This window comes from Siphateles boraxobius, unplaced genomic scaffold (genome assembly GCF_051911475.1).
Source record: "Siphateles boraxobius isolate OS27281-9 unplaced genomic scaffold, OSU_SipBor_1 78, whole genome shotgun sequence".
NCBI classification, from domain to species: domain Eukaryota; kingdom Metazoa; phylum Chordata; class Actinopteri; order Cypriniformes; family Leuciscidae; genus Siphateles; species Siphateles boraxobius.
In genome coordinates this window covers 44,321-169,775 of record NW_027509206.1, presented here as the reverse complement: position 1 = coordinate 169,775, position 125,455 = coordinate 44,321, and the positions used below count along the sequence as shown (strand labels likewise).

The 125,455-nt window shown below is 41.5% G+C and overlaps 3 protein-coding genes across 3 annotated transcripts; all 3 read left to right on the top strand.

The window, feature by feature from the left end:
- The first annotated feature begins 23,805 nt into the window (after positions 1-23,805).
- LOC143728574 (glutamate--cysteine ligase catalytic subunit-like) lies at positions 23,806-76,821 on the top strand. The gene is made up of 16 exons (XM_077219362.1): positions 23,806-24,356; positions 30,738-30,850; positions 43,318-43,500; positions 48,721-48,834; positions 50,891-50,949; positions 52,579-52,715; positions 52,793-52,867; positions 55,241-55,357; positions 61,428-61,566; positions 62,518-62,630; positions 63,230-63,322; positions 65,101-65,205; positions 65,576-65,657; positions 67,986-68,098; positions 68,282-68,402; positions 75,527-76,821. The coding sequence occupies exons 1-16, from the start codon at positions 24,207-24,209 to the stop codon at positions 75,706-75,708; spliced, it is 1,896 nt and encodes a 631-aa protein (XP_077075477.1). The 5' UTR covers positions 23,806-24,206; the 3' UTR covers positions 75,709-76,821.
- Positions 76,822-77,635: 814 nt separating this feature from the next.
- On the top strand, positions 77,636-98,062 carry LOC143728575 (very long chain fatty acid elongase 5-like). Its single transcript, XM_077219363.1, has 8 exons — positions 77,636-78,181; positions 79,294-79,358; positions 80,672-80,859; positions 86,233-86,310; positions 89,730-89,901; positions 94,619-94,743; positions 95,828-95,962; positions 96,051-98,062. The coding sequence occupies exons 2-8, from the start codon at positions 79,301-79,303 to the stop codon at positions 96,168-96,170; spliced, it is 876 nt and encodes a 291-aa protein (XP_077075478.1). The 5' UTR covers positions 77,636-78,181; positions 79,294-79,300; the 3' UTR covers positions 96,171-98,062.
- A 19,139-nt stretch (positions 98,063-117,201) lies between these two features.
- Positions 117,202-119,594, top strand: LOC143728577 (zona pellucida sperm-binding protein 3-like). The gene is made up of 8 exons (XM_077219366.1): positions 117,202-117,758; positions 118,269-118,387; positions 118,462-118,565; positions 118,650-118,827; positions 118,960-119,077; positions 119,161-119,243; positions 119,352-119,443; positions 119,510-119,594. The coding sequence occupies exons 1-8, from the start codon at positions 117,213-117,215 to the stop codon at positions 119,578-119,580; spliced, it is 1,311 nt and encodes a 436-aa protein (XP_077075481.1). The 5' UTR covers positions 117,202-117,212; the 3' UTR covers positions 119,581-119,594.
- Positions 119,595-125,455: the final 5,861 nt, after the last annotated feature.

Below are 125,455 nucleotides of genomic sequence, written 5' to 3'. Positions count from 1 at the left end.
TTTCCCAATACATTCAAAAAGGAACCCAAAATAAACATTTAGCATTTTATAAGTTGATTATATAATTATATCTTCCCTCTTCCCTCTTCCCTCTTGGCTCTCAACGAAGGCGGTCGCATTTTCTCACCCTCTCCCTCCCCTTACCTATCCTGCTTTGCTTCTCTCGTCACGTCTACTGTCTTGTACTTTGAGAGACTCTCGCTACACTGCTCTCCAAAACCAAGAAATTATGGATTTGATCAACTGGTCTCTCAAATCAATTGATACCATCTTCTCGACGAGAAGCTTGGGTTCGGGGGAACCTGACTGCCCTGCCGGGACGTTCGCAGCTGGCTACACGATGGACGCGTGGGAGAGGTGGCGGGTTGTGTGTCTGGTGGCTCTTTCCGTGGAGGACATTGAAGATATCTACCTATTCGGCACCATGATAACAGGTCTTCTGCTGATTGGATTAGGCATTGCCCTGGTTTATCGAGGAACTAAACAGACGGTGACATCTGTCAAAAGCCCCGCAAGGCTGCCCGTCATGATTGAAGCGGTAGGCAGAGCTGTCAGCACTCAGACTGGGTCTATGAACCACAATATGGATAACATCATGGAGAAGCTCACAGCTTTGCAAAGGCAAATGGATTTCAGAGACCAAAATGGACCAGGAGAATAGCCTGTATAAATTGAATGCGGCTACTCGCCCGAAGACCAAACAATTCCAATCTTATCTGTTTCTGCACCCCCCTACCAGCACTGGCCTTGGCCAAGGCCGCTGCTGGAACAACAACTCTCCCGGAAGAGCACTGCAGTGAGCCGCTCTTGCGTTCCTTCCCCGACTCCTCAGACATCTGGTGATTGTTGACTCTGCCTGGGACATGATCAAGGTTGTCTCCATGGCAACTTGCTGTGTATCGCTACGACAATCCTGCGGACTGAGGCTCCTAGATTATGGTGCCGGCTTAGCGACTCTCTCCAGGCCTACACACACATGAACTTACACATACACAGATATGCACCTGCCCCACACCCCATCCCATGCCTTCGCCGCTTCATACCCCCAGTCTGACAGGCGGGTCTGTGACCAGCGCCATAATCGCTGCAGGACCGGATGCTGCTTGCCTGGGCTGGACTAACTCCATCCCCCACTCCCAACCGTGTTGCAATGTCTTGTTTGTAGAGTGTACTGTTTATGTGCTAATGTTGCTGAGGTGTTTTTTCCTGTTCCCAGACTGTACTCCTTACAGGAGCATAGTCTGGGGGTTGCCTTTTTTTTCTCCTCACCTCTCCTCATGTCATGCTGTATTTTTTCTCAAGTTGGAGCTGAATATAGCAGCCTCGGTAACACCTTATTACCAAAGCAAATTCCTTGTATGTGCACAACACTACTTGGCAATAAAATTGATTCTGATTCTGATTCTGATAAATATTGTACTTACCCATTGTAAGGAACTCAGCTTTTTGGAAATATTAATAATCAATAATATCTTGTTATTATTAATTATAAATATTTGGTTCAGTTAATTGGATTAACTTGATGTGGCTGAATTAATATTACAATCAATTAATCAGTTCTTCCAACGAACTCTTTTGATTATTAATTTATTCTAAGAAAAGGGTATCTTCCATGGCCACAGAAGAATAATTATTTCTTCGCCTGTACAGTACTTTGAGCCAGTAGCAAAAACTGTGATCGTAAAGTGACTTGTATTGCAAACAAAACAGAACCAAATACATATTATGTACAAGTTTTATTAACTAAATATATATATTTATATGAATATAAATAAACTAAACAACATACACACATGAATACATAAATAGGTTAGTGATAGGATGAAATTAGAAACCGGAAGAGGGTCTATGAGAAGAACCATCAGAATTTCATTTTCACATTTCATTGAATTGAATACTTGCATTTGTAATGGGAACAATTCTTGAAGTTGTTGAAAATTGAAGTCATTGATGGTTCCGGCAGTGTCAAGTGGAAGTTGGTTGAGCGTTCTCTTTCTCCAGGAACGCATGATTGGTTTGGTCAAGGCCTGGGACTCTGTTGAGGCCACGCCGAGCACCCAGGAGAAGTGAGGAAGTCGGAAGGATGGGTGATTGGAGTCGTTGTTGGTTGGAGTCTTTGTTCCAAAACTCTTGAGATTGTCCTTGGTTCTTTGTGAGAGAGTCATCTCTCTCCTGCCTGAGCCCATATCTGGTTGGAATCGAGGCCTGCTGGGCCCTGGGGCCCCCGTGGAGGGGGAGGGGGTTAACCCCAGAATCACCAGAACAGTGTTGCGGCTGGATGAAAGAACTAAGAGAGGGAGGTCACATGTGGACTGTCTCCAATAAGGCCTGGGAAAGATCCTCCCCTAAGGGTTGAACTCGAACAATCAGAAAGGTGACATGTCTGAGAGGGAAAGTGGCTCTTAGTTGATTTACGGATCTTTGTCCCTAGCATGATTATACCTTCATTAATGTTCAGATAGCTATAACACATCCACACTGCATTCTAGAAGAAGGTGATGTACATCAAAGTGTGAGTCATTAAATGAGGATTAATTAGGTAGGAGGCATGATACAGGTGAGGTTACATTGATCGTTAGTTGGTTGTATACCAGGATACATACCATAATATATACCTAATAGTACACGAGACAGTAAACCATTTACACTGTTTCTTTCACAGTTTTATGCATGTTCATTTATAGATCAGTTAGTCTATGATTAATGCAGCAAAGTCTGTTTTAAAGAGGGTTTCTGTTCATTGTCTCTCTCTTGAGTATGTGGCCACATTCCTCGGAGGTCGTAAAATCTCCTTATCATGCCCTGTAACATGACACTGTTTCTGCCCTTGTGTTTGTTCATTTGGGCTGTGTGAGGAGTTTCATAAACCTTTGTATATAATGAATAATTAGTATGTGTCTGATTGGTCCATACCCTACACCATGGTAGAATCACAATAATCTACACAAAAAAGGGAGATCAGCAGGTCAGCACAGAGTTGTTTCCCCTCTACTCCTCTGGATGGAAACAAACTGTTGCTGGTTCCCTATCAAGGCTACGGAACTTCGACATTACAGATGTCATATATGGGAACTCCTCCCCTTCTTCACTTCTGCTGAAATCTTATAAGCTAACGCCAGCGGATCTGGCGAATTGACGCAAATATGCAAATACTGAAACACCGTTGCAGTATAATTGCAGATGCAACGTCAATTTCCTCGGAATCTCTCTCTTCACGCTCAAATTGTGTGCTAGAAAGCTGATACTAATATCTACTCAAGGATCTTTTCTCGCCGTCATCGAAGGTGCGCCGAAGATACGCTGAACTGTGTTCTGCATCCGATGGCGACTATCTGTAACTTGTGTTCGGGCCCCATCGTGCCCCCGGACACGCACCTGTTTTGTATCGCGTGCATGGGGGTGGCCCATGCCGAATCGGCCCTCAAGGATGCCGGGTCTTGCGAGCACTGCGCGGACATGTCTCTATGAGCTCTCAAGGCCAGGCGGGATGAAGCTCGTGCAGCAGCGGGGATCGGGCCCACTGCCGCCACCGAGCCGCTGGTGGGGCCCCCCAACCGCGGAGTCGAGATACGGCCTCCGGTGAGCTTTCCCGACGCCTCCTTTCACCCCCCTCGTGAGGTCGCAGACTTCGTGTCTTTCGGGGTGAGTGAGGAAGAGGAAACCATGTCTCTGTCTGTCTCCGAGACCGACTGGGGCGCGGAACAGACCACCCCGGACCTGGCAACTTCGGAGCAAGACACCCCGGCGGACCTGCAGGACGAGCTCTTTCGCATCCTCTCCAAGGCCGTCGAGGAGCTGGACCTCTCTTGGAAGGCCCCGGAGCAAGCTAGACACGCGGTTCCTTCAGTCAAGCCGCCGCCAGGCCGCTTCGAAGAGAGGAACCCCCTTCTTTCCTGATGTGCACGAACACATCGTGAAGTCGTGGGCAGCCCCGCAATCGGCGCGCACCCTCACTTCCACCCAGGCCATGTTTGCCCCTGTGGACTAGGCGGGGGACCACGGCTACCTCCGAATCCCCCCCGTCGAGGAGACTGTAGCCGCGCACCTCTGCCCATCGGCTCCTGCTCTGGGCTCGGACCGCAGCCTGCCATCCAGAGCCTGCAGATTCATGGCCCACCAGGCGAACAAGGCCAATGGAGCGGCAGGGGAGGCGGTGTCTGCGCTGCACGCCATGGTCGTGCTTCGGGTGATGCAGGCGAAACTGTTGAAGTCTTTGGATGGCGCCGCCTCTGTCGACGCTGACGCCATCCGGGACCTTCATTCTGCCACGGACCTCGCGCTCTTGGCCACAAAGCGCTCAGCCCAGGCGGCAGGTCGTTCGATGGGGTTCATGGTGGTCCTCCACAGACACCTGTGGCTCACCCTTTCCGACGTGCAGGAGGCTGACAGGAAGACGCCCCATACTTGATCTGAGACCCGTCAACAGAGCGCTCCACAAGCGGGCCTTCAGGATGACTACTTTAAAGCAAATCCAGGTGCAAATTCGCCCCGGGGATTCGCTTCAGTGGATTTAAAGGACGCGTACTTTCATATCCAGATAGAAAAGTGTCACGGGCGATTCCTGAGGTTCGGATTCGAATATTCGGTGTACCAATACACAGTGCTTCCATTTGGACTAGCCCTCGTGCCCCGAACTTTTTCGAAATGTGTGGACGCGGTGCTTTCACCCCTCAGGTCGAGCTGGATGCCCGTCTTGAACTACCTGGACGGCTGGCTGATTCTCGCCCAATCGAAAGAGACCCTGATCGGCCATGTGGAAGCCCTCCTTCGTCACTTGGAGACACTTGGTTTGAGGGTGAACGTTCAGAAAAGTGCGCTCTCACCGAGCCAGACCACCACATTCTTGGGAGTGCACTTGGATTTGGTGAGAATGAGAGCGCGTCTCTCGCCCGAGCGAGTGGAGGCTCTGAGCTCTTCTCTCGGTCTCTTCAGACCGGGCAAGCTCGTCCCACTGAAGGATTTTCAGACCGACCCGAAGCGATTACGGGCGATTCCTGAGGTTCGGATACGAATATTCGGTGTACCAATACACAGTGCTTCCATTTGGACTAGCCCTCGCGCCCCGAACTTTTTCGAAATGTGTGGACGCGGTGCTTTCACCCCTCAGGTCGAGCTGGATGCCCGTCTTGAACTACCTGGACGGCTGGCTGATTCTCGCCCAATCGAAAGAGACCCTGATCGGCCATATGGAAGCCCTCCTTCGTCACTTGGAGACACTTGGTTTGAGGGTGAACGTTCAGAAAAGTGCGCTCTCACCGAGCCAGACCACCACATTCTTGGGAGTGCACTTGGATTTGGTGAGAATGAGAGCGCGTCTCTCGCCCGAGCGAGTGGAGGCTCTGAGCTCTTCTCTCGGTCTCTTCAGACCGGGCAAGCTCGTCCCACTGAAGGATTTTCAGAGGCTATTGGGACGGATGGCAGCGGCCTCGTCGGTATGTCACCTAGGGCTGCTGCATATGAGACCGCTTCAACACTGGCTGAAAGTGCGCGTCCCTGCAAGTGCGTGGTATTCTGGTCAAAAGCGCATTATGGTCACTCGCGGCTGCGTGCACACTCTGGCTCTGTGGAAGAACCCGCAGCTTTTCAGGTCAGGTGTTCAACTGGGCATCGTGACACGACGCATGGAGGTCCTGACGGACACATCGACCAACGGATGGGGAGCGGTCTGCTTGGGCAAGCCCGCTTCGGGTCGGTGGTCAGAGAAGCAGGCAGAGTGGCAAATAAATCGTTTGGAACTGAAGGTGGTCTCTCTAGCTCTCGAAGTCTTCCGGTCTCAGCTGGAACAGCGGCATGTGTTGATTCGGACCGACAACACATCCGTGGTCTGGTACATAAATTGCCAGGGTGGCGTACATTCCAGAGCCCTATTCAAGCAGGCAGAATCTCTTCTGCTGTGGCCGGACCGGTTTTTCCTCTCGGTGAGAGCGGCTCACATCCCCGGCGTTCTGAAGCGCGGGGCGGACGTGCTCTCGAGGAGCGGGATCCCTCAAGGGGAATGGAGGCTTCACCCAGGAACGGTTCAGCTCATATGGAAGCGTTTCGGCAGAGGGGAGGTCGACCTCTTCGCAACGAGCGAGAACACGCATTGTCAAACGTTCTTCTCGATGTCTCGTTCCTCCCGGCAGGAGGATGCGTTGAATGCGCCATAGCCCAAAGTTCGCCTCTATGATTTTCGTCTGGTGAAAATTCTGCCCATGGTGTTGTGCAAAATCAGGAGGGAGAGGGCGGCGGTGACACTGGTAGCCCCAAACTGGCCCAACCAGCCATGGTTTGCGGACTTGGTGGAGTTACTGGCAGGGCGGCCATGGGAGATTCCGCTCAGGAAGGACCTGCTGTCTCAGGCGAGCGGATCAATCTGGCATCCCAGCCCCGGGCTGTGGAGCCTCCATGTGTGGCCGTTGCAGGGTCGCTGAGCGGGCTTTGATCTTGGAGGCTTTGTCACGTCCGCCTTTCGAGCCCCTGGCTTCGATTGCCATTAAGAAGCTTTCCGTTAAAACGGCTCTGCTTCTCGTGCTGGCGTCGGCGAAGCACGTTGGGGATTTACAGGCTTTCTCTGTAAGTAAAGATTGTATTCGCTTTGGACCGGGAAACTGTAATGAGACTCTCAGGCCAAGAACGGGTTATACCCCTAAGTCGCTCAATACCCTGTTTAAAGCACAGATTTTTTCTCTGCCTGCCCTGTCCACCGAGCCATCATCCTCTCAGGTTTCGGATGCTTAGAGTGCTGTTTGCCCGGTCAGAGCGCTCCAGGAATATATTTCTCGCTCGGCCGCTTTTCGTCAATCGGACCAGCTGTTTGTGTGCTTTGGTGGATGCAACAGTGGATGGGGGGTCTCTAAGCAGAGGCTTGCTCACTGGATTGTGGACGCTATTGTTTTGGCTTATGATTGCCTTGGGCGGTAATGCCCCCTTAACATCAAGGCCCAATTAACGAGGGCGATCGCCTCTTCGTGAGCCTGGACTAAGGATATGTCTATTCAGGATTTATGTTTTGCGGCTGGTTGGTTTTCTCAGAACACATTTGCCAGATTTTATAAGTTGGATATACCCTCGGTGGCGTATCGAGTGCTTTCAGTGAGCTAATTTGTGTCATTGCATGGCATTTAGTGGGCTACTCTGCGCTTGGCTCATGAGTTGTTCTATATGCTATTGTGTGTGTTTTACTGTTGTCACCGCTATGCGTTGGCCTTTCTCTTACTGTTGTGTCCCTGTATGCTCGACACTGCAAACTGCAAACCCCCGGTTTTACTGCTCGGGATATGCAAATTGCGGCAGTGTTCTGCGAGCATATGATTGGTCTCTTTTGACCTATCAGAGATAAGTGGTTCGCTATTGGCCAACCTCAGCCAATCAGATGCTTGCTCGCTGGGAGGGCGGTCTTGGTATTGGGTTCTGTCATCAGTGGTGTGTTATGCTGCCACGGCGGGATTTTATACAGTTCCCAAATACGACATCCATACGACATAATGGCGAAGTTCCGTAGCCTTGACAGGGAACGTCTCCGGTTACTTTCGTAACCTCGGTTCCCTGAAAGGCAAGGAACGAGACATTACGCTTGCCGCTGTGTTCGCTATTGTTTTAGCGTGTGTTCGATTCTGAGGAAATTGACGTTGCATCTGCAATTATACTGCAACGGTGTTTCAGTATTTGCATATTTGCGTCAATTGGCCAGCTCCGCTTATAAGATTTCAGCAGAAGTGAAGAAGGGGAGGAGTTCCCATATACTACATCCGTAATGTCTCGTTCCTTGCCTTTCAGGGAACCGAGGTTACGAAAGTAACCGGAGACGTTTTGTGGTTCTGTTTATAGAAACTACATCCTGTTATATCGCGCGATCATACGTAAATTCAGGAGATATCGTGTGTCCTCGTGACTTCAGCTGTCAGTCATGGCCGCAGCCGTTCCGCAACAAATCCGGAACTGGTAGGAATTGAAGGACGGCGGAGCACGGAGCCGACACGCAGCGGAGCCGTACTGCAGCCGTCCCGCATTTGGTGGAAATCCGGGGTAAGAGCGCATTCCGTTACACGCATCAGTTTAAAGGCGGACTACTATGAGAAAACTGCAGCTGCTCACCAAGAGCATCGTTTCCACTCACTCCGGGAAGCCCAAAGGTAGTGGCCTTCGCATTGTGCTCAATCTGTATCGACCAATCTGGAGTCGACGTCACCGTTACGTCACTTGCTGAAGCTTGCGCATCATCTGGTCACACCACAAGGTGTCACTGTGGCCTCGAAGCTTCAGCTCTGCCGCTCTGAGCTTGATTGCTTATGACGAGTGTATAATGCCGTTTCTAAGACTACCCTGAAGAAGGAGAAGGAGCAGTCTACCCTTCCGTTGCCGTCAGTCCATGTCTATTTTTGAATGGGATTGATAGAGACGGCAGACGACAGACCGGCGGCGACGTCACAGTAGGAACGTATACCTGATGGCGACGTGGCTACGGCGTATGTGAGAAATGCATAATAAAATCATACGTCTGAACTAGGCACGTCGCATAATAAGACGCCTGATACACACGTCATCCCTCTGTACGTCGGATTATAAAACGCCTGATACACACGTCGTCCCTCTGTACGCCGGATTATAAAACGCCTGATACTCACGTCGTCCCTCTGTACACCGGATTATAAAACGCCTGATACACACGTCGTCCCTCTATACGTCGGATCATAAAACGCCATATACACACGTCGTCCCTCTGTATGTCGGATCATAAAACGCCTGATAAACACGTCGTCCCCATTTTGTCGCCTTTAAAACATTTCAAAGTTTGCATTAGATGTAGGCTACTTGTTGTTATAGGCTATTGCTTTTACAGTAATTAGTTAACTTATTTACCAAAAAGGGCCACTGGTGCTAAGTGTATATTCAATGTTTGATATGGCCGGCGCAAGGGAGGGGCTCGCAGTGCTTCATCACCACCAAGAAAGACCAAAGCACCCCGATAGCACCCCCAAAAATAATTTCTGGAAGCAATCTGTGAAGAAAACAAGAAAAATTCAGAATTAAATGAATGTGCAGCAATTTGTACAAATAAAGAGTCTGCCCAGGCTATGTGTTGTAGCCATTAAATAACCGCATTTAGTTTCATATTTGTTAAAATATTATAATGTTATTTTTTCCCACCTTCTATGTTATTATGAAAAGTGAACAGCATGAGTAAATAGGATTCGAAATATATCGGGAGACCTGGAGTGGGTCAGACATTATTTTGACCACTTCATTAAGTTTTGTTTTGAAAGCCTTTCTTTAAAGTGAATTTCATTATGTATAAATTGTATCATTATTTTTATATTTTTTTCCATCAACCAATTGCCTGTATTTAATAAATAAGAAGCAAATATAGCAGACAATATAATCATGAAGGCGCGGGCGCGGTCACTTGCATTGCAGGTAAACTGGTGCGCAGCTCAATATAAATTAACAGAAACTCAGCGTATATGCCTCTCAGACATGAGAAATATATCTATAGAGTGCTTGAAATGTCTTTAAAGGAAACAATTCAAAACGAAAATAAATAGGCTGCTCTCTGATTATGAAATCCATTATGCGTGTTTCTCTCTATAGGCGCCTTCACTACGGAGATGGCGATCGTCAACTTCATCTTTGCAGCCGACACTGACTTATTAGCCTAATAGAAATTAATGCACACGCGTCACTGTACAAATGCACATCCTGTATAATACGCACACATCTTATGTCGAAATAATGAGATACTATGTTGAAATAACATTATTTATAAATTAAATATTTAAGAATATTTGATTGAATGCTGAATGTTGTGCTTGTTCAATTTAATACAATTAAAACTTTAATTGTGATAATTAAAATTATTGAATATTAAATATTGAATGGCCAAGTTTTGCTCATTTATTATTAGTATTGTATATATATATATATATATATATATATATATATATATATATATATATATATCAATGATATATATATATCATGATATATCAATCAGGGGGAGCTGATTGCTCAGCTCCCCCTGACCTCCCGAGCATCAGAAATCTATTATAATTAAATTTTTTGTATTATAACCCCTGCTCGAAACCATTGTGTACTGACAGTAAAGTTTTATATCATATAGCATTCATCTATATTTTTGTAATTTTTAAAGTTTATTTCTATTTATTTATTTAAAAATGTACATTCCTTGTATTATTTTATTATATGCTTCGGTACTTTTCCCACAACAATGTGCATTTGGGAATATGGACTAAACTTGTGCTGTTGAACTGATTTAGCAACTTAAAAACATACGCCAACAACACAAGAGAATGAACCAATATATTTCTAAACATGCAAATAGATGTTTGAGGTTTCAAAATGAAACTGTTAGCTATAGCAAAACATTACAGATTAAGTGCAATTAACCATTAGATAAACAATGGTTTGCTCTTGATGTAAAGTGTAACAACAATCGTCAGGCCTCTGGCGCCCTCTGCTGGCATTTGTTATAATACATAATATACATACGGTAAGTTCATTGTTTATACATTTCTTCATGGAGTTTAATAGTGTTGTTGAATAAAACAATATGATTAATCACTTTTGATACTTCATTTGAACCAATTATTTATGTCCCTTATTTTGTTGTATTTAAGTCATAAAGTCTATTGTTCACTTAGATCGATCTTAATTACCAAATATATATATATATATATATATATATATATATATATATATATAAAATAATCGTTACTGACAGCCCTAGTTAAAATATTTGAAAATGCACCTACATTGTTTTTCATTTTGTGATTAAAAGACTATTTTCCTGTCTTATATTTTTTCATTGTTGATTTCTTGAAAATAATAGGGTATTAAAATACTTTCTTGTCACCTTCTTTCTTGTTTCTTTCTTTCTTGTACTCCTGAAAACAATATCGTGAATAGTTACATGTTGAATCTGTCTGTTGTAAAAGCAATGTATGCCTAGAAAAAGAATGTATCATCATGGGTGATTTTAATACAAATTTATTATTGCCACAAAGTAGATTGAAAGAATCTCTCTCATGTCTTTGCAGGGTGTCTGGTTTACAGCAATTAATTACGGAGCCTACTAGGTTGTCTGTAAATAGCCAGTCCTTTCTTGACTTGATTTTGGTATCTGATTGTGGAATGATAAGTCAATCAGGTGTGCTGGATGTGGCTTTTAGTGACCATAATGCAGTTTTTTGCACACGCAAGAAAATGAAATCTCAGCCAATAAATGAGCACTGTTCTATCAAATACAGATGTACAAAACAGTACTCTGCTGAGGTGTTCAATCAAACACCTTGCTGGCCATTTTAACCATTACTTTACAACCGTTGCTGCTAGTTTGGTCAGTAAATTGCCTGGTGCTTCTGACAAATTTGGCATAAATTTTGTTAACTCCTTTTATAGAAGTAAAAATGTCTCTGCAGATGCATTTGCAATTAGTCCTGTCTCAGAGGATAAAGTAAGAGTGAGCCTCTCCACTCTGTCAGTGAATAAGGCCTCTGGCTTGGACCTTATTCCCTCAAGGTTTCTTAGGGATAGTGCTGGGGTTACATATAGTATTCTTACCCATATTATAAATTTGTCCATAAGTCAGGGTGTTTTTCCAAACGATATGAAGATTGCCAGGGTGGTTCCTCTTTTTAAGAAAAATAGCAGAGCTGATGTTGGAAATTATAGGCCAGTATCAATTCTGTCATCTATATCAAAGATTTTTGAGTGTCTTGTGTATGAACAGGTGGAGGAGTATCTCATCAGGCTTGATCTATTATATGAGCTCCAGTCTGGCTTTAGAGCTGCCTATTCTACCGACACCTGTCTCATTCACCTTTTCGACTATATGCGTCAGAACTTTGATCAAGGGAATTATGTTGGTATGCTACTACTTGACCTGGAAAAAGCATTCGATACTGTGAACCACAAGATTTTGATTTCTAAATTACAGTGCATGGGTTTTAGTAACTCAGCACTCATATGGTTCACTTGTTATCTAACAGATAGGACTCAAGTCTGTGATGTTGAGGGGACCCTCTCTGATCCACAGAGTATAACATGTGGGGTGCCCCAAGGTTCGATCCTGGGGCCCCTGTTATTTTTAGTATATATAAATGATATATCAGCTGCTGTACGGTGCAATGTGCTATTATATGCTGATGATTCTGCTTTACATGTCCCAGGGTGTAATGTAAAAGACATTGAACATACTCTTGGCATAGAGCTTGAGTCTGTCAACCAGTGGCTAGTAGACAATAAGCTCTCTATGCATCTGGGGATGACTGAATCAATCCTGTTTGGTACAAAAAGGAAGTTAACAAGATTAAACACCTTAAAGGTGATGTGTAATGGGTCTGAAATTGTATCCAAATCAAGTGTCACATATTTGGGTGTAACATTGGATCAATCACTTATAGGTGAATCCATTGCAGCAAAGGTTTTAGCTAAATGTGCCTGTAAGTTGAAGTTTTTATATCGCAAGACAAAGTTTTTTGATTTCTTTGTAAATAAATTATTGGTACTAACTTTAATTCAATGTCATGTAGATTTTGCTTGCTCTGCATGGTTTTCTGGGTTGTCTGTGAAACTTACAAACAAATTCCAAATGCTGCAAAACAATGTTATTCGGTACTTATTAAAAGCACCCCCCCGTACTCATATAGGTAGGGCGGAGTTTACAAGAGTTGGTCTACTACCTGTACATCTAAGAGTAGAACAACTTAAGCTGAACCATATGTTTAACATTGTTAATGGTCATGCCCCGAAATATTTATGCTCTAACTTAACCATGGTCCATACGCAGCATAGTCATAACACAAGGGCCAGCATCCGCTCTTGCATAGTTCCTAGAGCTACTAATGCTATAAAAAAAATCTTTCTTTTATACTGGTACCATAGCATGGAATAGTTTGCCTACTGCTATAAAACGTCTCGGTTACGTATGTAACCCTAGTTCCCTGATAGGGAACGAGACGCTGCGTCAAACGCTGCGGGAACGCCCCTGCGTTGTGCGTCATGAAGCACGTATGGAATCAACCCAATGGAGAGATGAAACGTCATAGGCGGGTGACGTCATCGACCAGGAAACTATAAAGCACCCCAAAAACACAAGCGCATTAGCTTCTGATAGGCTTGAAGGAAGCGCTAACGGGAGTGCCGGGAGTATGGCGGAGCGACGCAGCGTCTCGTTCCCTATCAGGGATTCCCTATACAGGATTCCCTATATCTGTTACATACGTAACCGAGACGTTCCCTTTCAAGGGAACTTCGAGCTGCGTCAAACGCTGCGGGAACGCGAATACCCACGTCGCCATAGGACCAAATGACCGTCATGTGAGACTAGCGCACAGAGGACGAGAGCACCTGTGCCCCAGGGGTAGAGCTTAAGTCTAGGTCATAGAACTTAATAAAAGTATGCGGTGAAGACCATCCAGCCGCATCACAAACATCACTCAGGGAAACCCCCGACAAAAGAGCTTTAGAAGCAGCCATACTCCTGGTAGAGTGAGCTCGGACAACCAAAGGTGAAGGCTGGCCAGCCGACTCATAAGCAAGTGAGATAGCCTCAACCACCCACTTGCTCATTCTCTGTTTAGACGCCGGACACCCTTTCCTGGGTGGCCCGAAACATACAAAAGGTTGTTCTGATTTCCTCCACAGGGCAGCTCTGTGGACATAAGCGTCTAATGCCCTAACAGGGCAGAGTGAATTAAGTTTCTCCTGGTCCGATGACATAAATGGAGGAGGACAGAAAGCCTGCAGAACTGTAGGTCTAACAATATTAGTAGGAACCTTAGGAACGTAACCTGGTCTAGGATGCAGAAAAGCTTTAACCATGCCAGGTGCAAATTCCAGGCACGAGGGTGAAACCGACAGAGCCTGCAAATCTCCGATTCTTTTTAGTGAAGAGATAGCAAGCAAAAAGATAGTCTTAAAAGTGAGAAACTTCTCGGGAACTTCTTCGATAGGTTCAAAAGGAGCTAGGGAAAGACCTTCTAATACAATGGCCAGATCCCAAGTCGGCACCCTCGTACGAACTGCTGGCCTCAGCCTCAAAGTGCCACGGAGGAAACGAGTTATAAGCGGGTGTCTCCCAAGAGAAACTCCACTGAAAGGGACGTGGTAAGCAGCCAGTGCCGCCACATACACCTTTAGTGTGGAGGGGGATAACCCTGTGGAGAAGCGCTCCTGCAGGAATTCCAGCACTGCACCCACTGGGCAGTTAACTGGGTCCTGCAGGTGTTCTCCACACCAAGAAGTGAAAAGTTTCCACTTCAAGGCATAAAGCTTCCTCGTGGATGGAGCTCTGGAGTTAAGAATGGTCTCAACAACCTCGGTTGAGAGACCGGAGTCTATGAGCTGGGCCCCCTCAGAGGCCAAGCCCACAGTTTCCACAATTCTGGGCGGGGGTGAAGTATCGTGCCCCCCGCCTGGGAGAGTAGATCCCTCCTGACCGGGAGCTCCAAAGGAGAACCGTCCAGGAGAGAAATCAGGTCCGCAAACCATACTCGGGCCGGCCAGAACGGGGCTACTAGTAGTAGACTGACCCCGTCCCGGCGGACCCTCTCCAGAACTCCTGGTAACAGAGCAATCGGGGGAAAGGCGTACAGACGTGACCTCGGCCACGGCTGCACCATAGCATCCAACCCCAGGGGGGCTGGAAGAGTGATGGAGAACCACCGATGACAATGAGTGGTCTCCTTGGAAGCGAATAGGTCCACCTCGGCGCGACCGAAACTCAACCAAAGGAGCTCCACCACCTCGGGGTGGAGTCTCCATTCCCCTGGCCTCGGCCCCTGCCTCGACAGGGAGTCTGCTACCACATTCAAATACCCAGGGAGATACATTGCTCTCAGAGATAGTAGCTTCCCTTGGGACCACAGGAGGATCTGACGGGCCAACTTGTAAAGCCGGCGAGACCGCAGGCCCCCCTGATGATTTATATAAGAGACCACCGACGTGTTGTCTGATTGAACTAACACATGATGGCCTCTCAGGTCTGTTAGGAAGTGTTTCAGAGCCTGAAACACAGCCAACATCTCTAGACAATTTATGTGCCACGAAAGATGATGATCCTGCCACAGACCTTGGGCTGGGCGACCACTCATGACCGCCCCCCACCCTGTGAGGGAAGCATCCGTCGTTAGCATTATGCGACGACAAAGAGCCCCCAGCACAGGACCTTTGGATAGGAACCAAGTTTCTCTCCACATGACCAGAGCACGAAGGCAGCGCCGCGTGACTTTGAACGTGCGGAGCGGATTTCCCCTCGGGGAGAATCCCTTGGTCCTGAGCCACCACTGTAGCGGTCTCATGTACAACAGGCCGCAAGGTATAACGTTGGACGCTGCTGCCATCAGACCCAACAGTCTCTGAAACTGCTTGACAGTGAGTAGCTGGCCTAGCTTCACTTGTTTCACAGCTGAGAGAATCGAAGCGATGCGGGTCGGAGAGAGTCGCGCCCGCATCGATACCGAATCCCAAACGACACCCAGAAAAGTGGTCTTCTGGGAAGGAGATAATACACTTTTCTTTGCGTTCAGCCTCAACCCCAACTTTCTGATATGAGCGAGGACGACATCTCGATGCCGAACCGCCATCTGCTCGGTCTGAGCTAAAATCAACCAATCGTCGATGTAATTGAGAATACGAATGCCCTGAAGCCTCAGAGGCACTAGTGCTGCATCCATGCATTTCGTGAAAGTGCGGGGAGATAAAGCTAGGCCAAACGGAAGAACCCTGTACTGGTACGCCTCGCCCCCGAAGGCGAACCTCAGGAACTTCCTGTGTTGTGGAAGGATGGACACATGGAAGTATGCGTCCTTCAGATCTATCGTGACAAACCAGTCCTCGGACCTGATTTGAGACACGATCTGCTTGATAGTGAGCATCTTGAATTTTAGCTTCCCTACCGAGCGATTCAATATGCGCAGGTCTAAAATTGGACGCAACCCCCCATCCTTCTTTGGAACGATGAAATATCGGCTGTAATAACCTGACTCCAAACTGGGAGGAGGAACCCGTTCTATAGCCTCTTTTTGAAGGAGCGTTTTCACCTCTTGTTCCAATACCAGAGCCTGCTCGGGGCCCACCACTGTGTGCAGAACCCCTCTGAATTTTGGTGGACGACACCTGAACTGGATAGCATAACCCTTTTCTACTGTCTGCAGGACCCACTAAGGGTACCAGCCTCTCGAGACTGGCCTCTGGTGTAACTTGAGCAGCAGACGCAGCGCCCTGTAACGGCGCACCGGCAGGGAACAACTGGTCTGACCGCTCTGAGACCCTCCTCAGAGGGAGCGAGCGTCCCTCGGGAAAGCGCTCGCTTGGATCGTCTGTGCCCCGGCATAAAGGCGGGGTTGGCAGAACGAGCCCCTGAGGGCACCGAGGAGGAATGGGCACCGTAAAAAGAGGTGAACACCTTTCCGCCTCGGTGGGGACCACCCTCAGCATCCTGAACGGCTTGGCGTCAGGACTTCTTCTTAGCCGAAGCCTTCTTAGCCAATATAACTGTCCTCAGATCAGTTCTACTGGGAGAAGGCTTCGGCTGAGAGTGTCGCGGCTGAGCCCACTGTCCAGCAGGGGGAGCACGAGACGCGACACTCTGCCTCTGCTGCGCTCTATGTGATGAGCTCGAAGACGGCCGGGGCTGCTCCCGCCCAGCAGCCCCAGGGACATGAACTTTAAGGGGAAGGAACTTTTTAAAAGCTGCAGTTTGTTTCTTTTCTTCTTGGAATTTATCGATAACTGAATTCACAGCATCACCAAACAACCCCATGGGAGAAAGAGGAGCATCTAAAAGAAAAGCTTTTTCTCTCTCTTTAATATTAGTCTGATTTAACCACAAATGTCTTTCTGCGGCCACCAGAGCTGCCATAGAACGACCCATTAATTTGGCCGATTCTCTGGTGGCACGCAGGGATAAATCAGCAGCCTGACGCAGTTCGCGAACTACGTCAGTACTGACCTCCTCACTCTCACTCATGTCCCTTAGCAGATCAGCCTGGTATGCCTGCAAGATTGACATAGTATGCAGACATGACGCAGCCTGACCTGCTGCCGAATATGCTTTACCCACCAAAGCCGAAGTGTTTCTTAAAGGCTTGGTGGGTAATGCCGGTGCCTTAAAAGATGATGCTGCTTCGGGGGAGAGATGGCTCGCAAGCGTCTCTTCCACACGAGGCAAAGCACCATAACCATGAGCCTTGGCTCCCATAATATTAGCGTATGTTGAAGTCTGGGGACTAAACACTCTATATGACACCGGTTTTCTCCATGATTTCGACACCTCGGTGTGGAGATCATGGAAAAACGGCAGGCACCGGCGTGGAGGCTGCACATGTGACGGCAAAAATCTCTCAGCCAACTTTGATTTAGAAACAGACTCCTGTCTAGTCACTGGCCATTCAATATTAAGTTTTTCAACAGCTCTTGTTAACACCTCCATAAGCTCATCACTCTCAGGAGTGTGGGGTGGCGAATCCTCCACATCTCCCTCAACACTAACAACATCAAGTTCCTCAGAACTGGATAGCTGCAGCACTGGTGCCTCAGCCCGAGCGGAAGAAACCGCAGCGCGTGCTTCCGAACCCGGGACTGAGGCACTGGATCTCACAGGTGAAGGGAGAGATAAGGCAGAGCCCGTCTCAAACCCCGCTGTGAGATCCATCTGCGATCCCCACGATAAGCGCCGCCGCTCTGCCTCGGCAGAAGCGGGACCCGAACCGCGGGGAGCGCGCACCGAACCGCTCTCCTCAAAGAGCGATCGGCGGGAGCGGAGCGTCCTTAACGGCAAACGCTCGCAATGCTCACAGTCTGCTCCCTCGAGAGCAAACTGGGCATGCTGAACTCCCAAACAAACAACACAAAGATCATGTGTATCCCCGCTCGTTAAATAACGCGAGCAGGGAGGAACACACTTTCTAAACTGCTGTTCGTCCGCCATAATCTCTCAATATATATATATATAGGGATAAATTGTTTGTGTGGTGCAGGGTATGTAAGACAGACAATATCACACAGGGACAGATTCACATGTAGCGCGACTGAAAGCACAGAAGCTAATGCGCTTGTGTTTTTGGGGTGCTTTATAGTTTCCTGGTCGATGACGTCACCCGCCTATGACGTTTCATCTCTCCATTGGGTTGATTCCATACGTGCTTCATGACGCACAACGCAGGGGCGTTCCCGCAGCGTTTGACGCAGCTCGAAGTTCCCTTGAAAGGGAACTCCTATCATCACGAGGGATTTTTAAAACACAGGTCAAGAAACTTTTATGGAACAAGGTGAATATTTATTGATAAATTGGAGAGTTTTTGCAGCGTTTTTATTTTGTTTTTATGTGATGTTTATTTTATTTTTTTACCCCTCTCCTCATACTGTATGTCTTTTTAGTCTGGTTTGTTTGCTTGTTTCTTGTCTATTGTTTCCTGTGTGTAACACCAAGGACCTTGCTGGAAATAAGTATTTTACTTTAGCATGTTATCCTTTGGATTACTGTCTTTTTATCGTCGTGATCCAGAAATAAATCAATCAATCATGTTGTGTATTCGCCCATATGGTCAACTGTGTTAATTAAAATTCTTACCACCATCAAAAGTAAAAACTCAGAATGACACATTCCAAAATAATATGTTTTTAGATTATAATTAATTAATTTATCTGTTCAACTTTCAAGTTGTTAATAATTGTGTAAATTACATAAAATTGTGACTTTGATTCTTTTAAAATATTTTTTATTATGTTTGTAAACAATTCAGAGATGACAGTAATGATATAGCCTACACAACTTTGTATACAATACACAATTTGTATCAATGATATATTCAATGTCATCAGAACACAATAAAACAAAACAAAAAAGTTAACAATGATTCATAAGAAAGATCACTTAGGAAAGCTAGGGAAAAAACACAAGGGTGAGAGATTAATTTATTGTGGTGGCAACATAGTTCAATGAAGTTGCATCTGTTGCACAGCGACGTTGGAGTCACACGTTAGTGTCTCGCGTCTGTGGTGCGACGACGTGGAGTCACACGTTAGTGTCGCGCGTCTGTGGTGCGACGACGTTGTAGTCACACGTTAGTGTCCGCGTTAGTGGTGCGACGACGTTGGAGTCACACGTTAGTGTCACGCGTCTGTGGTGCGACAACGTTTGAGTCACACGTTAGTGTCACGCGTCTGTGGTGTGACAACATTGGAGTCACACGTTAGTGTCACGCGTCTGTGGTGTGACGACGTTGGAGTCACACGTTAGTGTCACGCGTCTGTGGTGCGACAACGTTGGAGTCACACGTTAGTGTCACGCGTCTGTGGTGCGACGACGTTGGAGTCACACGTTAGTGTCACGCGTCTGTGGTGCGACAACGTTGGAGTCACACGTTAGTGTCACGCGTCTGTGGTGTGATGACGTTGGAGTCACACGTTAGTGTCACGCGTCTGTGGTGCGACAACGTTGGAGTCACACGTTAGTGTCACCAATCAGTGGTGCACCGATGTTGGAGTCACACGTTAGTGTCACGCGTCTGTGGTGCGACAACGTTGGAGTCACACGTTAGTGTCACGCATCAGTGGTGCAACGATGTTGGAGTCACGCGTTAGTGACACACGTCAGTGGTGCGACGACGTTGGAGTCACGCATTAGTGTCACGCGTCTGTGGTACGATGACGTTGGAGTCACACAATAGAGTGACGCATCTGTGGTGCGACGGCGTTGGAGTCACACGTTAGTGTTGCGCGTCTGTGGTGCGACGACGTTGGAGTCACACGTTAGTGTCACGTGTCTGTGGTGCGACGACGTTGGAGTCACACATTAGTGTCACGCGTCTGTGGTGCGACAACGTTGGAGTCACACTTTAGTGTCACGAATCAGTGGTGCACCGACGTTGGAGTCACACGTTAGTGTCACGCGTCTGTGGTGCGACAACGTTGGAGTCACACGTTAGTGTCACGCATCAGTGGTGCAACGATGTTGGAGTCACGCGTTACTGTCACACGTCTGTGGTACGATGACGTTGGAGTCACACAATAGAGTGACGCGTCTGTGGTGCGACGCCGTTGGAGTCACACGTTAGTGTCGCGCGTCTGTGGTGCGACGACGTTGGAGTCACACGTTAGTGTCACGTGTCTGTGGTGCGACGACGTTGGAGTCACACGTTAGTGTCACGCGTCTGTGGTGCGACGACGTTGGAGTCACACATTAGTGTCACGCATCAGTGGTGCAACGACGTTGGAGTCACACGTTAGTGTCACGCGTCTGTGGTGCGACGACGTTGGAGTCACACGTTAGTGTCACGCGCCAGTGGTGCAACGACATTGGAGTCACACGTTAGTGTCACGCATCTGTGGGGCGACGACGTTGGAGTCAGCGTCTGTGGTGCGACGACGTTGGAGTCACACGTTAGTGTCACGCGTCTGTGGTGTGACGATGTTGGAGTCACACGTTAGTGTCACGCGTCTGTGGTGTGACGATGTTGGAGTCACACGTTAGTGTCACGCGTCTGTGGTGCGACGACATTGGAGTCACACGTTAGTGTCACGCATCTGTGGGGCGACGACGTTGGAGTCACACGTTAGTGTCACGCGTCTGGGGTGTGACGACGTTGGAGTCACACGTTAGTGTCACGCGTCTGTGGTGTGACGATGTTGGAGTCACACGTTAGTGTCACGCGTCTGTGGTGCGACGACGTTGGAGTCACACGTTAGTGTCACGCGTCTGTGGTGTGACGATGTTGGAGTCGCACATTAGTGTCACGCATCTGTGGTGCGACGACGTTGGAGTCACACGTTAGTGTCACGCGCCTGTGGTGCGACGACGTTGGAGTCACACGTCAGTGTCACGCGTCTGTGGTGCGACGACATTGGAGTCACACGTTAGTGTCACGCGTCTGTGGTGTGACGACGTTGGAGTCATACGTTAGTGTCACGCGCCTGTGGTGTGACGACGTTGGAGTCACACGTTAGTGTCACGCGCCTGTGGTGCGACGACATTGGAGTCACACGTTAGTGTCACGCGCCTGTGGTGCGACGACGTTGGAGTCACACGTTAGTGTCACGCGCCTGTGGTGCGACGACGTTGGAGTCACACGTCAGTGTCACGCGCCTGTGGTGCGACGACATTGGAGTCACACGTCAGTGTCACGCGTCTGTGGTGCGACGACGTTGGAGTCACACGTTAGTGTCACGCGCCTGTGGTGCGACGACATTGGAGTCACACGTTAGTGTCACGCGTCTGTGGTGCGACGACATTGGAGTCACACGTCACCGTCCCACCGGTGTGGGGGCAGAAGTTGATTTACATGGTGGGACCATTTGCTAACAATGGGAATTTGATTGAGTTTACACTTCCTGAGAACATGAGGTAAAGGATGTTAGGATTGCTTAGGTAAGACTTGCGTCTCGAACGGTGCACAAGAGAGAAATTCAAAAGTTAATTTGCTTTGTTCTCTCAGAGAGTTGCGCTATCTTCTGTTCTTCCAGTTTTTCCCAGTCTTACAATGGTGGTTCATTGATTTTGAGATCGGACGATTTTTTTTTTTATGTTTTGACCAAGACAATTAAAATCTGCGCACCAAGATCAAAAATACAATTAAAACAGTGAAATATTATTACGGTTTAAAATAATTGTTTTCTATGTGAATATATAGTAAAGTGTAATTTATTCCTGTGATCAAAGCTGTATTTTCAGCATCATTACTCCAGTCTTCAGTGTCACATGATCCTTCAGAAATCAGTATAATATGATGATTTAATGATCAAGAAACAATTATGATTATTATCAACAGTTGTGTACAATTTTTTCAGGATTCTTTGATGAATATAAAGTTCAAAAGAACAGCATTTATCTGAAATACAATCTTTTGGAGAATTATAAATGTCTTTACTGTCACTTTAATGCATCATTGTTAAATAAATGTATTCATTTCTTTCAAATAAATAAACAAATCTTACAGAACCCAATTTTTGCAGAAATCCTGCTATGTGAATGTAATGCTCAACAAAATTATTATTATTATAATCAATGTTTTCAGGATTATTTGATGAATAGAAGGATCAAAAGAACATTTATTTGAAATATAATATTTTGTAACGTTATAACATTATATGTCTCTACTGTAACTTTTGATCAATTTAATTGATCATTGATGAATAAAAAATTCATATTGATATTGATTTATTTTATTTATTTCCCCCAAAAAATAAAATGAAGATTCTTACTGACCCCAAACTTTTGAACGGTAGTATTTAATGTTACAAAAGCTTTCTAGTTCAGATAAATACTGTTCTTTTGAACTTTCTCAAATTAAAAAGAGAGATTCCTGTCCTGTTTGTCTGATCAATGAAAGATAGTCATTGTTATTTGTGTGGTTCCTTTGGTGCACAGAAATGAGTAGACCTACCAAAGCTTTGACTTTACACTTTCAAGTTCACAAAGTAAACACACAGATGGGCGTTGGAGCTAGTGGCAGATAACAGACAGTATGACAATGCAAAATCATAATTATGATGATGACAAAAGTTAATCTGCTGGAAGTGACTCCTGACCTAATAATAAAGGCCTGACCCCATTCGCCCTTTCCTATTTACGTTACTGGATCATTCAATATAAACTGTGTACAGGTGTCACATAAAAGCAGTTTAAAGGGATAGTTCACCCAGAAAAGAAGATATTTTGATGATTATGGGTGACCAAACAGTTGATGCACACCATTGACTTCCATAGTATAAAAAAGAAAATACATGGGGTTTGATCAACTGTCTGGTTACACATATTCTTCAAAACATCTTATTTTGTGTTCAGGAGAAGAAATAAACTCATGCAGGTCTGGAACAACATGAGGGTGAGTAAATAATGACGGTGTAACCCAACCTGATCGGTGAAGGTCTCTGCGCGTTAACATCTTCACGCGTGGCATAGGAATTTGATTAAATGAAATACATTTTCTCATATGTATTAACTTGTTATTTCATGACTCCATAAATGAAAAAGGTTTTAATGATTTTTGTGCTATGATATGATATTTTAAGTGTGAGCGAGTTTTTGACTATTCTTTTTAACTCTTTACTGAAAATAATGTCAGAGTCGATTAGAATAAAATCAAATGTTTAAAATTTATTATGTCAGAAATGTATCACGCCATAATCAGTTCAAAGATAATAAATACAAACAGCAATTGCTCTGGAATAAAGAGAGAAGATGCAATACCTTGACATTATAAAATACATGGGGAAATACAGGGGAAAGAGATGTAGTTTAGGATTGCTTAGGTGAGGCTTGAGTCTCGAATGTTGCACAAGAGAGAAATTCAAACGTTAATTTGCCCTCTCTTCCAGTTCTTACAGTCTTACAACAGGATTTTTGTTTTAATAACCATTAGGGAATGTTCAGTGTAAAGAATTAACGGTTAAATAATCATTAGCGAACATTCTGTATAATGGTTATAAAAAAAAACATTGAGAACGTTTTGAGTATGTTATTCATGTTTATTAACACACACACACACACACACACACACACACACACACACACACACACACACACACACCTGTATAACTGTAAGTGACGGTATTTGTCTCAAAATCAAGCAGCGAATGTTCTGGGAACGTCATGGCTGTAAAAATAAAACCTAAAAACCCGTTCTATGTTTGCTGACCTTGGTGTTGCTCCAACCATAACCCAAATAATTCACAGACAACATATTCCAAAATATAAGCAATTAAACAATATTTTTTGCATTGTCATGATTACAAAAGCAGATTCAACCCCACAGATTAAACCCGATGCGCGTGTTGTTACCTTGACCACGCCATCATCATCCGCGCACAACAAAGAGGAAGAGGAATTGCTGAGTCATAATATGATGACGTGCCCGCAACGACACGGTCACGTGTTTTCAGTGCAAGCAAAGTGTGTGCGCGCGAGGACAGGACTGACATAACTCGCGCACTCCGATCAAATATCAACAGCTCGCAGCCTGAGGCCGCTTTATTCGCACATAACGTGAGTTTTAGTGAAACATTCCTCGCGCGCACACAAAGTGCTTGGAAACAAAAGCGAATCATCTCCTACTTAAAAACGAATCGTTGAAGGGCCTAGCGCGCGCGCTCGCTCGCTCGCATTATACATTATCGTTTATCAGTATCACGGAACGCGTGACGCGGCGGCGGAGAAGTTGCAGTTGAAGTCCGTAATAATCATAAGCCAGGGTTTTTAGGTTTGTGATATGGGCTTGCTGTCACAAGGCTCACCGCTCAACTGGGAAGAGACCAAGAAGCATGCTGACCACGTTAGAAAGCACGGCATCCTTCAGTTCCTCAACATCTACAATAAGGTGAAAGAGCGACAGAAGGATGTGCTGAAATGGGGAGATGAGGTGAGGATGCATGCTTTCCTTTACATCCTCAGAAATCATGTTATAACTGCATATTTATGGGAAACACGTGGTTGGGTTGCATTAAATGATGCAATGGAGATGCTGCTTGTGAGCAGGTGCACCTTCAGCTCACTTTGTGTTTGTTATTAATGCACTTTTTTTGGACACACTTGACTTGATCTTAAAAAAAAACATTGTAAAGGCTGATGCTTACAATCTTGCAATTGGTTTTGTAGATACATGCGAAGTAAGATGTTTATGTAAGATGTCTATTTTACAGCAATGCTAAGAAAAAAAAAGTCTGGTAGGAAATGAATGATTATTGTGTTGATGTTGTATTACAAAACATTTGCTGTTATTGAGTAGGATATGTTAAGGTTAGAGACAGGTGTGGTGGTATGGGTGAGTTAAGGGGTAAGCGAAGGTCAACAGTGTAATTACCCCAAACTGTCCGGTACAACAAATGTCCTGCTGACCTTTGACCTCCTGTGATGTTTAAAAGTAATTGGATAAAGTCCCCCTGTAGTCAATAATTGTATCCTTTAAAACTCATCTTTGATCACCAAAATGACATATTTAAACATTTTTAATGCTATAAAATATCTTGAATGTAACTCGACACCCTTTGCCTCATTTAGTATTCGCTGTTCTATGAATATGCAAATGAGCCCCGCCTCCACTCACTCACTCACTCACTCGCTCAGAGATCCACTCGTTGACGATCACAAGTTGATCTGATCGGTTACAAGGTCGTTTGTGACGTCAGAAACACCAGCGATTTCAAAGCGTGTTTTTGAGACTGTCTTTGGTTCACTGCAGTTTTAAGGAGAAAATACTCAGCAATGCTGTTGACTTATGAATTTACACATGGTTTGTCTTAAAGCATATTAAAAACACCACATAAACATATAAACAACATTAATAGCTGGATTTGCACCACAGGGCGACTTTAAAGTCCCTGTAAGGGCAATTTAAAAAAATATTCTAAACACATTATAAATTTTAGAAATGTATTGCTTAAACATATTACAAAGACTGTGAACTATGAAGTACTGAATTGTGGAGTTAGACCGTTAAACAGTTTTTCACCATTGCTATTTTCCGGATTTTTTGGGCGGGTCTAAAACTGGGCTCGATGACGCACTGGAGCCCCTGAGCTCCTGGACACGCCCCTACTTGATGGCGCACTAGAGCCACTGAGGCTGGCCGCTCCACTAACAATATAAATAGAGCACATTCGCATCAGTTTGCCGCTCAAGTTACTGTCAGTACTATTATTGGTTACTACAGCGTACAGTTCGCTAGTTAGCTATGTCTTCGTCACGGAAATGCGTACTACATTACATTTACATTTATTCATTTAGCTGACGCTTCTATCCAAAGCGACTTACAATTGCTGTATATGTCAGAGGTCGCACGCCTCTGGAGCAACTTGCTCAGGGACACATTGGTGTCTCACAGTGGATTCGAACCCGGGTCTCTCACACCAAAGGCATGTGTCTTATCCATTGCGCCACCACCACCACCTACTACCTGGATACGATCATGTGCAAAACAGATTGGTTGTCCTTATTTAAATTTCCTTAAAACGATCACATCAAGAAGAGGTGGATTAATTTTGTGAAGAGCCAGCTTGATGGAGAGCTGAGGATCACCGCAAACACTCGCCTCTGTAGTGATCATTTTACACGGGATAGTTTTATAAACTTTCGTCTGAGACAACTGGGATTCACTGATAATCCGCTGTTACTGGTGTATGGGGCCGAACCGACTCTCTCCCGCCTCGGCCTTCATCCTCCCATCGCGCCAAGAACTGGTGACATCATCGGCAGTGCCTGCCCACCAATGAGTGTAAGTTGCCTTGTCTGCTTATGTTATAATTAACCTAATAAGCTGCTAGGAGCATCCATTCCGGCTGTAGCGGGTGACAGTTGAGTGTGGCAACGGCAGCTGTACCGCGAGTGGGCGTGGTTAAAGCTATGCCAGCTGACACGCCCCCCGCGTTTGAGAGCAGAGACTACTGCTCATTTTTTCAAGATTTTGATAGCTTATTTTATGTACTTGCCAGATTTTTTTATCATTCAAATTTGGCTGGGTGGCTAATAACACATTTTTCTGTGATATGACAAACTCAGAACACATACTTCATTTTGACTTTACAGGGACTTTAAACCACTTTAAGAGATTGTGCTGAAGATCCAGGCAAAATTAAAGAAGCTCAAATACAATATCTTTTGGGTTTGACATCATATTCTCCCATTTCTGTTAGCCTGTTTCATAGTCTCAGTTATTATTCAAACTATGGGAAATGAGTGGGCATGTCCACATTTTCCACCGGTATATTGAGTAATGTATTACTTGTGTAAAGCACCCCAGGCATGTGAAGATCTGCACTCTTACGCAGTGATTTTAGCTTATAGATTTTTGCAAAATCCCATTTCTTTTGGTTGGATGGCTGTGCAGTTAGTCATCTTTCAGTGAGCTGTTCACTGTTATCCAAAGAGTACTAAACTAAACATGTGTTGCTTAAAAGTGTTTGCATGTGCAAACTCGCAGTTCATGTAGGATCAACAGGCTAATGTCGATTTCTGAACCTCCTATTGAAATGGATTTTCATCTCATTACCTTTGACCAGCCAGAAGACGTCAATGGATTTACGGTAAAACCTGCTGGAATGTTGTTGGTTTAGGTGAATCCTTTGTTCAGCATTAGTGGCTTAAAAAGGCAAAAAGAATGGAATGGGGGGGGGGGGGGGGTGAAAATGAAATGGGGGGGGAAAAGAATGGAATCGGGGGGAAAAAGGAGAATGGAATGGGGGGGGTGTGAAAATGAAATGGGGGGGAAAAGAATGGAATCGGGGGGAAAAAGGAGAATGGAATCGGGGGGAAAAAGAAGAATGGAATCGGGGGAAAAAGAAGGATGGAAACGGGGGAAAAAGAAGAATGGAATGGGGGAAAAAGAAGAATGGCATGGGGGAAAAGAAGAATGGCATGGGGGAAAAGAAGAATGGAATGGGGGGGTGAGAATGAAATGGGGGAAAAAGAATGGAATCGGGGGAAAAAGAAGGATGGAATCGGGGGAAAAAGAAGGGAATGAGGGTGGAAAAGAAGAATTGAATGGGGGAAAAAGAAGAATGGCATGGGGGAAAAGAAGAATGGCATGGGGGTGGGATGGAATGGGGGGAATGAAATGGGGGAAAAAGAAGAATGGAATCGGGGAAAATAGAAGAATGGAATCGGGGGAAAAAGAAGGATGGAATCGGGGGAAAAAGAAGGGAATGAGGGGGGAAAAGAAGAATGGAATGGGGGAAAAAGAAGAATGGCATGGGGGAAAAGAAGAATGGCATGGGGGAAGAAGAATGGCATGGCGGGAAAGAAGAATGGAATGGGGGGGGGGGAATGGAATGGGGAGAAAGAAGAATGGAATGGGGGAAAAGAAGAATGGAATGGGGGGAAAAGAAGAATGGAATGGGGGGAAAAGAAGAATGGAATGGGGAAAAGAAGAATGGAATGGGGGGGAAAAGAAGAATGGAATGGGGGAAAAGAAGAATGGAATGGGGGAAAAGAAGAATGGAATGGGGGAAAAGAAGAATGGAATGGGGGGAAAAGAAGAATGGAATGGGGGGAAAAGAAGAATGGAATGGGGGGAAAAGAAGAATGGAATGGGGGGAAAAGAAGAATGGAATGGGGGGAAAAGAAGAATGGAATGGGGGTAAGAAGAATGGAATGGGGAAAGGAATAATGGAATGGGGGAAATGGGGGGAAAAGAATAATGGAATGGGGGAAATGGGGGGGGAAAGAAGAATGGAATGGGGGGAAAATAAGAATGGAATACTGGGAAGAAGAATGGAATGGGGAAAAGAAGAATGGAATGGGGCGAAAGAAGAATGGAATGGGGGGAAAAGAAGAATGGAATGGGGGGAAAAGAAGAATGAAATGGGGGGGGGGATATGAATGGAATGGGGGAAAAGAAGAATGGAATGGGGGAAGAAGAATGGAAAAAAGATGGATGGAATGGGGGAAAAAGAAGAATGGAATGGGATAAAAAGAAGAATGGAATGGGGGGAAAAGAAGAATGGAATGGAGTGGAATGGGGGACAGAAGAATGGAATGGGGAAAAAGAAGAATGGAATGGGGGAAGAAGAATGGAATGGGGAAAAGAAGAATGGAATGGGGAAAAGAAGAATGGAATGGGAAAAAGAAGAATGGAATGGGGGAAAAGAAGAATGGCATGGGGGAAGAAGAATGGCATGGCGGGAAAGAAGAATGGAATGGGGGGGAGAATGGAATGGGGGAGAAAGAAGAATGGAATGGGGGGAAAAGAAGAATGGAATGGGGGGAAAAGAAGAATGGAATGGGGGGAAAAGAAGAATGGAATGGGGAAAAGAAGAATGGAATGGGGGGAAAAGAAGAATGGAATGGGGGAAAAGAAGAATGGAATGGGGAAAAGAAGAATGGAATGGGGGGAAAAGAAGAATGGAATGGGGAAAAGAAGAATGGAATGGGGGTAAGAAGAATGGAATGGGGAAAGGAATAATGGAATGGGGGAAATGGGGGGAAAAGAATGGAATGGGGAAATGGGGGGGAAAAGAAGAATGGAATGGGGGGAAAATAAGAATGGAATACTGGGAAGAAGAATGGAATGGGGAAAAGAAGAATGGAATGGGGGAAAGAAGAATGGAATGGGGGGAAAAGAAGAATGGATGGGGGGAAAAGAAGAATGAAATGGGGGGGGGGGATATGAATGGTGAAAGAATGGAATGGGGGAAGAAGAATGAAAAAAGATGGATGGAATGGGGATAAAGAAGGAATATGGTGGGGGAAAAGAAGAATGGATTGAGTGGAATGGGGAAGAAGAATGGAATGGGGAAAAAGAAGAATGGAATGGGGGAAAAGAAGAATGGAATGGGGAAAAAGAAGAATGGAATGGGGGAAAAAGAAGAATGGAATGGGGGTAAAAGAAGAATGGAATGGGGGAAAAGAAGAATGGAATGGGGGAAGAAGAATGGAATGGGGGAAAAGAAGAATGGAATGGGGGGGGAAGAAGAATGGAATGGGGGAAGAAGAATGGGATGGGGGGAAAAAGAAGAATGGAATGGGGGGGGGATGGAATGGAATGGGGGAAAAGAAGAATGGAATGGGGGAAGAAGAATGGAATGGGGGAAAAGAAGAATGGAATGGGGAAAAAGAAGAATGGAATGGGGGAAAAAGAAGAATGGAATGGGGGGGAAAGAAGAATGGAATGGGGGAAAAAGAAGAATGGAATGGGGGGGAAGAAGAATGGAATGGGGGGAAGAAGAATGGAATGGGGGAAGAAGAATGGAATGGGGGAAAAGAAGAATGGAATGGGGGGGGAAGAAGAATGGAATGGGGGGAAGAAGAATGGAATGGGGGGAAGAAGAATGGAATGGGGGAAAAGAAGAATGGAATGGGGAAAAGAAGAATGGAATGGGGGAAAAAGAAGAATGGAATGGGGGGAAAAGAAGAATGGAATGGGGGAAAAAGAAGAATGGAATGGGGGGGAAGAAGAATGGAATGGGGGGAAGAAGAATGGAATGGGGGAAAAGAAGAATGGAATGGGGGGGGAAGAAGAATGGAATGGGGGGAAGAAGAATGGAATGGGGGGGAAAAGAAGAATGGAATGGGGGGGATGGAATGGAATGGGGGAAAAGAAGAATGGAATGGGGGGAAAAGAAGAATGGAATGGGGGGGAGAAGAATGGAATGGGGGGGGGGATGGAATGGAATGGGGGAAAAAGAAGAATGGAATGGGGGGGAAGAAGAATGGAATGGGGGAAGAAGAATGGAATGGGGGAAAAGAAGAATGGAATGGGGGGGGAAGAAGAATGGAATGGGGGGAAGAAGAATGGAATGGGGGGAAAAAGAAGAACGGAATGGGGGGGGGGGGGTGGAATGGAATGGGGGAAAAGAAGAATGGAATGGGGGGAAAGAAGAATGGAATGTGGGGGAGAAGAATGGGGGGGGGGATGGAATGGAATGGGGGAAAAAGAAGAATGGAATGGGCGGGAGAAGAATGGAATGGGGGGGGGGGATGGAATGGAATGGGGGAAAAAGAAGAATGGAATGGGGGGGGAGAAGAATGGAATGGGGGGGGGGGGGGGGGAAAGAAGAATGGAATGGGGAAAAAGAATAATGGAATGGCATCCGACTAGGAATGTGTTTTTACTTTCATAATTCATGTAATAAGAGTATAAACACTGTGCTCTGTCATTGTTGGTTGGGTTTGCAAGGCAAATGCTCTCACTCATAATGTGCAGATAATACCTCAGCCAAAGCAGGAACTAGCTCTACTTGTGGGCAATATTTTTGCTACAGTAGTAATGTGATAAACCGTATGATAAGAGGTCTAACTCATCCCACAGGTGGAGTACATGTTGGTGGAAATGGATGACAAACATGAAAAAGCCCGTCTGGTTCTGAACGGGGAGGAGGTTCTGGAAATCCTTCAGGAAAAGGGGGAAAAGATTGACCCCAAGTGAGTAACTGATTGTGTTACAAAAATATTCTGAACATGTTGATGTGATGATGACCCAAAAAACACAAGGTCAAAGTTTTCCACTTAGAATATAATTTTTAGGGATGCACCGATATTGCATTTTTGGTCGATACTGATAATTCTTTATATTTGAAAGCCGATAACTGATATATTGGCCGATAAATCTAAATCCAAAATTGTATCATTTTTTGAGAGCCTGATTACAAAAACAAAAGTCTCACCATTAAAAGCCATGTCCCAAACACACAATTATAATGTTCTTATGATAATTTTATGTGGCCGATATGACAGACTTGCGCTGCACATGTTTCTCTGAACTATATTTTCCATTTTGAAGTGATTACAATCATATTTCAAGCAATTCGAAACATCATCATGGTGACCAGTGTGCATCTGAAGTGTCTCAGCTGATGGAAATAATACATTATTTATCGGCCAAATTTTCTTTTCGGGGTGATAACAATAACATTAAAAATGATGATATAGCTATAGCTAAAGTGGCCGATATATCGTGCATCCCTAATTATTTAGTTTACATACTCAGAGGTTTGTTACAATCATGACTTCAAAAATAGCAGGTTTAGCTGCAACTGTGTAACGCCGGGATAAAAAGTGTTTGTCCCCATTCATTTATTTTATTTATTAGCTGGTTTGTTCTTTTGTACACATTAACTGTAAAGTCTTGCAGCCAATCCCTCCTTTATGCATCTGTTTAACAAGTCAACACGATCGATAGTATCTTTTGTGTTTCTTGTTCCTCTCCCTTCGATTAGACTTGCCCCAATTATGCTATTTTAAAGGCCCCTAATGTATGGAGTTAGTTTAGTTTCTTTATTATTCAATAAAAAAATATATTTTCAGTTAAAAAAACCTTCACTTCAATAAAAGAAAAACTTTTCAATCAAAGAAAAAAAGTATTTGAATCCAAAAATATATTTGAGACTCAAAAAAATACATTTGAACACTGCTTTTCTTTGATTGAAAATGTTTTCTTTGATAGAAGTCCGTTTTGTTTTGTTTAAAGCAACCTTTTTAATTGAAGTAACATTGTTTTTTGATTGGACCATATAATAGGTAGGACATTTGTGTCTTTATCATTCAATCAAAAAAGAAGTTGCTTCAAACAAACAAACAACAGAATCAATAAAAAAGTCACTTCAATGAAAAGATAAACATTTTCAAATATAGAAAATCGTTTTTGAATGCAAACAAAATATTTGAGACTCCAAAAATTGCATTTGAACACTTTTTTTTATTGAAAATGTTCTCTTTGATTGAAGTAATCTTTTTGTGTTTGGGCCATACATGGGTAGGACATTTGTGTCTTAATCATTCAATTCCAAAAAAGTTGTTTTCAATCAAAAAAAATATTTTCAATCAAAGAAAAAACTGTTCAAATGCAAAAAAAATTACCCCGTGAATAAAACAAGTATTGAAGAGGATGTTTTTTCGTTGTTTTAGTTTTTTTTTATTTGAAGTGAAAAAAATTTAGAAGTTCAAATTGTTTTAATTGAATCATTTTTTTAAGTGAAAAAAGTTTTGAAGTTCAGATTCTTTCGTTTGAATCATTTTGACACAAACGTTCCGCAGTGGGCGGGTGCTTCTCTATTGGTCAGACATGTTTGATTGACAAGTGTCTACACCAACGACATCTTTCTGACAAAGTAGTCATGTTCTTTAATTTTCTCATAATATGCACTCACACATCAGCTCTTTACTCTCAGTGTCTGAAACGCTTCAATCACAGATTTAGTCTCTCTAAGCCCCGCCTCTCTGAGAGCTCCTCTGCTGTGATTTGTCAGAAAGCAAACGCTCATTATCATATCTGAATCTCACAGTGATATGAACAGTAACGATGGTGTGGGTTTTACCGTATCAATCTCAGAAAACAGCTTCTTCTCGACAAGAACAACACAAACCAAACTCTTCCAGTCTCAGATAAACTGCAGTGTTTGAGGGCGGAGCTAAGAGACGCTGTTCAGCCAATCAACACCATGGGCTGGCATTATGCAAATTCATTAAAAACATATGCAGGTTCATCAGGAAGTGAGACTGAATTACTGACGACTCGTTTCAGTTCAGAATTGATTCATTCTTTAGGAGACAAAAACTCAGTTTATCTGAACTTTGATCTTTGAAACTTTACAGATCTTTTACATTCACAAACAGCTCTATTATTACACACTACATGAAAGAAAATATATACACTTAAATATTTTTTTTTTTAAATGACAGGCTCATCAGAAGTTAGTTTGGCCAGGATAAGCATTATTTGAAGTTTGATTATTGTGGAATGTGGATTTGTTGATGTTGTGTATCTGTAGCTCAGGGGAAGATCAGCACACACTGCATTCCTCATTAGTGCCTCTCTACTGCACACACTGAAGAGTGTGTGTCACAGCACTTTACACTTTACACATCGATGATCCCGTTCAAAACGTTTGCATTAGCCATAGACGGATATATTCCACCATGTGGAAAAACACTGATGCAATCGTGGAATCCCGTCATAAAAATGATATTTAATGTGGAATATTGTGGAATTCTGCAAATTCTGGATGAATAAATCAAACTTAGGGTTTGTATAATCATATGTTCATGATATGGACTAGTGTGCGAGTATTAAAGCTTAAAAAGACTATATAACACACATATTTACACACAGAAACTCAAAGGTTTTCACGGCAACCCATCATCATAAAAGTTTGGTTTAACTTGACATGTTGTCTGCCAAAAAATAAAAGGATTTTTTCAATTTCTTTAATTGCTTATGTTTTATTCCATTGTTTACCACCGTTTTTGATAATGAATTTGCATTAGGCTTAATTATAAATGCAGAAAAAAACAGAATTTCTGACAAAAAGAAAATTTCTTTAAGTTGAAGTTTAATAAATTCAATTGATTCTTGATTATTAAAATTTAATCAAACCATTAAAATGGATTCTATAAAATTTAAAATGGAAAACATTTTAACACTTCTAAAACGAAACTAATAGATTGTTGTTAAATTGTATGAGTTTCATGAATTGTTTAGACTTGCTTTTTGATTACTAACATTTTAATTTAACCATTAAAATGTAAAAAATAAATTGTGTGTGGAAATTTTGTCTGTATTTTGACTACTTTATTGTAATTTTATCGTCCTCAATGCCCACAGCACTCTCTTGACATCATTATTGGCCATTGTCTGTTGTGTTGTCCATTACTTTACATTACTAGAGCAAGAATATGATGGTAGTCACTAATACACGAGTGCTCATTTATCTACCAGTGCATAATGGATTAAATGAAGTGCTTCTGCTAGTAATTCACATTTATAAGTTACTTTTCATAAAGAGAGAGAATATTGATCTCTTGAAATGCAGGCCGGAGTACGGCAGCTACATGATCGAAGGAAAGTTTTATAAATTCAGTTGATTAGTCATGCATTTTGATTATTAAAACGTAATCAAACCATTAAAATGAAATCCATAAATTTTAAAGTGGAAAACACAGAATTTATGGGATTCTTGAGAAAAAAACGTCACATTTCATAGGGCCTTAATTTTTGTTTTTAACTTTTTAGAACTAATAGATTGCTGATAAATTGTGTAAGTTTCATGAATTGTTTAGACATGCTTTTTAATTATTAACATTTAATTTACTGTATTTTCCGGACTATAAGTCGCTCCGGAGTATAAGTCGCATCAGCCCAAAAATGCGTCATGACGAGGAAAAAAACATATATAAGTGGCACTGGACTATAAGTCTCATTTATTTAGAAATTTATTTAACAAAATCCAAGACCAAGAAAAGGTTATTTAAACAGACTTTAATTCATTAAAACAGAAGGCATTTAAGTTATTCAGCTACACACAATAGCACAAAGAACAACAGGCTGAATATGTGTCCGGTATGTTGTTAACGTAACACATCAAAAGTTAGCTACACAATAGCATAAAGAACATACCTGAATAGGCTGAATAGGATAAAATAAAATAAAATAACATAACAAGACAGCGAGTCCAACAGTTATCGGTAAAGCAATTTCACCAAGCTCCCGCGATCTTATTCCACATCACTGAAGTGTAGTGTGGAGCTGTAGTCTAGAGCACATAGAGCGCTCTCTCGTGGCTGTAGACGGTAATGTCACCCCCAATTTCGCCCAAATGATGCATTCACGTCATACCACAAATACATCAAAAACTCGCAAATAATAATCTGGGGCCGTCAGCGATCCTGTGACGAGTAAATCTTGGTAATTTTGATATATAAGTCGCACCTGACTATAAGTCGCAGGACCAGCCAAGGTATGAAAAAAAGTGAGACTTATAGTCCGGAAAATACGGTAACCACTAAAATGAAATTCAGATTTTTCCAAAATCCAAAATTTGTAACCGATTAATACTACAATTTAAACGGTTTAAAAGTTAAAAAATTTTTTTAGTTTGCTGCATGGTTAAATAAATACTATATAGGCTATATTTGTTAACTCACGGGGCGCGTCGACACGCGCAGCCACACGTGCCTACAGACATATATCGCTGAGCAAGCACAATGAAGCGAGTGAAAAGAAGTAGGGGAGAGCTGGGACGATTGAAACGCGGGACGGATGAAACATTGAGATTTCCTTGAAAACCACTCACGTTATGTACGTCAAATTTTCGTCAGCACGTACAGCACCCGTACCAGCACACGTATCAGACCCGCGAAAACGTACTCGGTTACTAACGTAACCTCGGTTCTCTCTAGAGAGGGAACGAGTACTGCGTAATATCTTACGCTATGGGGAAAACTCTTTTCCACGAGATATTGAAGCCAAAAATTATCCTTTAATTTTGATTAATGTAAAACGCTGTGCGGCAGCGTGCAGACATAGGCAAGACGGCTCGCACGCCTATTGGCTGCCCTGCGGCAACAGCAGCAAGCCTATCGAGAGAGGCCCTGCGTGACGTGACATCCAATGGGGGCGCTTCGCGCCCATTTCGTCACATCCCGCGAGAATAGGCGTGGCCTTGGCCTGTAAATACACTCGACAGGCTGATACAAACTGGTTTTCATCACTGAAGCGAACCAGCGCTGTTGTATGCATGGCAAGATATGCAGTACTCGTTCCCTCTCTAGAGAGAACCGAGGTTACGTTAGTAACCGAGTACGTTCTCTTACGAGAGTATCTCTCGTACTGCGTAATATCTTACGTTATGGGGAACACAATGTAAGACGCCGTGCGTACTGGGATCCCACACTAAAGTCCCAAGGGCAGTAGCCTGGGGCTCATATAGTGCATAATCACCGTAGACTCACAGAGAGTCGGAGAAGAGAGGCTACAAGCATCATTCCCCATGAAATAGCATCCCACAGGAGCTAGTTATGTTAACAGTATTTCCCGCAGACAGGGTGAACGCGTTCAGCCTGAACTGGGCAAAAGTACGGGTTATTCAACACCCATGGAGCTGTTCTATCGATCAGTGAGCGATACTCAAGCAAAACTCAGCATTCTGCGCCGGCGCAGCGGGACAGATAGTACTGAATTCTAGACCGACAGCAGCTTGGCCTGTAAGGCGGGAACCTCTAGGTTATAGAACCGTATAAATGTAGACGGGGAGGCCCAGCCCGCCGCCATACAGATATCATGCAAGGAAATCCCACTAGACCACGCCCACGAAGAGGCCACGCCTCTCGTGGAGTGCGCTCTGACACCCAAAGGACACTGCAGGCCCTTAGAAGTGTAAGCCAGCGCTATGGCATCGACTATCCATCTGGATAGGCTCTGTTTTGATACGGCCAGTCCCTTGGAGCGTCCGCCAAGAGCTGCTCAGTCTGCCTGAAGACAGACGAGCGGGACACATAAGCTCTCAGCGCCCTGACAGGGCAAAGGAGATTAGCATCCGCCTCCTCATTGTTCACCGGGAGGGCGCACAGGGAAATAACCTGGGCCCTGAACGGTGTGTTGAGGGATTTGGGCACGTACCCGTGCCTTGGTTTGAGTATGACTTTTGAGTCATTAGGCTCAAACTCCATCCCACATAGGGAGGTCTGGGAGGATTCAGCCTCCGAGCTCCCCTGAGGAATCGCACGACTAGGTCGTTTTTCCCCAGTGATTGGCCAGACGTCAGTTTTGCAAACGCCGTTATGGCCGCCACGTATACTTTGAGCGTGGATGGGGTTCTACCCTTATCCAGCAGCTCCTGAAGGAAGGAGAACACTTCCGTAACCCCGCAGTCTACGGGTGAAAAGCCCTGAGCTTGACACCAGGTAGAGAACACTGACCATTTCGAGGAGTAGAGCCGTCTAGTAGACGGGGCCCTAGCCTGCGTGATCGTGTTTAACACTCCCTCCGGGAGGTTAGCGGGTACCCGTTGATGGCCCACACATGTAGGGACCATAATTCCGGGCGAGGATGCCAAATCGAGCCCTTTGCCTGAGAGAGGAGGTCTCTCCTCACCGGTATCGGCCACGGGGCAGTGCTGGTCAGCTGTTAATAGGACTGGGAACCAAGTCTGGTTCGTCCATAGCGGAGCCACGAGCAGCACTGGGCATCCATTTTCCCTGATTCGTTCCAGCACTTGAGGCAGGAGCGAGATGGGGGGAAAAGCATAGAGGGGGCGTCGGGTCCATACGTGGGCCAGCGCATCCCTGCTCTTGGAGAAAAAGTTCGGACAGTGAGCGTTTTCCTGGGACGCGAACAGGTCCACCTGCGCTCTGCCGAATGTCTCCCACAGCAGTTGGATCGTCTGCGGGTGCAGCGACCATTCCCCTGCTGGGACATTGTTTCTGGACAGTCTGTCTGGTCCCAGATTCAGGTGACCAGGCACATGCGCTGCTTTCAGTGAAAGCAGGTTGTGCTGAGCCCAGTCCAGGAGGTGTTTCGTCAGCCTGTAAAGGCTTCGGGACCTGACGCCGCCCTGGTGATTTATGTACGCCACCACTGACATGTTGTCCGACCGGACTAAGATGTGGCGGCCTTTTATCTGGGGACAAAAGCGCCTTAGTTGTCTACTGCCAGCATTTCTAGACAGTTTATGTGTAGGAGCTTCTCCCGTTCTGACCACTGGCCAAAGAACGGTCTGCCCTCGAGCAGCGCTCCCCACCCCGAGGTGGAGGCGTCCGTGGACACCACCATCACACTCGAGGGAGTCCCCAGACTCACTCCTGACTGGTACCAGTCGGCTTTTTTCCAAGGTTTCAGAGCCGAGACGCATTTCCTGTCGACCCTGAGGCGAAACAGACCAGCGGCCCATGCCCCGGGTGGAACTCGCGCTTTCAGCCATAACTGCATTGGGCGCTTGCGAAGCGGGCCCAGCTGACCAGCTGAAGTACCGAAGATGCTGAGGCCATGAGACCCAGCATTTTCTGAAACCGCTTGAGCGGGACTATAGAGCCGCGGTGGAAGGATTTCACGGCGCGCTGAATGTCCAGTCCCCGCTCCGGCGACAGACTTGCTGTCATAGGCAGCGAGTCTATCACTGTTCCCAGAAAATAAATTTTCTGGCTGGGAGGCAGCGAACTCTTCGCCCAATTGACTGTGAGACCCAGATTCTCGAGATGCTCGAGTAATTTGGTCTTGTGTTCTATGAGCTCTGATCGTGATCGAGCTAGAATCAACCAATCGTCCAAGTAGTTCAAAATTCGCATGCCCTGAAGTCTCACGGGTGCGAGAGCCGCGTCCATGCACTTCGTGAATATGCGGGGTGCTGGGGAAAGGCCGAACGGTAGGACTGTGTATTGATATGCCTGGCCCTTGAAGGCGAATCTCAAAAATCGCCTGTGACGTGACGCAATCTGTATTTGGAAATAGGCGTCTTTCAGATCTATTGAAATGAACCAGTCTCCCTGGCGCACTTGCGCAAGGATTTTGCTGGTTGTCAGCATTTTGAACTTGCGTTTCAGAAGCGCTTTGTTCAATTGTCGCAGATCTAGAATGGGTCTGAGACCCCCGTCTTTTTTCGGTACCAGAAAATATCTGCTGTATACACCCCCTTCGCTCTGAGCCTGAGATAAAGGTTCTATGGCCCCTTTGCTCAGTAGTTTCGCTATTTCGGTTCGAAGTAGATGAGATACTTTGTTGTCTACCGTGGTTTCGACACGCGCCGTGTAACGAGCGAACTGTAGCGAATAGCCTCTTTTTATAGTGTTCAACACCCATTCTGATACCCCGGGAAGCTTTTCCCACGCTTTTGCGTGAATAGCTAGAGGCAGAATGAGATCCGGGCTCTGGCCGCGGCATAGCGGCGGCTGCAGAGCTTCGGTGTGCTGAGACATAAACACTGTGTTTAAAGTGTGCGAGGCGGGGGGCGCGCCGATCACGGCAGGCAGCCTGGTCGCGCTCGATTTCTCTATGACAGATTGTAGAGAGAGAGCGAGCGGGACAAACCCCGTAGGGTTCAGCGTGTCTGTGAGGGAATGTGGGCGCGGGACAGCGGGCACACTCACTGCACTGAGAACACCGTCGGCTTGCGCTGACTGAATATGTGTTGGTTTCGTTTTTACAGAAACCGTGGGACACGCATCGTGTAGTGTTTGTGGGCACTGTGTCGTGGGCACATTCACTACGTTTGCACAATCGGCATGAGTCGATTTTATTTGTGCTAGCCCTGAACTGTGGCGGGCTGTGTCTGTGTGTGGGAATGGGCACTGAGACGTGGGCATTCTTACAACTCTCATAACACCATCGGCCGTGGCCGGAATACCAGAAAATACCCTCTTTTTTGGGATTTATCTGGGTCGCCGTAAAAATGCCGTTAATGTGCAGGCAAGCGGGCTGTGGTACCGGCTTGTTTACTGCGAAATACACTCGAACAGTCACATTGTTTGGAACTGAACGAGCGAGAGGTTTCGGTGGAGTCTGGCCGTGGCGAGACTTAAACACCGTGGGTCTTAGCTGACTGTATGTGTGTTGGTTTCGTTTTACAGAAAACGTGGCACATGCAGTGTGTAGTGTTTGTGGGCACTGGGTTGTTGGCACATTCACTACATTTAATGCACAATTGACATGAGTCGATTTCATATGTGCGAGCCCTGCACTGTGGCGGGCTGTGTTTGTGTGTAGAAATGAACACTGGGCTGTGGGCATTTTTATTACACTCATAACACCATCGGCTGTGGCCGGAATACCAGAAAATACATTGCTTATATGATTTTTCTGGGTTGCCGTGGAAACGGCATTTGTGTGCAGGCAAGCGGGCCATGGTACCGGCTTGTTTACTGCAAAATACACTGGAACAGTCACATTTTCTTGGAACTGAACGAGCGAAAAGTTTCAGTGCAAGTCTGGCCGCGGCGAGACTAAATTTTATCTGATGCGAGCGCTGGGATCAAACACGGGTCTCCCGTGCGATGGCTTTAGGTTTCGCCACTGAGCCACAGGGGGAAACGACAAAAGCTTAAAATAGCTTGACGACATAATAGAGCGTCATCACAGTTTTGTGTGTGTTGGCGTTTGTTTGCAGGCGTGCGTGTTATACAACAGGCTCATTGCTGCGATATTGACATTTTCAGCCGCTCAAACTAAGAGGAGCTGAGAAATGTTTGAGAAATGGAGATTGGTCCGGCCTCGGCGGGACTAAAAATACACTCTTTCCTCATTTCGCCGGTGACGCATGCCCACGGGGGGCGGGGGCGGGGTAGCTTTCTTATAACGTAAAGAAAGCTAGCCGCGGTTTTGATGCTGGCCCGTTTCCCTGACGACTCGCGGGCAGAAGGGGGAGGTCCACAGAGCTCGCCCGATCCTCACTGTCCGACGCGGGGATAGAGCAGCTGGCCTCCTCTACCGATGCAGCTATCTCGTCGTCACTAATGGCGGAAGCGGCGGCACGCGGCGGCCGCTGTCCGTCAGTGAGCGACTCGATTGAAGCTGGTGAAGCTGGCGGGCGAACCGGCGAGCTTTCACGGGCTGGAGAAGGCTCGAGGACCCGCTGAGTACGGCGCTTTGCGGCGCGGCACTACAGCGGGCGGGAGTGCAGACTCGGAGAAAAAATGCCAGGCAAGTCCTCAGAGTCACCATGGCAATAGTTCCACAGGAACGAAGCGTCTTCAAAAAGACGCTGCTCTTTTAGATAAAGAGAGAGAGAGAGAGAGAGTCTGTGAGTCGCGACGGCGAACACACACTCTAGCAGTGAAAAAGGATATTAACGCCGGAAAGCGTAGCAGGTACGGCGGCTGAAGGCGGCGAGGTGAAGGCCAGCGGCTTCAGGCTCGAAGGCTCGTCCCGCAGAAGGCTTACTATCAGACGGCGCGGCTTCTCACTCCGGATCCAGCGATGCAGTAGTGCTTCGCTGAAGAGATTAAAATCAGTTTGTATCAGCCTGTCGAGCGTATTTACAGGCCAAGGCCACGCCTATTCTGGCGGGACGTGACGAAATGGGCGCGAAGCACCCCCATTGGATGTCACGTCGCGCAGGGCCTCCCTCGATAGGCTTGCTGCTGTTGCCGCAGGGCAGCCAATAGGCGCGCGAGCCGTCTTGCCTATGTCTGCACGCTGCCGCACAGCGTTTTACATTAATCAAAATTAAAGGATAATTTTTGGCTTCAATATCTCGTGGAAAAGAGTTTTCCCCATAGCGTAAGATATTACGCAGTACGAGAGATACTCTCGTAAGAGAAACATTTCTTCTTTAGGTCTTGTCGTTTTAAAGTTAGAGCCAGAAAGCTGTTTTTGAGTGTGGTAAGTGAAATCTTTTGTGCGGTACTTTTTTTTGACTGACAAGTTGTATTTATTGTTTCATCTGCCATTGTAATAATAATATGACAGGTGTATTACTACTGCATTACACCCTTAAGTGAATAATATCAGAGTTTTTTAGTTTACGGACAAAACAGGTTTAAATGGCTGGAGGCGCTGTCGGGACGGTTGAAACAACGACTCGTGCCAGTTAAACCTGCTCATAGGAAAACACTCAATATGACTAAATCACTCAATATGACTCAAGGAATAAATGTAAGAATTAATTGTAAACGGATTTGTCTGTCTTCTTCAAAATAGCCTATTAGAAAGATTACGCAAAATGCACAAAGGCTTATCGCCGATTGTTTATTGGGCGACAGAACAAAAATGTTAATATGAACTTTAAAATGAAAATAAATGACAAAATATGTTTGTAAAATATGTACATAAGTTACTTGTCAGGTATTGTTCATAAAAACAAGAATTAGATGAATAGTTACCGTTTAAACTGTTATGTTTCATCCGTCCCACCCCTGTGTTTAAATCGTCCCGCTGTGGAGGGACGATTGAAACAAAACCCAGATCCCGTACAAAGTAAAATTTTACTTAAATCATTCTATGTTTCTACCGAATAACACATGATACTAAGAGAACACATATGTGAGTTGTTGATCACAAAAAAAAAATCTATCTGTAACCTTATCTTAGAAAACGACGTTTATCTGAAAAGTGTTTCAACCGTCCCGGCTCTCCCCTACTGCGTGGGACCATTTCCACAGAAAGGGCGACGAAGTTACTTGCAAAATATGCTATGAGGTATTAAAATACAGCAGTAGTGCAAGTACACTGCAATATCACTGTCGAAGCAGACATGAAAGGTGCTTCCCGAAGCTGGCCACTCCAGCGAGACGTTATCTCTGTGTTCCCGGGATATCTGTGCCATCGGAGACCCAGACTAACCCCACGTCATGGAGACATGTTACTCTTTTAAAATTAACTAGACAAGCTGTGGATTGAGGTAGGCCTGCTGTTTTTATTTGACGAAAAAACTTAGTCTGACTGAAAACAAACTGCAGGTTTTTCAAAGCTTCAAACGGATTCAGTGTTTTTTTTTTTTAGTCATCTTAATTTGTGAATTAAGTTAAAAAATATATATTTAGTGTAGGCCTAATTTATGTTTTTCTCTGTTGTCACTGTCAGGAACGCTGCAGTGAGTGAACATGTGATGTGAATCAGGATCTGTTGTTGATCTGTTCTGTATGCTGCTGTTTGCACGTTAATATAAACCAATGACATTTTTTGGGGGTATTTTTAACGGGTCACAGACACTCGTCAATTTTATTGTTATTTAAAGCCAGTTCAATATTATAATCTTATCAGTTAACGGTTAATACTCGGATAACGAGCGGCGGTTGTCGGTCGGGAAAATTAACCGTAATGAGCATCCCTAATTTGAATCCAAACTCTAATCATTGCTTAATGTATGAACTCCGATATTTGAGTGACTTCAGATATTTTAGGTTTCTCTTCAGTCTGTATTTCGACTGCTGTATTGTAATTGTATTAGCCTCAATGCCCATTGGCCACAGCACTCTCTTGACATCATTATTGGCCATTGTCTGTTACGTTGTCCATTACTTTACATTACTAGAGCAAGAATATGATGGATGTCACTAATACACTCATTTATTTCTCAACGAGCTCTCATGAAATGAATTGCTTTGCTAGTAATTCACATTTATAAGTACCTTTTCATAAAGAGACAGAATATTGATCTCTTGAAATGCGATGCATGTGTGTTCAGCCACCCGACGCTGTGGAGGCCGGAGTACGGGAGTTACATGATCGAAGGCACGCCGGGACAGCCGTACGGGGGCTCGATGTCGGAGTTCAACACCGTCGAGGACAACATGGGGAAGCGGAGGAGAGAGGCTTCATCTGTGCTCGATCTCAACCAAACTCTCCTCACAGTCACCGCATTTCCCAGGTACCAAACATTCAAGACATTACTCCTCAGTGTCTATTATGGCTCGTTTCCACTGAGCAGAACGGTACGGTACAGTACGGTTCGGTTCGGGTCGGGTCAGTAAACTATGATCCGGCTAGCGTTTCCACCGCCAACAGTGCCCTACTTGATAGGCGTGGTGTTTGTAGGAAAGAAGCGATCAACGTCATTTTCGCGCGAAGAAGAAAGCGACAAAGTAAACACTAATGGATGGCATACAGCAGATCTTGTCCTTGCTTCTTGGCATGTTTGTCACAAGAAGACAAGCGCCGACATTAGGCATTTCTCAATACCAAGTATGTAAAGTTCTCAGCAGAATGACTCCCGAGGACGCGAGTCCGGTAATTCTCCAAATGGAACAGCGCGTTCTTGAAAGCGTCACTCAGCTCGCTCTGCATGTACATTTTAGGCAACAATAAAACGAAATATATTATAAAACACCACTCTGTCGCTTTTCGTTTTCATTTAAATACATTATAAACATTATAGGCACACAAATGTGGTTCAGGCAATGTATAGACCTGATTATATTATGTACTGTATGTTTAACGTTAGCCTATTTATAACAAAACGAAATATAAAACACAACCCTGCATCTTTTCGTTTAAATTTTAAAAATATTAAACATATTCCAGGCAATATTTGCATTTGTACAAATGTTGCAATAAACAACATTACAGTGATATTAATCTATTAATTAATCTTGTAATAAAATAAAAAATGACAAAACTCAACCCAGTTAAATTTCAGTTTTAGCAATAATAGCCATTATAAAAGTATAAGTAAAAGGTAACGTTACAATAAGCTATACAATAAGAGATCAAGCAAAAAATTCAGTCAAATATACAAATTCAGCGCTGGTCTAACATTAACGTTACAACGGAAAAGTTATATAGCCTAAATATATGAAACTTCACTTAGCCCTCAGCCAAAACGATTGGCCAGGGAACGAATTATCGATTCATGAGACCAAAGATCACCCGTTAGATTTACACAAGACGAATTACCACTACAGAGTCAGCGGCAAACGTCAGAACGACTAGCCGAGGAAAGGCTGTTCCAGGCGGGGAACATGAGCGCCGAGCGCCCGGTGATCGCCTGGAATGGATCAAATTATCATAAATCAAATCATTATAAATAAACCACAGATTTGAGCTTTAAACAACTACATTATCGTCTGAAAAACTCTTAAAACTACATTTCGTGAACGAATAACCGTAGTATTATATTCCAACTGTATATTAAAAAAATGGCGTTGCTTTTGTTGTCATTCCCCTTGTAGCACGCGCAAGTGACGATACTCTGTCAACCAATCAGCGTTCTGCAGTGAGTCTAGCTCCACCCTTTAGTACCGTTCCACTGTGCTAGGTATCCCAACGGAAGGGTACCCAAAAAGTGGTACGGTACGGTTCGGCTTTTTGGTACCATTCACAACTTTTGACAGTGGAAACGCAAATAATTGCGTACCGTACCGAACTGTACCGTACCGCTCAGTGGAAACGAGCCATTAGAGATGCACGATTCTGGATAAACTGATTTGTTTTTTAATCGAGATCATGATTCTTAATAGAGAGCGAAGCAAAATAACATGTCATTTATTAGAGGTTCATGTTTAGTGCTGTAGTCCATTTACAAATATATTTCATTCTTTTGAATCAATTTTTAAAAACAAGATTGGTTTGAGTGAATGATTCAATGACTCACTCAAAGATTCATGTCTCAATTCGCCTACTTATACTACGCCCTAAAAGTATGTACTCTTTGTGTGGAGAAAAACTAGATACTTTTGAGTGTGTATCAGAAGAGTAGACAAGCTTTGGGAGATACTATCACATCATACAATTGTGTCTTTTAACGGTTGCTCTCTGTCACAGTAAACTGACCTAGGGCTGGACGATTTTGGCTAAAATCATAATCGCGATTAATCGAACAGGTTACCTCGATTACGATTATTGAACGATTATTTAAAATAAATTATTTCTCATGTGTCACTGGCAAGGCTTATACTGTAAATATTCACGGTTATTTTTTTTAATGAAAGAATGCATAATGCATAATCCTATCTTTGTGATTCTAAAATAAGGAAACACACAGATAGATTTTAATGCTTACTTAATAAACATTTCAAACAATTGAATCAAACAAAGCATACAATGCTTGAAATAGAAACGTCTTATAAAAAAGTAATTAAGTTTTAATGTAAAAAGAAAGTTTCCTAAAAATGTAGAAAATAGTTCTTTTTGTAAACAAAATAAATTATTGTAAATATTGCCATCTTAAAAGTAAAATATAACTGAAATATAATTTTGGGTTTTCATGAGCTGTATGTCAAAATCATCAGTATTAAAACAATAAAAGACCTGAAATATTTCAGTTGGTGTGCAATGAATCTAAAATATATGAAAGTTTATTTTTTATCATTACATTATGGAAAATAATTAACTAATTAACTTAACTGCTAATTTTTTGAGAAGGACCTGTATGTATATATGTATACACTGCTTTTAAAAAAGTTTTGGGATTGATAAAACTACAAAACAAATGGCAATATTGTGAAATATTATTACAATTTAAAATAACTTTTTTTATTTCTTGTGTTATCAAAGCTGAATTTTCAGCATCGTTACTCCAGTCTTCAGAGAAATCAATCTAATATGCTGACTTGATGCTCAAGAAACATTTATGATTATCAATGTTGAAAACAGTTTTTTTGTCAGGATTCTATGATTAATAGAAAGTTCAATGAACATCATTTATTTGAAGTAGAATCTTTTGTAACATTATAAACGTCTTTACTGTCACTTTTGATCAATTTAATGCATTATTGCAGAATGAAAGTATTAATTTCTTTTAAAAAATTCTCACTGACCCCAATCTTTTGAATGGTAGTGTATAATGTTACAAAAGCTTTCTATTCCAGATGAATGCTGTTCGTATAAACTTTCTATTCATCAACATTGACAACATTCAACATGGTTTTTTTTTTATCATCACTGGCGTAATTATGCTGAAAATTCAGCTTTGATCACAGAAATAAATTACACTTCACTATATATATTCACATAGAAAACAGTTATTTTAAATCATAATAATATCTCACAATATTATTATTTTTTTTTTGTTGTTGCATTTTTAATTAAATAAATGCAGCCTTGGTGAGCTTATTTTAAAAATCTTACTGATCCCAAACTTTTGAGCTGTGTGTGTGTATCTTGTGAAAAAATAATAAAAATGATGAAGCATTTGCCTTAGAGCTAAAATCTGTTTGAATGAGTTGGGTGTGCCTCGTCTGTGTAGATAACACACGCCCTTTGACCTAGGGCTGGATGATTCATCGAAAAATAATCGAAACCGAAATTCAGAGCTTATAACCGACGTAATTTTACCATGTCGGTTATTTCGGTTTTTTAATCCTATTAATATTTCCTCCCACTGTGTGTTAATGTACTTTCCCTTTAAAACATATTACCGCGTGTGTATTCACGTAACTCCGCCCCGTCCAGTCTGCAACATTGAAGCAACATGAGCCCCTTTCACACAGCGCGTTGATCCCGGGAAATTGCCAGAACAAACACCTTCTGTGTCAACACAAACACGACCCGGGATTGATGCCAGGTTGGGGACATAGTAACATTGCCGTCTTCAGTCCCGGAACGCGCTGTGTGAACAAAAGCCGTAATTAATGCCGTGTCGTAATGATGGTGCTAAGCCGGGATCGTTCGCCAGCTTGAAACGGTTCGTAATGCGCTAGTTTATGATCAAATCAGAGAAAAAAAATGCACAAGCGTGGTTTCTCGAGAGAAATCGCAGCTCATAAGCAAACTATAGACGCTGCTGGGACATGTCAGGTGTCTTTGCGGGTTGTGTGTGTCTGTATGAACGCACTCTCTTGATTCCGGAAAACCACTGGCAGTGTGAATGAACCAAAGTCAAACGAACTCGGGTCAAATCCCGAGCCACTTTATCCGTGTATTTTCCGGAATCTCTGTGTGAAAGGGAACTCAAACACTGAGTCAACTCAGCAACAGGAGCCGCTTGTACCAAAGAAACACGCGAAAACAGAGAGAGACTAACAAACGCCCAGCAACACGTGCCTCCACTCCACAAAGCAGGTTTCGATAACACAAGCATTTACAAATGCTACACAATATGAAAAGGATTAGTTTTTTTAGTTTTATACAAGTTATATTTTACTTTTAAGATGGCAATATTTACAATAATTAATTTTGTTTACAAAAAGAACTACATTTTTAGGAAACTTTCTTTTTACATTAAAACTTAATTACTTTTTTATAAGACGTTTTTATTTCAAGCATTGTATGCTTTGTTTGATTCAATTGTTTGAAATGTTTAATAAGTAAGCATTAAAATCTATTTTAGAATCACAAAGATAGGATTATGCATTCTTTCATTAAAAAAAATAACCGTGAACATATTTACAGTATACGCCTTGCCAGTGACACATGAGAAAGATTTTTTTTTAAATAATCGTTCAATAATCGTAATCGAGGTAACCTGTTCGATTAATCGCGATTATGATTTTAGCCAAAATCGTCCAGCCCTACTTTGACCCCACATGAGCTGCTGCTCCCGGCGAGTGTGTGTGTGTGTGTATGTGTGTATGTGTGTGTGCGTGCGTGCGTGCGTGCGTGTGTGTGTGTGTGTGTGTGTGTGAACAGCTCCGATTTCCTCACACACACGCATTGAACATTTCAAAAACTTTTAGCCTTTTATTTTGAAACCGGAGTCTGACAAAGATGGAGAGACTCAAGAAGTGACAACGTGTAGAAGCAACAGACGTTTCTGAATGGTTAGTTGATGAATTTATGTATCTGATGTGGAGTTAACTATCTTCTAGTCATTGATTAGCTTATTCTGTCTTGATCATCTATAAATCCTGTTCCAGGGGCGGAGTTTATGTAAATTTTAGGGTTTGTGATGTCATTAACCCGTGAAGAAGCTCATTGTAGTTCCTACCAGCCATTTGTTGTAGTCCTTAAAAAGTGATTTCTGTAAAAGAAAATCTCCCTTTGCTCTGAACTTTGAGCATAAACAATATCTGCAAAGTTACGACACTCAAACAGCAACATTACACACTAACTAAAGTTAAATAACAATCAACCACCCCTTTAAATCAGGTGTAGAGCTGCAATGTACAATGCAAATGTGTTGGCTATATATGTTTTATGTGTGTGTTTGTAGGTTAGGCTGCCCAGGCTTCACACTGCCAGAACACAAACCCACGCCTGTTGAAAAAGGAGTGTCGAAATCTCTTTTCTTCCCCGACGAGGCCATCAACAGACACCCTAGATTCAGGTGAGAGATCATGTGACCCAGGCTATCGCTGTCGTGTCGAAATGAGACATTAGCTACGTTTACATGGGCACTTTTTGTGCTTCAATCTGAATGAATTCATTCCAACTTAAGAGTCTGAATGTTGTGTTTATATGAACCATAAACATGTGATGGGGTTGATGTGCGTGTTTATGTCAGCGAATTTAATCTTTAGACATGCGCACAAATATACAGAGTTTTGCATACAAACCATCCTCCTTTTCTTTGTTTTATAAAGAAGACATACGTCATTACGCTCTTTCTACGTCATCGCACGCGCAGTCCTTTCAGTTTCGGTTTTCAATCCGATCGAGTGTTTACATGTTTACAAAAGAAATAAAGCAGCCCTTCCAATCTGAATACAATTGTAATCAGATCTGGGCAATTCATTCCTAATGACGACGTTACATGTCACTTTTTTATTCTGATTGTGGAATAAACGTAAAATGTAAACGCAGCAGTGTGCGAGATCATGTGACCCAGACCACTAACAGTGGTTTCCTGTAGAAAAGAGACGGTGTGAGTTTATATTGCAGCTGAGTGTGTTTGAAGTGTCATCTGATGCAGAACAATGTGGAGTTGTTTGCGTAAGCTTGAGCTCTGAGGCATTTCAGGGGCATTATGGGAAATATCAGCTCAACAGACAATGATCTTCCACATACCAGTAGCCGAGAGCTTTAGGCTATGTTTACACGGAAACGATCTGAAGAGAAAACGCAAAAGAAAACGCAAAAGTGTACAACTGCTGAAAAGACTCTTGTACGTTTATCAGAGCTGCTACGGCAACTTGAAGGTCCGACGTATGGAAATAATCCGACATATTGGGGTTATTTTCCTGTAATGGCGCATGCCTGTGACGTAAACACGTACGCGACGAGAGCCACAGTGAGCAGATTTGCGTTTTTACTGTTTAGATGGGAACGCGACGGTGGAGAGTTTTTAAGATCTCCACTCTGGAGGGTGGTTTCACTTTTTTGCGTTTTTAAGCCTCCAAAACGCCGTCGCCGTGTAAACGAAAGGCACATCCGATAAAATATTTTTACGTTTTCACCCAGAATCGTTCTCGTGTAAACAGGGCCTTAGAAAAGCTGTTCAAGTTCTGGTGCTTGCTCATATTTACCCATCGTCCTTCTCTCACACTTTGTAACACATCTTTCCCTCGTGGCCCTAAAATTATAGCCCATTTAATTTTTTTATATTATTTTATTTCATTTTGATGATATTTTTTTATGTTTTTTAATGCAATTTTTTGGGAGATTTTATTTAATTTACCTTTAAATGACTAGATTTCATCAATAAATAATAAATTAATAGTAATTTAAGCACATTCCTCACTTTTTTCAACTTATAATCAAAATAACTCACAATTTCTTGCCTAACTCATAAAATTAAAATGCTTTTAATTCAGCTCAAAATATCTTACATCGTGTGTCTTTGCCGACCTCTTGTGAAAAAACAATAATAAAACATGATATTTCATGACTCTAGATGTCCTTATTACTCTATATGGAGCAAATGAGCTGTTCCGCTGGGTCCTAAAGTCCGTTCATTTCAGTATGCATTCAGATACACATGTAGACGTTATAAAATAATATTTTGGAAAAGTTTTAGAATTTTTGGTTTGAATTTTGAGCATTTTTAGGTTTTTCTGTGTGTCCTGAAGCATTCCTCGCATTCCATTCATTCCTAAGGGGGTCAAATTGACCCGCGAGAGAAGGATTTGTTACTTTTTTACATTTCAACCACAAAACTTGAAACTAATACATTTTTTTGTGTATTCGAGGTTCAAGTGTGACAGAAGTCCTAGGGTCTTGGACCTCTCTGATAAACACTCAATTACCATTTTTTATTTTTTTTATTTAATTAAATTAAAAACCCGAGGGAAGGATGAGGTTACAGTAAGTTAAAGATTTCAACCAGCCACTAACTCTAAGCACATAATTGATCCTGCTCTGTGTAACCATGTAATGTTTCTGAATATTGGATGCATCTGAATGAGGTATGGATGCTTTAACTAATGCATCAATGTGTGTTACAGCACTCTGACCAGAAACATACGCCACCGGAGGGGCGAGAAGGTGGCGATTAACGTACCAAGTAAGTCTTTTGATTTGTTTTTTTGTAAATTATAGAAATTACAGTTGTTTCTGTAAGTCAATCTTGCTCTGGAAATAAAATAAATAATATATGTCTGGTTTCATTTGATCTCCTCCTTATGCCGTGCAGACTGTATATTATGTATATGTAAGACAGGAAGGGCACAGAGAAATTTGACATTTATTATGGGTTTATGTAAAGATTGTTTGAAGTTCACTTAAATTTAAAGTTATATATTTTTTTAAGCCTAATAGATGTTAAAAAATGTATTGTTTTCAATCACACTGTAATGTTGAATGGCTATAATTCATGTTTAAAATTGGAGGGGAAATTTGAATTAAATTTTTCAAAAAATTTGAAATGTTTTCAACATTGATAATAATCATAAATGTTTCTTGAGCATCAAATCATCATATTATACTGATTTCTGAAGGATCATGTGACACTGAATACTGGAGTAATGATGCTGAAAATACAGCTTTAATCACAGGAATATCGATCGAAATTAATTCAAAATCTCGAACTTCAAATAAAAAAATGGAATCGTCGATGTTGCCACGCCCCCATGTCACGTCCGGTCGGCGTGCCAAGCGGATAAAACACGCGTGTTGAAGTACTGCGAGTCTATGGTCAACCTCCTCTAACTTACCTACAGCCACTCAAAAGATAGCATGGCAACTGCAGATGCAGGAGACCCATCGACAGAACTTGAACCCCCTCCTCTTTCATTGAAGTCGCAGGTGTGGACGTTTTTTGGATTTCCAGTGAGTTATGTTGACAACGTTCGCGCTTCAAAAAAGCCACAGTTTGCAGACATCCCAAGTCTCGTGGAAGTTCCGGAAGTCTCCCGGATATTGACACATCCGAGACAGAAAAAACTGTGCGAAAAAATCGAAAATTTAATCGAATTGAGGATTTGGAGAATCTTGACACGCCTACACAGGAATAAATTACTTTTTCATATATATTAACATTGAAAATAATATACTAATATTTCACAATAATACTGTTTCTTACTGTATTTTTATCAAATAAATGCAGCTTTGTTGAGCATAAGGGACGTCTTGCCAAATCGTAATGATTCAAAAGCGGGATCTTTGGACCAATGAGATTTCACAGTGGGCGGAGCTACCAGTGATGACATAATTACATACAGAAGGCCCCTATTCACATTGCAGCAATTTACTATAAAGATTTCTGTGAAAGTGGGCGCTTTTATCTAGGGATGCACCGATATGAAAATTTTGTCCGATAATTCTTTATATTTAAAAAAGCAGATAACCGATATATTGGCCGATAAATCCAAATCCATTTTTTTAAATAATTTTTGAAGGCCTAATTACAAAAAAAAAAGTCTCACGATTTAAAAGTTATGTCCCAAGCACACACAATTATAATCATGTTATCATGATAATTTTATGTTGTCTATATGCTGCAAAACTTATTCAGACTCCATATATGATTTTTTATATTTTTTTACTAGTGGGTATAGGACACTAGTTCACATAGTTAATTTATGTAAGTGAGGATAGCAAGGTGTCTGAATAAATGTGAGTTTTACTGTGTATTGCTGCATGGTTTCTGTCGCATTTCCAAGGGCTCATCTTTTGACCTGCGTTTCCTTCTCAGTTTTTAAAGATAAAAACACCCCATCTCCGTTTGTGGAGACATTTCCCGAAGACGATGGAGAAGCGGCCCGGGGAGCCCTGCCCGATCACATCTACATGGACGCCATGGGCTTTGGCATGGGGAATTGCTGCCTGCAGGTGACATCACCATTACTCTCATCTCCTTGCATTGAGAATACTCGGGTCATGTGATTGACATCGGATCAATGTTACAGGTGACCTTCCAGGCTTGCAGCATCAGAGAGGCGCGCTACCTTTATGACCAACTGGCCGTTTTCTGTCCAATAGTGGTAAGAGGATGACAGAGCGTCCATGTTATATTTCAACAGAGTGCCAAAGGCAAAAATAAAACTGTCTGAGTAGATAAAGCACAACAAGAACCCAAGTCAGGTTATACTTTATTTTAAAGTGATAGTTCACCCAAAAGTGATAATTCTGTCAGTAATTACTCTCCCTCATGTTGTTCAACCCCGTAAGACCTTCGTTCATCTTCGGGACACGAATTAAGATATTTGTGATTAAATCTGAGAGCTGGATCACTCCTCCATAGGCTTCTCTGGGATTGACACTTGTTCCCCGAAAAGTTATTAAAGACATCGTTAAAATAGTCCAAGTGACGACAGTGGCTCAATCTTAAGTTTATCAAGCGACGAGAATACTTTTTGTGCGCAAAAACAAACAAAAATAACGACTTTATTTCAACTATTCATTTCCTTCTCTGTGGGCCTCGAGTGAGTTCACTAGTGTAACAGCGCAGCTCTTCTGTGTTGTACATCACACACATCACACACATGACCGGCGCCGGCCAGTAGTGAGCCTACGTGTGACGTACAACACAGTAGCGCTGCGCGTTTATGAGTGAGTCACTGAATCATTCATTCACCCGACTCATTCAAACGGTTGATTCGTTCAGGAACGAAGCAGGTGACTCTTTATGACTGAGTAAAATATAAATATAAGACAAAACCCATACATGGGCATTTTTTTGCTCTCATAATTGACCCTTCGCTAAGCCCCGCCCTCCTTAGTCACTGTTGCTACGCCTGTCAAGCTTTCGCGCCTGGCACGTCTATTACAGTGTGTATGCACCGGTGTCAGACATTCCCAATGAGATAATTAGTAATTTTTGGCGAACATGTGAAATATCTGAGAGAGCAAGACAAAAGGGACTGCAGTGTGCATTCGAGGGATATATTCACGATATAATATGCAACCGATATTATAAGAGTTGCATATTACCAAAATCTAATTAACTGTAATAATTCTCTAATTAACCAAAATTAGAGAATCATTTCATAAAAATTGAAGCTAAAGCCTATAGTCCCAGCCATACGCTAACCATTCACATGGGAAACACACAAATCGTTAAAATATGTGCAATATGAACAAAGAACTGTAATTATTTCCAACTTCCAAGCAATAGTGTTTTTGTTAATCCTGTGGACATGTAGTTGTGAATGTGGTCTCCCACACTGCTGATCCACGCACATCATTTCTCCCCTCGGCTTTTAGATTTTCGGGAAGAAAAAAAATTACACTCCCCCGTCCAAACTTTTATGATACCGGGTATCAGATTTGCACAATCCATACGCTCAACGCTTCGGCATGTTTCCCTCGCTCGAAAGCTCGCCAGACCTCCCGCGCCTAGTTACGGTTGCTAAGACACGATTGGCCAGTGGCGGTTTTCGGGCGTGGCTTAGCGAAGGGTCAATTGTGAATTTCAGTGAATTTCAACTGCATTCTAATAGAATTCATCACTCTACATCATGATCATAAACTAAACTTTATGCAATGTAAGATGACGTATCTGGGATGGGGTGAGTGCGTTAACGTTATTTTATATATATATATATATATATATATATATATATATTATTATAATTTATTTATATTAGTACAGGTGAAATTCGAAAAATTTTAATATTATGCAAAACTTCATGTATTTCAGTAATTCAAATTAAAAGGTGAAACTAATATATTTAGTATATATAACTATATACATATGCATGATTATACTTTTCAGAGGCCCGACATTTCTGTATTTAAAATCCTTTTTTTGTATTGATTTCATGTAATATTCTAATTTTTTTGAGATTTTGAATTTGAGGTTTTCATAAGCTGTAAGCCATAATCATCAAAATTATAACTTTTGCACGATTTTTCGAGTTTCACCTGTAGTAGTTGAAGACACTTAATATAAAATGGGACAGCAGAGAAAGTAAAACTATGCATCACAGAAAAAAATATGATTCATGATTCTATATTAAAATTCCTGTTTATACTGTTGTTAAATAAAATGTATAAATATGGGGAGATGGACTTGCAAACTTTCATGCATGATGTTACTGCATGTAGGACTGCTTTTAAAAAATCAAAATAACATCCAAATATTAATGTATTGAATTGAATAGAATTTAATAGTAGTTTTAAAAAAGGATCTTCTAACTTTGACCCTAGTTGAAAATTTACATTATACATGAAGTAATATATAACCACCGTCATCATGTGTGTTGTGTGCTTAGCAGTTTTATAACCTTTTAAGAGTCTGTTGTTAATGTTTCCAGAAAGGTTCAGTGTTGAGCTCTTTGTGTGTGTGTGTGTGTGTGTGTGTCTGTGTCTGTGTCTGTGTGTGTGTGTGTGTGTGTGTGTGTGTGTGTGTGCAGATGGCGCTCAGTGCCGCCTCTCCGCTGTACCGCGGGCTGGTTTCAGACATCGACTGCCGCTGGGGTGTGATCTCTGCGTCTGTGGACGACCGGACCCCGGAGGAGAGGGGCCTGGAGGTGAGGACACCACACACACACACACGCAGCAGCTCTTATTCTCATTTGATATTCACATTTGTACTTACAAAGTTCTCACTTTGTAAATTCTCAAAAGGGACAATTTGGATAAGATTAGTTTTCTTTTTAAATTATTAACGGAGTCATTTTATGTATGATTCACACAGGTCTGGGATCTCTCTAATTATTACTGAAGTGCGATGGTCTATTGTTTGGACGAGGGCATTACGGATCTTTATGTTCTCTGTAATTATGTAATTTAGTGAAGGAATTAAGCCCAAAAAACTGAAAAGGATAGTTCACCCAAAAAGGGAAATTAGCACATGATTTACTCGCCCTGAAGCCATCCTAGGTGTATATGACATTTTTCTTTCAGAAGAATACAATCAGAGTTATATTACAAAATGTTCTGGCTCTTCCAAGCTTTATAATGTGCATCTATCCATCATAAAAGTGCATCTATCATCATAAAAGTGCATCTGTCCATGATAAAAGTGCATCTATCATCATAAAAGTGCATCTATCATCATAAAAGTGCATCTGTCCATGATAAAAGTGCATCTATCATCATAAAAGTGCATCTGTCCATAATAAAAGTGCATCTGTCCATGATAAAAGTGCATCTGTCCATGATAAAAGTGCATCTGTCCATGATAAAAGTGCATCTGTCCATGATAAAAGTGCATCTATCATCATAAAAGTGCATCTGTCCATAATAAAAGTGCATCTGTCCATCATAAAAGTGCATCTGTCCATCATAAAAGTGCATCTGTCCATGATAAAAGTGCATCTGTCCATAATAAAAGTGCATCTGTCCATCATAAAAGTGCATCTGTCCATCATAAAAGTGCATCTGTCCATGATTAAAGTGGATCTGTCCATGATAAAAGTGCATCTGTCCATGATAAAAGTGCATCTGTCCATGATAAAAGTGCATCTATCATCATAAAAGTGCATCTGTCCATAATAAAAGTGCATCTGTCCATGATAAAAGTGCATCTGTCCATGATAAAAGTGCATCTATCATCATAAAAGTGCATCTGTCCATAATAAAAGTGCATCTGTCCATCATAAAAGTGCATCTGTCCATGATAAAAGTGCATCTGTCCATCATAAAAGTGCATCTATCCATTATAAAAGTGCATCTATCCATGATAAAAGTGCATCTATCCATGATAAACGTGCATCTATCATAATAAAAGTGCATCTGTCCATCATAAAAGTGCATCTGTCCATGATAAAAGTGCATCTATCCATGATAAAAGTGCATCTATCCATCATAAAAGTGCATCTGTCCATGATAAAAGTGCATCTATCCATGATAAAAGTGCATCTATCCATTATAAAAGTGCATCTATCCATGATAAAAGTGCATCTATCCATGATAAACGTGCATCTATTCTAGAGGTCGACCGATAGTGGATTTTACCGATACCGATATTTAGGTTTGACCATTAATGCCGATAACCAATAATTCAATCGATATTTTTTAAAATGGATACTGGATTAAAAACAAACATAACACTCACAAGTAAAACAGTGCTGAACTGAAATGTGCTAAATTAAATAAATATATAAATATTAATATATTAAAATAAGAAGTTCTACAGAACGAACTCTATATAGAAAATAATTTAAACATTAAAATATTAAAAGTTTCGTTAGCTATAACCTAGAAACATACGTAAATTTCATAGTAACACTTTGCAAGTCGCATTTGTTAACAAGGATGTATTAGCCAGCTTTCATGAACTATATGCATTATGCAATATACGTTTTTACTGCATGTATTAATATGAGCAATGCAATTGAACCTTTATCATTCATGTTAGTTCATAGTACATTAACTAAGGTAATAACAGATAAAATAAGAATTAAAACTCTATTTCAAAAGCATTAGTAAATGTTGAAATTAACAAACTAACAATGAATAATACTTCTACAACTTTTATTAACCTTAGTTAATGCTAAAAATGTAATCTTATTGTAAAGTATTACCATTTCATATAATTCCAAAGAGTCATTCTTAAAGATGGCCATTAAAATTTAATAAAGACTAGAGCCCGACCGATATGGATTTTTGGGGGCCGATGCCGATACCGATAAAAAAGCCAGATACCGATTAGGGCTGCAACAACTAATCGATAAAATCGATTATAATCGATTATGAAAATCGTTGTCAACGAATGTCATTATCGATTAGTTGGTCTGCTTACGTCACGGGGAGCGTTTACTGGTACGCACACACACGCAAGGTCTCTCTCCCTCAGGCGCTCTGCCGAGCGCGCGCGCTACACGGTTTGGAGCAGTCTCTTCTGTCTCGCATGCGCGCTCTTGCTTGCGCGCTCTAGATTTCGGGAGTTTGAACTAATTCGCGGGCATCAGGGAGCCGCAATCAATATGCGGGAGACTCCCGGGACTTCCGGGATGTCTGTATTTTGTCTCGAGCATCAGGTTGTGCAATCAGTTCGCTCGCAACGTAAGTGATGGATTAAAATAGCGCTACCGCAGAAATAGGTTAAATTAAAACGGTGTTTACAAAGTGAAGCACTAAATATAAAGGCAGTTAATAACAGCAGCAGTAAAATATTGTTTTTTAGTCACTGTACTCAGTGGTTTTCAGCGAATGCTTGTGCACTAATGCATAATTTCTCCTGTCCTTTACTCAAGCCTGTTAGCTTGCTGGGTAACGTTACCTCCATTCCGTTCTCTTTTTATAGCATTTGTCTACTAAGTTTTAATTGTTTTTCAAACGCGATCTACTGCGGCTCTACATTCACACAATTGTTTTCAGTCTTTCTATATTTATTTAATCAATTTATCCTTATATTATATTCTTTTATATATTATATATATAATATATATTATATTATTTATCCTTATATTCCTTATATATAATTAATTTTAAATAAAAATTAAATGAATTATATATTTTAGATGTTTTTAGTTTGTTTTTAGTTCAGATATTCACATCTGAACAACATGTCTGTGTAAATTTGTTTTAACAAAAATTGTGTTAAAACATAATATGTTGGATATTATTTTTTTAACAATAATCATGTTTGTCAACTTGCCATCAGCAATTATCATTAAAAACAATGCAAATATTGATATTAGTAAAACTCAATGTGTGGCTTTTGCACTTTTTAAAGTATACTTTTACACATAAATACCCTGATTTACGGTTTTATTTAGTTATAATAAAAAAAATCGAATTTAATTTCTATCCGATTAATCGATTAATCGAAAAAATAATCGTCCGATTAATCGATTATCAAAATAATCGTTAGTTGCAGCCCTAATACCGATATATCGGCCGATATTATTTATGTGTATATCATAATACAGTAGCAATATTATGTGTATTATAGTACAGTACCAGTCAAAAGTTTGGACACTTTCCTATTGGTGTATAAAAAGTTTTGATGGGTACTGTGTATATAGAATACACAGTATAAACAGAATAAACATAAAAGTTCTGCAATGATCACTCAAATGTGGTGATCAAACACTTGTGTGACAAAGATATGTAATGGAGGCAGGGGGAATGATAGAATGAGAATGATACATTTGAGCTGTAACCAAACTAGTTTGCATTGCATGTTATATTATATTCTAAATACTGTTGCATAATCTTCACTAACGACTTTGTCTTTTAATTTAGTCACGTTATATAAAACATAACTTGTATCAATAAATATATCAAAAGTGTCACTGACAACCTTATTATCTTCTATTTTTAGTCTTAATTCCTCTAATCTCTACCAGTGGAGGAAGAACTCAGATCTTTTTACTAAAGTAAAATGAATAATATCAAAATGAAAACGTTTTTAATTACATATGTAGGCTACAGTACTTTTATACTATTTTAAATAAGTAGTAAGCTATAAAGTTTTATAATTATATAAATGATTGGAATATTGCTTGATGTTGTAACGTAGCGTTATAGGCAGAATGAGCTTTAACACTGTGTCTACACACCGGACGCAGCCGCTATCACTCGCGTCGCAACAGCTGTTTACCCGCGACCCGTTACAAAGCAGAATGGGGCATCAGTTTACTGTCGGAAATTTGTCGCTCGCGCAACGCATTTTAATCAATGTTTCATCAACCATTTGCCTGGATTTAATAAATAATAAGTAAATATAGCAGATAATAATCAGGACTTCTCAGCTGCGCGCTTGCAATAGTCACAAGCTCACACGATAGGTGACAGAGGCTGGCAGCAGAGAAATCAATTCTGTGAATTACACTGCGCAAATCAAAAGTAATAGTCTTTTCTAATCTACTACCCACCGGATGAAGAAGGGTTGGCTCTCAACAGAACATAAAAAATTCATTTTATTTTATTTTTCGTGTTCGCATTAATGAGTGAAAAACAATGTTAAGGACGTGACAAGCTCTGAAAGCGCCACTAAAGTGCTTTAAAAATTTCACAGAGACATCAAACAGAAAGCACAAAGCCTTTCATTAAAGTGAATTTAGTTTTGTATTAATTGTATCTTAATTTTAATCAATGTTTCATCAACCAATTGCCTGGATTTAATAAATAAGAAGTAAATATAGCGGACAATAGATAATCTCGACATGGAGGCGTCGACGCGTGAACTGGAGGTCGTCTCATGCATAAATTAACCGAAACTCAGCGTATAAACCTGAGAAATATATCTATATTGAAATGCCTACTTTTAAACAGAACAATTCACATCGAAAGACAGACTACTCTCTGCTGTAATCCGTATGCAATGTGCATTTCTCTCTGGCGTGTTCACTGAAGATCGCGAGTCAGCGTCGTCAACTTTGCAGCAACACTGACTGAAAACACTTGTTTATTAATAAACAATTAAAATGTCTCTTTGCTATACTGTATTTGATGTATTCACAATCATTACTTTTGCCAGTTCTTTGTGACAGCTTTTAGGTGCTTTATTGGCAGCGCCACCCTTACATGAATCACCGCACCCGCATTTTTAAAAATATTCATTTATCGGCCATTATAAATGCCGATACCGATAGTACCGATAGTAAAATGCCTAATATCGGCCCGCCGATATATCGGTCGGGCTCTAATAAAGACCTATATTACGTATACGTAATATAGCCTATGTATGGTCTCTCACTTTATTTGCTTCTATTTTAGAACACTTGATGATTATCTGATCAAAGCAACAAGATGTATTGTAGTGATAAAAAAAGAAGTGTTCTCTCTCTCCTTGCTGCACACAGCCTTACATGCTAACGTAAACAGCCAGTGATAGTTTTTTATTTGTACTCTAGAGGCCGCTCTCGCTCTGTATAATGCCAGCAGTCTCTTCTCAGCGCTCTCGTACTGTGTAATGACTCCGCAAAGTTCTCAGCCGCTCCAGCAACGGACGCAACCCGGAAAAACTATCGGTGTGGATTTTTACCTGTAACGATTGTTCCACCAATCAACTATCGGTGCCGATTAATCGGTCGATCTCTAATCTATTCATCATAAAATTTCATCTATCCATGATAAAAGTTCATCTATCCATGATAAAAGTGGATCTGTCCATCATAAAAGTGCATCTATCCATCATAAAAGTGCATCTGTCCATCATAAAAGTGCATCTATCCATCATAAAGGTTCATCTATCCATGATAAAAGTCCATCTATCCATGATAAAAGTTCATCTATCCATGATAAAAGTGCATCTGTCCATGATAAAAGTGCATCTGTCCATCATAAAAGTGCATCTGTCCATCATAAAAGTGCATATATCCATCATAAAAGTGCATCTATCCATCATAAAAGTGCATCTATCCATCATAAAAGTGCATCTATTCATCATAAAAGTGCATCTATCCATCATAAAAGTGCATCTATCCATCATAAAAGTGCATCTATTCATCATAAAAGTGCATCTGTCCAAAAATTTGTCGTTCCTCCATCTTGACTGAGCTTCAGTGTTACGGAAAGGCTGAAGCTGATTGGTTGGTTCTTGTCTGAAAAGTTGGGATTTTTTCTATCATTCTATTATGAACAAAAAATGTGACGTGAACATAATATGGCCTCTTTAAAATGAATTCTCTATCTGTTTCTCTGCAGCCGCTGAAAAACAACAAATTCAAGATCAATAAATCCAGGTATGATTCGATTGACAGCTACCTCTCCTGCTGCGGGGAGAAATACAATGACATTGAGCTGACCATCGATGAGGAGATCAACAAACAGCTCCTCGATGCAGGTGAACACACACACTGACACAGTCCCCTGTCTTATGTACATTCTGCAATAGAAAATAAAAACACACACACCGACACCCCGTCTACATCGACCTCAGTGAGAAGACGTTATATATTATAATAGGGGCTTTCGCACCGGAGGAACCTTTTCATAGTTCCTAGAAATATTGTCAGAAGTTCCTGGATATCGGCGTGTTCGCACCGCAGGAACTAGGAACGATTTTAGTTGTGGGAACTCCTTATGGGGGAAATAAATGAGCTCATGTACTTCAGAGTCGGTCTAAAGTAACCGGCGTTATAGGATCTACAGTGACGTTAGTGTTCGCTGATTGGCCGAACGCACGCGAAACACCAGCACCCGCCATTTTTATAAAGCCATGTAAACACAGATTATAGCCTATATATTTACTCCAGAAACTCTACGAACATGTAAAACACTGATAGATGAAGCTCTTCACCTTTACACTGAGGAGAAAACCCAACGCAACTTTGAGGAGACCGAGAGAAACATGATCATGTAATTCAACACTGGACATAAACCACACGACATATGCTAATCATTTTTCATCACGGTCTACTTTCTATGTATAACAGCTCTATCTAATAACGTATTAGACAGGAGTGTTAGACAGATCGTGAACTAATGAACAGGAGAATGTGAGCGCTGTGTGTTCAGTCGTTCTCAGCGCCGTCAAAATAAAAGTCACAACAACAAGCGCGTCTCACGTCACTTCAGAGTTCCTACTAGCGCTGCGAACGCAAGCAGGAACACGTTCATAAGGGACCGTTAGTTCTCTGGGAAACTCCCTGGAGACTCGATCCTATAATTACTGGAGCAAAGGCCTCTAATGTGTTCGTTTGCAGCACTCGATGTAGACGGTGTGAAACCACTGGGGTGTGTGCTCTCGTCAGCTCTGATCAGTGTTTGAGCGCTGTGTTTTGCACTGTTGCAGGCATTGACAAACTGCTGGCACAGCACATCGCACACCTCTTCATCCGGGACCCGCTCTCGCTCTTCCAGGAGAAGATCCACTTGGACGACGAGAACGAATCGGACCACTTCGAGGTATTTAAAGGAGGAGTTCACTTCAGAATTAAACTCTCCGCCACGTCATCCGAGGTGTTCATGTCTTTCTTTCTTCTGTCAAAAATACATTTTTAAAGGGAGCAATTCCAGGATTTTCTCCATATAGTGACTTCAATGGAGTCCAACGGGTCGAAGGTCCAAAATGTGAGTTTCAGTGCAGCTTCAAAGTCTCGACACGATCCAGCCGAGGAATAAGAGTCTGATCTAGACAAACCAGCGCACATTTATAACAAAATAAAAATGTATATACTTTTAACCACAAATGCTCGTGCGATGCTCCACACATTACATTATCACGTTGAAAGGTCACGTGTGACGTAGGAGGAAGTACCTGGAGTGTTTTTTCCTCAAAAACCTTAATTTCTTTTATACAGAAGAAAGAAAGACATCTTGGATGACGTGGAGGAGAGTAAATCATCAGGAAATTATAACTCTGAATTGAACTAATCCTTTAAAATTAACATGTGATTTTTACTGTTCTAGCAACATTACCAAACAAGAAATGTTAATATTAGACCAGTGTTTGCCACATCATATAGCATGTGAGAATGAACCACGGTTTATTTTGCATGTTCCAGAATCTTCAGTCAACCAACTGGCAGACAATGAGGTTCAAGCCCCCCCCTCCAAACTCTGACATCGGGTGGAGAGTCGAGTTTCGCCCCATGGAGGTATTAAACACACACACACACAAGTGCGCACACACACGCGCACACACACACATACACACACGCACACACACACATACCTGTCTGTGTGCCAGCAATGCAAGCCGAAGCGACTGACTGTGTGCTTAGCAAAGCTTAGCCGTATACTGTGTGTGTGTGTGTGTGGGAGGGGGGGGGCGAGGATGTTTTTGAAACATTTTTTTTTTTTTATGAAAATAAGTCCTGAACCACTGGGTATTTGATGCACCTGTTAATGTAACAATTATAGAATAACTATTAGTGAAACAATATTGGAACATGTACATTACATTTTAGTTCATCAAGTAGAGCGAGATTTCACTCTAACGGGCGTTTCACACTGCAAGTGAATATCTATTTCAAGCCATGCATGTTTGTGCAATTGCCATTGGATTTTTTACTTTGCAAAAAAAAAAAAAGTTGGGAAACGCTCATAAACACCTCTCTTTGGGTTCATAATGGATTACATAATTCATTTCGATTTGAATTGGTTATTTAAAGGAGTGGTTGATTTATAATTTCACTTTTCTAACTTTAGTTAGTGTGTAATGTTGCTGTTTGAGCATAAACAACATCTGCAAAGTTACAAAACTCAAAGTTCAGAGCAAAGCGAGATATTTGCTTTTACAGAAATCACTTTTTAAGGACTACAACAAACGGCTGGTACGAACTACAATGAGCTTCTTCACGGGTTAATGACATCACAAACCCTGAAACCTTTACAGATTATCAAGACAGAATATGCTAATCAATTCCTAGAAGATATTTAACTCCACATCAGATACATAAGTTCATCAACTAACTATTCAGAAATGTCTGTTGCTTCTACAGGTTCTTCTTGAGTCTCTCCATTAATTGTCTGACCGTTTGATCATAAAAGGCTAAACGTTTTAGAAATTTTCAGCACGTGTGTGTGTGTGTGAGGTAAAAGGACACAAGCTCTTGAAGCTCCGCCCCCTGTGCCGGGAGCAGCAGCTCATTTGCATTTAAAGGGACACACACAAAGCAAGGCATTTTTGCTCACCCTCAAAAAGTGACAATTTTAACATGCGATATAAAAATATCTGTGGGGTATTTTGAGCTAAAACTTCACATACACACTCTGGGGACATCAGAGATTTATTTTACTACATCTTGTTGAAAGGGCATTATACCACCCCTTTAAATTTCACATTTCAAGCTTTCTATAGATATAATTCTTATCGTGAATGAGGGATGTGTACAGAGAATTTCGGTTCATTTGTGACGCGCTCCAGAAAGGAGACAGTGACGGCATAAAGCGTATCCTGTTTGTACGTGCTTGTTTTTTCTTTATTTTACAAAAGCATCACGTTTTGTTGTTATAATGAGAGTATAAAAATAAAATGATACCCTTTACAGTTTCTAATGATGTCTTTCTCTAATATGTACAACAAAAAACGACAGAGTATTTTAAGTTCTCTCCACTGTAATGAGGAAAACAATCCTAGCGTGTTGGTCAAAGGATAATTTAACATGCCAATTTTAAAACTCGATTATAGAACAATACGTATCGCCAGTTGTGCCAAAACACTTATTTATAAACTTCAATATTTCATACAAAATAATCACAAAATGCAATAGCACAACATGCTGTCAACATAGACTCCATCCATCCCAAAATACGACATGATCTTGACCGATATTGTGAAATTCACCCTATTTTATGCAAAAATTGGTTTGGTTTTGCATAAACATGAAATGCCTAATATCATGTGTAACATTTTTTGTTGTTTTTTTTACAGGTCCAACTGACAGATTTTGAGAACTCTGCTTATGTCGTATTTATCGTCCTTCTCACCCGTGTGATCTTGTCCTACAAGCTGGATTTCCTCATTCCATTATCAAAGGTGTGTGTGTGTGTGTGTGTGTGTGTGTGTGTGTGTGTGTACGTGTGTGTGTGTGTGTATGTGTATGTGTATGTGTATGTGTGTGTGTGTGTATGTGTATGTGTATGTGTGTGTGTGTGTGTGTGTGTGTGTGTGTGTGTGTGTGTGTGTGTGTGTGTGTGTGTGTGTGTGTGTGTGTGTGTGTGTGTGTGTGTGTGTGTGTGTTTTTACATGTTTAGCATTTTAACTGATTTATGCACAGCAGAAAAAGTGTGATTCTAGGGATGATTTAAATACTGTGCATAATCTTAAAGGCAAGACGAAGTAGAAATGTGCATGCAAGTAATATACATTTGTATTTGTGTAATTTTTTCCAACTCTCTTGGTTTAGGTCGATGAAAATATGAAAGTTGCTCAGAAGCGAAATGCCGTGCAAGAAGGCATGTTTTATTTCCGGAAGGACGTCTTTAAAGGTTAGTTGTTAAAGGAGGTCATTATCGTTTATATCGGTGTTAAGCTGTGACATGTTTATAAAGGCACAACTGAACTCGTGTGGATATATGTGACAGTGCATGCATTTAAATGAATTATTTGCTACAGTGCACTTGTGTACATACAAGTACAGTATAAAAAAATGTATTCAACAATAACTGCATGTAATTCATTTCTAAAATTACACTGTTGACCAGGGGCCGGTTGCACCAGCTGTGTGCAAGTTACAACTTAGCCTAGTTTTGACGTAAATGGACACTAAGTTACGACTTACGCAATTCTAAATATGTTTGCATAAAACGTATAAACTAAATATTTATGGCAGCCTCCGATCAGGAGTAACGGTCAGACTAAAATATGAGACAGACTGAACTGCATTAATACGCTCTTCTTCTACCTGACAGATTTCAACTCTTTAGACACATGATAATGCTGAAATTTACACTCGCTTACAGTTTAAGAGAGAGAACATTATGTGAAAAGATTACATCTTTAGCGGCTCTTTATCACGGACCCGTCCTAAACAGCGCCGCTGTGTGCATCGGTCCATGTTGTGCATGTCAAATATCAGTCATAATCAATAAACGCAATTTCTTATGTTTTTTGTATCAATATTTATTGATCCGTATTAATTTCATTTTAAATACAGTTTTTGAATGTTATTTACATATAAAAACACTTATGTCATTCATGATCAAGTATCGTATTAAATGGAAACTTATTTTTACCGTTAGTAACGTGAGGCAAAAGAAGTTAGAATGAAGGACAAACGGAAATGCACGGCATTTCAAGCGTATTTGAAAGCTGCTATTGGATCATCGAGGCTAAACGTCATTTTTGCGACTACGCAATACTTTACGGAGAGTTTGCAACCTACTAGCAACGATCTGCCTTACGAACAAATGGTGCAACGGAACAAAGTACAGAGTTAGTTACAAACTAGCTAGTAGTTACTAAGGGTGCTTTCACACCTGCCTCATTTAGTTGGGTTGAATCGCACTAGAGTTCGTTTTCCCCCTTGGTGCGGTTCGTTTGGGCCGGTGTGAAAGCAGCAATCGCACTTGGGTGCGCACCAAACAAGCGTGAGGTGGTCTCGGTACGCTTTCAAACGAACTCTGGAGCAGTTCGTTTGTGGTGAGAACGTGATCCAACCTCGAACAGACCCAACTGCCAAAGAACTGCGCATTTTTGGACTAAACCAGCTGCCGTAGACAGCTGCACTGTGCATTAATGCACGCCTCCTCCTGAAGTGACTTGCGATGCTCCTTCGCCGTGTGCAGTGCATTAAATCATTATTTTCAAGCCGCATCCTCGCTTCATTCTCAAATGTTATTGTTTGCCTAAAGTGGTGTAGACAAACTATATAATACACTGTGACCAGGGATACAGTCAGCCCACACAGTCGTCTCTCCATATTAAAAAGCTGTCTGCCGGATTTTCCTCTTTGTTAACTTCTGGGAGCTCTGGAATTTTCCCGCACGTTAATTCTGACCAATCGAAGTGCAGTTACCTCTGGCCAATGAGTGATGTGGATGTTGTCACGTGACTGCATTTTGGTTTGTTTCATCAACTCATCATCATCTAATTCGGACCAGAGCAATCAGTGTGGTGTGAAAAGGAACCAAAACGCCTGAAAATGATACAAAGTATAATTTTTCGCCCTTAGTCCGGACCAAATGAACCGAACTACAGATCTGAAAGCACCCTAAGCCTCTAGTCTGGACTCTACGTTCCAATTTAAGAAAGAACTTACGAACGGCTGGTGCAACCCGACCCAGGACTTGACATTAACTGTTTTGTTCACCAGCCACTGTGGCAATGTGATTTTCACTGACCACAGTTTGTTTTTGGGAAAATACATTTCATATCACTGAATTTGTGAAAGCGAATTTAAAACGATAGCAGTTTCTCTCCACTGCTGGGTTGGTGGGTGTTAATTAGTGATGGGAAGTCCGATTATTATTATCCGTGAACTGGTTCTTTCGGACAGTTTGTTTCAATAAACCGGTTAAAAAAAAACGATTCACCAGTTCGTTTACATAATCACACAATGACGTCACATATATACGCAATTCTGTTATTAAAGCACCCAATAATGACGTGAAATGCTGATGTTTTACACATCTAAAGCATATATAGTTAATAATCTAGTCTTAATCAACTCACCTCAATCATAATCACAAACATTTTCTCCAGCCATTAACTCCAGAAACACGTCACCTCGTTCTCCTTGTGAGTTTGCAGGTCTGAGTTAAAGACCATGAGTTTAGTGATTCTCATATTTCTTTCATGATTCTGGTTATTTCCAGGCTGTAACCCAATGTCGGACCCAGCCGCCGCGGCTCAGAACGGGCTGGAGAGCGAGCCGAGTGATGGGGAAGAGTTCACGCTGATGAGCATCGACACCATCATCAACGGGAAGGTGTGTGTTTCTCTGCTCGGCTTTCAGTGTGTTCAGCGATTCTTAGTTCCTCTGGTTAATGTGTGTGTGCCTGTGTGCGTGCGTGTGTGTGTGTTTGTGTGTGTGTGTGTGTGTTTCTGTGTGTGTGTGTCTGTGTGTGTGTGTGTGTCTGTGTGTGTGTGTTGGGTCTGATGTGCTGCTCAGGAGGGGGTGTTTCACGGGCTGATCCCGATGTTGAACAGCTACCTGGAGAACATGGAGGTGGACGTCGACACTCGATGCACAATCCTCAACTATCTGAAACTCATTAAGAAGCGCGCTTCTGGTATGCAAATGTCTTTGACTTCATTACACTGCAGTATTTCCACTGATTCCACTGATTTCTGCAATCATTACAGGTTTGTGTTATAGATAGTGTCAGTTCCCTTTCAGTCGATAACGTCAGACGTAGTCGACGTTCGACTGACTGGGGATCGCGTCAGAGAGCCTATCATCTTCGAGTACTATTGAACGAGCCAATGGAATTGGGGTGCGTGATTTGCATCACACATTCTGCCCCCGCAGCGCGGGTATAAATACGGAAGTGGATGCACGCACTAGTTGCCTTTCACTTCGGAGCCGATCGTCTTTGATGTCTCTGAAGAGTGCTGTTGTATTCAACGAGCGAGTGTGTCAGTGTTCTTGCGGGAAAACCTTCCAGTGTTGGTGTTCTACAGAGTGGTGCAGCGGTGATCGCGAGCTTTTCAGCTCCCAACTGCTGTTTTAACAGCATCAAATTTCTACTGTTTTGTTGTGTGTTGACCGTTGGTTAGAGGGCGAGAAGTGAGTGCTTCACTGTTTTGGTTGAAAGACTAATTCAGTGTTTGCCGCGGTCGTTCCCTGTGTGCTCTGGCACTGGTGACAGTCCAATTCCTAAAAGAGCAATACGAGTGTGAGTGTGTCTTTTTCAAGATGCCATTCCATCCGTGCATTTCTGGGTGCGGTATGGCGCTGTCTCCCTCTGACAGTCACGAAAGCTGTGCCACATGTTTGGGCTTACAACATGCTGAGGCAGCTTTTGTGGATGACTCATGTTCCCATTGCGGGAACATGGCCATCTCGGTGTTGAGATCTAGACTCGTCTTCGTCAGAAGCGTTGGTGCAGTCCCCGCCTCTGGGGCCTGCACTTGCTCTTCCTCTGGGTTACCTTCCCAGAGAAAGACTGGGGTGCCGTCCAAGCTGGGTGATCTGAGGATCACAGTAAGGGGTAATCCGCCCAGCCATGCCCCGTGGATCCCTCACTCCTCTTTCGCACCGCAGCCGGTGGAGCTCCCCAATGAACCTGCTGGTCCCTCTGTAATGGACCGACCAGTCGTTTCATTTGGGGTCCCTCCAGGAGACAGTATATCTGTTGCAGCGTCGGAGGGGGAGCTGGACTCTGGAGATGACGACTCGGCTGCGCTGCCTCCTCCTGGGAGACCAGTGTTGTCCGAGCTAGATCCAGAAATGTCAGCTATGCTGAAAAAGGCCGTCGTGGTGGTAGGGCTCGTGTGGAACCCTCCACCGTGTCCCGAGCCGTCTCGGTTGGATGATTGGTTTATCGGGTTGGGCCGTGCTGGTTCTCAGCCCGCCGCCCCGGTACCTTTCTTTCCTGAAGTGCATGAGGAGCTGACAGGGGCATGGATGGCACCTTTCTCTGCCAGAAACCGCCTAAGTTGCTCCTCCCCCCTCACTACCCTTGACGGGGGAGTGGTGAAGGGTTACGAGGCTATCCCTCCGGAGGAGCGCTCTGTTGCCATGCAACTGTGTCCGGCGACCGCTGCTTCCTGGAGAGGTGATCCTCGTCACCCCTCTAAAGCCTGTAAGTTCTCGTCCGCTCTTACGGGCAAGGCTTACAAAGCTTGTGGGCAAACTGCTTCCTCTCTGCATTCCATGGCGTTGCTCCAGGTCCACCAGTCCCAGGCACTCATGAACATGCACGAGGGTAGCCCGGACCGTGAGCTCATGGGTGAGCTCCGCACTGCAACTGACCTCGCCCTCCGGGCCACGAAGGTTGCAGGTTGCGCTGTAGGTTCGTCGATGTCCATGCTTGTGGTCCAGGAGCGCCATCTGTGGTTCAACCTGGCCAATATGAGAGAAGCGGATAAGGTTCGGTTCCTGGACTCTCCCATTTCCTAGGTTGGGTTATTCGGCGACGCTGTGGAGAACTTCGCCCCTTCGAAAACGCTGAACTTGGACGGGCCCCCCAGGGATGGAGAACTTGCTCTTGGAGTGGAGTATCTTGGAGTATCAGTTCAGAGTCCTTCCCTTCGAGTGCTCCAGAACCCGTTGGGTCTTCAGGTCAACTGGGAAAGAGTAATCTCGCCCACGGGTTGAGTATCTCTTTTTCAGTTTTGGAGTGGACTCGATCCAACACGTCTCTCCAGTGAGAGTGTGTTCAGCTTGTGCTTATTGAAGTGAGAAAGGGTCTCTCTGAAAGGAACTTTCAGTGGCTCCTGGGGCATATGGTAGGCAGCCACTTGGCTTCCTCCATATGAAGACCGCTTCAGCGCTAGCTTCACGATTGAGTCCCGAGGTGACCGTGGCAGAGCAGCTCTCCCTGTGTGACTACGTCATCCCGGTCTGCTGCCAAACCCTCAGCAACTGACGGGCCATGTACAAAGGGTGTGTTTTAACGGGGGCCCGGGCGACCCTCGACTACACGGGCATTCGTGCCTCGAGTTGTTAGACATTGCGACCGTTGATTAAGCTTCCCTTGCAAATCGCAACTCACCCGTCACCTCGTCCTTGGAGTCTCAAGCTTCTGAGGACGCTTTGTTTCACTTTTCCCGCTCTACTCAATCGTGTTGCCGACGAGCCTCACAACAGTTACAGCCAGGGTGAGTGGAGACTCCACCCTCTGGGTACAGCTGGGTCATGACCACTCCGGGGCCGCTCAGTTGCCTTTCCGGGTTCGTCTCCCTGCCAGTTGTTTCTGTCCGAGCGGACAATCCTTGGACAGACACTGTTTCCCAGCTGCCCCAGGGGCCCGCAGAAATGTGTTTCCCCAGTAAGCCTCCTAAAAGCGACTGCGACTCGGGGTCGCCTAGCGCCTGCTCAAGTCAGTGAATTTAATCACACTTCATGTTGAGCAGAAATGCTCCTGAAAATCAGTGAAGTTCATCACACTTAGGTCTTGAGCAGCAAAGCTCCTGTGCTCAGTGAGGTTCTTCGCACTCAAGTGTTGAGCAGAAATGCTCCTGTAGCTCAGTGAGTTTATCACACTCAGGTGTTGAGCAGAAATGCTCCTTTTGGTCAGTGAACTTATCACACTCAAGTGCTGAGCAGAAATGCTCCTGTAGCGCAGTGATCTTCACATGTCATGTTGAGCAATGCTGCTGTCTTTTGCGCCCGTCGCTTGCACCTCGGTGCCAAGTCAGGAGGGAACAGGTCTTCATGGTTGCCCCTTATTGGCCCAACCTGACCTGGTTCCCGTTGACAGCCTTCCTGACTCCCCCTGATTACAGGGACGGGGCACGATGGCACCCACGTTCTACCCCTGGATATATCCGGGCGGTTCTACATCTGAACGTGGAGGTTCAGGCGGTTATCACAGAAATGTGATAGTTACCATCACTTAGAGGTGAGGTAACTTAGAGGTAACATCACCTAAGAGGTGGTGTGCTTACACATTAGAAGTGGAACCTAGTCGTTGAGTGCGTCTTCTCTCCTGAGGAGGTCCTGAAAGCTTTCGATCATTTCAGTGCCCTCTTTCCTGCAAGATGGGTTGGAGTTGGCTGTTTTCCTCCTCCCTCAAAATAATGTTGCCTCTGTATATTTTGACGCATCATGATGCAGAAGCATAGGAAGCATGTCCTGATCGTCAAGTTCCTGAGGGAGCAGGGTATTGTAAATCCTTGTGTCCACCTTTATCCTCTTGGGCCTTATCTTTGGTGCAACTGCACTGAAGAGACCGCCCCTGAGCCACTGCTGGCAGTGAGTTAAAAATTCTGTTATATCAGTTCTCCTGCTCGCTTGTTCTCTACTAGAGGGTAGGGACTTGCTCGCTTTCGGTCAACGTATTGTGCCTGGAGTTCGCGCCAGTTTACTCTCATGAACCGAGACCTCGGCCCTGATTGTGCCCAAGGTTCCTACCTCTCCTGTAATGGGTCAGGTGGTGAGCATGCAAGCGCTGCCTGGAGGAGGCAGAACCAGCCCTGGCTTCTCTGTCCGTCTGCTTCATAGCAGTAATAGACGTGTACAGAACGCAGCCTTAGACCTCAGACCAGCTCTTATCTGTTAGGAATCAGCAGAGAGGGAAGGCTGTTTCCAAGCAAAGTGGCCAATGGATATGGTTGCCTTAGGGCTGGGCGATATGGCCTAAAAAAAAATCCCAGATTTTTTCACAAAAAATCCGATTTACGATTTAAATCGATTTTTTTCTCTCCCTACTTAAAATCAATCTGCAGATGACAAAGAAATTGTTCAAAACAAGTTTTAACTTTATATTGTTTTAATATTCCCTTCTGGGATTTGATCTCGATTAAAGTGCAATCAGAAACAACAAGCCAAAAAGACAAGAGGACAGCCCCTGTCTTTGAAAACAATGAAAATGTAACATAAAATAAAATGGGTGGATTGGGATTGGGGGGATGTGTAAAAAAACAAAAAACTTGCATCACAACAAGTGTATTGTGATTGTCAAATTATTTGGTAACTAAACATAATTTTATTAAGTTTACTGGTATGCTACTGTTTTTATTATTGCTTAACACAAATTTCACAATTTCAATTCAATTCTTGTGATTTGATTCTGATCTTGATTCAATATAAATTCCTTTGGATAAATAGGTACAGTAGATACGTTAATGTGTTAATTGTTCTCCCAAAAAAAAATCACCTAATGCTGTAAACATACAGAAAGCCCTGTCAGCTGGTATTATTAAAGGTTAAAACCAACTCAAATTAAATATAATGCGTTTTTTATTTTATAATGCGTCTAACTAACATGCGTGCTATGGGTCATTAAAAGGCATCCTGAGGTAAATGTAACGTTACGTGACATATGTTGTTCTCCAGCTGTTTTATGGACATCTTTCCGCGGTTGAAAAACACTGATCGATCGATTTTATTACATCTCGATAAGTTTGTAGTAAAGAGTAACAGATGATCGGTTCACGTGCCGCTTGAACTGAGATCTGCCAGCGTTCTTTCACGTCACATTTACAAGCGCCAAAACGGTGTTTATTGTTTGAATTTTGTAATAAAATTGACAGAATCTGAGAGCTGAGAATCTGTTTCATATCGATAGTAACCTTCTCTGTCTTGTCTGTCGGTGTCAGTGTCCTCTTTGCTTCGCGATTTTTCTCTGCGTGCGAAAATGGATGTGTGGCGTGAGAGCGTGTAAAAAGTGACAGAATTGCGTCTCTCACAGTGAACTTGTGAGAGTTGGCAGCCCTGCAGATTCAGCTTGTAAATGTTTACGGCGGATGTGCTTCTGCTGCCGCTGTCTTGCTCATTTGCCATGTTGTTTGTGTATCTCTATCATGGCAAGCGCTGAGCCCGGTCGGAACTACGGGAGCCCAGATGGAAGCGTCGGCGGTTGTTAAAGAGAAAACCGATTTTCATTCAAAAAAATTGGTGTAAACTACACATTCGAGTTAATCGATAAAATCGATTTATCGTCCAGCCCTAGGTTGCCTTATTTTCGGTGAAAAATTCCGAGATGCTCTTGTCCTCTTAGGTGTCAAGCTCCTCTATGATGAGTATTTTTGCTCCGCCTGGGCGTTGACAGAGTGCTTTGCTGACAGATTTAGAGTTGGGGGCTGGGCGACACCTATTGAACCGCTGTTTCCCGTGGGCTCCCTTCTCATGATGCCAGTTTCACCGTTAGCCCGGTTCAAGTGTCTGCTTGCTGCGCCATTCCCCTCCTATGGACTGGATACGTGCGCTTTCTACTCCAGTTGAGTTCTCTTAAGCCGAACCCTGTTGAGTTCCTCCATACCCCTCCGACGTCGGACGTGCGGAACGTCTGGTGTTAGGCCTACCACTCGTAAGCAGTGTGGAACCTGTGTTAAGCTGGGTCCATATGTTGCGGTCCCTACTGTGATCCCAAATGTTTATTTTTCCACGATACGGCTCCCTACGGCGAGCCCGTGTCTTCCCTCGGCAGAGTCTCTCTGCCGTCACTGTCCAGTAAGTCTTCCCCCGTCTTAGGCTGGAGCCACCCCAGTCACATTCTACCCGGTCTCCGCCCAGTTCATATGTGTATTCTCCACGTTACCTCCCTCTGGGTTGGATGTGGCTTCCGCAGCGTCCCTTCCTTCCAATGTACGGGGAACGCTTTCCCAGTGGTCCTGTAGGAACAGCAGTGACTTCCCTGGCCTAAGCCCTGTCCTTTCCGCCTTAAAATTGCGGGGGCATCAGGAGGCTTTGGTTTAGGCACTGGAAGGGGGCAGCTTTAGTGGCGCTTTCAAAGGTTATCCCCATTCAGTCGACCATCGACTACGTCTGACGTTACCGATGGAAAGGGAACGTCCTGGTTGCGTATGCAACCCACCGTTCCCTGAAGGAGGGAACGGAGGACGTAGTCCCCTTGCTACTACCGCTGGACCACCGCTGACCCCGGGTTACGCTCGGCTCCTCAGCGAAAAGCAACTAGTGCGTGCATCCAGATCCGTATAGTTATTCCCGCGCTGCGGGGGCGGAGTGTGTGATGCAAATCACGCACGCCAATTCCATTGGCTCGTTCAATAGTACTCGAAGATGATAGGCTCTCTGACGCGATCCCCATTAAGTCGACCGTCGACTATGTCGACGCAAGCAGGACGTTTTGTGTGCTATCCATTTAGATTTTTTAACCCAAAAGTGATAATTCTGTCAGAAATTACTCTCCCTTATATGGAAATTCAATACCACAGGGAAAACTGCCATAAATACTGTACCTCCATTCAGATCGTTCATCATCTCATAAGTTTTTGATTGTTTGGGCACTTTTGTTGTAATAGCTTACACACAGAACAGGGGAGGCTATATTTGAATCGTTAAACTACATTTCCAAAATAAACAAATAAATAAATACAAACAGTAAATAGAACAATCCAGATTAATAAAATAAGAAAATAAGAACAAATAAACAAATTGTAAATGATAGCACAACAACAACCGAATTAAGAGTGATCTGAAATAAACACGACTAAACTACTGAGCTGAGAAAAACGAAATGAAAGTAATCAAATGTTAAATAACACTGGACAGTTTTCATTGTAAAAGTTAAATAGAGATGAATTCTTACAATTAAAGTTATTTAGTCAAAAGCAGAGTCATTTTTTGTTTGACAACACTACTTCTGACATTATATACACAGCAGTTACACTTTAAGAATGACATACTTCAGATAAACTAGTGATTTTTTATTCTTTCTTTCTTTTTTTTCAGATTGATTATTTGGATGATTTTGCTCATATTTGCTTTGACTTGTGTTTTTCTCAGGTGAGCTGATGACTATGGCGAAGTGGATGAGGGAATTTGTGGCCAAACATCCTCAGTACAAGCAGGACAGTGTCATTACAGACAAGATCAACTACGACCTGCTTCTCAAGTGCGACCGAATCGCCAAGGGGGAGGAGAAGTGTCCCGAGCTGATCGGAGAGCCGGTCAACCGAGCAAAATAAAGCCTGCTTCAAAACTATGCAAATCATATATATATAAAAAGCTCCTTTGCATGAGAGCGAAAGACCAAGTATGTGACAGCAGTCCAGAAAAAAACTAAAACATCTATTTAAAATGGCATGTGTTGATTGCTGACGTCAGCCAAAGGTTTGTTGAATTTGTAAATAGCAGATTTTTTAATATTCGCAAATTATTTTAATAGCTTAAACGGATCCATGATGCAATTGTACCCGAGTGTGTACATATTTCACTCCGGTCTGAGTGTGTGAGAGATTATGTAAATGTAGCAAACACTAAATTGTACATTAGTAATATTTTCATTCTCAAAATGTAAATACTGTACTTCATCAGGCATTAACAAGTGTACTTTCTTTTTTTATGGATGAAACTGTTGATTCTTCTTTTACTACACACAATCAGAAGTTTAAATGCAGAGGACCGTAGAAGTGTGCAGTGCATTGTGTTTTTCACTAACAAATTATATTGAATCATTTTATTGTTTAAAGGGCGGCTACATTTATTTCATCTTAGTTGAGGTTTTGCGTTGTGTAAAGCTTTGTTCACCACTAGAGGGCGCAGAGGGTCTTTTTTAATATAATAATCATGGATAAATAAGTTAGATTAACATTATGCTGTAGATTGTTAGCGTTAATATCGGTATATGGCTTGAAATAAAGTGATTCCTGTACATATTTCAGCTTATTGAGTAGCCAACAATGCATTTTCCTGACCTATCTTTCAAGCCTTGTATCTGCAATTCTTTAAATGCTTTCAATGGAATTTAATTCAGTTCATTAAATCATTAGTAGTCGCTGACAGTGTCTGCCAGCTCTTGATGCCATGGAAGCAATAAAAGCTTAACATACAGTAGGCCTATAAATTAGATTTATTAAGACTTGCTGTGCAATTTATCAATAAACAAATTAAACATTGTGTAAAACACTGCGTACTGATGTCGGTTTTATTTACAGTTTTTCAAGCATTGCAATAGGCAGTAACTTCACACTATTCTGCCTTACAGTTCAGTAAAATGTATTTGGCTCTAATAATGTTTGTACAAAATCCTATGGACGCTGTATTATATAAGCTCTCTTAATAAAGCTCCCATGTCATGATGTTGTTGTAGATTGTGTGAAATAATGAATAGCGTTTGCAAATGTGATACTTGAAGTCCTCGTTGTGTTCATCAGGATATCATTATGTTCTATAAACTTAGAGAGCAAAAAATAAGAGACCAAGTGCACTTACAACTTGAACTTTACTTAGCCAATGTTCGAGATATAATCACACATCGCCATTTAAACTAAGACAACAACTGCAGGATAACCCAGTTTCTAATAGGCTACATAACACACATGGAATCAAAATCCTTTTTTGGCTTTTAGTATGAATATGTTACCCTTACTGTTGTCTATACACTAGTTTGTTTAAAAAATCATATTTAGAAGATTTATTCAGAACTTAGTCTCGCTTTCTGCCAATATGGATCAATAATTTTGATGACATCACTCTGCACTTCAGTAATTACATCAACACTGAATAATGCTGTCAGTTTCAAGGCACTTCACTGGGACTTTAAGTGGATGTTTAAAACATTAGGATATGCTAAATAATAGGGGTTTGTATCACCGCATCATAAAGCATTAGAACACTGAACTATGGCCAGATAGAGCTGAGATCACTTATGACCGTCTTTTAATGCTTACTGACATTTTTGTTAAATAAAATACCACATAAACATTCACAAGAGCTTGGGGGAAATTACAATATCTATATAAAAAGAAGAATTATTAACCAAAGCTTTAAAACAAAAAGTGACATGCTTCTTGTGTGGGCCATGTGAGCACTTTTTCACTGTGATTGTTCCCTTCAACATGGACCACGTGATGCGCTCGATCCATGAGAGCAGCGCTGTGATTGGCCAGATCTGGTTCCACGTGAGAGCAGCGCTGTGATTGGTCCGTTCTAACTTCAACTGAATGGGGTGACTTCAGTTCCTGCAACAGTTAACGCCTTGTACAAAAAAAATATATATTTCTTAAAACACGCTGTCAGAACGCGCGCTTTTCTCTTAGAAAGCCATAATGGAATTCAGAACTGATACATTTACGTTCTTAATCCAGTTGAAACACAAGTGACGACATTTCGAATGTGAATACGTCACCACTCGGAAAGTTTGTTTTCCTGATATTTTAACCTGTTATAAACGTTCCGAATACACGCTGTTTTGTTGTTGTTCTCGGAAGAAAGCGTTTCTGAACTCTTAAATCTGCAGAGAAAGTGAAGTGCGCGCAGACTTTGCCCTCGGGCGTCAGTATAAGAGCGCGTTCCGTTACACGCATCAGTTTAAAGGCGGACTACACACTCATGACGCTCTTTACTTCACGAGGTCTGTCCACGCGTTCACACTGAAGACACCACCCGCACAGCACTGAGCCCTGAAGAAAACACAACCAATATCTGAGAAGACTAAAGGTAAGACTCATAACGCTAAAGAGATTTAAACACACAAATGCCATCCGAAAGTGCGCGTTCTGGGGCCGAATGATGCGCGTGACCTCGCGAACGCGGATGTTCCGAGCATCATATGAATTTATTAAAGATTAGAAGCGCTATAATTTAATGATGTCATGTGAAGCCGATCTTTATTTGATCTTACGAGGAAGACTTTGATTCGCCGGTGTGAATGGTCTTCAAATGTGCGAGTGTAATTTTGGATATGTTGTATAAAAGCAACATGCGAATCGGTGACAGCTAACGTTATAATTCATCACATTTTAAAATGCAATTTTTAAGTAATTATTGTATATTGGTTTCTGAGTGTATTATATCTCCAAATTGCAATGATAGTCCTACTACACAAGTAAATATTATAACTTCATAATAAATGCGTGGTAATACTGTCAGATTGGCATCAGGAAATTTATTGTTACCATTTTTATACATCATAATGTTTTGATGAGACCTTTCAAGAACCCCGAAATCAAAAGAAAGAAAATGAAGCGTGTTTGTCGGACCATTCGCCTACTTTTTATTTATTTATTTTTTGCACATTATTTATTTTAAATATAAGATATTAGGCTACATTTTACAGGAAGTGTTAGAGGAAGGAAATTGTGATCGTGTGTCTGAGCTGTTACACACTTTCTGTGTGGGTTTTTGAGCCATTGGTTGTTTGTAAAGAGATCTTGTATTCTTGTTAAAAAGCTTTTCTTGCAAGTCCTCGTCTGCACATCTGATGGCTACACACTGAGTGAAACCTGCCTGATATTAATCTCCATTCCTCTGTGCTCGGGTCTTCTCATGGTTAGTCCTGCTGGGAAAGTGTTTCTGGATATAGGATCTTTCTAAGCACCATTTCTTGACCTTTTCTGAGCTACAAACAAGCGATAAAGAGAATTAAACGTGATGGATGGCAGTCCTTGCTGTAGGCGGCCATTTTTATTGCTGTAATCAATAAGTGTTCCAACGAGGATTTATTAAGTTAACTTCAATTTACTTTTAACGAGTTTTATTATGTCCTAGGACTTTCACAGACGTCTTGAATGTGTGTGTGAAAATAATCTTCTTATGATTTTGTCTCGAAGGTTGAAGATGGAGGCCATTAACCACAGAGTTAACACTTACATCGAGTCCTGGATGGGACCCCGGGGTAAGACCAGTGATCTTTACAACTCGTTTTTCTTTGTTGTGTTCCTGAATCCTACAAACAGAACGTATTTCAACTTTATTTTCATAGCTTAAACCATATTATGCACGCTGATGATTTTAATAATGTCTCACACAGCCAAGCAAGTCGTTCTAGTGGGTGTGTTTTGCTAATCTGGCCAATTTTGACAAATCCAATGATTATTCTATGATAAAAGTGCTCATTGAATCAACCCAGTATCTTGAAAACTTGTGCTTCAGACTGAAAATAATAATTAGTGAAAATAATAAGGAAAACACCACATACTCTGCCACTCAGTTTTTTTACTGTAAATCCAAATGATGAGATATCAACTAGCAATTGTGAGAGAAAAAAACAGGAATTGTGAGATAAAAGTCTAAATAATTGTTATTTTCTGGAGAAGAAACAAGCTGCCATAGCCGTCAGTGGGATTTGTGTAAAAATCAGCATTATAAAACTCTGATCGGATGAACTGATTCCCGCCAGCATCTCTTTTTTTAAGTAGACAGCGGACGCAACACTTTCATGGCCCACAGTGCATTTTGTTTGTGTATATATATATATATATATATATATATATATATATATATATAAATACATTTGTTCTAGCTTCATGCATTCTTTTTTTATCTACACTTGAATGTGGATAGGTGTTATAAAACAGCTGAGAAAAGTGTGTTTTCATCCCGGATTTGATTCAGAGCGATGATCGAAACGCAGATCGAGTCCATCAACGCCTCTAAAGCTTCACACTCCTGAAGCTCGTCCTGGGATTGGACCTTTCGTTCAGAAACTTTAGGCAGTTTTAAATTTATATGCAGTTGAATTTCTGATGATCACATTATTTTAATGCTTCTATCGCTCGCCCAAGAAACATTTCTGATTATTATCAATGTTGAAAATGTTTCGCTGCTTCATATTTGTGTGGAAAATGTGACCCTTTTTCAAGAGTTTTTGATAAATATAAAGTTCAAACAAGCAGCATTTACTAAACTCTTTCCCCGCCAGTGTTTTTAAAGAACAGTTTCCAGCCACCGCCAGCGTTTTCACAAAAACGTCTTTGTCCTCAGAATATTTTGTTGTATGAGTATCAGATATGCTGTTTAATGTCGATGATGGCATTATTTTACATATATACAGTATGCTATGCTTGTTTCTGCTTCTTCTTCTCCTGTGTTTTGATCAGTTTGAACTTTGATCTGATTCTGCACTCTTTCAGTAGACGTGTAACAGCGCCCCCTACCGTATAACAGTGGAAACACGCCCTGAGGATTCTTGTGCTCTCTCATTTACAGATCCTCGGGTTAAAGGATGGCTTCTGCTGGAAAACTACATCCCCACTATTACCTTCACCGTTCTGTACCTTCTGATTGTGTGGATGGGACCGAAATACATGAAGAACCGAAAGCCGTACTCGTGCAGAGCTGTGCTCGTGCCGTATAACCTCGGCCTGACGCTGCTGTCTCTCTACATGTTCTACGAGGTGCGTTTCCTATCAACAACACCATGAGCGAACACTTTTGATGTACAGTCAAACCAAAAACCATTCAGACACCAGATATCATTTTTTTATATTCTTTTACTAGTGGGTGCAGGACACTATAGTTCATTTATGTAAGTGAGGAGAGCAAAATACAGTAAACTGTGAGATATTATACCCAAAAACTCTTCATACAGCGACTACCAGTAACAATTGGGACCAAAAATGATTCAGACACTTTGAGCTGATCATGTTTTGCTGAAGTGTTTTTTCTTTAATAACTAATGCACCTTTTTACACCACAGACTGAACAACATGAATCATTGCTTGGTGATTGGTTGAGCTAAACTGGTATTTAGTTAATGTGTAGTTATTGTGTAGTTAAATTTAACAGCTGACAGATATTCAACATAATTCATGTGTGAGACAGTCTAACAGAAGGACGGACAAAACCAGTGAAATATCAACTGATTCTTGTCATATTTTATTACCATTTTCTAAAACAAACAGTGATAATGTGAGATGTTGAAGGTGTCTGAATAAATGGCTGTATTTGAAAGCATTGTGAAAGGAGATCCACCGTGAGAACGTACTGTAACTTCCTGAAGTCAAAACTTCCTTCCCCGTCCGGTCTCTTTAGTGTTGTTTTTTTTGGCGGCTTGTTTTAATTTTAGTTTTAGTCTAGTCTTTGTGTCAAGCTGTCATTTTAGTTTTTATTAGTTTTAGTCACGTTCATACTCTTTTTAGTCTAGTCAAGGTTCAGTCGACTAAAAGTCTGAGCATTTAGTCTCATTTTAGTCAGAATGATCTATTTTCATCTAGTTTTGGTCAATGAAAATTGTATTTTAGTCTCTTTTTAGTAATGCGATGCTTTTTAACCCCGTTAATATAGTATAAGTACCAAGTAGTATAGATGAAACCAAACATTATTATATTATTGTTAGCTTATAGTCTCAATAATACATCCATTCCAGACACGGGAGACGCTCTGATTTAAATTTACAACATATTTATTTTACCAACCGAACATGTTAGAAGTACACGCATGATTAAATGAAAGTTTTTCCAAATGTTGTTTCTTATCTTCTCCCAAAGACGAACCCATCGGTCCCTTTCTCTGTGTCAGACTGAATTTATTTATTTGTCGTTTATGCTAACTCACCGCAGCGGCATCTTCTAAATAAAGCCGCGAGGGCTTGAGGAAGTGATGTCGCCTGCGTCCTGTTGCAGCCCCTGAGTGAGACACAGGAAACAGAAATACCGCAAAATAATAATAATAACGCGACTAAACGAGACGAAATAGAGTTATAACATTCGTCTTTTCTCATTTTGGTCAACGAAAATTAAGAGACATTTTAGCAGTTTTTATTTTGCAAACCAAATTTAGTCTCATTTTTTTATTCGTCTACAATATTGCATTCTACATTTAATTATAGTCATCGTCACATGACCAGCATTTACGTTGCGTCTCGTCACGTGATAAAGGTTCGTTGACCACGATATTTAGTCATAATTTTCGTTGACGACGTCATTTCCAGTCATGGGGAGGTAATGTTATTCCAAAACTACAACGAGGGTCATTTCACTGCAGATTATTTTATGAATCTGTCAGTCTGTAGCTGATATTTCACAACATGCAACAGGGCATTTTCATGCAGCAGTAAAAAAAAAATGGCTTGTTTAAATCTACAATCAGAAATGGGGACTTGAAAAAGAAAATATGAGTACTTTGACTGACACACAAATACATAATTTCCTCACAACACGCACAATATTATAAACTCATTTGAAGTTTCCCCTTGAATGAATAGGACAAAAGTAAAAACTCTAAATGTTAAAGAAAACTATAATAGTATCTCAATGATGCTAAAACTCGTTTTTATTTTTTTAAATGAGTTAATCCTCCTTCTGTTCTGGAGTGCTGTCACATGCCTTCACTCCTGAAAGCTTGCATTTGCATTGATTTTATGCTGTAATAGATGTTACACAATAAAGATATTTGATTGTGCTCAGGACTTTAAGGACATGCACTTTGATAATGATGATTTGACTTTTTGGAAACGGAGCAGGTTTGATAAGTCACAGTCCGTGTGCACCTGGAAGTTCAGAGTCCGGTGTTGCCTCATTCGCTCTCTCCACGCCGTCTGCATTGCAAAACTGACACACTGTCTGGCTTTCCACATCAGCACACACACATATATCAGCCACCAGCTCTCTTTTATCAGTCATCGATGACCTTACAGCTGTTTTACTGCAGCATCATTCGAGACAGAGCAAAACCTCTCGGCTGCTGAAAGTCTTTACTCGCCATCATTTCACTCCAAACCCATACAGTACATCCTTATAGGAAATAAATACAGACATTTTTAATGAAATATGATTGATTTCTCTCTCCATTTAAAGTCTATTCACCCATTGATGCTTCAAAGAGTTCAAAAACAGATTGTAAAAGTAACCCGTATGAATCAAGTTTTCTGAAGTCACAATTGCTTTATATGAACAGATTTAGGCTATTATTCTCACAATATCAGTGATCAACACACATAGATGGAGCTCATCAAACACGGGTCAACAAAAGCTCAACGATGCATGAGAACAAACCTCGTTTGACAGAATTTCATCCGTTTAAACTTCACTGTTTGTCCAATCAGATTGGTTATTTGGTTTCGCAATAATGTTCACTTAATTAATGTAAACATTTCATTCCTTAACATTTCAAGTATACATTAACACAAGTTAGCTCAAGCGCGTTTAATAATTAACATCAACAAATACAGTATTAATCATGATGCCTAATCTGTTAAAGTCAATATGAAATCCAGTTGCACAATTCTTGTTTTTTTATGGATTCCAGTGTTTATTATAAATGATTTGTCTGTGCACATCAATATTGTTTTAAATGTATGTGGCTCGTAATTAGAGGTGGCTTTTGCAATTCGGAGGTCCGTCTTATTATCTTTGTTTTACTTTATTGTATTTATCAAAGTTATCTCATACTTCACTCTTAATAGTCTATTTATAAATGCAGTCGATCTATCATTATATCTATTCTATGATTTTTTTTAAAATATGAAACTAAAACCACCATTAGGTGGCTGCAAATCATTTTCTTAACGAGGGAGTTTTTATATATTTTTTATTGTTAGTCAAACGATTTAAAACGGCGGATTTATTCAGTGTCTTATTGCGGAAAGCAATCAGTTGCATAAGGAAAGCGATATCTTTGTCAAAGTGTCAAAGTTTCCAGTCATTGCGTCTTCTGCACTTTATTTCTACCACTTCGTTTTATTAGTTCATTTTTATTTATCCATTTACCTTTTTTAGAATTAGAAAGATAATAAAGATATTGTTTGATAAGTGAGATCTCGGATTGAAGCAGTGCTTAAAGTCCTGGGATTTAATTTTACAGTATCTGTACGACCCCTGTAAATCTCCACGATCTGCTTCTCCTGCTGTGTGTCGGGTCGTGGGAACGCTGGAGCGTCTAGAAGTTATCAGATTGGATGAGAAATGAGGCGAGTCAGAGTAAGAGCTGGGACTGTGTTTTAGGACTTCAGTCTCTCTAACAGCAAAACCAACCCTGACCCCGAGAAGCAATCAGGGCTATACTGGGACAGCTTTATGTCCCCTGAAGGTCCTTTTAAAGAGGTTATTTTAATCGAGATGTCCTCCTCTGAACGCCATCGTCACCTGTAACATGAGCTCCGGCCATAATGAGGACATTTGTTGAGGTTTAGTAGGATTTATTGGGACAGATGTGCAGTTTCATTCTGCATTTGCTAAAAAAAAAAAAAAAACTTTAGCAGAAAGAACAAGGACATTATTCAGAATGAGACAATGAACAATGACACATTAGAGGCTCATGGGAGTTTTACTGAGGACTGAGAGGTGAGAACAATATCATGAAAGACGGTTTAAAAGAATTACAAAAATGAAGCACTTTCTGTAGAAGTCGTCAGTAACATCTGTCCGTGTGTCAGCGTTACTCCTGTGAGCCTCTGCATCTGCTCGATTCAGAGAATACATGTGAACGAACTTAAACACGGATCACCCTTGTGAGTTTAGATCCATTTCATTCCAAGATTTTTGATAGATAGCAAGCATCAAATGTTTTAAACCGTATGCCATCGGTTTTCAGCAACTGTGCGCATGATTTAATTCGTTATACTAACAGGGAACGAACTTTAGCTAACGTTGTTTCAAGCTTCTCTCAAAGTTATGAACAAATGTTCTTCCAGTAACGCTAATAGAACGTTTTTTTTTTTTTTAGAGGTATCTGGTTTTTAACTCTTTCCCCGCCAGTGTTTAAAAAAAAAAAGTTGCCAGCCAGCAGCGTTTTTGATCATTTTCAAAAAACGTTCATGACCCCAAAATATTTTGTTGTATTTATATCTGAACATTAAATATATCAAAAGAAAGAACAAAAACAAAATAGAAAAAAAGTTCTATTCTAGCTTCATGCCTTTTATCAACACTTGAATGTTGGTAAGTTTCATCAAACATTCAACAGAATATTTGTTTTTTTTAATCATTATTTTATTTTTTGAGTAAGAAATGCTTCTATCGCTCGTTTCTGCTTCTTCTTCTGTGTTTTGATCTGGAGATTCTGCACTCTTTCAGTAGACGTGTAACAGCGCCCCCTACAGTATAACAGTGGAAACACGGATACACGGAAAAGTCTGTCAGTGGCGGGGAAATAATAAAGTTAATAAAGCTCTCAAAGTGTTAGCACAAAACCTTTTATAGGTCATACATGGAATGTTTTATTTCTGAAACATTTTAAAGTTTTTAGAATTTTACGACTTCAAAACGTTCAAAAGTAACATTCCAATAATGTTTGCAGAATGATCGACTGGAACGTTCCCTTAATGTTCGTATAACCCCTCAAAATTTTGACCCCCTGTGGTGTAAATCCAGCTTTTAATGTTGTTTATGTGTCTATGTGGTGTTTTTAATATGCTTTAACACAAAGCATGTGTAAATTCATAAGTCGACAGCATTGCTGAGTATTTTCTGCTTAAAACTGCAGTGAACCAAAGACAGTCTCAAAAACACGGTTTGAAATCGCTGGTGTTTCTGACGTCAAAAACTACCTTGTAACCAATCAGATCAACGTGTGATCGTCAACGAGTGGATCTCTGAGTGAGTGAGTGGAGGCGGGGCTCATTTGCATATTCATAGAACCGCGCATACTAAATGAGGCAAGGGTGTCGAGTTCCAGCAGAATGTTCTCGGAGCATGATGTTGTTCACTGGTATATTGTGTAAACCGATCCTCTCTGCTCCGCAACTAATTCCACAAATGTGTTTCGTATTGTGAATCCTGATTAAAGTGGTGTTGGGTTTATCATTTACTCTGTTTTCCTTCTGTCTACAGCTGGTAATGTCAGTGTATCAAGGCGGATACAACTTCTTCTGCCAGGACACACACAGTGCAGGAGAGGCCGACACCAGGGTAAACAACTCACTGAGCTTCACATGCATGAGATCCCACTATTCACAGATTCAAGAATATTATATAAAACATTCGATATTATACAATGTAATGCACACAAAAGAAAGGATACATGCGATATTCTCCATTCTGTTAGAGAATGGCCCTGTCCCAACTGGGACCCGAAGCCCTCGCAGTCTTCTGAAACATGAAACCACTAATGACTCCCTACGGTCTTTTTTATTATAATCTTTTTATTAAAAAGACATAGCTGCATATACAAAGTAATTGACCAATGACATACACACAAGTACACAGAGAGAAGAAAAAAGCAGCTAGATAAATCAATATAATAGTATATACAGGTACAGTAATAATTCTAATGAATGGGTTATTCCATTGTGATATAACAACATTTTTGATCATGTAATTTTTTTTAGTGATTAAAAAAAAGTATAGATTAATAGTGAAACAATCATCATAATAATAATAATTGTAGTAATATTAGTAATAATTTTAGTGGCCGTAGTAGTAGCAGCAGTAATAATAGTAATATTAACAACACTAATACTGACAATAATATTAACAATAATAATAATATAATCAGTTTTATGCGACCAGTCTGTGAAATAATTGCAGACCATCACTAGTCTCTAGTTCTGGGAGCCAGGGGTGGACTTGATGGGCACTTTTGGGAGTCCACATGAATGTGCCATTTGGGACGGGGCCGATATCTCCAAAGTTCTCCAATAGTTTATTCCCTGTGTCACTGTATTGTTAGCTAGGATTAGGAGTGATTCCTGAATACTTTGGATCATCGCCTCATGATCCACAGCATTAGACTATGAGGCTGTATTAAAGATCTATCCGAGAGCAAACGCTGGTCTGATTATATGATGGATTCACAGTTGTGAATTGGTCAGTGTGATTTTTCAAACATGTGACGGTGCTGGTCAGGCGAGGACAGGAGGATCTGTAGCAGCAAACGCTTATTTATAATTACAAACCAAACTGGAGAAAAAACAAACGTAAAGGCTTTGAAAACCAAAGACAATCTGAGGAAACAGAGGGCGTTACATACAAAGGAAAATGAGGAACTAGCCCAGATACAGGTGAGCGAAACCAGTTAACATCAATAGAGGAGGAAACCAGTGGAACAAAGAACACAGGAAACTAACGTGCACTTCAGCATGCCTTCAAAAACAGGAAGATATTAGGGAAATATTGTACCTGTGTGCAAACTGAATTTAATGTTTTTGATAACATGAAATTACATAAAAAATGTAGTATAAAATTATATGAAATGCAATTAGCTGAACTTCAGTGGGCTTTTTTGAGCCAGAAGGGTCTTTATATGTAATTGTATTATTTAAGTGTGTTCTGACAAGAATTTATGGTAAATTAGAATTTAAAAGATGTAAAGAAAATGCATTAAATATTAGGGATGCTCATATTGACCGTTTAACCGTTAACCGAAAGTAAACTAACCCTAACACCAGTTAAACGGTTTAAAAGTTAAAAGGTTTTTTTCATTTTTAAGTTTTTTTGTTTTTGTTTTTTTGCTGCATTGTTAAATAAGTACTATGAAAAAATACTGTATAGCCTTTATTTAACTCACGTCGACACGCGCAACCACACGCGCCTACAGACATATATCGATGAGCAAGCACAATGAAGCGAGTGAAAAGAAGAACTGCGTGGGACCATTTCCACAGAAAGGGCGACGAAGTTACTTGCAAAATATGCTATGAGGTATTAAAATACAGCAGTAGTGCAAGTACACTGTAATATCACTATCGAAGCAGACATGAAAGGTGCTTCCCGAAGCTGGCCACTCCAGCGAGACGTTATCTCTGTGTTCCCGGGATATCTGTGCCATCGGAGACCCAGACTAACCCCACGTCATGGAGACATGTTACTCTTTTAAAATTAACTAGACAAGCTGTGGATTGAGGTAGGCCTGCTGTTTTTATTTGACGAAAAAACTTAGTCTGACTGAAAACAAACTGCCGGTTTTTCAAAGCTTCAAACGGATTCAGTGTTTTCTTTTAGTCATCTTAATTTGTGAATTAAGTTAAAAATATATATTTAGTGTAGGCCTATTTTATGTTTTTCTCTGTTGTCACTGTCAGGAACGCTGCAGTGAGTGAACATGTGATGTGAATCAGGATCTGTTGTTGATCTGTTCTGTATGCTGCTGTTTGCACGTTAATATAAACCAATGACATTTTTTGGGGGTATTTTTAACGGGTCACAGACACTCGTCAATTTTATTGTTATTTAAAGCCAGTTCAATATTATAATCTTATCAGTTAACGGTTAATACTCGGATAACGGGCGGCGGTTATCGGTCGGGAAAATGAACCGTAATGAGCATCCCTATTAAATATATTTGTAATTGTGTGTTTGTAATGATGAAGTTGCAATTTAAGCTTTAAACATAATACTGAATAAACCCCTAAAGTTAAAATTATAATCAAGTACTTTGCATGTAATTTGTCATTACAAAGTACACTTAAGTGGCCTTTTATTTCAATAATGTTATATTATCTGCACGCACACTCAAGTTTAGTGCAAATTCAATACAATTCTCAAGGCAAATTTCATGATGTTATGCTATTATAAAAAGAAGAGCAGCGAAACGATTTATCGCATCCAAAAATAAAAGTTTGTTTACATTAATAAATGTGTGTACTGTGTATAATTATTTTGTATATATAAATACACACCAATGCATGTATATATTTAAATTTAAAATTAATTTTTTTTTATTTATATATAAAAGTTATATTTATTTATTTAGTATATCGATGCAAATAGATCTTAAATATATACATGCATGCATGGGTGTGTATTTATATATACCAAAATAATTATACACAGTACACACACATTTATTATGTAAACACTTGCGATCAATCGTTGCACTGCCCTAATAAAAAGCTTTAATTTTAACAGCATTGTATATATTTTTGATGTTAAGTGTATAGAGACCAATAAAATGAATGTAACGCAACCTTTAAGTGAAAATCAGAAGTGGTGTGATAATCTATGAATTCTCAACAATTCCCAATCCTGACCATCTAATATTACATTTCTGTTAAATGTGTAACTTTACAGTGAGGCTCATTAGTTAACATTATTTACTGTATTAACTAACATGAACTAACAATGAGTAATACATTTGTTACAGTATTTGTTCCTCTTTGTTAATATTAGTTAATACAAATACAGCTGTTCGTTGTTTGTTCATGTAAGTTCACAGTGCATTAACTAATGTTAACAAATACAGCCTTTGATTTTAATAACGTATTAGTAAATGTTGAAATAATATTATGTAAGATTAATAAATGCTGAAGAAGTATTGTTCATTCTTAGTTCATGTTAACTAATGAACCTTATTGTAAAGTGTAAATGCTTGTGTTGCCTTCCCTCCTCAGATGATTCATGTTCTCTGGTGGTATTACTTCTCCAAACTCATTGAGTTTATGGACACGTTCTTCTTCATCCTGAGGAAGAACAACCACCAGATCACGTTCCTGCACGTGTATCATCACGCCAGCATGCTCAACATCTGGTGGTTCGTCATGAACTGGGTGCCGTGTGGACACTGTGAGTTACACACTCACTCAGACGCTTATGCTGCATATTATGTGCTGAATTATTCAGATGCATAAAAACAAACCCACACAGAACAGGGTAAAAGTGCTTGTCTTTAAATAACTGCTTGCATTATGTAACATGGTATTTAAAGCAGTGTATTCACTCCATCTCTGGCTTTAAAGGGATAGTTCCCCCAAAAATGAAAATTAGCACATGATTTAAAAAATGTCCTGGCTCTTCCAAGCTTTATAATGGCAGTGAAGGGACGTTTCTGTTTTGAAGTCCATAAACTTTAATGATGGATAGATGCACTTTTATGATGGATAGATGCACTTTTATTATGGATAGATGCACTTTTATGATGGATAGATGCACTTTTATGATGGATAGATGCACTTTAATGATGGATAGATGCACTTTTATGATGGATAGATGCACTTTTATGATGGATAGATGCACTTTTATGATGGACAGATGCACTTTAATGATGGATAGATGCACTTTAATGATGGATAGATGCACTTTTATGATGGATAGATGCACTTTAATGATGGATAGATGCACTTTAATGATGGATAGATGCACTTTTATGATGGACAGATGCACTTTAATGATGGATAGATGCACTTTTATGATGGAAAGATGCACTTTTATGATGGATAGATGCACTTTTATGATGGATAGATGCACTTTTATGATGGACAGATGCACTTTAATGATGGATAGATGCACTTTAATGATGGATAGATGCACTTTTATGATGGATAGATGCACTTTTATGATGGAAAGATGCACTTTAATGATGGATAGATGCACTTTAATGATGGATAGATGCACTTTAATGATGGATAGATGCACTTTAATGATGGATAGATGCACTTTTATGATGGACAGATGCACTTTAATGATGGATAGATGCACTTTTATGATGGATAGATGCACTTTTATGATGGATAGATGCACTTTTATGATGGAAAGATGCACTTTTATGATGGATAGATGCACTTTTATGATGGATAGATGCACTTTTATGATGGAAAGATGCACTTTTATGATGGATAGATGCACTTTTATGATGGATAGATGCACTTTTATGATGGACAGATGCACTTTTATGATGGATAGATGCACTTTAATGATGGATAGATGCACTTTAATGATGGATAGATGCACTTTTATGATGGACAGATGCACTTTAATGATGGATAGATGCACTTTTATGATGGATAGATGCACTTTTATGATGGAAAGATGCACTTTTATGATGGAAAGATGCACTTTAATGATGGATAGATGCACTTTTATTATGGATAGATGCACTTTTATTATGGATAGATGCACTTTTATGATGGATAGATGCACTTTAATGATGGACAGATGCACTTTTATGATGGATGGATGCACTTTAATGATGGATAGATGCACTTTTATGATGGACAGATGCACTTTTATGATGGACAGATGCACTTTTATGATGGATAGATGCACTTTAATGATGGATAGATGCACTTTTATGATGGACAGATGCACTTTTATGATGGACAGATGCACTTTTATGATGGACAGATGCACTTTAATGATGGATAGATGCACTTTTATGATGGATGGATGCACTTTAATGATGGACAGATGCACTTTAATGATGGATAGATGCACTTTAATGATGGACAGATGCACTTTTATGATGGATAGATGCACTTTTATGATGGATAGATGCACTTTATATACATATATACATATAAAGTGTATATATGTGTGTGTGTGTGTGTGTATATATATATATATATATATATATATATATATATATATATAAACTCTGATTGTATTCGTCTTTAAGAAGAATGTTGTATACACCTAGGATGGCGTGATCATTGATTGAAGTGAGTAGTGCTGGTTATTCATTCAAAAACGTGGTTGAACTCGCCTTAGAGCCATTGCCTCTTCAGAGGCGCTTCTGTGCCACATTTGCATTGTAAATATGGCATGAGGTGAACAAGAACATCAACTTAGCAGAACAGAGAACAATACGCAAGCATAAACGTAGACAATAGAGGACAGGGCACAAACTCAAACTGAGGGCTGAAACACAACCACAAACATGAGAACTAAAAACACACACAACCATAGAAACGAGAATGCAGGAAACAGGAACTAAGAAACATGAAACTTACACACTTAGTGTGTGTTCACACTTCACTCGGTCCGGTTTGGTGACAAACCATGACTCTGTTAGGAAAAAAAGTGATCCCATTGGCTCAAATTACTTTTAATAGATACTCTCTTTAGTTCCTGATTACAATTCCTACAAAAACATATTATGATAAAAGTTGTTTTAACTATGGTATAATGACCAGTCATGTCTGCATTACTTAGCTTATGTACTAGCATAGCATACTGATTATACACACATTAAAGATGATTGTAAATACATTTAGGGTAAAGATGATTGTAAATACATTTAGGGTAAGTGCAACTGCAAGTACGACTTCAATTGTGTTAAATGCCAAAATATTTCAGTTATAAAAAGAACTAATAATAATAATAATAGGGTAAGTGAATAATTGAACATTAATAAATTGTAATTTCTTTCATTTGATTAAACTGTTAATTAATACATTGTTTTATTATGCACTATATAGTAAGCTATGCATATTTAAAATTAGTATTATCGTTCTTATGTATTTAGTATTATCATTAACTGATAGCCGATGGAGATCCGATTTCGCAGAACCTGATTTGTCATGAAACGGGAGCAGAAAAAACAAAAAACATCTAGTCCTGGTCTGCTCAGCGTTCACAATGGTATTTTAACACCGAACCTTCGCCGTTCACAACCTGATTGGTCTGTTTTATGACGTAGGCTATGTTTCGCTACAGAACTCACTGAACACCCAAAGCAATGCTGTGTTCTGGGATAAATGCACTCGTTGAATGTGCGTCGCTACATATGAGGATAGTGTGACCAGATGAGAACTTGTGAAGCGAGCTGCTGGAAACTTGCTGGAAAACTTCAAGTGAATCAAAGAACATACTTTTGGACAAAATCTGGTGTTCTGAAGTGTGTTTCAGTAGTTTATAACTGATGCTCAGTTGACTTGCTACGATAGCCGGTGTTACACGGTGTTCAGCTGCACTACCGGTTTCATCACTTGCCCACGGCAGCACCGAAAAAAAAAAAGTTGGAAGCATTAAAAATATTTAACGCAATTACGCAGTATCCGTTAAGTCCTGCCTCTTACACACACACACACACACACAACCCACAGACAAGACGTGCGTCAGTATCGAGTTCACTTTCGGGCTTGAACAAACCATAACACACACAAATTATGCCAAAATGTCCGTTTTGTCGAGTGTCCAATTCAGGGCATAATAACAAAACCGTTCTCCTCTGCACGACCGCACCAGTATGCATGCCCGTGCAACCGCGCGCATTTTACGCTTGCCTTTAAATTAGCGCTTTAAAAGCCCCCGCCGGTGATACCGGTATTACCGGTGTTGTCACACTTCGATTAACCAATAGGAAAATATCATCACCGTCACATCCCTAATCAGTGCTCGCGCTCGTCCATATAATCACACCAGAGTTCGGTTTAATGGAACTACACATGCCGAGTGTGAATACACACTCAGTCCTCGTTTACACTGTCAGTGAAATGTGACCCAGTTCTGATGTTTTGCTCATATGTGACACAGATCGGATGTGTTCTATGACCGTGTAAACAGGAACAAAAACACATGCATTCGGATATTTCGAGATCTGTTTCAGGCCTTGTTCATATGTGGAAATAAATCAGATGTGTGCCGATACGACTCATGTAAACAGGCAGATCAGATTGTCTGAGGCATTAGCGTCTGCGCGGTTTAATGACGAGAGAAACCTCGACGCGCATCTGCGAAACGCTGTGTCGTCGTAGGAGAGGAGTGTGGACACACGTGACGCAACATATCACAGGTTGGCTTGCTCATCCTAAACTTTCGAAACACTGCTCTTCGTTAAAGCCCGCCACGATCTCATTAAAAATGCGTATCTAGCGCTAATTTTATTTCTCGTGCCATTTACGGCTAAAATAGTATATGGTGTATAATACACACGCACTACACACCCCTAATCCTACCCAGGGGTTTACAGTGCGTATCATGCATGCAAAAACTATTTTGGCCGTATAAATGGCACGAGAAATAAAATTAGTGGTATAGATACGCACTTTAGTGAGATCGTGTTGTATGTTGCCACCAGTCCTGAGATCTCTCGCACACACAGTAACTGAAGCACATGCGCAGCTGCAATGATAGCCCTTTTCCTCCGCCTCTAAATCAAGCTGATGTTTGGTGAACTTCGCATATATCGCAGAGCTAGCATCACGCATGTTTCGTGTTCGTCTATCTGTGCAAGATAATTAAACCCGTTAAGCATGCGCGATGTTTCAGATAGTGTGGCAAGTGTAAACGCATGAATCGGAAATTTGTCACAATTGAAAGCATGTGTAAACGGACGGTCAAACCAATCAGAATTGAGCATCAAGACCTGCAGTGTAAACGAGGCCTGAGAGTCCTTGTCAAAACAGAAACGGATCAGACTACATGTTATAATAGATTGTGGTTATTGATCGTGGATTGAGCTGCGTAATGCTGGCTATTAATGCAAACATTGAAACCAGCATCAGAATAAATCTGATGTGTTGAATGCATGAACTAATGCTGATATTACTTCTCTCTTCATCAGCGTACTTTGGCGCCTCGTTTAACAGCTTCATCCATGTGCTGATGTACTCGTATTACGGGCTCTCTGCCGTCCCGGCCATCAGACCGTATCTGTGGTGGAAGAAGTACATCACTCAAGGCCAGCTGGCAAGTGCACGCTTTTACTGCATTCATCTGTCTCTTCTTTAAAATAACTAGTGCTTTGTTGTAATGGAATATGTGGTCACTGCTATTCAATGACCCAATCATCTTCAAACAGAGTTTATAACACAAAAGTTTCAGCTTTTTCAGAAAGTGTTGAGTCGTGCACTTTAACATGTGTGTAATGTTCCAGTTAGGGGAAGTGTTCACTAGTGAGATGTCCCAGTGTGATTTTAAAAGAAAAAACACTACCGTTCAAAGGTTTCAAATGGGTCAAGATGTTTCTGAATGAATCTCTTACCAAGACTGCATTTATTTAATCAAAAATACAGCAATATTGCGAAATATTATTGCAATTTATAACAGCTGATTTCTATGTGAATATATATAGTAAAGTGTAATATATTCCTGTGATTAAAGCTGAATTTTCAGCATCATTACTCCAGTCTTCAGTGTCACATGATCCTTCAGAAATCAGTATAATATGATGATTTGATGATCAAGAAACATTTATGATTATTATCAATGTTTTGCTGCTTCAGATTTGTGTGGAAAACATGACTTTTTTGCAAGATTTTTTGATAAATAGTTCAAACAAGCAGCATTTATTAAACTCTTTCCCCGCCAGTGTGTTTTTGAAATAGTTTCCAGCCACCGCCAGCGTTTTTGACCATTTTCACAAAAATGTATTTGCCCTTTAGAATATTTTGTTGTATGAATATCAGATATGCTGTTTAATGTTTATGAATGTGTCTTTGTCTACTCTTTCAGTAGACGTGTAACAGCGGCCCCTACCGTATAACAGTGAAAACGCAGATAGCTGGACAACTCAGTCAATGGCGGGGAAAGAGTTAAAATGGAAATCTTTCAACATTATAAATGTCTTATGATCAATTTAATGCATCCTTGCTGAATAAAAGTTTAAAAAAACTACAGACCCCAAACCTTTGAAGGATAGTGTATAGATTCTAATGGTTGCATTTGCCAGAATTATGACTTTTTAATAAAAAATGAACTGAATGCATGCATTCTTAGTTTAGCTAACCTAACCTAATGGAAGAACCGACGACTGATGGCTGTTTTCTCTCAGGTCCAGTTCGTCCTGACCATGTTCCAGACATCTTGTGCTGTGGTTCGGCCATGTGGTTTCCCAATGGGCTGGCTGTATTTCCAAATCTCTTATTGCATGACTCTTATCTTACTCTTCTCAAACTTCTACATACAGGTAAACAAATTCTCATTTTGGCATAAAGAAAGAATATAATGCAGTGAAAGTAAAACGGCTGGAAACGTTCCCTTTCTTTGCTCCACAGACCTATAAAAGACACGCGGGATCTCGGAAGACCGATCACCCGAACGGATCAATAAACGGCCACACTAATGGCGTAACATCCAGCGAGAAGGTTAAATACAGAAAACCACGCACAGATTGACAGTCCTGTCACTGAGATCAACGCAGTAGAAGAGCTACATGTATGTGTATCATCTTACCGCGCTAAAGCCATTTAATCCTTAAGAGACTCCTTACATGTTTGCACACTGCAACCTCATGTTATTCATATTGAATCCAAAAAATTAGGAAAAGAGAGCAACAATTAGGGTCCAAGTTAGTACGTCTCAGGCGTCTAGAGTATTTTTGTTTTTCATATATTTTTCTTGAAATATAAAGATGGCTAACCTTATTACTGTACTCATTTGCACTGGTGTTTTCACTAAACTTGTTTGTAGACATAGTTGACCAAATATACAGCGGTATGCCACACTTTTAGAGCTGAATACAAACACTTATAGCCTATGCAATGTGTCTTTACAGTAGACCGATGATCTTACGGTCGATAGATGATAATACGAAACAGTCAGGAGAAATTATGGAAGATAATCAGTTTTATTGACCGTTAATTGATTGTTTAGTGAATTTCAGTACGTTTACAAAAGAAAATGGACTGTTTATTTAATGTTAACACTGAATTAGCATACTTTGTTGTTAGCGCTGTACTGGACAGGGGAATCTCATTAAAACATATCCATTTCATTCCAACCTACACATTTTTGGTGCATTTCTCACTATTCCCATCCCTTTTTTTTTCTAAGTATAACAGAAACGGTTTTACTGTAACTTTTGTTTTCATTACTGTAACGACTAAGATTATTTGGTTACATTTTACAATAAGGTTACAGTAGTTAAGTACATTAGATAACACAAACCTTAAAGCATTTATTAGTCTTAGCTAATGCTCATTTTCAACATTTACTAAATCATTATTAAAATCCAAAGTTGTATCTGTTAATATTATTTACTTGACCTGAGCTAAAATGAACAGTTGTATGTTTGATGAATAAATACTGTAACAAACATATTGCTAATTAATGCATTAACTAATGGGACCTTATTGTAAAGTGTGACAGATTATTTTCCTTACCAAATGTGGTCAAATTTCATAAACACAGTCACAACTTTAATAGTTGTAGATTTAGGAGTGAAATATTACCCAGGCATTGAGATTGACCCAAGCAGTCCTGTGCATGCAGCGATACATGTATAAAAGAAATAAATTAGATCAATAATATATAGTTGTTTGTTGTGTATGAAACTGGTGTTGGCACAGACTGTACAGGCATTGTTTCAGCGCAAGCGTCTGCAGATATCAGTGTCAGGCGAATGTCTCTTCTGTTTTGGCTGCAAAAGAGAAGCTGTGAATAGATTGCTTTTTTATTTTCTGGTGTCAAAAAAGGCATGTTGCTTTAGTGAACAAACTGCTTACACTGTAACGACAGCACATGCATTTACTCTGAAACGTGTTCCTGTGAGGCTGTGTGAAATAAACTTGTGTCAGTTCGTGAAGTCAACTGAAAACATCAACATGTTTCGACAGGTTAACGCTCTCTGTGCTAGCATTCCAGGCATTGTCGAGCTACGGTTATTTTGTCCTTTTATTTGAACCGTTTCTTTAATCTAGTCGGCTGTTACTTTGTCATTTAAGTGTGTTAAAGTTAAACCACTAGCATAGACCTACAGGAAATCAATACTTGTGTAACATTGATTTTTCAATAATATATCCTTATCAGTTATTGCTGTTAATAAACAAGCCATTCTCTCTGTTAGTGTCCAGTTTAGTTGAAGTAATAATATCTTGCATTAACTGTGATGCTTCCATGTAATGCTGTTAATTGTTGCTTTTGGTGCAGGTACAGACCCATCCAACGTGCAAGATAACATTTGCTATTAATACAGAAGAGAGAATTAATGAGGTGTATCACAGAACTATTAATACAGGACGGGTTAGCAGACACAATACCAATAAAGTGATTTTTATTTGGAGATAAATCTGTGCCATTGTTTGATTTAAGGTATTTGAAACTTGAATATTGAAAGGTACTGTAATGAATAGCTTCTTGCTGACTGTACAAATAAATGCAATCAAAATGCAAATTGGAATAAAAATAGAAAAAACAAACAGTAAACAAATGAATCCTTATTATTCTAGCGATATTAATCAGCGATTATTATAAGATGGTGTCTATGCTACTAACAACGAGTGCAAATAGTCTGTGCTGAGGCTGTTTACACTGACTCCTCCCACCATTGTGTGATTGAGCCGGACAAAATTACTAAAGAAATCCTGCTGAGAACAGGATCAGCATGTCGCCAGTGGACGCGACTAGGTCACTAGTAACGTTTATGAATGACATTAACGGATGTTATTTCATGTTGTAGACACAGATTCCTTTTTTAAGGGAAAAGACTTCAGAATCAGTACATAAAATGCTTAAAGATTAACGAGAAACAGTGAGTGCTTTTTGCCATCGTTGCTATTTTATCTGTGGCAAAAGCGCAACCACTGGTCTATCTGGGTTCACGAAACCATTCAGGCTCAGAGTCAGCACTGCAAGTACCACTGTATTTACACAGAGACATAACCTACATTACACACTCTCAGAAAAAAGGGACAAAAGCTGTCACTGGGGCGCGGTACCCTTTCAAAAGCTACACATTTGTACCCAAAGAGAAGCTTTTAAAAGGTACTATCCCAGTGACAGCTTTTGTACCATTTTTTCTGAGAGTACAGGGCAGTTGTTAAAATAACTTCTCCATCTTGCCACTAACTCCACCACAGGATGTAGTGGTGAATGGCTTCAAAAATGTTAGCACAAAAACTTTACATTGTTCATGGAACTTTTTTCTGAAACTTTTTTTGTCTAACGTCTTTTAAATCTTATTCCTTGTTTCAGAATGTCCGGAGAACATTCACATGTAATGTTCCAATAACGTTTGCAACATTTTAAAATGTAATGTTCCTTCAACATTCGCACATCCAGGAAATAATAGTTTTAAAAACATTCAGAAAAAGGAAAATGTTTTCATAACTTAATGAAACTTTAGCAAAATGTGCTTAAAACATAATTTTGTTAGCTGGGTAGATCGGTCTGTATATAGATACATGGTACAAACAGATATTTCTAGATATTAAGAACATGTACAGTTGTAATCTAAATTATTCAACCTCTCATTGCAAATCAGGTTTATTGGCAAAAGATTTACAGACTTTTAGCTGTTTGCACTGAACAAATCAAAGAAAAGAAATTGAAATAGCTCAACACAACAAATGTTTGAAAATGCAAATTTGAATGACTTCTGCAGTCCAAAAAATTATTCAACCCCTCAATGTCAAACATCTCTAGTACTTGGTAGAACAGCCGTTTGCTGTTACGACCTGCTAAAAGATTCGCTATAGCTAGCGCTTTGTCATTTACTTATTTTCAGCACTAAACCAAAGTATTTGTTTTCGCCCCGCAGGTGAACTTCCTATACTTGCTTGCATTGTGAAAGCAGGCCACAGTAGAGCACCCATCAAAAGGGCATGACATCCCTACTTGAAATCCCAACAGCAATTGGGGAGGGACGTTAGTGAAGTAGAGGAAATCTAAACCGCCCTAGAAAATTCTATTCAGCGACCCAAGGGCCTTCCAAAGGGGAGATATGTCCCAGACAAGAGAAAGGCAGTCTGCTTCTTTAGTTTACCAATAGCTCTCATCCAGCATAAGCCCACCCCGAGGAGGCCACAGGGGAGCTTATGCTCTACGTAACGTTCCCCATTGCACTGGGGGAGAGCAGCTCAACCCCTGAATAAAATAAAGCAATTTCTCTTTACTCTAGCGTTAACTAGGGTGCGAACTACGGGGGAGCTAGGTGGAGCTCGGCTCCCCTTATTAAGACATGGGCTTCCCTGAAAACGTGATTCGTGAAATTTTGTGGGGGTCTCAAAAAATATTGACACCGTTTTATTTTGGCGTGCAATTTCAGTTTTGTGTAATGTGATCATCGTGGAGTATTATGTGTAAAATAGCAAAAATATCATTCATTCATTCATGCATGACGGCGATTTAAACCTAATTCACTTCAGTAAAGATACCTATACATGCTATTCTTGTCATGAGCATCGAGGTGTGGTGGCGCTGCGGTGCAAATTCCAATCATTCGTAGAATAAATATAAACGTTGGAGGCCTTTTATCTACGCGCAAAGTCCTTGAAATCCATTCTGTGTTAAGGTAAGGCATGTTATTCCCAATTATGTTTTGTGGCTGGGTTGTTATAGGTCTGCGTTGTTATAGGACTCTCGATGTCTTAGGCCTAATTGAACGGAGGATTTATGGTATTCTTCTGTAGACGAGTAATTTAACCCTTGTTCAAGTGAACTCAAAGACAGCCTATTTATAGACTATTTGTGGATGGCTGTTTGACTTATCAATTTGTGTCCATAAAGTATAATAAGATGAATCCTGTATATAGTGCTTGCATAGTGCATAGACTTGTAGCTGTTATGTATCTTTGGGAAGTCTCTTAAATGAACTGGTTTCATAGTGCAGCGCCGCGCATTCCGTGTTCTGTCTGAAAGCCGCTTCAAGCTAGTGTCCTTGGAACGCGCAAGTGCACGTGAAAAAAAAAGAAAAAAGTTGGCTCCCCAAAGGACACGGTATAGTTCGAACACTGGCGTTAACTATAGCATGCAACAGAAAACCAGAAGGGACGACCTGAAGGCATTCTGCCCCTACTTGTCCGATTCTTGAACATGGGCCATACTAGAGAGGCATATAAATAGGGTTGGGTAACGGTTGGGTTTTATACAATACCAGTACCTGATTGGTATTTCTTAAATGGTTCCGGTGCTTAAACGGTTCTTGAACCGTACTTAAGAAAACGAAACCAGACAAACTTTGTCAAAAAATAATACCCTTTTATTTAATGGGCCAAACTGGACACAATTAACTTAAATCTTTAAACAATATAAATTCAAGTAACATATGGTAATAATAAATAAACCAATATAAAATAAAAATTCACATTTACATAATATCAAATAAAACAATATTTTATCAAACAATGTAATAATACTGGAGATTAATAGATAACTACCAGGGTAATCTAATCTCGACATGGCTCCAGGTTCCCATGTTTTGTCTGCTTGAACCAGTCATGCAAATTATCTGGTCGTTGCACTAGTTACGGCAGCGCTTAACTTGGCGAGTTTGGTATTTCGTTCCCACTGCATCTTAGCAACGCAGCGTTGAGTGAACCTATGAAAGAGAATGTCTCTGGATACTGGTGTAACCTATGTTCTCTGAATAGGGAATGAGACGCTGCGTTCGCTGCCAAGTGGCGGCGCCCACGGCATCAGCCAATGTATTGGCGTGATTCTATATGGGCTTCAGACAATCGGCAGCGGCACACCCAGAGGGCGTTCTGACGCGTAATTTAACACGTGAAATGCAGCCAAACCTTGGAGCGTTTGGCCCTCGCCATCTTCATTAATCCCCTCGCTATCAGTTGAACGAGTGCCGAGTAGCGGCGCTGACGTCACGCAAGTTGACGCCGGAACACCAGGGGGCGGTAAAAAAAAATCAGGCACCGAAATTTTCGTTCTTATTCGGTCTCGTTGCTAACGTTTACGTCGAAACCGGTTCCCTATTGGCACCGCGTTTCAGTACCCAACCCTATATATAAATCACCAATCCCAAGGGTGAGCATACGTCTTTATTTCAAGACCTTTAGAGAAGGAAATGAATAGTTGAAATAAAGTCGTTATTTTTGTTTTTTTTGCACACAAAAAGTGTTCTCGTCATTTGATAAACTTAAGATTGAGCCACTGTAGTCACTTGGACTATTTTAACGATGTCTTTAATAACTTTTCGAGGCTGGCAAGTTCAATCCCTTAGAAGCCTATGGAGGAGTGATCCAGCTCTCAGATTTCATCAAAAATATCTTAATTCGTGTTCCGAAGATGAACGAAGGTCTTACGGGGTTGAACAACATGAGGGTGAGTAAATACTGACAGAATTTTCATTTTTGGGTGAACTATCCCTTTAATGTTCCACTTCGAAAGGGAACAGTAGCATCTGAAAAAATGTCACCTCATTTTTATATGGTAAAATTTGGTCTTCCATAGTTTTCGGATCATATTATCTACAGGTAAAATCACGTGTCTATGGTATTTGTTATGAAAAACAGTAGTCTAAAGACAGTTAGTATAATACAAATTAACAAAAACTGCCATAGCTTAGTTATATTCTATTACTATTTTAATACATTTAATGATTCATCCATTTTTAAGCTTTCAGACGCAGCTTAAAATTCCCCAAAATAACCACAGTGTCGAGTCTCAGTGTTTGTTTGTGTGTTCATTAGTCACATGTCTTCCTTTGTTCTGTTTTCCCGCTACTAATTTGTTTCTATGGCAACCCTCATTAGTTCATCTGTCTCACCTGTTACCTCGTTAGTCTTGTCAGCTGTGTCTCGTTTCCCTGATCTGTTTCCATATGTATTTAAGCCCTGTGTGTTGCCTTGTTCATTGTCCTATTGCCGTCCTTCTAAGTGCCTGTCTATATTCTATTGTGCGAAAGTTTAAATTGGAAGTTTTTATTCTTCCTCATCTTCTTCTGCCTGCACCACACAGTGCTACCATGTTTTTTTTCTATGCAAGCTTGTTTCTGTTTACAGAATACAAAATAAAAAAGGGAATTGTGACTTTTTATCTCAGAATTTTTTTTCTCGCAATTGACTTTAAATCACGCAATTATTGACCTTTTTATAATTATAATAATAATGCTCAGACTTAAAGACTTGATTGAGCTGACTTTATTTGTGTTACTTTAAAAGTTGTATGTTAGATTTATATAAAAAATTATTGTCCAAAATTATTGATTGTTTCTGCTTGTGGGTTTTTTATAGGATGCAGAAACCAGAGATCACACGTGTGTTGTCACAAACCATCATCAGATCTAGATTCTGTGGTCAGTGTGATGCATTTGCAGTTTTAAACATTTTCTGAGTTATTGAAACCAATAAGATTCTAAATAAACTAGACATCTGTATTCTGGTCATGGCTTATGCTCTGCTTCCTCATCTTCTATTTTGGTTGTCAAGTCATGGCAAAAGGCCAAAAGACAGTCTTGTACTGGGGCTAATCTAAAAAAAATCTATCAACACTTTCCTGTTTGGATTCCAAATCTCCCTCTTAAGTGATTTCTAGCCCTTTAAACACAGCTTTGCTTAACATAAGATCTGTGGATAAAAAGGGTTCTCACTTGCCTGATATTATTACAGAAAACAACCAGGGGCCTGTTTCAGAAAGGAGGTTAAGTAAAAACTCTGAGTATGTTAACCCTGAAACGAGGGAAACTCTGGGTTTTCTGTTTCAGAAGGGGAGGTAAGTCAAGCCCATTTCTGAAAGAGAGGTAACTTATACTCAGAGTCAGTTACCATGGTAAGTTACTCTGTGAACCTAACCTGGTCGGGAGCAGATTTACTTTGCAAACCCAGAGTTTATTTCGGTCTCCTCCCCTTTTTTAAAGAGGAAGCGGTGTTTAAACACCTCATTCATTCTTTCGGTACCTTTATTCATTGCTGTTTTTCCCTCCAATTTTTTTAATAAGATGAAGTCTGTATAACTTCTTAACTGGCAACTGAAAATACAGTAGATTAGGGTTACATCATGTAGTTCTAAACAAATTCTACAGAATTAAACTGTGCCATTCACTGAAAAACTGTGTTCATCTGTGCACAGTTGGTGGACCTTCCTCCTGCGGTTCTTCCACACTCTGGGGACGGGGGAGAGATAAGAATATCCGTTTATGCTTAGATATAAACTTATATTATATAGGCTACTCCACATAAATAATTTGAAGAAATGTGAATGTGTAGATTGTTTGATATCTAGACACATAATATTAACATTTCCTCTGTAGGCCTCTCTGTGGCAGCAGAAACGGTTTCTTCATCCCCATCGTCCTGTTAAGATGAGCATTTGGTTGAGCACATTTTATAATACTATTTGTCATAATTTCTGGTGTATTGAGTAGGCTACTTCCAACTGTCTGGGGTTCTGTTGGGACAGGAGGCTCCAAAAGACAGATATTAACATCAGAATCTGTTGGGAGCAACAAAAAACCCAACCCAAAGTAAATTATATGGAAACATCAAAAACAGCCTATATAAAAAATAACACATATTGTTATTAACACAATCACACACACCTCTTACATTTTATGAAGGCACTTGAATCTTCGGGAGTGACTGGCTCTGATGAAGTCCCTTCAGGAATTCCCTCAGCCATTGGCCTTCCAGCATTCAGGCTCAGGGCCATCTCCATCTCCTCTGCATCTCCATCTCCTCTGCATCTCCATCTCCTCTGCATCTCCATCTCCTCTGCATCTCCATCTCCATCTCCTCTGCATCTCCATCTCCTCTGCATCTCCATCTCCTCTGCATCTCCATCTCCTCTGCATCTCCATCTCATCTGCATCTCCATCTCCTCTGCATCTCCATCTCCTCTGCATCTCCATCTCCTCTGCATCTCCATCTCCTCTGCATCTCCATCTCCTCTGCATCTCCATCTCCTCTGCATCTCCATCTCCTCTGCATCTCCATCTCCTCTGCATCTCCATCTCATCTGCATCTCCATCTCCATCTCCTCTGCATCTCCATCTCCATCTCCTCTGCATCTCCATCTCCTCTGCATCTCCATCTCCATCTCCTCTGCATCTCCATCTCCTCTGCATCTCCATCTCCTCTGCATCTCCATCTCCTCTGCATCTCCATCTCCATCTCCTCTGCATCTCCATCTCCTCTGCATCTCCATCTCCTCTCCATCTCCATCTCCTCTGCATCTCCATCTCCTCTGCATCTCCATCTCCATCTCCTCTGCATCTCCATCTCCTCTGCATCTCCATCTCCATCTCCTCTGCATCTTCATCTCCATCTCCTCTGCATCTCCATCTCCTCTGATTCTCCATCTCCTCTGCATCTCCATCTCCATCTCCTCTGCATCTCCATCTCCTCTGCATCTCCATCTCCTCTGATTCTCCATCTCCTCTGCATCTCCATCTCCATCTCCTCTGCATCTCCATCTCCTCTGCATCTCCATCTCCTCTGCATCTCCATCTCCTCTGCATCTCCATCTCCTCTGCATCTCCATCTCCTCTGCATCTCCATCTCCATCTGCTCTGCATCTCCATCCCCTCTGCATCTCCATCTCCATCTCCTCTGCATCTCCATCTCCTCTGCATCTCCATCTCCTCTGCATCTTCATCTCCATCTCCTCTGCATCTCCATCTCCTCTGCATCTCCATCTCCATCTCCTCTGCATCTCCATCTCCTCTGCATCTCCATCTCCTCTGCATCTCCATCTCCATCTCCTCTGCATCTCCATCTCCTCTGCATCTCCATCTCCTCTGCATCTCCATCTCCTCTCCATCTCCTCTGCATCTCCATCTCCTCTCCATCTCCATCTCCTCTGCATCTCCATCTCCTCTGCATCTGCATCTCCATCTCCTCTGCATCTCAATCTCCTCTCCATCTCCATCTCCTCTGCATCTCCATCTCCTCTGCATCTGCATCTCCATCTCCTCTGCATCTCCATCTCCTCTGCATCTCCATCTCCTCTTTATCTCCATCTCCTCTGCATCTCCATCTCCATCTCCTCTGCATCTCCATCTCCATCTCCTCTGCATTTCCATCACCATCTCCTCTGCATCTCCATCTCCTCTGCATCTCCATCTCCTCTGCATCTCCATCTCCATCTCCTCTGCATCTCCATCTCCATCTCCTCTGCATTTCCATCACCATCTCCTCTGCATCTCCTCTGCATCTCCATCTCCTCTCCATCTCCATCTCCTCTGCATCTCCATCTCCTCTGCATCTCCATCTCCTCTGCATCTCCATCTCCTCTTTATCTCCATCTCCTCTGCATCTCCATCTCCTCTGCATCTCCATCTCCTCTGCATCTCCATCTCCTCTGCATCTCCATCTCCTCTGCATCTCCATCTCCTCTGCATCTCCATCTCCATCTCCTCTGCATCTCCATCTCCTCTGCATCTCCATCTCCTCTGCATCTCCATCTCCTCTCCATCTCCTCTGCATCTCCTCTGCATCTCCATCTCCTCTCCATCTCCATCTCCTCTGCATCTCCATCTCCTCTGCATCTCCATCTCCTCTTCATCTCCATCTCCTCTGCATCTCCATCTCCTCTGCATCTCCATCTCCTCTCCATCTCCATCTCCTCTGCATCTCCGTCTCCTCTGCATCTCCATCTCCTCTGCATCTCCATCTCCATCTCCTCTGCATCTCCATCTCCTCTGCATCTTCATCTCCATCTCCTCTGCATCTCCATCTCCTCTGATTCTCCATCTCCTCTGCAGCTCCATCTCCATCTCCTCTGCATCTCCATCTCCTCTGCATCTCCATCTCCTCTGCATCTCCATCTCCTCTGCATCTGCATCTCCATCTCCATCTCCTCTGCATCTCCATCTCCTCTGCATCTCCATCTCCTCTGCATCTCCATCTCCTCTGCAGCTCCATCTCCATCTCCTCTGCATCTCCATCTCCTCTGCATCTCCATCTCCATCTCCTCTGCATCTCCATCTCCTCTGCATCTCCATCTCCATCTCCTCTGCATCTCCATCTCCTCTGCATCTCCATCTCCTCTGCATCTCCATCTCCATCTCCTCTGCATCTCCATCTCCATCTCCTCTGCATCTCCATCTCCTCTCCATCTCCTCTCCATCTCAATCTCCATCTCCATCTCCATCTCCTCTGCATCTCCATCTCCTCTGCATCTCCATCTCCTCTCCATCTCCTCTCCATCTCCATCTCCATCTCCTCTGCATCTCCATCTCCTCTGCATCTCCATCTCCTCTCCATCTCCATCTCCATCTCCTCTGCATCTCCATCTCCATCTCCTCTGCATCTGCATCTCCATCTCCTCTGCATCTCCATCTCCTCTGCATCTCCATCTCCTCTTTATCTCCATCTCCTCTGCATCTCCATCTCCTCTGCATCTCCATCTCCTCTGCATCTCCTTCTCCTCTGCATCTCCATCTCCTCTTTATCTCCATCTCCTCTGCATCTCCATCTCCTCTGCATCTCCATCTCCTCTGCATCTCCGTCTCTTCTGCATCTCCATCTCCTCTGCATCTCCGTCTCTTCTGCATCTCCATCTCCTCTGCATCTCCATCTCCTCTGCATCTCCATCTCCTCTGCATCTCCATCTCTTCTGCATCTCCATCTCTTCTGCATCTCCATCTCCTCTGCATCTCCATCTCCTCTGCATCTCCATCTCCTCTGCATCTCCATCTCTTGTGCATCTCCATCTCCTCTGCATCTCCATCTCTTCTGCATCTCCGTCTCCTCTGCATCTCTATCTCCTCTGCATCTCCATCTCTTGTGCATCTCCATCTCCTCTGCATCTCCATCTCCTCTGCATCTCTATCTCCTCTGCATCTCCATCTCCTCTGCATCTCCATCTCCTCTGCATCTCCATCTCCTCTGCATCTCCATCTCCTCTTCATCTCCATCTCCTCTGCATCTCCATCTCCTCTGCATCTCCATCTTCATCTCCATCTCCTCTGCATCTCCAGCTCCTCTGCATCTCCATCTCCTCTGCATCTCCATCTCCTCTGCATCTTCATCTCCTCTGCATCTCCATCTCTTGTGCATCTCCATCTCCTCTGCATCTCCATCTCCTCTGCATCTCCATCTCCTCTTCATCTCCATCTCCTCTGCATCTCCATCTCCTCTGCATCTCCATCTTCATCTCCATCTCCTCTGCATCTCCAGCTCCTCTGCATCTCCATCTCCTCTGCATCTCCATCTCCTCTGCATCTTCATCTCCTCTGCATCTCCATCTCCTCTGCATCTCCATCTCCTCTGCATCTCCATCTCTTGTGCATCTCCATCTCCTCTGCATCTCCATCTCTTCTGCATCTCCGTCTCCTCTGCATCTCTATCTCCTCTGCATCTCCATCTCTTGTGCATCTCCATCTCCTCTGCATCTCCATCTCCTCTGCATCTCTATCTCCTCTGCATCTCCATCTCTTGTGCATCTCCATCTCCTCTGCATCTCCATCTCCTCTGCATCTCCATCTCCTCTGCATCTCCATCTCCTCTTCATCTCCATCTCCTCTGCATCTCCATCTCCTCTGCATCTCCATCTTCATCTCCATCTCCTCTGCATCTCCAGCTCCTCTGCATCTCCATCTCCTCTGCATCTCCATCTCCTCTGCATCTCCATCTCCTCTGCATCTTCATCTCCATCTTCATATCCATCTCCATCTCCATCTCCTCTGCATCTCCATCTCCTCTGCATCTTCATCTCCATCTTCATATCCATCTCCATCTCCTCTGCATCTCCATCTCCTCTGCATCTCCATCTTCATCTCCATCTCCTCTGCATCTCCATCTTCATCTCCATCTCCTCTGCATCTCCATCTTCATCTCCATCTCCATTTCCTCTGCATCTTCATCTTCATCTCCTCTGCATCTCCATCTCCATCTCCTCTGCATCTCCATCTCCTCTGCATCTCCATCTCCTCTGCATCTCCATCTCCATCTCCTCTGCATCTCCATCTCCTCTGCATCTCCATCTCCTCTGCATCTCCATCTCCTCTGCATCTCCATCTCCATCTCCTCTGCATCTCCATCTCCTCTGCATCTTCATCTCCATCGTTGCGAGCCTCTTCCTTCTTTCTGTTGGCTGAGTAGAAGTCAAATGAGAATGAACATTTAATTGTGTTAATTAGACCTTTCAAAAATGCTGCCGCACTGCAAAACACTGGATGCTATTTAGTTATTTAATATGTCAAATGTTTGTAAAGTCAGGTAGCCTACATCCATGATATGCTCAAGCCTTACCTGACTGAATTGTGTTTTTATATTTCATTTTCAGCTGCTATTTTCTTTTAATGCCTGCAGGATTGCACCTACATGAAAATTAAAATTAGGTTTAATAACATACTGTTCTTCCAGTTTTACCTCTGATATTATAACAGTTGGGTAAGTTACTCTAAAATAGTTATTAATTACTAACTACAAATGACATCTTCAACAGTGTAATTAGATTAATGTAATAATTACTATCTCTAGAAAGTATTGGTCTACTTATTACTAATTACTTTATAAATCCCATATCAACCTCAACCACTTGAACAATACAAAAAGAGACAATAAACTGCACTTTTAATGCTTTCAAATTAACAATATACAATTGCATGAATTATTCTTGAATGGACCAAAGTGTGTAGAGAGAGAAGGTTACATTAAAAATATACCTTTTAAAAATGTTAAATCCACTATTGTTTTATACAGAATTGTTCTATAGTCTATGCAGTATTTAATGTAATGACATCATATTTTACTTTATATTACAGAAGAATTAAGAGAATTAATCCCTTTAATTAAATTACAGTATTTAGATTACTTGGTAATTACACCCAACACTGTATAACAGTAATTAAAATGTAAACTTACGCATTGACTCGAGCAACTATTTTCTCCCAAACTAACTCTCTCGATCGCCGCTGCTGCTCTGTTGCTTAAAAAGAAAAAGTTTGCGTACTGCTGGTGAGAAATATGCAGACCTCTTTTTGTCTGGCGCTGTTACCATGGTGACTCATAATATCTGCGCTCCATTGATAATAGGGACTTTAAGCAACGGCCTCTGGTGGAACGGCAACGACGTTCTGGCTATCTATTGCGCATGCGCGACTTAACTGCTATTTCACGACATTCTCCTGTAACCGTCTACTACGGGAGAACAGCTGATTTGCCGTAGTCGCTACTACGTGAAAGACTAAGAAAGTTAATGTAATGTTTCATGGTATGTGGCATTGTAATTGTTTATTTATATCATTAAATGGCCAAAGCAGCCCTCTCCTGCTTTTTAAAATCACTTTCTTTATTTGTATTTTGTCAAATGATTAAATGATCCCCTACGCCGCATTCTTCACTGTTGCTTAGCGATTGTTGCGTTCTTTAACTACGGCAGTTAAGCGTTTACTTCCGGCTGCCGTTGCCGTTCCATCAGCAGCTGTTACTTAAAGTTCCTAATGACTTTTTATAGTTGTGGTGCACGCGCTTAACTCAGAGTCAGTCAACTTACAGTTGATTGAACTTACTCATTTCAGCTGTTCTGAAACCGAAAACTCAGAGTTTCCCATCTCAGGGTAAGTCAACTCAGAGTTCAAGTTTTAACTCAGAGTTGGATGAACCTCCTTATTGAAACGGGCCCCAGGACTTATGTTTTTAACAGAAACTTGGCATAAACAAAATAAAGGACTTTGTTTTAATACAATTGCTCCCCTGGGTATGGACTGTTTGATTGTCCTCAACTTTTGGGTAGAGGTGGGGGTATCATTGTGCTACTTAATTTAAATAAGCATCAGCACTGTGTCTAAACCAAAGTTTACGTCCTTAGAATATCTTGTTGTTTTGGGTATCTCTGCCTTGCAATCTACTATCATTGCAACAGACTACAGACCTCCAAAGATTTATGTCTGAATTTGCCAATTTATTGTCTTTGTTCTGTTTTAAGTTTAAGAGAATACTTATTCTGGGATATATCAGTATACACACTGATCAAACTAATTCCACAATGGCCACAGATTTTTTGGTGCTATTGGAATGTTTCAGTCTTACTCAGTTTGTAAAGAGCTTTACTCATAGCAAAGGTCACACACTAGACCTGTTGACTGCAAATGAGTTGTGTCCCAGCCTTCTCCTGTTCATATTGCTCTTTCTAACCATTTAGCTTTATTTTTCAACTTGGATTTATTATTTTCATGTGTAACTAGTCTTGCACTGTGAAGTTTCAAAAGTGGAAATCAATTGATCAGACTGTATATGCAACTGCTGTTGTTTCATCTTTCACTGAATTGGGCCCAACGTCCTTAGATGAATAACTTTAACAGCTAAATAATGCGTTGGCTACAAACCTGTATTTTTTGTTCCTCTTAAGATTCTTGAAATAAAGTATGTTAGTACACTGACAGCCTCACATTAGCTCTGTAATTATTTTTTTGACGTTTTTAAATACTAGAATTGCTAATGCTCGTAATCAGATTTCTTTGCTTTTTTCTCCAAAAACTACCGCAATTACTCCAGTTTGTCCAGTTTTTCAGGTGCTCTGTTTTCAAATTTTGTGCTGACTTTGTTATAGTTGAAAACTACCACCTGCATGCTTGATCCCCTTCCTACTGGTTTAAATCCTGAATTTAAATTTGTGCCCAGCAGTACTTAAAATAATTAATGAACCCTTAAGCACTGGTATTGTATCAGCTGCATTAAAAATTGCTGCTGTTACACCTGTACTTAAGTAGTGAAACTTAGATTTGTATATTTTAAATAACTACCGACCTATGTCAAATCTTCCCTCCCATGCAAACATTTTAGAATGTGTTGTTGCTTTACAGTTGCACAATCACCTTTCTGTTAATAATCTTTTTGAGCAGTTTGAGCAAAAATTCATAGCACTGAAACTACCCTAGTTATAGTGACTAATGACTTATTTTTGACTTCTAAAGCTGGATCTCCTACTATTCTTATTCTTTCATTTGACACTGTGATCATAATATTTTTCTTAACTGCCTTGGTATTTCTGGCACAGTTTTAAACTGGTTTAGGTCTTATTTGACTGGACACAGAGTTTGTTGCATTAAGGGTCTACAGGTCTGAGATTGGACCAGTTTCTACTGGTATCTCACAGGGCTCAATTTTAGGACCCTTTTTAGTCTTTATTTATTCCCGCTTGGCCAACTTCTACAAACTCTAGATATTAAGTATAATTTTAATGCAGATGACACACAGATTTATATTCATTGTAAACATGGTCAAAGTAAGGCTGTTTCACTGCTCACTAAATCTATTTCTGAGATAAAATCATGGATGGATAATAATTTTCTTTGTTTAAACGGTGATAATACTTAGGTCATGCTCATTGGTTCTCCTAATCAGCTCTACAGTATATGGCGTGCCAAACTCTTTTTATCATTGATGGTTTTGTACTTGAGTTTCAGAAACAATTGAGGAATCTAAGAGTGAATTTTGATTCTTTATTAACATTTGACCCCAAAATGTTGTAAAGACATTTTTATCTTAGATATATTGCTAAATTGTGTCCCATGCTATCCCTTTCAGTAGCAGAAAAGTTAAAATAATTATGTTTTTTCCCTAATTGATTACTGTAATGCGTTAATTACTTACTAAGCATACTCTAAAGGATCGAGGAGTGAGGATTCGAGGATCGAGGAGTCGAGGATCGAGGAGTGAGGATCGAGGAGTGAGGATCGAGGAGTGAGGATCGAGGAGTGAGGATCGAGGAGTCGAGGATCGAGGAGTGGAGGATCGAGGAGTGAGGATCGAGGAGTGAGGATCGAGGAGTGAGGATCGAGGAGTGAGGAGTGAGGATCGAGGAGTGAGGAGTGAGTATCAAGGATCGAGGAGTGAGGATCGAGGAGTGAGGATCGAGGAGTGAGGATCGAGGAGTGAGTTTCGAGGAGTGAGGATCGAGGAGTGAGGATCGAGGAGTGAGGATCGAGGAGTGAGGATCGAGGAGTGAGGATCGAGGAGTGAGGAGTGAGTATCAAGGATCGAGGAGTGAGGATCGAGGAGTGAGGATCAAGGATCGAGGAGTGAGGATCGAGGAGTGAGGATCGAGGAGTGAGGATCGAGGAGTGGAGGATCGAGGAGTGAGGATCGAGGAGTGAGGATCGAGGAGTGAGGGTCGAGGAGTGAGGATCGAGGAGTGGAGGATCGAGGAGTGGAGGATCGAGGAGTGAGGATCGAGGAGTGAGGATCGAGGAGTGGAGGATCGAGGAGTAATGATCGAGGAGTCGAGGATCGAGGAGTCGAGGATCGAGGAGTGAGGATCGAGGAGTGAAGATCGAGGAGTGAGGATCGAGGAGTGAGGATCGAGGAGTGAGGATCGAGGAGTCGAGGATCGAGGAGTCGAGGATCGAGGAGTGAGGATCAAGGAGTGAGGATCGAGGAGTGGAGGATCGAGTAGTGAGGAGTGAGGATCGAGGAGTGAGGATCGAGGAGTGGAGGATCGAGGAGTGAGGATCGAGGAGTGAGGATCGAGGAGTGAGGATCAATGAGTGAGGATCGAGGAGTGAGGATCGAGGAGTGGAGGATCGAGGAGTGAGGATCGAGGAGTAAGGATCGAGGAGTTAGGAGTGTTCAAAATTTAAGGAGGAGCTTCCAGAGGAGTCATGCCTTTGCGGAAGAGTTTTATTGACTAAACGTGACACACGTATGAATTCTCTTCCCCCTTGACATCGGACACAATCATTTTAATTTATACTTCACCTTTGCAGTTTATATAAACCATGCATCTCACATATTTCAACAGGGTATCTTGCTTTATTATTATTTATTATAAATTTCTTAAATAATTAAACTTCAACAAGATAAGGGCAGATCCTTAGAGCGCTGCTGATGACGCTGTGAAGTGACGCTCGAGTGATCAAGTATTCTAATGTATAAAAAAAGCTTTCATTCAATTCCTCTGTCCTCCTTTTCTTCTCTCGCATCCTACAGGGGGTGAAGCTCAGACACGAGGAAAAGAAACAAAGATACAAAAATAAGAATTGAGAAGCACCCAAGGAGTCATTACCTGCATGTACCCGACAAGTGAAGAAATCGGGACTTATTATATTTTCTTTTATATATTAATAATATAATCTTGCAAAGGTATTAGGTGTTGCTGAGCCCGCAGATCTGCAGGACAACACCCAGGAGGAGCCCTCACTGCGAGAGGGCACGGCTCGCCTTGGGACTGAAATTTCAAGGCAATGGCATCCACTATCCAGTGGGCCAACCTCTGTTTGGAGACAGCCTTTCCACAGAGCTGATAGGGCATTTCCAGGGGTCTTTCAGAGATTCAGGGATGCCAGGCCAACTGAATTGCGTAGCCAAATCAGAATTGTCCAAATGAGCCAACAGGACGGGCTGGGGAGTGATAGAGAAATAGACAGTGTTAGGATTGAGGCAGGCACCGATTAGCACAGATATCCATTTGCATACAGTAATCTGTTTCTTTTTCGGCAGGAGCAATGATGGGAATATGTATGTCATCAAAGCATCCAACCACATTGGAAATTCTAAAGGAAAATTTAATTATTAGGTTACTTTCAGAGGTCACAGCAAGATGTTATCAAATTAATGTCATTTATCAGATTAGCCTCATTTAAATCGGTTTCTCCACCACTGTCCTGCAATCCTGTGAAACTCCTCTTTGATGGATCTCATGAGTTTGTGTCCAACAACACAAAAACTCTCAGAAAGAGTGTGAGAGCGAGGCACACTTTCCTTCCCGCTTTGATACAGCAGGGGCCTGTTTCAACAAGGAGGTTCAACCAACTCTAAATTAAAACTTGAACTCTGAGTTGACTTACCCTGAGATGGGAAACTCTGAGTTTTTGGTTACAGATCAGCTAAAATCAGTTAGTTCAATCAACTCTGAGTTGTCTGACTCTGAGTTAAGCCCGTGCACCACAACTATAAAAAGCCATTATCAATGGAGCGCAGATATTATGAGTAACAGTAATGAATTACTGTTATACAGTGTTGGGTGTAATTAATTACCAAGGAATATTGTAATTTAATTAAAGGGATTACTCTTAATTCCTCTGTAATTTAAAATAAAATCTGATGTAATCACATTAAATAGGCTACTGCATAGACCACAGAACAATAAAACAATAGTTGATTTAACATACATTTTTAAAAGGTATATTTTTAATGTCACCTTCTCCCTCTACACACTTTGGTCAATTCAAGAATAATTCATGCAATTGTATATTGTTAATTTGAAAGCATTAAAAGTGCAGTTTATTGTCTCTCCTTCTATTGTTCAAGTGGTTGAGGTTGATATGGGGTTTATAAAGTAGTTAGTAATAAGTAGACCAATACATTCTAGAGATAGTTATTACATTAATATAATTACACTGTTGAAGATGTCATTTGTAGTTAGTAATTAATAACTATTTTAGAGTAACTTACCCAACTGTTATAATATCAGAGGTGAAACTGGAAGAACAGTATGTTATTAAACCTCATTTTAATGTTTATGTAGGCTAGGTCATTAAAAGAATGTGGCAGCATCTGAAAATGAAATATAAAAACATAATTCAATCAGGTAAGGCTTGAGCATATCATGGGTGTAGTGTAGGCTACCTGACTTTACAAACATTTTACATATTAAATAACTAAATAGCATCCAGTGTCTAGCAGTGCAGCAGCATTTTTGGCTGAGGGAATACCTGGAGGGACTTTATCAGAGCCAGTCACTCCCGAAGATCCAAGGGCCTTTATAAAATGTAAAAGGTCTACATATGTGTTATTTTTTATATAGGGTATTTTTGATATTTCCATTTATTTTTCTTTGGGTTGGGTTTTTCGTTGGTCCCAAAATATTCTGATGGTAATATCTGTCGTTTGGAGCCTCCTGTCCCAACAGAACCCCAGGCACTTGGAAGCAGCCTATACTCAATACACCAGAAATTATGACAAATAAATCCCCCGTCCCGTCAACTTCTGGTGCACAGATGAACACACTTCAGTAATTTTTAGTAAATGCCACAGTTTAATTCTGTAGAATTTGTTTAGAGCTACATGATGTAACTCTAATCTACTGTATTTGCAGTTGCCATTTAAGGAGTTATATAGACTTCATCTTATTAAAAAAAATTGAAAAAACAGCTTAAAAACAGCAATGAATAAATGTACAGAAAGAATGAATCAGGTTAATTCTTAAATAAACAAACTTCAACAATATGAGGGCAGATCCTTTGAGCGCTACTGATGACGCTGTGAAGTGACGCTCGAGTGATCAAGTATTCCAATAGTATAAAAAAAGCTTTCATTCGATTCCTCCGTCCTCATTTTCTTTCCTCGCGTCCTTCCCTCACAACCTACAGGGGGAGGAGCTGAGACACGAGGAAAGGAAACGAAGATGCACAAATAAGAATTGAGAAGCACCCCTTCACCCCACCTGGGGCCCGTTCTTCATACGTTGCTTAAGTATATCAGCAGGCATGTTCATCCCTGCGTCTCAATGTCCATATATACTATCCATCCTATACAGTATGTGAGATAAAGAAAGTAGTGGAAAGCACCACATTTCTTGAAGATGTGATGGTGAATGCTTTATTTACATGCATGTGCCTTTAAATCAAAATGTATAAGTCATAATGGTCAACACTGGGATGCATTCTGAGGTTTAAGAAACAAGCAAAGAAAGTAACGGAAAGCTCCACATTGTCTGGAGATGCTGGGGATTGAACCCAGGACCTCGTACATGCAAAGAATGCACTCTACCACTGAGCTACATAACCTGCCTCAGCTGGTGTTTTTTTTTTTCTTGTTTAAATATTATTTTCTTTATGCACGATATATATGTGAGATATGCCTTTGACTTAAAAGTCCAACATTACTTGGAGATGCTGGAATTGTATCCAGGACCTCATACATGCAAAGCATGTGCTCTACCACTGAGCTATATCCCATGATTTAGCTGATGTTTTTCTCTGAGCTACATACCCTCATAGTGATAAGTGTGTTCTGTTATGTACCTAGTTGTACCTTTAAATCAAAATTTATAGTTGATAAAGGTCAAAACTGGAATGCAAACATATGTGGTTCCAAGGTTTAAGAAACAAGCAAAGAAAGTAATGGAAAGATTTACATTGCTTGGAGATGCTGGGGATTGAACCCAGGACCTCACACATGCAAAGCATGTGTTCTACCACTGATCTACAACCCATCACAGTGATAAGTGTGTTCGGTTATTTACCTACATTTGCCTTTAAATCAAAATGTATAGGTTATAAAGGTCAACACTGGAACGCTTTTGGAGGAGGAACTACAAACACGGGTAAAAAGTGTTAAAAAACTACAAAACATGGGGGATATGCGCAACCGACGGTGAGAGGTTTAGATATAGGTTTGAGTGACTAATCAAAGTTTAACCTGATAGAAAAATGTGCAGAGTGCTGCTTCCCCAAGATGCATACACTCTACATGTCCAGGGGAGAATCAAGGATAATCAATTAAGGTAAAAGGGGTGGAGCCATCTTAACTCAAAGCTGTACAAAATGGCAAAGCCAAGCAATGGTGATTGTTGTGGTGTTTGTGTCAAAATTTGTCAGGATGTGGTTCCTGAAAGTTGTTTTAGTGGTGGTTGTTATCGTTGCATTTGATCTACCTGATGTCTTGGCAAGTTTGAGGTACAGTCATAGTCCAAGAAGCATGGGGCCAAAATCAGATCCAGCTTCCAGAAGTCCTGCCCTTTCTCCTCTAGGGCTCTGGAACCCTTTGCAAGTGGCTTCTCAGTTTCAGAGTCCTTTGGGTGCCGACTCCAAAATCCCTTTGCAGGATCCTTTTGGCCATCAGGAGAAGCAGCGGTTGCAGGGTCCAGTGAAGCCTTTGGATTGGAGGTATCCCATCGTTCCTGAGGTGCAGAGCGAGTTGGCGGTGGACTTCCAGTTGAGACAACCTGTGACTCCCAGCAGCGTAGCGGTTCAATGTGGCGAGAACCGGGTTCTCGTAGAGGTCCAGCAGGACTTTTTCAGCAATGGTCAGTTGATCCAGCCAACTGGTCTGTCTTTAGGTGGATGTCCTGTTGTTGGTCAGGATCCTGGGTCAAGAGTGCTCATCTTTGAGTATGAATTACAGGACTGCAACAGCATGCTGATGGTAAGAAAAGATGCATATTAATGGGTTATTTGTGACAGAGGACCTTTCAAAGAAAGTCGGTTTACTTGGTTTTACAATGCCAGGGCAGCTAAGGCCAATTTTTATCTATTTGAATGGGTAAATCCTAAATTTAAGTTACTTGACTTTAAACAACCCTTCAAACCAACATCTCATGTAAACTATCCCATAAGTGGTATGAAAGGAGCTTCAGAAACAAGAACATCAAATCTTGTGCCTCTATAGTGTTAAAGCTAGTTTTAACTCTGGAACAGCAAAATGTGCATGTTTAGTCCTTAATGCGTGTCTCCAAAACATGACTATCTCTCTGGCAACACTGGAGCTTCTGATGGCAGCTGTGGTGATGTGAAGAATTTACTAATTGGTGATTTGCTCTTAAGGAATTCCATGATATTGCAGTGCACCTTCTCCCATTCATAGAAATATGAGTGCATGGTCTTGGTGTATGTAAAGTCTCTGGGATGACCCTCTTGGTAACCAGTCTTTTTACAGATGAATGAGGATGAGCTTGTCTACACCTTCTCTCTTACCTACACCCCTGAGGCGCTTGCAGGTACACCGATTACCCGGGCCGATGGTGCAATTGTTGGTGTTCAATGCCATTATCAAAGGTAGGGGATCTCTGTGACTTTCTGCACTTTCTTGAACTGGGAGACCATTTAATGTGTACTTTCATGAACCGAAGGCTCCAAAATGTAAGCAGTGATGCCTTGAGGCCAACATGGGTCCCGTATGCCTCAACAGAAGCTGGTGAAGAAGTCTTGCAGTTCTCCCTGAAGATCATGATGGGTTGGTACAGGTTTTTTTTTCAATAAAATAAGTCTTTACCCTTGCTATTGTGGCTGTGCCTAAAATGTTTTTTTTTGTGTGTAGATGATTGGTCCTATCAGAGGCCTTCATACTCCTATTTCCTGGGTGGTGTTATTAACATCGAGGCATCTGTGAAGCAGTACAATCATGTGCCTCTGCGTGTGTTTGTGGACCGCTGTGTGGCCACTCAAGTGCCTGATGTGAACTCCCTTCCGAGATATTCCTTCATTGAGAATCACGGGTAAGGTCATGGCCCTTGATGCGGCAGGACTGTTTAAGTTGCCTTTTGTAACCACTTTGTCACAATCATGGGTAAGGTCTAGTTGCTTGATGCTCTATTGACATTCATGAGTTAATTTTTTTTTTTTGACAGGTGCTTTGTGGATGCCAAAACTACAGCTTCCAGCTCCCGCTTCATGCCTCGGTCCCAGCTTGACAAGATACAGTTCCAGCTAGAGGCGTTTATGTTCCAGGAGGGCAACAGTCCTTCTGTATGTACTACAAATATCATGAGTTAACTTGACTTCTCCTCCCATCTGCTTTGGTTTTGAGACTTGTCTGTCATCCTTTGCAGATCTACATAACATGTATTCTGAAGGCAACTATTGCTTCTGCACCCAGTGATGCTCAGCGTAAATCCTGTTCTTTTGCCAATGGGTACGCGAGTTGTTGTTGTTTTTTTTGGGGGGGGGGGGGGGGGGTTCGGGGGTTTTTTCAAGTTGACTTCTCTCATGTTTAAGGTTCCATGTCTTTGTTTTGTTGCAGGTGGTTTGCTGCTGATGGAAACGACCAAGTTTGTGGTTGCTGTGACTCAACATGTGGTCCTGATGGTGAATTTGCTGCTTCTCCCTATGGAGGTTGGTAGCTTTTGCTCTTAAAGGTTACTTTTGATTCAAGTGCTCTAACTTGGCTTTCTTCTCTAGGCATTCAGTGGGAAGGCAAGGCCGCACTTGGTCCTGTAATTGTTCAAGGGCAAAAGAGTGGTTCTCAATAAAACTGACGAATCAATTCTTGGTTGTATCTGACTTGTCATTTTGCTGCATGTCTGGTTTAACTGCTTTTGGTTTTTGAAAGTGCCTCATTCTGTCAATGTTGTGAAATTAATTGTCGTCCCGTATAGAACGCAACCATCGTCTTCCTGAAGTTAATAACTCCCAATGGAGAAATTGAAGTTTTAAATGATGAACCTTTTAAAGGCCGCTAGTGAAAGCTCAAGGTTATGCTGTTGAAGCCATTAGTTTGTTACAATTTGTGGTTACACTTTATTTCGATATCCACTTTAGACATTCTACTAGAAGTAACTTTTCAATTAACACCGTATTAGTAGACGGTTAGTTGATTCATAGTTCAGTTGATTGAGTTGCCAAGTTACATAGTCAGTAGAACGTCTGCTGGGAGACCAACAAAATAGTTAGCAGATATTAAGTGGGCAGTCTACTAATAATCTAATGACAGTTGACCTGTAGCTGCAAAGTTACTTAGTCAGGATTATTGAGATGAAAGTGTTACCCAATTTGTTTAACGGAAATGGTTCTGGTAAATCATTTCCACTAATGAGGCATTTTATGTAGCGCTTTCATTTGTACTACTGTGCACCTAACAATTATATCAGGGGATCTTTCCTCAACCACCAGTGTGCAGCATCCACTTGGACTATGCGACGGCAGACACAGTACAGCGGTGCCAATGCGCTCACCCCACACCAGCATTAGGTGGAGAGTGATCTAGCCGATTCAATGGATGGTGATTATTAGGAGGCCAATGGAGGGAATTTGTTTAGGACAACAGGGTTACACCTCTACTCTTTGAGAAGTGCCATGGGGCTCTTAAGTGTATCCCATCATGCATCGTGTTAAGAAACTCGCATGCCCCGAAATCAAGAGATGGCGAGGAATTATGGGAGTTTTATTTTGCTGGGCCCTTTAGATCTTTCTGTTGACTGCAGGTGTCCAAATTCAGAGGGTGCAATTCAAGGCCGGTTGCGTCAATGCGGCTCGACAAAGATGATCCAATTCAAAGCTGCACCATTCGGAGGCTGCAGTCGAAGGCCGATTACGTCATCGCGGCGCGACAATAGCTACCCCTATTCAAAAGCGACTTCAAATGCACCCTTCGGATCCCCGTGAAATGAAGGAGACACACCCTTCCAGTTCCATTTTATTTTTGCTGGATGTGTGGTAGAGCAAGTAAAGTTTATCCATGAGGATTTTAAAATAATCAGTAGATCCAATTTCCTTGAATGTGTCACTCACAGCAAGCTCAAGTCTATGAGCCGTATAATGCCAACCAGGAAACAGGGCCTGCATTCAAGCTACTGTAGTTACCCCACTTTAACGTCCAAACATCAGGGGCCCGTTCTTCGTACATTGCTTATAACATCCGAGATCAAATGAGACATCCAAGATGATATCATCGTGCTAATTGGGTTCTTCGAACACACCTGTTTATGACTAGTATTGCTGGATTGAGTTATCTGAGATAATTGCGTGTTCATGTGTTGGTTTAAAGGGATATGTATCGATAGTAGAAACCTTGATCAGCAATGCTGCTATTGGCTGTTCACCGTGGCCAAAGAGCGCACTCAGTTTTTCACCGCGGCAGAGCAAGAGTTCTTGCTTGAAGGATATTCAGAATTTGAAAACTTAATTAAAAGTTTTAACCTCAAATGTGCAAAAGCCAGGAGAGAGGGCTGGCAAAAAGTACTAAATTAAGTGTGTAGTGACCATGTTAGATGTTTTTATCACTTAGCCTATTACAGTAGGCATAGGCCTATATATTTTTGTATTTTAACATCTAAATAATTAATAACTTTGTTAATTGTAATGTCAGTCATCACCCACCCACTACTAGAACATGGGAACAAGTAAAAGTAAATTACTAGAATATTCTACTTAATGGTAATTTGTACTTATAAGGCACTGCTAATAAATGTTTGCCTGTTTATAAAAGCAACCAAGAAAAAAGCTGAGAAAAAATGAAAAGAAAAATAAACAGGTGGTGGTCCTGCACCCCCACGTTCTACACAGGCAGAAGAGCTGGCCCTTGGGTTAAATGTGAACCGACCCATTGTGGAGGGCATCCATGGGGGCCACTCTTCCTCAGACCCAGAGGCCAGTCGCAGCAACACCTTCATTACAGGTAAATGATCCTCGAACACTGTAAAATAATTAGTTGCTGCATTAAATTAAGTAGGCCTATAAGCCCAATGGCCAGTCCAGTCATATCAACTGTTAAACGTTGAGTAGTAATGAATTTCTTTGACTTGTGAAACAATTGTGAAACTACATGTAGTTAATGTAAAAAAAATATATGTTGCCATGTGTTATTGATCACATTTCCCCCCAGTGTACTTCATTGCAATGAAATTGTGTTTTCCTCTTTTGTGCATTTTTAAACAATACACTAACACTTTTATCTGTTCCCGAGAAAGTGTTGGCTGAAGAATGTGCAGGAAGACTTTTTCTAACTTTACATCAAAAGGGAAGAAAGTACAACACTTTGTAATGCCCATTTTTCCCCAATGCACAGGACAGCGAAGAAACCCTCTCCGGTGATTGTCTTTTGGAGAAAGTATCTGTAAGTGCTTAAATAACTTTACTTCATTTACACTTGAGTTACCTATTATTTCTGAATGCAATCTGAGTTGCAGGAGTCCACATCTACAGAAGAGTCTGCACAAAGCAGTGATACAGAGGTGGCCAGTGTTGTACTTTTCTTTTTAATGTTTGTTGCATAAGGCTTGTGTTGACAGGTTTACCCCTAGTCCCCCTGCCCCACCACCCCACCCCTAGAAAATGGAGTATTTTGAAAAAAACTTGACAACATAAAGAAAAAAAAAACTGGCACTAGAGATAGAGTTGCTTCAAAGGAACTTCAGAGTAAGTGCTAATATTATTTCACACAGAGTACTATTGCTGACCTTGCATAATATCTCTTATTGCAGGCAAATTTTTCTTTACAAAGAACAATTGAAATAAAACTCAAGGAACTAACCATTTTTGTCTTGTCTTTGAAATGTTTTTTTTTTTTTCTAATGGTGGCAAATGTTGTGTAATATGGCACCTGCAATGTCACAGGCCCTGTCAGGTGCAATAGTTGGCCAAAGTTAATTTCATTGTATGCCCTTGTCCTGGCTAGAGCTGCATTGTAACTGGTCTGGGGTTTGGGTCAGGGAATGGGGTCATAAAACACCTGTTTGCCTTTGTGTATATAACACAGTGAGCTTTATTTATATTTTTCCTTACCACATTCAAATAATGTGCGTAATGTGAATCTCTGAAAATTGAGTCATGCACAGATCCATTTTGCTTCCACATTTGTGATATGGAACATGGTCACACATCATCTAAGAGATTTTAGTCTGTAAACTGCCTTTTTTTTAAATTTGATATAATATTAATAATATGGAATATTAAGAATCGCTATAGTAACTTGCCTACACATTTACATTGTGATCCCCCTTTCGGTTCACAGAATCCCCTTCACTGCACTGTGTGCGCAGTCTATGGCACCAATCACATTAGGGAAGCCTGAGGGACATACTGTGTCATATTAATCGGCATGGTCATGATTGCATGATCTTCATTAAAAATTATAATGTGTAAAAAACTGCTATAGCTTACAAGTACAACCTTGTGTCTTAAGTGGCTTGGAAATGCCACAAACCCCCCTAAAAACTGCTCGAGCACCAGGTAAACTTTGCGAATGGCACAACAGACAGCACTTTTCAAGTTCTCCCTATCTCTGGATGAAAGAGCCACTTGCAAAGAATCTCAGGACAATGCACACAGTTTGTGCTGTTATTAAAGGCCAACATTTAAAGTGCGTTTCCAAGAAAATAATGATGTAAACGTCATCCTCACGAGTCTTGAGAAAAATTATATATCTAAAAAAAAGTACACTATCGTGCTGCGTTGCTGCGTTTAAAAACTTCCCGTATCACCTGTAAGGAACTCAGCTTTTGGAAATATTAATAATCAATAATATCTTGTTATTATTAATTATAAATATTTGGGTCAGTTAATTGGATTAACTTGATGTGGCTGAATTAATATTACAATCAATTAATCAGTTCTTCCAACGAACTCTTTTGATTATTAATTTATTCTAAGAAAAGGGTATCTTCCATGGCCACAGAAGAATAATTATTTCTTCGCCTGTAGTACAGTACTTTGAGCCAGTAGCAAAAACCGTGATCGTAAAGTGACTTGTATTGCAAACAAAACAGAACCAAATACATATTATGTACAAGTTTTATTAACTAAATATAGATATTTATATGAATATAAATAAACTAAACAACATACACACATGAATACATAAATACATAAATAGGTTAGTGATAGGATGAAATTGGAAACCGGAAGAGGGTCTATGAGAAGAACCATCAGAATTTCATTTTCACATTTCATTGAATTGAATACTTGCATTTGTAATGGGAACAATTCTTGAAGTTGTTGAAAATTGAAGTCGTTGATGGTTCCGGCAGTGTCAAGTGGGAGTTGGTTGAGTGTTCTCTTCCTCCAGGAACGCATGGCTGGTTTGGTCAAGGCCTGGGACTCTGTTGAGGCCACGCCGAGCACCCAGGAGAAGTGAGGAAGTCAGAAGGATGGGTGATTGGAGTCGTTGTTGGTTGGAGTCTTTGTTCCAAAACTCTTGAGATTGTCCTTGGTTCTTTCTGAGAGTCATCTCTCTCCTGCCTGATCCCATATCTGGTTGGATCGAGGCCTGCTGGACCCTGGGGCCCCCGTGGAGGGGGAGGGGGTTCCCCAGAATCACCAGAACAGTGTTGCGGCTGGATGAAAGAACTAAGAGAGGGAGGTCACATGTGGACTGTCTCTAATAAGGCCTGGAAAAGATCCTCCCCTAAGGGTTGAACTCGACCAATCAGAAAGGTGACATGTCTGAGAGGGAAAGTGGCTCTTAGTTGATTTACGGATCTTTGTCCCTAGCATGATTATACCTTCATTAATTCTCAGATAGCTATAACACATCCACACTGCATTCTAGAAGAAGGTGATGTACATCAAAGTGTGAGTCATTAAATGAGGATTAATTAGGTAGGAGGCATGATACAGGTGAGGTTACATTGATCGTTAGTTGGTTGTATACCAGGATACATACAATAATATATACCTAATAGTACACGAGACAGTAAACCATTTACACTGTTTCTTTCACAGTTTTATGCATGTTCATTTATAGATCAGTTAGTCTATGATTAATGCAGCAAAGTCTGTTTTAAAGAGGGTTTCTGTTTCATAGTAAAATCTCCTTATCATGCCCTGTAACATGGCACTGTTTCTGCCCTTGTGTTTGTTCATTTGGGCTGTGTGAAGAGTTTCATAAACCTTTGTATATAATGAATAATTAGTATGTGTCTGATTGGTCCATACCCTACAGATCCCCCCTTTCGATCGTTGTCGTCCCCCCTCAAGGACAACCACGAGCGAAGTTGGAAGTGCAGAGAGATCAGACACACACTTGTCATAGAAGGCTGGAAGGCCATGGTGGCCTCTGGTTGCTCGTGTCTTCTGGAGCGGTGGTCGTTCCACGGCTGGTGGGGTGGGCAAGGAGTCGGAAGCTTGTACCTTACAGGACTCCTCGGGTGAGTCCTGTGCAGGGAGCTATTTTGTGTGTGTCAGCAGCTCCAGTAACTCTGAGGCAGGTGCGTCCAGCTGTCCTTGCGGAGCCTCAGATTGACACCTGTGTAAAGGGTATGGAAGAGGATGCTGTCGTTGACAGCCGTTGGTCCTCCTGTGGTGTTTGCAGGTTGAGGGCGCTGTCCTCCATGGCTTCTCCAAGGGGCTTGGCTGGTACCTGGGTTGTTGCCATGGTGACAGTTCTGTGCTGGTCCTGGGCATGCTCAG

Excerpts from the sequence above, each read along its gene's own strand:
- LOC143728574 (XM_077219362.1), top strand. The coding sequence starts at position 24,207 with ATGGGCTTGCTGTCACAAGGCTCACCGCTCAACTGGGAAGAGACCAAG. Across the intron at positions 43,501-48,720 it reads ACAGTCACCGCATTTCCCAG|GTTAGGCTGCCCAGGCTTCA; the intron begins GTACCAAACATT and ends GTGTGTTTGTAG. Across the intron at positions 52,868-55,240 it reads CCGTTTTCTGTCCAATAGTG|ATGGCGCTCAGTGCCGCCTC; the intron begins GTAAGAGGATGA and ends GTGTGTGTGCAG.
- LOC143728577 (XM_077219366.1), top strand. The coding sequence starts at position 117,213 with ATGTGGTTCCTGAAAGTTGTTTTAGTGGTGGTTGTTATCGTTGCATTT. Across the intron at positions 117,759-118,268 it reads ACTGCAACAGCATGCTGATG|ATGAATGAGGATGAGCTTGT; the intron begins GTAAGAAAAGAT and ends GTCTTTTTACAG. Across the intron at positions 118,388-118,461 it reads GTTCAATGCCATTATCAAAG|GCTCCAAAATGTAAGCAGTG; the intron begins GTAGGGGATCTC and ends CATGAACCGAAG.
- LOC143728575 (XM_077219363.1), top strand. The coding sequence starts at position 79,301 with ATGGAGGCCATTAACCACAGAGTTAACACTTACATCGAGTCCTGGATG. Across the intron at positions 79,359-80,671 it reads GTCCTGGATGGGACCCCGGG|ATCCTCGGGTTAAAGGATGG; the intron begins GTAAGACCAGTG and ends TCTCATTTACAG. Across the intron at positions 80,860-86,232 it reads CTCTCTACATGTTCTACGAG|CTGGTAATGTCAGTGTATCA; the intron begins GTGCGTTTCCTA and ends TTCTGTCTACAG.